The following is a 144,179-nucleotide window of genomic DNA, read 5'->3' as shown; positions in this document are numbered from 1 at the left end:
ATTCATACATGCAATTTTTGGCTCTAGCATTTAAATGAATTTGTTTTTCCTCACTTGTGGTGGGTTTCTCGGGATTCTTGGGAGGTTTAATCTCGTCACGAGTGACTCTGCAAACACCTAGATCAACGGCCTCTAGGTAACAAGCCATTCTAGCACTATAATATAGGAAGTTAGTGCCATATTGAAGTGTGGTGGCCTATGGGTATCCATCTCTTCCTCTAAAAAGCATTGGCTCTTTTAGCAGTGAAGCTAAAACGTTTCAAATGAGCCAAACCAGGCTTTGATACCACTTGTAGGAAACGGGTGACGCCTAAGAGGGGTGAATTAGGACTTCTAAAACTTTTACTAAACTAGGCTACAAATAAATCCCTAGAGCAAAACCTATGCAAACAATCAAATTAGAATGTGCAAACTAGGTTTTGTCTAAGTGTTGCTATCTCTACCGCAATGGCTAAGTTTCAATCTACATTATATAAGCATAAAGACACGATTGAAACTTTAAATGCTTAATATAAATGCGGAAGTTAAAGAGAGAGGTACAGATGCAAACTCTCATAGATGACGCCGGTATTTTTACAGAGGTATCTGGAACCGCGCAAGCTTCTGACTAATCCTCGTTGGTGCCCCTACGCAAAGGGAAGCCTACACGAGGGCCAAGCACCTCGGTCGAGTAACTCCGTAGAGAGCCGCAATCCTTCTCCACGCGCAAGTGGTGCTCCGCTTCCGGCTCCTCTCGGACGCTCCCCGTCGTCTCCACTATCGAGATTCCAGCTAAAACGTCATGGGCCTCGTTCCCTCCGGTACACGGTGGCGGCCGTGACACAAACGCGGTTGTTACGGTCTCGCAAGACTCTCACCTCACTCGGTACAATTACAACGGCTCGCGCAAGAGCCGAGGGGTTGTGTGGTTTTACAAAACTCACTCAACTAACTAGGGTTCACCTAGAGCAAGCGCTAAAGCGGTCTAACTAACCTAAGCACTTCGCAAAGTACCTACGCTAATCACCTAGTGATTCTATTGAGCACCTGAGTATTTGAGCTCTTGGAAATGTGCACTATATGCCTTGGTATGTTTCTTGGGCTCTCGCACTTGAGAATGGTCGATTGGGGTGTATTTATAGACCCCAACACAATTCTAGTCGCTGGAGAAAAGTTGCTGCTCTCTGCGGCACACCGGACAGTCCGGTGGTGCACCGGACAGCGAATTGTTTAGTGTCTGGTGCGCCTAGCCGTTATCCTGCCACGGCAGGTGACCGTTGCCGCTGCAGGCTTTTCACACCGGACAATCCGGACTCTACACCGGATAGTCCGGTGGTCTTCTCTCCACAGTGCCACCTGGAACTAGCCGTTAGGGCTACTGTTCCTGGTGCATCGGACAGTCCGGCGTGTGGCACCGGACAGTCCGGTGCCCCTCGCACGGACAGTCCACAGGCAACACTCTTTTCTTCTCTTGGACTTCACTTGATCTTCGTAATGTCTTTTTTTGAGGTGTTACTTTCCTCAATGTCTTGGTCCAAGTTACTTTAGCATCCCGTGAACTACAAACACAAACACTACCAAACACATAAGTTCACATGTTGTGTTAATCATCAAACACCAAAACTCATTAAGCTAAATGGCCCGGGGTCCATTTTCCTTACACATGCGAGCATCTAACGTCAGTGTTTTCAGAACCGTCAAGCCACCTTATTTAAATCAACACTTGCAACACCAACATCCTCTGGTAGTTGCCAGCGATGAGCTTACCCATCAGTTGCTTAGAAAGGAAGTGACTTTAGTGGCATCACCTTCTTCTACAAAGGGTGATGGGGACAGTGTGTGAATTATGCATGTGTTAACAGAACATTATGAATAGTGTGCCTTTGAAGCTAACTGGGTTCTCCACATGTTTTGAGGGGGAAATGAAGCCTAGTCGAACAGTTTTCAAGCACTTTAGTACTCTTCAACCATGCTTTGTCATCTTCAATGGTTTTCATCTTAAAGTGAAACATCTGCAAGTGAAAATATCCAACTAATCCATATACACGGTTGCTTTACACTAGTGATTTGCAAGTTCCCTAAATTAACGATCAGGGCTGACAAGAGAAAATTGAATGGGTGCTCAAACCTTCAAATAAAGAAATGTCTGGCTTCTCAAGTTCTCTATTTTTGATTTAATTTACCATTTCCCGATCAATTTCAAGAAATTTTATCTAGATTTACCCTTTTTTGATAAACCAAAATTTATTGTCTGTAATTTCTTTCTGACTTTATGTTTTCCGATTTCGATCGAACAAAAAATATATGAGTGAAAATGGTGAGAACAAATTATGACTATTAGGCTATCTCTAGCAGAGCGTGTATACGGACGTGCAAAATACTATTTTTGCACTGTAGATGACACTGTTCACAGAGTGGAATTTGAAATATTGAGTGGGATAAGGAGATTACTGGAGATAGCCTTAATGAAAGTCGCATAGAGGGGGGTGAATAGGCAAATCTGAAATTTATAAACTTTAAGCACACCAACAAGCTGGGGTTAGCGTTAGAAATATAATCGAGTCCAAAAGAGAGGGCAAAAACAAATCACAAGCGAATAAGGCGAATGACACGGTGATTTATTTTACCGAGGTTCGGTTCTTGCAAACCTACTCCCCGTTGAGGTGGTCACAAAGACCGGGTCTCTTTCAACCCTTTCCCTCTCTCAAACGGTCACTTAGACCGAGTGAGCTTCTCTTCTCAATCAATTGGGACACTTAGTCCCCCACAAGAACCACCACACAATTGGTGTCTCTTGCTTTGATTACAAAGATCTTGGAAACAAGGAATGGGGAAGAAGAAAAGTGATCCAAGCGCAAGAGCTCAAAAGAACACGGCAAAACTCTCTCTTCTAGTCACTAAATGCTTTGAGTGGAATTGGGACTTGGAGAGATTTTGATTCACTCTATTTGTGTCTTGTATTGAATGCACTAGCTCTTGTATTGAATGAGTTGGCTGAAAAACTTGGATGCCTTGAAGTATGGTGGTTGGAATTAAATTGGTTTATTTTTTCATAAGATATGCATGGATTGCTTTCTTCATTTTAACATTTTGGACCACGCTTGCACCACATGTTTTGTTTTTGCAAATGTTTTGGAAATTCTTTTTCAAAGTCGTTTTGCAAATAGTCAAAGGTATATGAATAAGATTTCGAGAAGCATTTTCAAGATTTGAAATTTTCTCCCCCTGTTTCAAATGCTTTTTCCTTTGACTTAACAAAACTCCCCCTTAATGACATTCTCCTCTTAGTGTTCAAGAGCGTTTTAGATATTAATTTTTGAAAGCCTCTTCTTTAAAATATACCAATTGAGATAGAATTTCTTTGAGGAAAACACCAATTGAAAATAACTTTCAAAAAATTTTGAAATTGGCGTGGTGGTGCGGCGTGGTGGTGCGGTCCTTTTGCTTTGGGCTAATACTTTCTCCCCTTTGGCATGAATCGCCAAAAACGGATACTTTGAGTGAAATATAAGCCCTTTTTCAAACTTTCTCTCCCCCTTTGGCAAATAATATATGAGTGAAGATTATACCAAATTAGAGAGCATGCGGAGTGACGGCGAAGAATGAATAATTCGATGGAGTGGAGTGGAAGCCTTGTCTTCGCCGAGGACTCCATTTCCCTTTCAATCTATGACTTAGCATAATATACACTTGAAAACACATTAGTCATAGGACATGAAAGAGAGGTGATCAAAGGTATATAAATGAGCTATGTGAGCAAGGTATCAATCAAAATTTCTAGAATCAAGAATGTTTAGCTCATGCCTAAGTTTGGTAAAAGTTTTCTCATCTAGTGGCTTGGTAAAGATATCGACTAATTGTTCTTTGGTGCTAACATAAGAATCTCGATATCCCCCTTTGTTGGTGATCTCTCAAAAAGTGATACCGAATGGCTATGTGCTTAGTGCAGCTGTGCTCAACGGGATTATCCGCCATGCGGATTGCACTCTCATTATCACATAGGAGAGGAACTTTGGTTAATTTGTAACCATAGTCCCTAAGGGTTTGCCTCATCTAAAGCAATTGCGCGCAACAATGGCCTACGATAATGTACTCGGCTTCGACGGTAGAAAGAGCTACTGAGTTTTGTTTCTTTGAAGCCCAAGACACCAGGGATCTTCCCAAGAACTGACAAGTCCCTGATGTGCTCTTCCTATCAATTTTACACCCTGGCCAATCAGCATCTGAATATCCTATCAAATCAAAAGTGGATCCCTTGGGGTACCAAAGACCAAACTTAGGGGTATGAACTAAATATCTCAAGATTTGTTTTACGGCCCTAAGGTGAACTTCCTTATGATCGACTTGGAATCTTGCACACATGCATACAGAAAGCATAATATCTGGTCGAGATGCACATAAATAGAGTAGAGATCCTATCATCGACCGATATACCTTTTGATCTACGGATTTACCTCCCGTGTCGAGGTCGAGATGCCCATTGGTTCCCATGGGTGTCTTGATGGGCTTGGCATCCTTCATTCCAAACTTGGTGAGTATGTCTTGAATATACTTGGTTTGGCTGATGAAGGTGCCCTCTTGGAGTTGCTTGACTTGAAATCCTAGAAAATACTTCAACTCCCCCATCATAGACATCTCGAATTTTTGTACCATTATCCTACTGAACTCTTCACAAGTAGATTTGTTAGTAGACCCAAATATGATATCATCAACATAAATTTGGCATACAAACAAATCATTTGCAATTGTTTTAGTAAAGAGAGTAGGATCGGCTTTTTCGACTTTGAAGCCATTAGCAATAAGAAAATCTCTTAGGCATTCATACCATGCTCTTGGGGCTTGCTTGAGCCCATAAAGCGCCTTAGAGAGTTTATAAACATGATTAGGGTACTCACTATCTTCAAAGTCGGGAGGTTGCTCAACATAGATCTCCTCCTTGATTGGTCCATTGAGGAAGGCACTTTTCACGTTCATTTGGTAAAGCTTAAAGCCATGGTAAGTAGCATAGGCAATTAATATACGAATTGACTCAAGCCTAGCTACAGGTGCATAGGTTTCATCGAAATCCAAACCTTCGACTTGTGAATATCCCTTGGTCACAAGTCGGGCTTTGTTCCTTGTCACCACACCATGCTCATCATGCTTGTTGCGGAAGACCCACTTGGTTCCTACAACATTTTGGTTAGGACGTGGAACAAGATGTCATACCTCATTCCTCGTGAAGTTGTTGAGTTCCTCTTGCATTGCCAACACCCAATCCGAATCCCTTAATGCGTCTTCCACCCTATATGGCTCAACAGAAGACACAAAGGAGTAATGTTCACAAAAATGAGGAACACGAGATCGAGTGGTTACCCCCTTATGAATATCGCCGAGGATGGTGTTCACGGGGTGATCTCGTTGTATAGCTTGGTGGACTCTTGGGTGTGGTGGTCTTGGACCCTCATCATCTTCCTTGTCTTGATTATTAGCATCTCCCCCTTGATCATTGTCCTCCTCTTGAGGTGGCTCCTCTTCTTGATCTTCATCATCTTGAGCTTGATCCTCATCTTGGGTTGGTGGAGATGCTTGATTTGAAGATGATGGTTGATCTTGTGCTTGTGGAGGCTCTTCGGATTCCTTAGGACACACATCCCCAATGGACATGTTCCTTAGCGCGACGCACGGAGCATCTTCATCATCTAGCTCATCAAGATCAACTTGCTCTACTTGAGAGCCGTTAGTTTCATCAAACACAATGTCATAAGAAACTTCAACTAGTCCAGTGGACTTGTTAAAGACTGAAGCGTCCCCAATCCTCTAGGACTCAAATGTGATACAATTACTAGTCCCAGGAGGCTAGTAAACACATTTATACAACAGATGATCTCAGATATGCTTAAACGGGACAAACCTATAAAGGTGGCGATCAACTTTAATAGTTGGTCCACAACTCGGGACATATCATCAGAGTGGGGCTGAAGCAGCCCGATATACGCAGCGAAGCAAATCAGCGGTCCAACAGCCACAGGCAAGGTTGGGAACAGTCGTAACTCTTACCCGATCTCCTTTTTCTGAAAAACAACAAATAAGCAAGGGTGAGTACAAACGTACTCAGCAGCCCACCTTCACCCGCGGAATGGGGAAATCAGATATAATGCATGGAATATGTAGAGCTCAGGATATTTGCAGAAACATCAATATTTTATGCAGGGTTGTTTTGAAAAACATTTTGTATTTTGCAAAGTGCATCCTCTCCAAAAGGAGCAGGAAGTTTTTCAATATTAGAACAAAATCCCCTGGACTAAACCATCCAGGTATCTCAGCAGTTTCCCACTGGTTTTCCTTTTCAAAAACAGCTACTGGACTTCCCGTCCACCATAGCTCACGACTCAACCGCTGAACCTTTTTTTAAAACCACTTTTCTCAAACGCATCCCCTTTTTTTAAAACAAAACATTAATTGCCATACCATACCAGACTCGTCCATTCCTGTGGACACAGACTATTCGAATAGGTTTTCAAACTCTGCGCAGAGGTGTACACTTTACCCACTAGTCCGGCTCTGCGATCTCATGATCAATGAGATCCGAATCCGACTCTCTTTCTTTCCCCGCACGTCCTAACCTTAACGGTTATCCGGAAGGAGTCAGGCCACCATCATGTCCAAACCGGACAAAACTTTCCCCCTCCTTATCCTCCCGGTGCTCCCCAGCCTTCATAACCCTGGGGTTGGACCGTACGAGTTCAGATTGAGTGACTGCCCACACAGTCTCGAGTGGTTGTACTATTAAAGAGTACAGGTAGTGAAGATGACAAACCGGTCCTTATATGAGGGGACAATCCTTCTGCTCACGCCTAAACCAGCTGAGCCAACACCTTAGGCCCTCCCCTAAACCAGGGAGTCCCTGATCATCCCACTCACAAGGTGATAAGGGTGAAAACCCTTCATCACACACATTTTGGAAAGCATTTTCTTTTGAAAACTCACACCTGTTCTCAAATCATTTGGAACATATATATCAGGGATTGATTGCGGCAAGCGGCTGGGTGGCCATAATAACTTGTCTCAAAATCATATCATGCATAAAATAGTAGGCTGAGGGTTGTGGTTGAAAAATCATAGGTAATTTATGCATCAAAGGGATCCAGTGAGCTTGTCGTGCTTATTCGGCGAAGGGGGAAGGGGAGCTCGCGGAACTGGCTTCTGGCTCCACCGCCTAGCGTAGACTTGCAGATCTGGCCTCCACGAGACAACACGAACGCTCCGATAACTATGCAACATGAACAAGCAAACATACAAACGAGCAAGTATACCAACAAATATTTAGTATAGTGGTCAGAATAGCGGTATATGGATGGGTAGAGTCTTGAGTAGAATCTGTGTCATGTGGTGTTGTGATATTACTGGTGGTGGAGCGGAGGTGCTTACCAGGAGGGTGGACTGGAGGCGAAGCGACACTATGCGTGTAGCCGGCAGAGCGGAGTAACTGAGTGGGTGGGGTGTTTGCCTTGGCTGAGGGTGTTGAGTGTGTGTGGAGAGGGAGAGGGTAGCTGGGTGTATTTATAGCTGAGTGTAGGTGGTGTAGCACAGTGAAGTTCACTGTTGGTGAGAATAGTGACGAATGAATCGTCTGACTTAGTATGAACAGGAGAGTTATAGGCAGAATATGGGACAAGAGTATTTTGGGAGTTTTCTGGAATATGGGCCATGCTTAAGGGATGACATGGTTGGATAGGGAATAGTTTGATAAGAATTTAGAAACAAGAATTATTGGAATCTGAGTTTGGAAGCCTGGTTCAAAGGAATCTCAAAGTTAAGCATGCTCAACTTGGAGAAACCTAGGATGGGTGACCAGATGGGAAGTTCCCACTGGAAGGAAAATCACAGTCACCGGAGTTCGTATGATTGGAACATGGGTCTGGCTGGTCTTAGGTGGACTGGACAACATGATGGATGAGTAGTTGAAATTTGGGATGACTAGATGACGATGAATAGTAACGATGATTAGTGGCGATGGAAAAGTAATTATAGATATCATCGATGAATAGTAACGATGATGAATAGTAATGATAAATAGTAACGATGATGAATAGTGTATGTGAATAGTAACGATAAATAGTAATGGTGAATAGTGATAGTGAATAGTTCGTATGAACGAACGATGAACGATGAATAGGAACTATGAACGAACGGACGAACGATCGAATGATCGGACGAACGAACGATCGGAATTTCGGCAGCATAACGGCAGGAAAAGATTATTTGGACGAACGAACGGACGAACGATCGAATGATCGTATGAACGAACGATCGGAATTTCGGCAGCATAACGGCAGGACAAAGATTATCTGGAAGAATGATGAATAGGGACTATGAACGAACGATGAACGATGAATAGGAACTATGAACGAACGATGAACGATCGAATGATCGAACGAACGAACGATCGGAATTTCGGCAGCATAACAGTAGGAAAAAGATTATTTGGACGAACGAACGGACGAACGATCGGACGAACGGGCGAACGAACCGTGAACGATCGGACGAACGATCGAACGATCGGACGAACGAACGAACAAACTAAGAACAGGGGACGAACGATCGAAGAACGATCGAACGATCCTTGTGCTAGTGTGTGCTTGTGTGGAACATGGAGTGGGTGTGGGTGTGGGGGGGAGAGCTGCCATGAAATGGCTTGGGGTGGGATGAGAGGAGGCCCTTGCCCCTCTATTTATAGCCATGGTGGGGGGATTAGGGGGAGGGATGAGAGGATTAGTGGGAGGATGAGATGATTAGTGGGAGGTTAGCATGTATTTGTCTTGTATAAGTGAGATTAGCTTGTAGAGCTCACCGTATGACACTGGAGGCATACGTATACGTATGAGCATGAGGAAAGTTATGAAGAAAATATTTGTAGGGACTTGAAAAATGATTCTGAAGGTATTTCTCAAGAGGAAAATACCTGGAGATATATCGGTAGAATATTTGGGTAGTATTTCTGGAAAGAACTTGAAGAGGGTCACTAGGGAAATATCTGGGCAGTATTTCTGTAAACAATTTGAGGGGGGTCACTGGGGAAATATTTGTAGGATATTTTGAGGAGGATTTTAGAGAGAATATAGACCATTATACTTTATTTGTTGATATCAACTCGCAAACAAACATTTTGAAATGAAATTTGAAATTCATTTTGAATTTAGAGCGAGTTTGAGAAAATTTCAGGATTTGAATTTTTGGGATGCTACAAATCTACCCCACTTAAAAGGAATCTCGTCCTCGAGATTCGGCTTAGAAGGGTTATGGGTATAGCTTTACTTCAGCTACATATCTTCACTTTGCAGACTTTTCGAGGAGATGGAACTTCAACAAAATCTGGCCTTTGCGGAGCATCTGGTTGCCGATTGCAAACGCTGATTCGGGCTACTCAAGATCATCTTCAGGCTTCTAGGTTTCGCTTGGCAGCTAGCTTATTGAAGAAGCATCGATGCCAACACACAAACCTTTCTCTTGCGAACTCCCACATGGGTTCCTTCCTTGATTGGTCTTCTGGTGCTTCATCAACAAAACTTGGGTGACCACTTCTCATCCAGAAACTTAGGGTCTGTTTGGTTGGGCTGTGGCTGTGAAAAAAGTTGCTGTGGGCTGTGAGCTGTGGAAAAAGCTGCTGTAGGCTGTAAGCTGTTAAAAAGCTAAAAACCGTTTGGTAGAAACCACTAAAAGTCGTTAAAAATCCTTCGATATATGTTTTCATAGTTCCATCCGAAAAGCCACTAAAAGCAGGTCCAGAGGTGCTTTCAGATTTGCACTACAAAAAAGTCGGCTTTTAGAAAAAGCTGCTTCCTGGATCCAGCCCTTTGGTTGGCTTTTGGCTTTTAGGGGGGCAAAAGCCAAAGTCAAAAGTTAAACCAAACACACCCTTATATGCTTCGATGATCTGGTCCTTCCACAAGCTTGCTACAAGCCTTCTTCTTTTTCTCCACAGCAGGAACTTTACTGGAACACTACCCCACTTAAAAAGAATGAGGGTAGAACTCTTGAATCTTGGGGATTTGAACTCCTTGAAGTACCTCATAACAAGGGTGTTACGGGACCTTCTTCTGCTATTGCTGCTTGAGCAGGCTGTGGAGAGATGACTGACACAAGGTTGATTCTGGGACAACCTTCTTCTCATCTTCTCTTCGCTATCTTCTTTTCACTGACCCTTTCTTTCTCTTTGCTCTTCCCACTGGAGGATTCTATCAAAGAGTATTACCATCATACAGAGGAGGAAACCAAAGATGTTGAACCATATACAACAGTCTTCAACCCAAGAATCACCGAGCATTATGATCTTAGGGGCGAGGGAGTGGAAAATGGAGTTGCTTGAGATTTGGAAGAGGGGGTTTTATCTGGAGTGTTTTGCTTGGGATGGGAACTGAGGGAGCTGGTGGGGGGTTTTATAGGCGAGTGTGGGTGCTCGGTTGCGGAGTGGTGGTGATGGAGCAGGTGCTACGCGGCAGTAGACGCGACAAGGGGAGAGGGGACTTGGTGTTGCCGGCGACGATGGCGGCGGTGGGTGCGCTGCAAAGGGGGGTGGGTGGCGGTAGTGCGCTGCAAAGGGGGCGTGGGGCGGTGGTAGTGCGCATGGAGGCGGGCACGCGTGCGGGGGCATGGGTGAGTGGTGGGGTTGATGACCCTAATGTTTGTGGTCTCTGGTTCCAAGAATCTTTGCCTCTCTGTATGGTAATAACTCCTTCTGTCCTCTTTTCCTGTTTACTTTGACTCAGGGGCAGTGCTTTGATTCTCACGGTCGATCCTTTTGACTGAGCGGCTGCACTGGTTTCTTCTGTAGCTTGTTCCAGGCTTCAAGGGTAAGCTTCCCAGTATCTTCTTGGGTAAGGCACTTTTCTCTTCAGATGGGTTAAGATGAGAATGGAAGCATAAGGTAAGGATTAGCTCTAATTTGTGATCTATGTTTTTAGAGAAAACCTTTTTAAGAAAAACGAAAAGAAAACACACAAGCTCAGCAATGATAAGCACAAACAAATCAAATGTTTTGAATAAGGGAAGAATAGAGTTTTTCCAACGCACAGGCTACTCAGATTTGGGGGCTAAGCATAACTACTATTGCTTGGCTCCTGAATTGAGAACTATGCTAAATGCAACTTATGAGCACTAACGTTAAAGCATCACATATGCACTCAAAAGGGGAGAAAACATCAAGCGAAATTCATTTTGAAATGCCCTAGGGGGCCACACAAATAGAGTTTTTCAAGGCACGGGACTACACGATTACCTCTCATACATGCAGGGCTCTAGCCAAAGTGAAGAAAAACTTCACTACCCAATGCACGCAGAGGACTGGGTATAACTAACTCAGATCTGGCAGCTTCTCTTCTGGCAAGGCTGACGCACAACTTCAATCTGAGATATCTCCTGGATGGGTCAACAGGGAGCTGATGTTGATGACTTCTTCTGTCGACGACTGAGATGGCAGGACAGGGCCGAACTCTTCTTCAAGCAGGACTGGCTCTTGTAGCTCCTCTAAGGGCGGCGGTGCTGGCGGGGTGCTTGCAGCTTCTTCCTTGACCTCAAGGGACGGTGCTGGAATCTTCTTCATGATGAGGGGCTCAAACAACTCTGGCGGGGGATCTTGGGAGGACTCGGGGTGCTCTTGCTTATCCATAGCCTGAGGGAAGACTGAAATTCCTTCCAAGACTATGGCTCCTTCCAGTAGTTCCCAAGCCTTCTTCTCTCCTCTGATAGAGACCGGGTGACCTTCAAGAATCTGGGGGTCTTCAGCTCTGATGGGTTGAACAGGGTTGGATGAAGTGGGCTCTTGGATCCGCAGGGCTCTACGTTGGTTGTGGGTTACCAAGTAGGCCTCCATCAACTTCTGGACGTGCTCATCCTTGGCTTGCTTCAGGGCTTCAACAGCAATGACTTCACGACTCTCCAAGGCAGTTGCACGGGCTTGAGCTGTGGTGAGATCCACATGCAGCTGACGGTTGCGCTTCTCTGAATCTTCTGCTCGGGCAATCATCTGACGGTGGTGCCGAGCCAAGAAATCATACTGTGCATCAAGGGTGAGCAGGTATGCAGTGAGGTACACGACTGTGGGGTCATCCTCAAGCAGTTGCTGCCCTTCCAATGCACGCATCCTGTCCATCCAAGCGGGACGGTCTCTCTGAAAGGGCGGAAAGAATCTGAGCGGAGTGTCGGCCACTTCTTCTTCGTAGATCTGACACAGGGCCCTCAATGCCTTGCGAGCGACGACTTGGCAGGTGTCTTTGAATCTGTGCCCAGCAGCAGTGACACTCCATTCCACATGGTGTGGACTGGATCCAATGTATACAGTCACGACACACTTCTCTGTGCCATGCTCGATGAATTCACGACCATCATACTCTGGCTGGCTCCTGATTCCGAGGCGGACTGTGCATGCTCTCAACAACTTGGGGAAACCATCTTCATTCTGGCAAAAGATGGTTTGGCAACGGACCTCCATCTGACTTCTGAGAGAAGGAAAGGGGAAAACATTTTTGAAATGAAGGGATGAGAGCAAGAATTTTTTTAAGAAAATAGTTTGGACTCAAAAACTTTTGGATCAGGCTAAGGGTTACGTCCTGCGGCCAACCTAACAGCTCCGATACCACCTGAAGCGTCCCCAATCCTCTGGGACTCAAATGTGATACAATTACTAGTCCCAGGAGGCTAGTAAACACATTTATACAACAGATGATCTCATATCTGCTTAAACGGGACAAACCTATAAAGGTGGCGATCAACTTTAAGAGTTGGTCCACAACTCGGGACATATCATCAGAGTGGGGCTGAAGCAGCCCGATATACGCAGCGAAGCAAATCAGCGGTCCAACAGCCACAGGCAAGGTTGGGAACAGTCGTAACTCTTACCCGATCTCCTTTTTCTGAAAAACAACAAATAAGCAAGGATGAGTACAAACGTACTCAGCAGCCCACCTTCACCCGCGGAATGGGGAAATCAGATATAATGCATGGAATATGTAGAGCTCAGGATATTTGCAGAAACAACAATATTTTATGCAGGGTTGTTTTGAAAAACATTTTGTATTTTGCAAAGTGCATCCTCTCCAAAAGGAGCAGGAAGTTTTTCAATATTAGAACAAAATCCCCTGGACTAAACCATCCAGGTATCTCAGCAGTTTCCCACTGGTTTTCCTTTTCAAAAACAGCTACTGAACTTCCCGTCCACCATAGCTCACGGCTCAACCGCTGAACCTTTTTTAAAAACCACTTTTCTCAAACGCATCCCCTTTTTTTTAAAACAAAACATTAATTGCCATACCATACCAGACTCATCCATTCCTGTGGACACAGACTATTCGAATAGGTTTTCAAACTCTGCGCAGAGGTGTACACTTTACCCACTAGTCCGGCTCTGTGATCTCATGATCAATGAGATCCGAATCCGACTCTCTTTCTTTCCCTGCACGTCCTAACCTTAACGGTTATCCGGAAGGAGTCAGGCCACCATCATGTCCAAACCGGACAAAACTTTCCCCCTCCTTATCCTCCCGGTGCTCCCCAGCCTTCATAACCCTGGGGTTGGACCGTACAAGTTCAGATTGAGTGACTGCCCACACAGTCTCGAGTGGTTGTACTATTAAAGAGTACAGGTAGTGAAGATGACAAACCGGTCCTTATATGAGGGGACAATCCTTCTGCTCACGCCTAAACCAGCTGAGCCAACACCTTAGGCCCTCCCCTAAACCAGGGAGTCCCTGATCATCCCACTCACAAGGTGATAAGGGTGAAAACCCTTCATCACACACATTTTGGAAAGCATTTTCTTTTGAAAACTCACACCTGTTCTCAAATCATTTGGAACATATATATCAGGGATTGATTGCGGCAAGCGGCTGGGTGGCCATAATAACTTGTCTCAAAATCATATCATGCATAAAATAACAGGCTGAGGGTTGTGGTTGAAAAATCATAGGTAATTTATGCATCAAAGGGATCCAGTGAGCTTGCCGTGCTTATTCGGCGAAGGGGGAAGGGGAGCTCGCGGAACTGGCTTCTGGCTCCACCGCCTAGCGTAGACTTGCAGATCTGGCCTCCACGAGACAGCACGAACGCTCCGATAACTATGCAACATGAACAAGCAAACATACAAACGAGCAAGTATACCAACAAATATTTAGTATAGTGGTCAGAATAGCGGTATATGGATGGGTAGAGTCTTGAGTAGAATCTGTGTCATGTGGTGTTGTGATATTACTGGTGGTGGAGCGGAGGTGCTTACCAGGAGGGTGGACTGGAGGCGAAGCGACACTATGTGTGTAGCCGGCAGAGCGGAGTAACTGAGTGGGTGGGGTGTTTGCCTTGGCTGAGGGTGTTGAGTGTGTGTGGAGAGGGAGAGGGTAGCTGGGTGTATTTATAGCTGAGTGTAGGTGGTGTAGCACAGTGAAGTTCACTGTTGGTGAGAATAGTGACGAATGAATCGTCTGACTTAGTATGGACAGGAGAGTTATAGGCAGAATATGGGACAAGAGTATTTTGGGAGTTTTCTGGAATATGGGCCATGCTTAAGGGATGACATGGTTGGATAGGGAATAGTTTGATAAGAATTTAGAAACAAGAATTATTGGAATCTGAGTTTGGAAGCCTGGTTCAAAGGAATCTCAAAGTTAAGCATGCTCAACTTGGAGAAACCTAGGATGGGTGACCAGATGGGAAGTTCCCACTGGAAGGAAAATCACAGTCACCGGAGTTCGTATGATTGGAACATGGGTCTGGCTGGTCTTAGGTGGACTGGACAGCATGATGGATGAGTAGTTGAAATTTGGGATGACTAGATGACGATGAATAGTAACGATGATTAGTAACGATGAATAGTGGCGATGGAAAAGTAATTATAGATATCATCGATGAATAGTAACGATGATGAATAGTAATGATAAATAGTAACGATGATGAATAGTGTATGTGAATAGTAACGATAAATAGTAATGGTGAATAGTGATAGTGAATAGTTCGTATGAACGAACGATGAACGATGAATAGGAACTATGAACGAACGGACGAACGATCGAATGATCGGACGAACGAACGATCGGAATTTCGGCAGCATAACGGCAGGAAAAGATTATTTGGATGAACGAACGGACGAACGATCGAATGATCGTACGAACGAACGATCGGAATTTCGGCAGCATAACGGCAGGACAAAGATTATCTGGAAGAATGATGAATAGGGACTATGAACGAACGATGAACGATGAATAGGAACTATGAACGAACGATGAACGATCGAATGATCGAACGAACGAACGATCGGAATTTCGGCAGCATAACAGTAGGAAAAAGATTATTTGGACGAACGAACGGACGAACGATCGAACGATCGGACGAACGAACCGTGAACGATCGGACGAACGATCGAACGATCGGACGAACGAACGAACAAACTAAGAACAGGGGACGAACGATCGAAGAACGATCGAACGATCCTTGTGCTAGTGTGTGCTTGTGTGGAACATGGAGTGGGTGTGTGTGGGGGGGGAGAGAGCTGCCATGAAATGGCTTGGGGTGGGATGAGAGGAGGCCCTTGCCCCTCTATTTATAGCCATGGTGGGGGGATTAGGGGGAGGGATGAGAGGATTAGTGGGAGGATGAGATGATTAGTGGGAGGTTAGCATGTATTTGTCTTGTATAAGTGAGATTAGCTTGTAGAGCTCACCGTATGACACTGGAGGCATACGTATACGTATGAGCATGAGGAAAGTTATGAAGAAAATATTTGTAGGGACTTGAAAAATGACTCTGAAGGTATTTCTCAAGAGGAAAATACCTGGAGATATATTGGTAGAATATTTGGGCAGTATTTCTGGAAAGAACTTGAAGAGGATCACTAGGGAAATATCTGGGCAATATTTCTGTAAACAATTTGAGGGGGATCACTGGGGAAATATTTGTAGGATATTTTGAGGAGGATTTTAGAGAGAATATAGACCACTATACTTTATTTGTTGATATCAACTCGCAAACAAACATTTTGAAATGAAATTTGAAATTCATTTTGAATTTAGAGCGAGTTTGAGAAAATTTCAGGATTTGAATTTTTGGGATGCTACAAAGACTCTATATGCCCTTGTGTTTGAGTCATAACCAAGTAAAAAGCCTTCTACAGCCTTAGGAGCAAATTTAGATTTTCTATCTCTTTTAACAAGAATAAAACATTTGCTACCTAATACTCTAAAATATGAAACATTGGGCTTTTTACCGGTTAGGAGTTCATATGATGTCTTCTTGAGGATTCGGTGAAGGTAGAGACGGTTGATGGCGTAGCAAGCAGTGTTGATTGCTTCCGCCCAAAACCGGTCCAGAGTCTTGTACTCATCAAGCATGGTCCTCGCCATATCAAGTAGAGTTCGATTCTTCCTCTCCACTACACCATTTTGTTGTTGTGTGTAGGGAGAAGAGAACTCATGCTTGATGCCCTTGTCTTTAAGAAAGCCTTCTATCTAAGAGTTCTTGAACTCCGTCCCGTTGTCACTTCTAATCTTTTTGATCCTTAAGCCAAACTCATTTTGAGCCTGTCTCAAGAATCCCTTTAAAGTCTCTTGGGTTTGAGATTTATCCTGCAAAAAGAACACCCAAGTGAAGCGAGAATAATCATCCACAATAACTAGACAGTACTTACTCCCGCCGATGCTTTTGTAAGCAATCGGGCCAAATAGGTCCATGTGGAGTAGCTCAAGCGGCCTGTTAGTCATCATGATGTTCTTATGTGGATGATGAACACCAACTTGCTTCCCTGCTTGACATGCGCTACAAATCCTGTCTTTCTCAAAATGAACATTTGTTAGTCCCAAAATGTGCTCTCCCTTTAGAAGCTTATGAAGATTCTTCATCCCAACGTGGGCTAGTCGGCGATGCCAGAGCCAACCCATGTTAGTCTTAGCAATTAAGCAAGTATCGAGTTCAACTCTATTAAAATCAACTTAGTATAGCTGACCCTCTAATACTCCCTTAAATGCTACAGAATCATTACTTCTTCTAAAGACAGTAACACCTATATCCGTAAAAAGACAGTTGTAACCCATTTTGCATAATTGAGAAACTAAAAGCAAGTTATAATCTAAAGAATCTACAAGAAAAACATTGGAAATAGAATGGTCAGGTGATATAGCAATTTTACCAAGTCCTTTGACCAAACCTTGATTTCCATCCCCGAATGTGATAGCTCTTTGGGAATCATGGTTTTTCTCGTAGGAGGAGAACATCCTTTTTTCCCAGTCATGTGGTTTGTGCACCCGCTATCAATGACCCAACTTGAGCCCCCAGATGCATAAACCTACAAAACAAATTTAGGCCTTGTTCTTAGGTACCCAAACGGTCTTGGGTCCTTTGACATTAGAAACAAGCACCTTGGGTACCCAAACACAAGTCTTTGAGCCCTTGTGTTTGGCCCCAACATATTTGGCAACTACTTTGCCTGATTTGTTAGTTAAAACATAAGAAGCATCAAAAGTCTTAAATGAAATGTTATGATCATTTGATGCACTAGGAGATTTCTTTTTAGGCATTTTAACATGGGTAGAACGCCTAGAGCTAGAAGCCTCATTCTTATAAATAAAAGCATGGTGAGAAGCAGAATGAGTCTTCTTAGCATGAATTCTCCTAATCTTATCCTCAGGATAACCAGCAGGATATAAAATATAGCCCTCGTTATCCTGAGGCATGGGAGCCTTGCCCTTAACAAAATTAGACAATCTTTTAGGGGCATTGAGCTTAACATTGCCTCCCTGTTGGAAGTCAATGTCATCCTTAATGCCAGGGTGTCTCCCACTATAGAGCATGCTTTTAGCAAATTTAAATTTTTCATTTTCTAAGTCATGCTCATTAATCTTTAAAAGGGAAATAGGCTTACACCTTTTCCTATCTGAATTTTGGTGGTTGAATTGCCCAACACAAATAATTAAACTAACTAGTTTGCTCTAGATTATAAGTTTTACAGGTGCCAAAGGTTCAACACAAACCAATAAAAAGTCCAAGAAAGGGTTCAAATAAAAAGAGCAAAAGACAACCCAAAGGCAGCCCTGGTCTGGCGCACCGGACTGTCCGGTGTGCCACTGGACAGTGTCCGGTGCACCAGGGAACCCAACTCCAAACTTGCCACCTTCGGGAATTTGGGAGGCCGCTCCGCTATAATTCACCGGATTGTCCGGTGTAGCACCGGACTGTCCGGTGTGCTAGCGGAGCAACAACTACTTCGCGCCAATAGTCGTTTGCAGAGGAACAGTGAAAGTGAACAGTGCGCGCCTACGCGCGCAGAAGTCAGAGCAGCGCTAGAAGGCGCACCGGACTGTCCGGTGACCCAGTTGTCAGAAGCTCCAACGGTCAGAACCCAACGGCCTGGTGACGTGGCTGGCGCACCGGACAGTGTCCGGTGGCGCACCGGACTGTCTGGTGCGCCATGCGACAGAAGCCCTCACCAACGGTTCTTTTGGTGGTTGGGGCTATAAATACCCCCCAACCACCACACTTCAATGTATCCAAGTTTTCAGCCATCAAACCTCATACAAGAGCTCCATACTTCATTCAAAGACACAAACAAGAGATCAAATCCTCTCCCAAGTCCAAAGATCATTCCAATCAAATAGTGACTAGTGAGAGAGACAATTGTGTTCATTTGAGTTCTTGCGCTTGGATCGCTTTTCTTATTCCTTCTTTCTTGTTTCCAACTCAATTGTAATCAAGGCAAGAGACACCAATTGTGTGGTGGTCCTTGTGGGGACTTAGTGTCCCGATTGATTGAGAAGAGAAGCTCACTCGGTCTAGGTGACCGTTTTGAGAGAGGGAAAGGGTTGAAAGAGACCCGGTCTTTGTGACCACCTCAACGGGAAGTAGGTTTGCAAGAACCGAACCTCGGTAAAACAAATCACTGTGTCATCCGCTCTTATTTGCTTGTGATTTGTTTTCGCCCTCTCTTTCAGACTCAATTATATTTCTAACGCTAACCCTGGCTTGTAGTTGTGCTTAATCTTTATAAATTTCAGATTTGCCTATTCACCCCCTCTAGGTGACTTTCAATTGGTATCAGAGCCCGGTGCTTCATTAGAGTCTAACCGCTCGAAGTGGTGTCGGGAGCATCCGCCATGAGGGAGATCGGGACCAGCGACAAGTCCGCAAGCTCGGGGAGAACACATTCAAGGGAGTCCGCCCACAAGCACAAGGAGGAATCCTCTTCCTCCATCAAGTCCCAACGGAAGGGTGACAAGAAGAAGAAGAAGATGAAGAAGGTGGTCTACTACGAGACCGACTCTTCGTCACCCTCCACCTCCGGCTCGGAATCGGCATCCGCCACTTCTAAGCGCCAAGAGCGCAAGAAGTTTAGTAAGATGCCCCTTCGCTATCCTCGCATTCCAAAACACACTCCATTACTTTCCGTCCCATTAGGCAAACCGCCTATGTTTGATGGTGAAGATTATTCTATGTGGAGTGATAAAATGAAGCATCACCTAAGCTCACTCCACAAAAGCATATGGGATATTGTTGAGTATGGAGCGCAGGTACCAAAGAAGGGAGACAAGGATTATGATTCGGAGGAGGTCGAACAAATCCAACACTTCAACTCCCAAGCCACCACTATACTCCTCGCTTCTCTAAGCCGAGAGGAGTATAACAAGGTGCAAGGGTTGAAGAGCGCCAAGGAGATTTGGGACGTGCTCAAGACCGCACAAGAAGGAGACGAGGTGACCAAGATCACCAAGAGGGAAACGATCGAGGGGGAGCTCGGTCGCTTCATGCTTCACCAAGGAGAGGAGCCACAAGCCATGTATAACCGGCTCAAGACCTTGGTGAACCAAGTGCGCAACCTCGGGAGCACCAAATGGGATAACCATGAAATGGTCAAGGTTATTCTTAGATCACTCGTTTTCCTAAACCCTACTCAAGTTCAATTAATTCGTGGTGATCCAAGATATAAACTAATGTCTCCCGAGGAAGTGATAGGAAAATTTGTGAGCTTTGAATTGATGATCAAAGGCTCCAAGAAAATCAGCGAGCAAGGCGCCACCTCAACACCCGAGGTGCAACCCGTCGCATTCAAGGCGACGGAAGAAGAAAAGAAGGACTCTACACCAAGTAGGATCCCCATCGACGCCTCCAAGCTCGACAATGAGGAAATGGCACTCATCATCAAGAGCTTCCGCCAAATCCTCAAGCAAAGGAGGGGGAAAGATTACAAGCCCCGTTCCAAGAAGGTGTGCTACAAGTGTGGTAAGCCCGGTCATTTTATCGCTAAATGTCCTTTGTCTAGTGATAGTGACAGGGATAACGACAAGAGGGGAAAGAGGAAGGAGAAGAAGATGTACTGCAAGAAGAAGGCCGGCGATGCCCATGTTTGCCGGGAGTGGGACTCCGACGAGAGCTCCACCGACTCCTCCTCCGACGAGGAGGACGCCACAAACATCGCCGTCAACAAGGGCCTTCTTTTCCCCAACGTCGGTCACAAGTGCCTCATGGCAAAGGACGGCAAGAAGAAGAAGAAGGTAAAATCAAGATCCTTCACTAAGTATGCAACCTCTAGTGATGAAGAAAATTCTAGTGATGATGAGGATAACTTGCTTACTCTTTTTGCCAATCTTAACATGCAACAAAAAGAGAAATTGAATGAATTGATTAGTGCTATTCATGAGAAGGATGAACTCTTCGATAGCCAAGAGGACTTCCTTATTAAAGAAAACAAAAAACATGTTAAGGTTAAAAATGCTTATGCTCTAGAGGTAGAAAAATGTGAAAAATTAACTAGTGAGCTAAGCACTTGCCATGACACTATTTCCAACCGTAGAATTGAGAATGCTAATTTGATTGCTAAGGTTGAGAAGTCAAATATTTGTGATGATTCAATTGCCAATCTTAGAAATGATAATGCTAGTTTAATTGCTAAGATTGAAAAATTGAATGCCTCTCTTGCTAGCCTTAGAAATGAGAATGAAAAATTAATTGCTAAGGCTAAAGACTTAGATGTTTGCAATGCTTCTATTTCCAATCTTAGAGATGAGAATGCTATTTTACATGCTAAGATTGTTGAATTAAATGATTGCAAACCCTCTACATCTAGCGTAGATCATGTTTCTATTTGTACTAGATGTAGAGGTATTAACATTGATGCTATTCATGATCACCTTGCTATGATTAAACAACAAAATGATCATATAGCTAAACTATATGGTAAAATTGCCGAGCATGAACTAGAAAATGAGAAATTTAAATTTGCTCGTAGCATGCTTTATAGTGGGAGACGCCCTGGCATTAAGGATGACATTGGCTTCCAACAGGGAGACAATGTCAAGCTTAATGCTCCTCCTAAAAGATTTTCTAATTTTGTTAAGGGCAAGGCTCCCATGCCTCAGGATAACAAAGACTATATTTTATATCCTGCTGGTTATCCTGAGGATAAGATTAGGAGAATTCATGCAAAGAAGACTCATTCTCATCATGCTTTTATTTACAAGAATGAGGCTTCTAGATCTAGGCGTTTTACACATGTTAAAATGCCTAAGAAATCTCCTGTTGCATCAAATGATCATAACATTTCATTTAAGACTTTTGATGCTTCCTATGTGCTCACTAATAAATCAGGCAAAGTAGTTGCTAAATATGTTGGGGGCAAACACAAGGGGTCAAAGACTTGTGTTTGGGTACCCAAGGTGCTTGTTTCTAATGTCAAAGGACCCAAGACCGTTTGGGTACCTAAGAACAAGGCCTAAATTTGTTTTGTAGGTTTATGCATCCGGGGGCTCAAGTTGGATCATCGACAGCGGGTGCACAAACCACATGACTGGGGAGAAAAAGATGTTCTCCTCCTATGAGAAAAACCAAGATCCCCAACGAGCTATCACATTCGGGGATGGAAATCAAGGTTTGGTCAAAGGATTGGGTAAAATTGCTATATCACCTGACCATTCTATTTCCAATGTTTTTCTTGTAGATTCATTAGATTATAATTTGCTTTCTGTTTCTCAATTATGCAAAATGGGCTACAATTATCTTTTTACGGATGTAGGTGTTACTGTCTTTAGAAGAAGTGATGATTCAGTAGCATTTAAGGGAGTGTTAGAGGGTCAGCTATACTTAGTTGATTTTAATAGAGCTAAACTCGACACTTGCTTAATTGCTAAGACTAACATGGGTTGGCTCTGGCATCGCCGACTAGCCCATGTTGGGATGAAGAATCTTCATAAGCTTCTAAAGGGAGAGCACATTTTGGGACTAACAAATGTTCATTTTGAGAAAGACAGAGTTTGTAGCGCATGTCAAGCAGGGAAGCAAGTTGGTGTTCATCATCCACACAAGAACATCATGACGACTGACAGGCCACTTGAGCTACTCCACATGGACCTATTCGGCCCGATAGCTTACATAAGCATCGGCGGGAGTAAGTACTGTCTAGTTATTGTGGATGATTATTCTCGCTTCACTTGGGTGTTCTTTTTGCAGGATAAATCTCAAACCCAAGAGACCTTAAAGGGATTCTTGAGACGGGCTCAAAATGAGTTTGGCTTGAGGGTCAAGAAAATTAGGAGCGACAATGGGACGGAGTTCAAGAACTCTCAAATTGAAGGCTTTCTTGAGGAGGAGGAGGGCAACAAGCATGAGTTCTCTTCTCCCTACACGCCACAACAAAATGGTGTAGTGGAGAGGAAGAATAGAACTCTATTGGACATGGCAAGGACCATGCTTGATGAATACAAGACTTCAGATCGGTTTTGGGCCGAGGCGGTCAACACCGCTTGCTACGCCATCAACCGATTATATCTACACTGAATCCTCAAGAAGACATCTTATGAACTCCTCACCGGTAAAAATCCCAATGTTTCATATTTTAGAGTCTTTGGTAGCAAATGCTTTATTCTTGTTAAAAGAGGTAGAAAATCCAAATTTGCTCCTAAGGCTGTAGAAGGCTTTTTACTTGGTTATGACTCAAACACAAGGGCATATAGAGTCTTTAACAAGTCCACTGGACTAGTTGAAGTCTCATATGACATTGTGTTTGATGAGACTAACGGCTCTCAAGTAGAGCATGTTGATCTTGATGAGCTAGATGATGAAGAGGCTCCGTGCGTCATGCTAAGGAACATGTCCATTGGGGATGTGTGTCCTAAGAAATCCGATGAGCCTCCACATATACATGATCAACCATCTTCCTCCATGCAAGCATCTCCACCAACCCAAGATGAGGATCAAGCTCAAGATAATGAAGATGAAGATCAAGAGGAGCCACCTCAAGAGGAGGACAATGATCAAGGGGGAGATGCTAATGGTCAAGACAAGGAAGATGATGAGGGTCCAAGACCGCCTCACCCAAGAGTCCACCAAGCAATCCAACGAGATCACCCCGCGAACACCATCCTCGGTGATATTCATAAGGGTGTAACCACTCGATCTCATGTTGCTCACTTTTGTGAACATTACTCTTTTGTTTCCTCTATTGAGCCACACGGGATAGAGGAAGCACTTCAAGATTCGGATTGGGTGTTGGCAATGCAAGATGAGCTCAACAACTTCACGAGGAATGAGGTATGACATTTAGTTCCACGTCCTAACCAAAATGTTGTAGGAACCAAGTGGGTCTTCCGCAACAAACAAGATGAGCATGGTGTGGTGACAAGGAACAAAGCCCGACTTGTGGCCTAGGGATATTCACAAGTTGAAGGTTTGGATTTCGGTGAAACCTATGCACCCGTAGCTAGTCTTGAGTCAATTCACATTTTACTTGCCTATGCTACTTACCATGGCTTCAAACTTTATCAAATGGACGTGAAGAGTGCCTTCCTCAATGGACCAATCAAGGCGCTTTATGGGCTCAAGCAAGCCCCAAGAGCATGGTATGAATGCCTAAAAGATTTTCTTATCGCTAATGGCTTCAAAGTCGGAAAAGCCGATCCTACTCTCTTTACTAAAACAATTGCAAATGATTTGTTTGTATGCCAAATTTATGTTGATGATATTATTTTTGGGTCTACTAACAATTCTACTTGTGAAGAGTTTAGTAGGATAATGGTTAAAAATTCGAGATGTCTATGATGGGGGAGTTGAAGTACTTCTTAGGATTTCAAGTGAAGCAACTCCAAGAGGGCACCTTCATTAGCTAAACGAAGTACATTCAAGATATACTCACCAAGTTTGGGATGAAGGATGCCAAGCCCATCAAGACACCCATGGGAACAAATGGACATCTCGACCTCGACACGGGAGGTAAATCCATAGATCAAAAGGTATATCGGTCGATGATAGGTTCTTTACTCTATTTATATGCTTCACGACCGGATATTATGCTTTCCGTATGCATGTGTGCAAGATTCCAAGCCGATCCTAAGGAAGTTCACCTTAGGGCCGTGAAACGAATCTTGAGATATTTAGTTTATACTCCTAAGTTTGGCCTTTGGTACCCCAGGGGATCCACTTTTGATTTAATTGGTTATTCAGATGCTGATTGGGCAGGGTGTAAGATTGATAGAAAGAGCACATCAGGGACTTGCCAGTTCTTGGGAAGATCTCTGGTGTCTTGGGCTTCTAAGAAACAAAATTCTGTAGCTCTTTCTACCGCCGAAGCCGAGTATATTGCCGCAGGCCATTGTTGCGCGCAATTGCTTTGGATGAGGCAAACCCTTAGGGACTATGGTTACAAATTAACTAAAGTTCCTCTCCTATGTGATAATGAGAGTGCAATCTGCATGGCGGATAATCCCGTTCAGCACAGGCGCACTAAACATATAGCCATTCGATATCACTTTTTGAGGGATCACCAACAACGTGGAGATATCGAAATTTCTTACATTAACACCAAAGATCAATTAGCCGATATCTTTACCAAGCCATTAGATGAGAAAACATTTACCAAACTTAGGCATGAGCTAAATATTCTTGATTCTAGGAATTTTGATTGATATTTTGCACTCATAGCTCATTTATATATCTTTGATCATATCTCTTTCATGTGCTATGACTAATGTGTTTTCAAGTGAATATGATGCTTAGTCATAGATTGAAAGGGAAATGAAGTCCTCGGCGAAGACAAAAGGCTTCCACTCCACTCCACTCCATCGAACTATTCATCCTTCGTCATCGCTCCACAACGCTCTCCAAATTGGTATAATCTTCACTCCTATATTATTTACCAAAGGGGGAGAAAGTTTGACAAATGGCTTATATTTCACTCACAAGTATCCGTTTTTGGCGATTCATGCCAAAGGGGGAGAAAGTATTAGCCCAAAGCAAAAGGACCGCACCACCACCAATTTCAAAAATTTGTAGTCTTTCAATTTATATTAAAGAAGTGTTTTTAAAGATATTCAAATTGGTATCTTATTTTTAATATAATTTCAAATTGGTATACCCTCTTCAAAATTAATATCTAAAACCCTCTTGAACACTAAGAGGAAGATTTCATTAAAAGGGAGTTTTGTTTAGTCAAAGGAAAAGCATTTGAAACAGGGGGAGAAAATTTCATATCTTGAAAAAGCTTCTCAAAATCTTATTCATATACCTTTGACTATTTGCAAAAGACTTTGAAAAGAATTTCCAAAACATTTGCAAAACAAAACAAGTGGTGCAAGCGTGGTCCAAAATTTTAAATAAGAAGAAAACCATCCATGCATATCTTATGAAATGAATATTGGTTTAATTCCAAGTAACCTTTGCACTTACATTATGCAAACTAGTTCAATTCAGCACTTTTATATTTGCTTTGGTTTGTGTTGGCATCAATCACCAAAAAGGGGGAGATTGAAATGGAAATAGGCTTACACCTTTTCCTATATGAATTTTGGTGGTTGAATTGCCCAACACAAATAATTGAACTAACTAGTTTGCTCTAGATTATAAGTTTTACAGGTGCCAAAGGTTCAACACAAACCAATAAAAAGTCCAAGAAAGGTTTCAAATAAAAAGAGCAAAAGACAACCCAAAGGCAGCCCTGGTCTGGCGCACTGGACTGTCCGGTGTGCCACTGGACAGTGTCCGGTGCACCAGGGAACCCAACTCCAAACTTGCCACCTTCGGGAATTTGGGAGGCCGCTCCGCTATAATTCACCGGACTGTCCGGTGTAGCACCGGACTGTCCGGTGTGCCAGCGGAGCAACGACTACTTCGCGCCAACGGTCGTCTGCAGAGGAACAGTGAAAGTGAACAGTGCGCGCCTGCGTGCGCAGAAGTCAGAGCAGCGGTAGAAGGCGCACCGGACAGTGAATAGTGACTATCTGGTGCACCACCGGACTGTCCGGTGACCCAGTTGTCAGAAGCTCCAACGGTCAGAACCCAACGGCCTGGTGACGTGGCTGGCGCACCGGACTGTCCGGTGCGCCATGTGACAGAAGCCCTCACCAATGGTTCTTTTGGTGGTTGGGGCTATAAATACCCCCCAACCACCACACTTCAATGTATCCAAGTTTTCAGCCATCAAACCTCATACAAGAGCTCTAGACTTCATTCAAAGACACAAACAAGAGATCAAATCCTCTCCCAAGTCCAAAGATCATTCCAATCAAATAGTGACTAGTGAGAGAGACAATTGTGTTCATTTGAGTTCTTGCGCTTGGATCGCTTTTCTTCTTCCTTCTTTCTTGTTTCCAACTCAATTGTAATCAAGGCAAGAGACACCAATTGTGTGGTGGTCCTTGTGGGGACTTAGTGCCCCGATTGATTGAGAAGAGAAGCTCACTCGGTCTAGGTGACCGTTTTGAGAGAGGGAAAGGGTTGAAAGAGACCTGGTCTTTGTGACCACCTCAACGGGTAGTAGGTTTGCAAGAACCGAACCTCGGTAAAACAAATCACCGTGTCATCCGCTCTTATTTGCTTGTGATTTGTTTTCGCCCTCTCTTTCGGACTCAATTATATTTCTAACGCTAACCCCGGCTTGTAGTTGTGCTTAAACTTTATAAATTTCAGATTTGCCTATTCACCCCCCTCTAGGCGACTTTCAATCTTAGCACTAAGTTGAGCTATGTGATCATTTTGTTGTTTAATTAAAGCTAGGTGATCATGAATAGCATCAACATTAATATCTCTACATCTAGTACAAATAGAAACATGAGCAACAGTGGATTTAGAGGGTTTGCAAGCATTTAATTCATCAATCTTAGCATGTAAAATAGCATTCTCATCTCTAAGATTGGAAATAGAAATATTACAAACATTTAAATCTTTAGCCTTAGCAATTAATTTTTCATTCTCAATTTTAAGGCTAGAGAGTGATACATTCAACTTGTCAATCTTAGTAATCAAACTAGCATTATCATTTCTAAGACTAACAATTGAATCATCACAAACATCTAACTTTTCAACCTTAGCAATTAATTTAGCGTTCTCATCTCTAAGGTTGGAAATAATATCATGGCAAGTGCTTAGCTCACTAGTTAATTTTTCACATTTTTTACTTCCTGAGCATAAGCATTTTTAACCTTAACATGCTTCTTATTTTCCTTAATAAGGAAGTCCTCTTGGCTATCCAAGAGTTCATCCTTCTCATGAATAGCACCTATCAATTCATTTAATTTTTCTTTTTGTTGCATGTTTAGGTTGGCAAAAAGCGCAAGCAAATTATCTTCATCATCACTAGAGTTTTCCTCATCACTAGATGTTGCATATTTAGTGGAGGCTCTAGATTTTACCTTCTTTTTGCCGTCCTTTGCCATGAGGCACTTGTGGCTGATGTTGGGGAAGAGAAGGCCTTTGTTGACAGTGATGTTTGTGGCGTCCTCATCGGAGGAGGAGTCGGTGGAGCTCTCGTCGGAGTCCCATTCCCGACAAACATGGGTATCGCCGCCCTTCTTCTTGTAATATTTCTTCTTCTCCTTCCTTCTTCCCTTCTTGTCGTCGCCCCTGTCACTATCACTTGATAATGGACATTTAGCAATGAAATGACCGGGCTTACCACACTTGTAGCAAACTTTCTTAGAGCGGGGCTTTAGTCCTTCCCCCTCCTTTGCTTGAGGATTTGGCAAAAACTCTTGATAATGAGCGCCATCTCCTCATTGTCGAGCTTGGAGGCGTCGATGGGGAGCTTACTTGATGTAGACTCTTCTTTCTTCTCCTCCGTTGCTTTGAAGGCAACGGGTTGCACCTCGGATGTGGAGGTGGCACCTCGCTCAATGATTTGTTTGGAGCCTTTGATCATCAATTCAAAGCTCACAAACTTTCCTATGACTTCCTCGAGAGACATTAGCTTATATATCGGATCACCACGAATTAATTGAACTTGAGTAGGATTAAGAAAAACGAGTAATCTAAGAATAACCTTGACCATTTCATGGTCATCCCATTTGGTGCTCCCGAGGTTGCGCACTTGGTTCACCAAGGTCTTGAGCCGGTTGTACATGGCTTGTGGTTCCTCTCTTTGGTCGAGCATAAATCGACCGAGCTCCCCCTCGATCATTTCCTGCTTGGTGATCTTGGTCACCTCATCTCCTTCGTGCGCGGTCTTGAGCACGTCCCAAATTTCCTTTGCACTTTTCAACCCTTGCACCTTATTATACTCCTCTCGACTTAGAGAGACGAGGAGTATAGTAGTGGCTTGGGAGTTGAAGTGCTGGATTTGGGCAACCTCGTCCGAATCATAGCCTTCATCCCCTACAGATGGTACCTGTGCTCCAAACTCAACAACATCCCAAATACTAGTGTGGAGTGAGGTTAGGTGATGCCTCATTTTATCACTCCACATACAATAATCTTCACCGTAAAAAACCGGTGGTTTGCCTAATGGGACGGAAAGTAATGGAGTACGTTTGGAATTGCGAGGGTAGCGTAAGGGGATCTTACTAAACTTCTTGCGCTCTTGGCGCTTAGAAGTAACGGACGGCGTGTCAGAGCCGGAGGTGGAAGGCGACGAAGAATCGGTCTCGTAGTAGACCACTTTCTTCATTTTCTTCTTCTTGTCGCTACTCCGGTGCGACTTGACGCGGGGAGGTGATTCCTCCCTCTTCTTGTTGCCGGACTCCCCCGATGGAGCTTTCCCGTGGCTTGTGGCGGGCTTCTCGCCGGTCACCATCTCCTTCTTGCCATGAGCTCCCGACATCACTTCGAGCGGTTAGGCTCTAATGAAGTACCGGGTTCTGATACCAATTGAAAGTCGCCTAGAGGGGGGGGGGTGAATAGGCAAATCTGAAATTTATAAACTTTAAGCACAACTACAAGTTGGGGTTAGCGTTAGAAATATAATCGAGTCCAAAAGAGAGGGCGAAAACAAATCACAAGCGAATAAGGCGAATGACACGGTGATTTGTTTTACCGAGGTTCGGTTCTTGCAAACCTACTCCCTGTTGAGGTGGTCACAAAGACCGAGTCTCTTTCAACCCTTTCCCTCTCAAACGGTCACTTAGACCAAGTGAGCTTATCTTCTCAATCAATTGGGACACTTAGTCCCCACAAGGACCACCACACAATTGGTGTCTCTTGCTTTGATTACAAAGATCTTGGAAACAAGAAATAGGGAAGAAGAAAAGTGATCCAAGCGCAAGAGCTCAAAAGAACACGGCAAAACTCTCTCTTCTAGTCACTAAATGCTTTGAGTGGAATTGGGACTTGGAGAGATTTTGATTCACTCTATTTGTGTCTTGTATTGAATGCACTAGCTCTTGTATTGAATGAGTTGGCTGAAAAACTTGGATGCCTTGAAGTGTGGTGGTTGGGGGTTATTTATAGCCTCAACCACCAAAGTGGCCGTTGGGAAAGGCTGCTGTCGAAGGGCGCACCGGACAGTCCGGTGCGCCAGCCACGTCACCCAACCGTTAGGGTTCGACCGTTGAAGCTCTGACATGTGGGGCCACCGGACAGTCCGGTGGTGCACCGGGCAGTCACTGTTCACTGTCCGATGCGCCTTCTAGCGCTGCTCTGACTTCTGCGCGCGCTGTCCGCGCACTGTTCACTTTTGCAGACGACCGTTGGTGCTGTTAGCCGTTGCTCCGCATGGCACACCGGACAATCTGGTGCTACACCGGACAGTCCGGTGAATTATAGTGGAGAGACATTCCCAGAAACCCGAAGGTGGCAAGTTCGAAGTTGATCTCCCTGGTGCACCGGACGCTGTCCGGTGGCACAGCGGACAGTCCGGTGTGCCAGACCAGGGCAACCTTCGGTTGGTTTTGCTCCTTTCTATTTGAACCCTTTCTTGGACTTTATACTGATTTGTGTTGAACATTTGGCACCTGTAGAACTTATAATCTAGAGCAAACTAGTTAGTCCAATTATTTGTGTTGGGCAATTCAACCACCAAAATCATTTAGGAAAAGGTTTGAGCCTATTTCCCTTTCACTTAACAACTGTTTTCACCCTACACTATGCACATACCCTAAGTGACACGTAATCCATACCTTATCAAGATTTCATTCATCTCATCAGGGCTTAGATGTTTAATCAAAAAGCAACAAGAGCGAGGCCTACCAAATGTTTAACTATAACAATATATAATTCATCAGTTTAAACTCTGCAAAACACACCCAATCAAATCACCCTCACATCCATATCCTACACTAAGGAAGATAAGGAGACAAGGTATGTTTTTTCAAGAAAGATAAGGAGACAAGGTAAATTTTATGCTTATTTTAACCAAACAATATATATTTTAATCGCAACATATAACTCACAATTGCTTACAATTTACATTAGTTTTTCATAGTGTCGGGTACCTAGGAATTAGGTGCCCAAAGTAGGCCCAAGACTATCGACGACCCACTTGTCGACCAAGTCGCTATCGAGCAACCCTGTGAGGCGGAGCGGTCGACCAAGTCTCTACAGATCAACCTTGCGAGGCGGAGCAGCCGATCAAGTCTCTGTCGAGCAACCCTGCAAGGCGAAGCGGCCGACCAAGTCTCTACCAAGAAATCATGTGAGGCAGAGCGACCCACCAAGTCTTTGTAGAGCAACCCTTCGTGGCGGAGGTGCCACACAAATCCTTGCCGAGCAGCTCAGCGAGGCGGAGGCCCCGACCAGGTACCGTTGACCCACGTCAGCAATGGTATGACGTGTTATCACTAGCTCGAGGCTACTGTCGGGGACCAGATCCCTAGGCCCTAGGGGGCCACGAGTTAGAGGGAGGATGGAGGAAGGGTTCACCCCGATTAACCCCAAGGCACTAAGCCTGAGGGTCGGGCCAGGTAGAGTCGAAAGGGGTCAGGCAAACCAAGAGGAACCCACTCAAGTGGATTCTACGCCTAACCCGTGGACTGCCCCATCTTAAATGATCGGCTGCATTAAATACGCATTAGCGCCGAGTCGCGATAGAGAGTCGATCCTCCTTTCACTCATAGCCTGCGAACCCATACCTGAGCCCCACATATGGTCTAAGAAGCCATAGACCTATGGTCCATTCATGGCCTATCGATCCTAGAGTTGAGTCCTCTGATGATCTACACAATCTGCAACATGACGAGTGATACCAAGGCTTAGGCTAAGAAGAATGGTGTTAGCGCAATAGAGGAGGCATAATGATGACGCCTGGGTCTCCTGCCGCCCACGCGCATCATCACGCCCGACTTAAAGATCCCGACAAAGCACTCAAAAGACAAGGGCAAATACCGAGGGACATGTTTCTACCAAGGATAGAACCCTTCGTTTTACCACAACACAATAACTCCTTCCATGAGAAACCACTTGTAACCATCCCCCTCCTTAGTCTATAAAAGGGGAGGGTCGGATCAATCGAGGATAGATGGACGAGAACACACGCGACGGAGCAGCAACACTCAGACGACTTAGCTAGGTAGCGAACACCCGATGCGTAGTACCTTAGAACCAACAACACAGAGATACTTGGAAACTCTTCCCTCTCTCGCACGCTTGTAACAATATTATGAGCATTAAGCAATAGGGTGTTGGTAGCTCGATCCACCGAAGATTGGAAGTAGGGATGTTTAGCCCAAACTAGTATAAATCTTGCACCCACTGAGTACACCACCCGGATCCAGAATGAACATACACAAATTTACTCGTCCGTGCTAGTTCAAAACACCAACACAAACATGCCCACAAAACGACTGATAGTGAGGTAGTGCTAGTGAATTGGATCCACCCTAATAAGGACTTATATTTTTCTTTCCTCGAAGGCGTCTTAAGTAAGTCAATATAATATTGTATCATATGTGAAACTAGCTAAAATACACGAGCGACACGTGTGCATGAAGAAAAAACATATCCCTAAATTTTACCCTAATATTTTAATGTTTGTGGCAAAAATCTATATCTATCTATACTACTCTATAAGATCCTAATGTAGACCATGCACCGTGGTTCTATTGAAAGTGCATTCATCCCTTTTGTGGGTTTTAGTGATTTGGATAACAACACATTTAAAGGTCTAACAAGTTTGCTAAGTGTTGAACAAGAAATTCAGCATGATGAACATACTTGAATAGTGTATAATGATCAGTGAACAAAGGTTCAATACAAGGTTAAATAACAAATGAGACAATGCAAATGGATATAATACGGTCTATATATTGGTTTGAATATATGGACAACACCTGAGAAATCACAATGCATAAATATGATCATAATAGAGATTGAAGTGATTAAATAAGAGGATTGGTCAAGCCAAAGTGAATAAGATACGAGGAATCGTGAATTGACTTGACCATATTACTATTAGTCCATATATGCTTCTATGAGAATCAAACTAGAGCTTGATTGATCTTAGCATTTATATTTAGATGACATTCAAGCAAGGTTCACACTATCGAAGAAATGATTATCTCAATGGATGCTCAATATGATGTGACTCAAGAATGGCTTGATAGGGTGAAGATAGCAAGGAACGGGCTTCGAGGAACTAAGCGAAGGTGAATGCCAAGCGACGGCTTGTGTACCGAGGTACCATGGCTAAGGTGAAGAAGAGAGTACTTGCACTGAGTCGATGAACTAATTAGCTATGAAGAGTTATAATATGTTGATGCATCAGTAAGGTGACTTGAAGCAATGATTTGAACTTATATATGGTGATATGGTATAAGTCACGAGGTTTGATTTGTGTTTGTTTCAAAAGGTGAGACAAAGATGTTTGTGATCCTCATGAAGCAACGCCATGAAGAAATCACACATGAGACACCAATTACTCAAGGAGTTTACTTAATTATATTTTATTTAACTTGAGTATAGTAATCATCGTAATATCAATGGGAATCCAAAAAGAAGGTTGGTGTTTGCCAAAGATCAAGCCTCTATATTCAAAAACTATTTCGAAAAACCAAAATCACTTGGACACTCTGTGTTTGACTGTTGTTAGGATTGAGAAACTGAGTGTTTCTGTTGAAAAGCAGTTGAGCTTCTTCAACCGCAGTTGAGCTTCTTCAGCTGAGTTGAACTTTAGCCGAGTAGAACTTCTTCAACTGCAGTTGAGCTTTTTCAGCTCCAGTTGAGCTTTCTCAACTACAGTTGAACTTCAACTTCAATTGTGAACCTCTTTGACCATACACCAACTGCCTTCGGGGTAGTTGAACTAGGGTTTTCTCTCCTAAACTTTCTGGTCAAGACCAGTTGAACTGGTCCCTAGGGGCGGTTCAACCAGTCTCTGACCCCTCTGGCCAAATCGTCCAACAGTCTGTCAGTCAGACTAGCAGACAAGCTAACAGGTCTGCCAGGGGCGGTTCAACCGGTCTTGGTCAGTCTGACCAGACAGTGTAACGGTTTGCCAGTCAGGCTGACAGTCAGACCAGGGGCGGTGGGCGGTTCAACCGATCTTGGTCAGTTTGACCAGACTGTGCAGCAAACAGGCTGACAGTCAGACCAGGGCGGTTCAACCGGTCCTTCTCAGAAAATTCAGCCCAACGGCTAGTTTTGGAGCCCCACCTATATATAATCACTCCTACCTCTCTCCCACATTAAGAGCACGACTTGAACTCCATTTCTAACTTGAGAAACACCTCTCTCTCTCTCTCACACACACCTCTTGCTTCTCCCATTTCAAATCTTTGGAGAGAAATCTTTGAGTGAGATTGAGAGCTACATTTTTTGTGCTTCATCTCTAAATCCATCTTGCTCTTCTTCATTCGAGCTTTGGTACTACATCGAGTTATTTGTGGATTCATTACTCTTGGAGATTCTAGCTTCTAGATGACTAGGTGTCTCTTGTGAGTCTCCAAATCTTGTGGAAGACCGCAAGAAAGTTTGTATTACCCGCTCGTTTGAGCAAAGATTAGTGTGTGGGCTTGACCTTTGTGGTCGGCGAAGGGAGGATTAGGGTTGAAAGAGACCCGGCTATTTGTGGGTGCCTCAACAAGGAAGTAGGGCACCTTTTGTGGTGTGACCGAACCTCGAGATAAATCTTGTGTCTCTTGTGCTTTTGTTCATTATGTTTGTTCGTGTTCTTCGTTCTCTCACCATTCCGTGGAAGAATTGTTCATATCTTTTTGGTGTGTGGATTTTGAGAAGTGCCCTTCTCAGATTTACCACTTTGACCCCTATGGATCATTTAGGACATCTCATTTCCAAAGTTAACTAGGTTAATTTCGAGATCAACTCAGTTTTATATCTCAATCTTTAGTTGAGCACGTGCAAACCGATTTAACTGGTTTTGACACCATTTTTATTCAGTTTGTTTCTAGTTTTTTGAAAAATATTTCCACTTGCCTATTCACCCCCCTCTAGTCAACTTTCATCTGCCCACACCCCTTTCCCCTTCCTTGCCCTCTCCCCTCTGCCTTCATGCCATCCGCATCCACCAGACACCGCCCCTGACGCCCTGCCTTCATGCCATCCGCATCTCTCGCATCCCCTAGACACCGCCCCCGACACCGACCCGTGCATCCCGCAGGCACCGACCCACCCTCCCTCTCGTTCCAACCATTCTCCGCGCCAGCCCCGACCAACTGCCATGCTCCGCGACAGGCGTGCCCAGATCCTCCACTCTCCAACCATGACACGCTTGCAACGCTCGGGTATAAGAAGGAAGATGCCTCTCGGAATGACAACGCTCCCTCGAAACTCATCCATACTCGCGGTTACTCCCCGTTGTGGCTTACCCTTGCACATGTTGCTATTTCATTTTTTATACAAGGCTTCGCTGTGGCCGACATAGCTATGTGAGAAACGCGGGCGCGTGTGTGGCTTCGTTGTGGTCGATGGTTCAATTGACAGATCAGCCATAGGGGTTAGGAGTTAGGACCTAGGGGTAGGGACAGGACTCCCAGCCGCGCCACCAGCCGCTCTTCTCCTTCCCAATCACCAGCTATTAAAGAGAAGGTTGGCATAACTATAAGCCTATAATACCTTCACGAGGGGTATAAAGTGGCTTGAGATACTCTCTGTCTGGGTCGTTTCTTTAGTCAGATAATAGTGGCCATCACGGTCGAACTGGTGGGCCTGCTAGCATCCCCAATGGCTGTGACCTGGCCCCTGTGTGGTAGTGTCGCCGGACTTCTGATAGCTTCTTTACCAGTACAGTGTACAAGTCTGCTGTTGTTCTCGGGATCTCGTTGGCTAACAATTCGTACCTTCCTGATTTCATTCATCTTATGGTAGCATTTGTAGAGTGTTGTCGTCGACTGTATCTCCAAAATTCCTTTCGACGCCATTCAATTGCATTCCTCGGACTGCATTGTGACCAGTGACCACTATTGTTATATGTACTATGTAGATCTTAGTGGAAGAATCATGGATGTTTAATATCGCAATCCAAGGTGCAGAACCGAGCACAAAAGCATCCAAGGAGAAAATTAGAAGGGACAAGCTGAACGAGAGGTATGTTCCCTGCTGAGACAAGACAATAATTGCATTTCAGTTATTAGATATAATACTTCATCGTTGTCTGAATTGGTGGCAGAAGATATATATTTTTTATCCAAATAATGGTTGTGCTCATGTAAACCTCGCCAAATGTTGTTGGATAATGAATAGCTCCTCACTAAAAAATCAGAAATCAAGAAGAGCTTTTACCATTGCATTGCAAAATCCACCTGTTTGGCTATTTGGTCTTATAATTTGTTTAGAATCTTGTTTCACTTATTAATAGCTTATTACATGTCTAGGTTCTTGGTTATGAACCTATTTGAAAGCTGAATTTTAAATTAATTTTATCTTTTGGACAAAATTTGGTCATTTTTGAAATGTTAACCTGGTACCTGGCACAATAAAATGTTTTGCACTGGTTTTAACCAAAGTGGTCAAGTTTGTTAGTATAAGAAGGCCAGGGGCAACCAACGATACTCAAATGTTTAATATTATAAAAATGATGCTGTATTGATTAGCATTAGCTTTTCATTTTTATATAAAAATTCCTGTTGCATTTTTACTGGAGGTCCTTTTTTCTAAGCTTCTACCCATGATTACTTTATGTGTATCATCATTTCTAATACATTTTAAAAGCTAATACATTACTTTATGTGTAATTATTAGATTCATACAATACTTGGTGTATGTGTTTTATATTTGTGTCTATATTTATTATTATCTATTTGAATGTAGACATAAACCAAGATTTAAAATGAATACTATTTTAGAATGGAGGGAGTATTTGACTGGACCATTATGAAGTATCCCCAGTTTAGAGATAAAAGCAAACTTCAGTTATACACACATGTTATTCATTTCTAGCTCTTCATTAGCCAATGCGATTTTCACGGGTCCGTGCTAGCATTATCGAGTGTTTGGGTCATGTCGGATCAGCTACGACTAATGTCGACCCATTTGACCATCAATATCGCTTCGAGCGGCAGCTCGCTGTTGGTTCAATGTTCTGATCTCCAAGGCGTTTTTACAGGTCCGACTTTCATTTTGCAGTGCAATGTTGTCTGTTCTCGTGGCCCAAGGCAAGCTCAGCCTGCAAACTCTTCTACGTGAGAATGGCCCAAAAGAAACTCAAGGAACTATGATACTTCCCCTGCTTGCTACACCGCTCAAACGTTTGATGCCAACCTAGAACATAAAGCTGGTGTCAAATGGTTTGTTTTGACATAGTTTGTTCCAAGGTTTGGACAAGTTTCAACGGTTATATCATTTAAACAAGATCTATCTATGTGATATATTGAATCCGTAGCAACACATGGACCTATAACTAGTATATTTTATATACTTGAAAGGGTTGTAAGCCTTGCTCGATCCAACGAAAAGTGTTTTTTTTGTCATGACAATTGTATTAATCAGTTATGTAACTCATTGTATTGTAAGGATATGATAGAGCAAGGCTTACACCAGAAAGCCATAGTTTTGTCGTGACGATGATTGATGCACAAGTAAGCTCTCACATTTCTATTATGTGAGCTAAATAGCCAAGATGGAAGGTATTTTCTCCCTCATTTTTTATGTCACAGCTACGCGTCCTGTCATTACACCGTTTGCAGGTTTCTGATTTGGATACTGGTGACATATCCATCATTCTGTAGGAGCTCGAGGCTTCCACCACCAATACCGGAGAGGTACAGTCTGATCTCATCAAGCGCCTGCATGCATCAACCAACAGTCATTAGAATTACAGTCCGCGTGATTGGATGTCCAACTGAGTACGTGCAGGCCCTGCGTGTGCCATTGACTGTGCATGTCTGGTGATTGGTAGGCTGCACTTGTCGGTCTGTACGGGTGCATACAACCCAAATGTTTTTATGGTTTGTACGCCTGCAGGCGTGGAGACGTGGGAAGGGAGGTTCTCTGTCCATCTAGGCTGCAGCGAGCCCGACGTCCTCGAGCCTAGCTACCAATCACGCCAGTTTGATCACGATCATCTATTCATTTGCAACACCCAACAGAGCAGAGAAATTTGCCATTATGAAAGGCCACGGGTGTGGCTTCGATGAATTGGAGACCTAGGAGAGAGATTCGCCGATATGAAAAACCAGGGGAAAGCCCACACTCTAAAATGGACATGACGACTTCATTACCAGGTAACGTCGATGATTATTCCAGTGATACTCATGCCGTCTCTCATACATCTGTTACCCAGCCGTTCTATCCTCTTGCTCCCTTCCACGCGCAACCCTAGCCACTGCACCCTAGTCGCCTCACTCAAACCCCATGGATCGAACTGCTCCGGTCGTCGCTGTTGATGCTGCTCGTGCTGTGGCTGTTGCAGCTGCGGAGGCTAGATGTGCAGCTTTGGTGGCTGAGAAGGAGGCACGTGCGACAGTTTAATCTGCGACTATTGCCGCCGATAAGGTTCAACTAGCCATCGAAGCTGTAAAGTATCGAAGCTTTGTTGAAGGTAACTCCATGGTGGAATCCTTGGTGACTGATTTTCTTTATCTCTTCCTTTGCCGCATGTGGAATAGGGTTTAGGGCTGTTGTTCATTCAAATTAGGGTTAGTTCTTCACAAGCATGGTAACTTAGTCGTCCACTTGATCAATAACTAGTTTAATTTGTACAGGAACATGTTGATTTGAAGTATCACGTTAGCATCAAGAACTCACTCCGATATGCCATTCAAGAGATGAGGATGCAATCTTCACTGATACATACCATTAATAGGTTGTGTTATAGTATCCCAGAAGTTGAAGGGGGTAAGGTTGGAAAGCTTACTAGCCATTTGAAGGATGTGTGCAAGAGTCTCGAGAAGACTTCAATTCTGTGTGAAGAAGATCTGGAGAACAAATGTCCTAGTTGGGACCTTCATCATCCCCCTTCAGATGTTGAAGACCACCCTAACCCTTCTAATGTTGAGGACCAAGTGGATGGATACGTGTCAGAAGATCCGGAGCTGTGGGAAATGGTGTTTGAAGACATGAAGTGGGAGGAGAATAAAGTGGTTGTCTCTTTGTCCGAGCATTGTGAAAGGGAAATAGGCTCACACCTTTTCCTAAATGATTTTGGTGGTTGAATTGCCCAACACAAATAATTGGACTAACTAGTTTGTTCTAGATTATAAGTTCTACAGGTGCCAAAGGTTCAACACAAACCACTAAAAAAAGTCCAAGAAAGGGTTCAAATAAAAAGAGCAAAAGACAACCGAAGGCAGCCCTGGTCTGGTGCACCAGAAAGTGTCCGGTGCGCCACCGGACAGTGTCTGGTGCGCCACCGGACAGTGTCCGGTGCGCCAGGGAGATCAACTCCAAACTTGCCACCTTCGAGAATTTGGGAAGCAACTCCGCTATAATTCACCGGACTGTCCAGTGTAGCACCAGACTGTCTGGTGTGCCAGCGGAGCAACGGCTAACTGCGCCAACGGTCGTCTGCAAAAGTCTACAGTGAACAGTGAACAGTGCAACTGCGCGCAGAAGTCAGAGCAGGCGCCAGATGGCGCATCAGACAGTGAACAGGACCTGTCCGGTGCACCACCGGACTGTCCGGTGGCCCACATGTCAGAAGCTCCAACGGTCAAACCCTAACGATTGGGTGACGTGGCTGGCGCACCGGACTGTCCGGTGCGCCATACGACAACAGTCTTCCCCAACGGCCACTTTGGTGGTTGGGGCTATAAATACCCCCAACCACCAACACTTCAAGACATCCAAGCATTCACTACTCCTCATTCAATACAAGAGCAATACACAACACTCCAAGACACAAATCAAAGCCTCCGATCAAATCAAAGTCCACAATTCAACTCTAGTTTTTAGGATTTGTGAGGAGATCGACTTGTGTTCTTTTGTTGCTCTTGTTGCTTGGCTGACTTTCTTCTTTCTCTCATTGTTACTCTCAAAGCCTTGTAAGCGAAGCAAGAGACACCAATTGTGTGGTGCTCCTTGCGGGGTCTAAGTGACCCAGGAAATCAAGGAAGGAAGCTCACTCGGTCTAAGTGACCGTTTGAGAGAGGGAAAGGGTTGAAAGAAACCCGATCTTTGTGACCACCTCAACGGGGAGTAGGTTTGCAAGAACTGAACCTCGATAAAACAAATCACCGTGTCATCCGCTCTTATTTACTTGTGATTTATTTTCGCCCTCTCTTTTGGACTCGATTATATTTCTAACGCTAACCCCGGCTTGTAATTGTGCTTAAACTTTGTAAATTTTAGATTTACCTATTCACCCCCCTCTAGGTGACTTTCAATTGGTATCAAAGCCCGGTACTTCATTAAGAGCCTAATCGCTCGAAGTGATGTCGGGAGCTCACGCCAAGAAGGAGATGGTGACCGGCGAGAAGCCCGCCATAAGCCACGGGAAGGCTCCATCGGGGGAGTCCGGCAACAAGAAGAGGGAGGAGTCACCTCCCCGCGTCAAGTCGCACCGGAGTGGCGACAAGAAGAAGAAAATGAAGAAAGTGGTCTACTACGAGACCGATTCTTCGTCGCCCTCCACCTCCGGCTCCGACACGCCTTCCGTCACTTCTAAGCGCCATGAGCGCAAGAAGTTTAGTAAGATCCCCTTACCCTATACTCGCATTTCCAAACGCACTCCTTTACTTTTCGTCCCACTAGGCAAACCACCGGTTTTATGGTGAAGATTATTGTATGTGGAGTGATAAAATGAGGCATCATCTAACCTCACTCCACGCTAGAATTTAGGACATTGTTGAATTTGGTGCGCAGGAACCATCCGTGGGGGATGAAGGCTATGACTCGGACGAGGTAGCCCAAATTCGGCACTTCAACTCCCAAGCCACTACTATACTCCTCGCTTCTCTAAGTCGAGAGGAGTATCATAAGGTGCAAGGGTTGAAGAGTGCCAAAGAGATTTGGAACGTGCTAAAGACCGCGCACGAAGGAGACGAGGTGACCAAGATCACCAAAAGGGAAACGATCGAGGGGGAAGGTCGCTTCATGCTTCATCAAGGGGAGGAGCCACAAGCAATGTACAACCGGCTCAAAACCTTGGTGAACCAAGTGCGCAACCTCAGGAGCACCAAATGGGATGACCATGAAATGGTCAAGGTTATTCTAAGATCACTTGTATTTCTTAATCCTACACAAGTTCAATTAATTCGTGGTGATCCTAGATACAAGCTAATGTCTCCCGAGGAAGTTATAAAATTTGTGAGCTTCGAGTTGATAATCAAAGGCTCCAAGAAAATCATCGAGCAAGGCGCCACCTCCACACCCGAGGTGCAACCCGTTGCCTTCAAAGCAACGGAGGAGAAGAAAGAAGAGTCTACATCAAGTAGGCTCCCCATCGACGCCTACAAGCTCGACAACGAGGAGATGACGCTCATCATCAAGAGCTTCCGCCAAATCCTCAAGCAAAGGAGGGGGAAGGATTACAAACCTCGCTCCAAGAAGGTTTGCTACAAATGTGGTAAGCCAGGTCATTTTATCGCTAAATGTCCTTTGTCTAGTGATAGTGACAGGGATAATGATAAGAGGGGAAAGAAGAAAGAAAAGAAGAAGTACTATAAGAAGAAGGGCGGCGATGCCCATGTTTGTCGGGTGTGGAACTCCGACGAGAGCTCCACTGACTCCTCCTCCGACGAGGACGCCGCAAACATTGCCGTCAACAAGGGTCTTCTCTTCCCCAACGTCGGCCACAAGTGTCTCATGGCAAAAGACGACAAAAAAGAAGGTAAAATCTAGAGCTTCCACTAAATATGCAACATCTAGTGATGAGGCTAGCTCTAATGATGATGAGGATGATTTGCTCACCCTTTTTTCCAACTTAAACATGCAATAAAAGGAAAAATTGAATAAATTGATTAGTGCTATTCATGAGAAGGATGAACTCTTGGATAGCCAAGAGGACTTTCTAATCAAAGAAAATAAGCATGTTAAAGTTAAAAATGCTTATGCTCAAGAGATAGAAAAATGTGAGAAATTAACTAGTGAGCTTCACTTGCCATGACACTATTTCCAACCTTAGATGTGAAAATGCTAAATTGATTGCTAAGGTTGAGAAATTAGATATTTGTGATGATTCAATTGTTAATCTTAGAAATGATAATGCTAATTTAATTGCTAAGATTGACAAGTTGAGTGCATCTCTCTCTAGCCTTAAAACTGAGAATGAAGAATTAATTGCTAAGGCTAAAGATTTAAATATTTGCAATGTTTCTATTTCCAATCTTAGAGATGAGAATGTTATTTTACATGCTAAGATTATTGAGTTAAATACTTGCAAACCCTCTACATCTACCGTTAAGCATGTTACTATTTGCACTAGATGTAGAGATATTAATATTGATGCTATTCATGATCACCTAGCTTTAATTAAACAACAAAATGATCACATAGCTCAACTTAGTGCCAAAATTAATGAGCATGACTTAGAAAATGAAAAATTTAAATTTGCTAGAAGCATGCTCTATAGTGGGAGACGCCCAGACATTAAGGATGGCATTGGCTTCCAACAGGGAGACAATGTCAAGCTTAGTGCCCCTAAAAAATTGTCTAACTTTGTGAAGGGCAAGGCTCCCATGGTTCAGGATAACGAGGGTTACATTTTATACCCTGCCGGTTATCCTGAACACAAAATTAGGAGAATTCATTCTAGGAAGTCTCACTCTGGCTCTCATCATGCTTTTATGTATAAGAGTGAGGCATCTAGCTCTAGGCAATCCACTCATGTTAAATTGCCTAAGAAGAAATCTCCAATTGCATCAAATGAACCTAATATTTCATTTAAGACTTTTGATGCTTCTTATGTGCTCACTAACAAATCAGGCAAAGTAGTTGCCAAATATGTTGGGGGCAAACACAAGGGGTCAAAGACTTGTGTTTGGGTACCCAAGGTGCTTGTTTCTAATGTCAAAGGACCCAAGACCGTTTGGGTACCTAAGAACAAGGCCTAAACTTGTTTTGTAGGTTTATGCATCCGTGGGCTCAAGTTGGATCATTGATAGCGGGTGCACAAACCACATGACTGGGGAGAAAAGGATGTTCTCCTCCTATGAGAAAAACTACGATCCCCAAAGAGCTATCACATTCGGGGATGGAAATCAAGGTTTGGTCAAAGGACTTGGTAAAGTTGCTATATCACCTGACCATTCTATTTCCAATATTTTTCTTGTAGATTCTTTAGATTACAATTTGCTTTCTGTTTTTCAATTATGCAAAATGGGTTACAACTGTCTTTTTACGGATATAAGTGTTACTGTCTTTAGAAGAAGTGATGATTCAGTAGCATTTAAGGGAGTGTTAGAGGGTCAGCTATACTTAGTTGATTTTAATAGAGCTGAACTCGACGCTTGCTTAATTGCTAAGACTAACATGGGTTGGCTCTGGCATCACCGACTAGCCCACGTTGAGATGAAGAATCTTCACAAGCTTCTAAAGGGAGAGCACATTTTGGGACTAACAAATGTTCATTTTGAGAAAGACAGGATTTGTAGCGCATGTCAAGCAGGGAAGCAAGTTAGTGTTCATCATCCACATAAGAACATCATGACGACTGACAGGCCGCTTGAGCTACTCCACATGGACCTATTCGGCCCGATAGCTTACATAAGCATCGATGGGAGTAAGTACTGTCTAGTTATTGTGGATGATTATTCTCGCTTCACTTGGGTGTTCTTTTTGTAGGATAAATCTTAAACCCAAGAGACCTTAAAGGGATTTTTGAGACGGGCTCAAAATGAGTTCGGCTTAAGGATCAAAAAGATTAGAAGCGACAACGGGACGGAGTTCAAGAACTCACAAATAGAAGGCTTTCTTGAGGATGAGGGCATAAAGCATGAGTTCTCTTCTCCCTACACGCCACAATAAAATGGTGTAGTGGAGAGGAAGAATAGAACTCTACTTGACATGGCGAGGACCATGCTTGATGAGTACAAGACTTCGGACCGGTTTTGGGCGGAAGCAATCAACACCGCTTGCTACTGAAAGGGAAATGTGCCTTTGGGCCATTTCTAAGTATTTTGGTGATTAAGCGTCAACACAAGTGCTTAAATGTGAATCTATGCCCATGGATGAACAAAGTGCACATCACAAGTAAAGGTATGTTTCTAAGCCTTAGTACATTGGTTTTGTGTACTAATATATTTATCTAAGTGTTAGAAACAGAGAGAAGAAGAAAAGGAGATTGTTGGCTGTGTACAGCCAACAGGCTGTTTCGGTCTGGGGCACCGGACTGTCCGGTGGTGCACCGGACAGTGTCCGGTGCGCCAGGCTGCCTCGACCTGAAGACGCCGCTCTCGGGAATTTGCCGACGGCGTACGGCTAAAATTCACCGGACTGTCCGGTGTGCACCGGACTGTCCGGTGAGCCAACGGTCGGCCGAGCCAACGGTCGGCCGCGGAATCTGCGCGCGACACGTGGTCTGGCCAACGGTCGGAAGGAGGCACCGGACTGTCCGGTGTGCACCGGACTGTCCGGTGCGCCAGATCTGCAACGGTCGGCAACGGTCGGCTGCGCTGTTTATGGAAATAAATCGGGCACCGGACAGTGTCCGGTGTGCACCGGACTGTCCGGTGCGCCCGATGACAGAAGGCAAGGATGGCCTTCCAGATTTGTTCTCAACGGCTCCTAGCTGCCTTGGGGCTATAAAAGGGACCCCTAGGCGCATGGAGGAGGACACCAAGCAACCTTAGAGCATTCTTGATCATCCACACTCAGTCTTTGCGCATTCGTTTGTCATTCTCAGTGATTCGAGCTCGTTCTTGTGTGAACTTTGAGATAGTCTCTTGAGCTCGTTTCTTGGCCGTGTGTGTGCGCATTTTGCTGTGGATTTGTGTGTGTTGCTTCCCTCCCTTACTCCGTGCTTCTTTGTGAAATTCAATTGTAAGGACGAGAGACTCCAAGTTGTGGAGATTCCTCGCAAACGGGAAAAGATCAAAGAAAAGAAGAACACCGTGGTATTCAAGTTGATCATTGGATCACTTGAGAGGAGTTGAGTGCAACTCTCGTCCGTTGGGACGCCACAACGTGGAGTAGGCAAGTTTTGTACTTGGCCGAACCACGGGATAACCCCCGTGTCATCTCTGTGATTGATTTCTTGTGATTATTGTGTCTTGGCTCCTCTCTAGCCACTTGGCAATTACTGTGCTAACAATTAACCAAGTGTTTGTGGCTATAAGTTTAAGTTTTACAGGATCACCTATTCACCCCCCCCCCCTCTAGGTGCTCACAATTGGTATCAAAGCCGTTCTCTTCAAGAAAGGGACTAATCGCCCGAAGAGATGGATCCTAAGGGGAAGGGAATCGTGATCAACGACAAGGAAAAGGAGTCCTTCGTCAACGAGCCAAAAGATGACAAATCCAACGACTCTGGCTCGTGCCACAAGCGCAAAGATGGGAAGAAGAAGAAGACAAGGCGCATCAAGGAGATCGTCTACTACGACAGCGACGAATCCTCTTCTTCTCAAAAGGATGATGACAACGACTACAGGAAGACGATCAATTCAAACTTTTCATTTGATTATTCTCGTATTCCACATAGTTCGAATTCGCATTTGCTTTCCATTCCTCTTGGCAAACCTCCACACTTTGATGGGGAGGACTACGGATTTTGGAGTCACAAAATGCGTAGTCATTTATTCTCTCTCCATCCAAGCATATGGGAGATTGTAGAGAATGGAATGAAATTTGATAGCTCGGATAGCCCTATGTTTATTAATGAACAAATTCATAAAAATGCACAAGCTACTACTGTGTTGCTAGTCTCTTTGTGCAGGGACGAGTACAATAAGGTGAGCGGCTTGGACAATGCCAAGCAGATATGGGACACCCTCAAGATTTCTCACGAGGGGAACGACATCACCATGCTCACTAAAATGGAGTTGGTGGAGGGCGAGCTTGGAAGGTTTGCAATGATAAGGGGCGAGGAGCCAACCCAAACATACAACCGACTCAAGACCCTTATCAACAAAATAAGGAGCTACGGAAGCACGCGATGGACGGACCATGACGTCGTCCGCCTAATGCTAAGGTCATTTACCGTTCTTGATCCTCATCTCGTGAACAATATTCGTGAGAATCCCAGGTACACGAAGATGACGCACGAGGAGGTACTCGGAAAATTCGTAAGCGGGCGGATGATGATCAAGGAGGCAAGATACGTGGACGACGCCTTGAATGGACCGATCAACGAACCTCAACCTCTTGCTCTCAAGGCAACAAGAAGCAAGGAGGCGCTACCTAGCAGGGTGGCACAAATTGAGGCGGCCGGACTTAATGATGAAGAGATGGCTCTCATCATCAAACGCTTCAAGACGGTGCTAAAAGGTCACAAGGGGCAGCCAAGCAAGACCAAGACAAAGGGGAAACACTCATGCTTCAAGTGCGGTAAGATTGGTCATTTTATCGCTAACTGCCCCGATAACGATAGTGACCAGGAACAGGGGAACAAGAGGGAAAAGAAGAAGAATTACAAGAAGGCCAAGGGCGAGGCACATATCGGAAAGGAATGGGATTCGGATTGCTCCTCCGACTCCGACAATGAAGGACTCGCCGCCACCGCCTTCAACAAGTCATCCCTCTTCCCCAACGAGCGTCACATATGCCTTATGGCAAGGGAGAAGAAGGTGAGTACTCGAAACTCCACTTATGCTTCTTCTAGTGATAATGAGTCTAGTGATGATGATGACATAGACTATTCATGCTTATTCAAGGGCTTAGATAGATCTAAGATAGACAAAATCAATGAATTGATTGATGCCTTGAATGATAAGAATGTGCTTTTAGAAAAGCAAGAGGATTTGTTGTATGAAGAACATGACAAGTTTGTAGAAGCACAAAAATCACTTGCATTAGAGATTAAGAGAAATGAAATGCTTTCTTGTGAGTTGTCTACATGTCATGATTCAATTGCTAGTTTGAAGAGCATAAATGATTATTTAAATGCTAAACTAGAAAAATCTAGTAAATCAACATCTTGTGTAGAACATGTTGAGATTTGCACTAGGTGTAAAGATTTCGATGTTGATGCCTGTAGTGATCACTTGGTTTCAATTTCTAAATTGGATGATGAAGTGGCTAGTCTTAATACTCAACTTAAGGCTAGCAAAAATGATTTCGATAAACTAAAATTTGCAAGGGATGCCTACACCATTGGTAGACACCCCTCAATTAAGGATGGACTTGGATTCAAAAGGGAAGCCAAGAACTTAACAAGCCATAAGGCTCCCATTCCTGCTAAGGAGAAAGGGAAGGCCCCTATGGCTACTAGTGCTAAAAAGAACCATGCCTTTTTGTATCATGATAGGAAAAATTCTAGAAATGCTTTTAAAAGTTATGATGCTTTTGATTCACATGCTTATGATTCTTATGCCATGACTGCTTCTAGTTCTTCCTATATGCATGGTAGAAGTATGACTAGGAGAAATGCTATTCATCACGTGCCTAGAAAGAATACTATTCATGCTCCTAGGAAAGTAGTTAATGAACCTTCTACAATTTATTGTGCTTTAAATGCTTCCTTTGCTATTTGTAGAAAGGATAGGAAAATAGTTGCTAGGAAGTTAGGGGCAAAATGCAAGGGAGACAAAACTTGCATTTGGGTCCCTAAGGAAATTTGCACTAACCTTGTAGGACCCAACAAGAGTTGGGTACCTAAGTCCCAAGCCTAAATTTGCCTTGCAGGTTTATGCATCCGAGGGTTCAAGCTGGATTATCGACAGCGGATGCACAAACCATATGACGGGGGAGAAGAAGATGTTCACTTCCTACGTCAAGAATAAGGATTCCCAAGATTCAATTATATTCGGTGATGGGAATCAAGGCAAGGTAAAAGGGTTAGGTAAAATTGCAATTTCTAATGAGCATTCTATCTCTAATGTATTTTTAGTGGAGAGTCTTGGATATAATTTGCTATCTGTTAGTCAATTATGTCATATGGGATATAACTGTCTATTTACAAATGCAGATGTGTCTGTCTTTAGAAGAAGTGATGGTTCACTAGCGTTTAAGGGTGTATTAGACGACAAACTTTATTTAGTTGATTTTGCAAAAGAAGAGGCCGGTCTAGATGCATGCTTAATAGCTAAGACTAGCATGGGCTGGCTGTGGCATCGCCGCTTAGCACATGTGGGGATGAAGAACCTTCACAAGCTTCTAAAGGGAGAACACGTGATAGGTTTAACTAACGTGCAATTCGAAAAAGATAGACCTTGTGCAGCTTGTCAAGCAGGTAAACAAGTGGGAGGAGCGCATCACAGCAAGAATGTGATGACTACTTCAAGACCCCTGGAGCTGCTGCATATGGACCTCTTCGGACCTGTCGCCTATCTGAGCATAGGAGGGAGTAAGTATGGTCTAGTTATCGTTGATGACTTTTCCCGCTTCACTTGGGTGTTCTTTTTGCAGGATAAGTCTGAAACCCAAGGAACCCTCAAGCGCTTCCTCAGGAGAGCTCAAAATGAGTTTGAGCTCAAGGTGAAGAAGATAAGAAGCGACAACGAGTCCGAGTTCAAGAACCTTCAAGTGGAGGAGTTCCTTGAGGAGGAAGGGATCAAGCACGAGTTCTCCGCTCCCTACACACCCCAGCAAAATGGTGTGGTAGAGAGGAAGAACAGGACGCTAATCGATATGGCAAGGACGATGCTTGGAGAGTTCAAGACCCCCGAGTGTTTCTGGTCGGAAGCCATAAACACGGCTTGCCACGCCATCAACAGGGTCTACCTTCATCGCCTCCTCAAGAAGACTTCGTATGAGCTACTAACCGGTAACAAACCCAATGTATCTTACTTTCGTGTATTTGGGAGCAAGTGCTACATTCTAGTGAAGAAGGGTAGAAATTCTAAGTTTGCTCCCAAAGCTATAGAAGGGTTTTTGTTAGGTTATGACTCAAATACAAAGGCGTATAGAGTCTTCAACAAATCATCGGGTTTGGTTGAAGTTTCTAGCGACGTTGTATTTGATGAGACTAATGGCTCTCCAAGAGAGCAAGTTGTTGATTGTGATGATGTAGATGAAGAAGATGTTCCGACGGCCGCTATACGAACCATGGCGATTGGAGAAGTGCGGCCCCAGGAACAAGATGAACGAGATCAACCATCTTCCTCAACTATGGTGCTACCCCCAACTCAAGACGATGAACAGGTTCATCAACAGGAGGCGTGTGATCAAGGGGGAGCACAAGATGATCATGTGATGGAGGAAGATGCGCAACCGGCACCTCCAACCCAAGTTCGAGCGATGATTCAACGGGATCATCCCGTCGACCAAATTCTGGGTGACATTAGCAAGGGAGTAACTACTCGTTCTCGATTAGTTAATTTTTGTGAGCATTACTCTTTTGTCTCTTCTATTGAGCCTTTCAGGGTAGAGGAGGCCTTGCTAGATCCGGACTGGGTGTTGGCCATGCAGGAAGAGCTCAACAACTTCAAGAGAAATGAAGTCTGGACGCTGGTGCCTCGTCCCAAGCAAAATGTTGTGGGAACCAAGTGGGTGTTCCGCAACAAACAGGACGAGCACGGGGTGGTGACAAGGAACAAGACTCGACTTGTGGCAAAAGGTTATGCCCAAGTCGCAGGTTTGGACTTTGAGGAGACTTTTGCTCCTGTGGCTAGGCTAGAGTCAATTCGAATCTTGCTAGCATATGCCGCTCACCATTCTTTCAGGTTGTACCAAATGGATGTGAAGAGCGCTTTCCTCAACGGGCCAATCAAGGAGGAGGTGTATGTGGAGCAACCCCCTGGCTTCGAGGATGAACGGTACCCCGACCACGTGTGTAAGCTCTCTAAGGCGCTCTATGGACTTAAGCAAGCCCCAAGAGCATGGTATGAATGCCTTAGAGTTTTCTTAATTGCTAATGCTTTCAAGGTTGGGAAAGCCGATCCAACTCTTTTTACTAAGACTTGTAATGGTGATTTGTTTGTGTGCCAAATTTATGTCGATGACATAATATTTGGTTCTACTAACCAAAAGTCTTGTGAAGAGTTTAGCAGGGTGATGACGCAGAAATTCGAGATGTCGATGATGGGCGAGTTGAACTACTTCCTTGGGTTCCAAGTGAAGCAACTCAAGGACGGCACCTTCATCTCCCAAACGAAGTACACGCAAGACTTGCTAAAGAGGTTTGGGATGAAGGACGCCAAGCCCGCAAAGACGCCGATGGGAACCGATGGACACACAGACCTCAACAAAGGAGGTAAGTCAGTTGATCAAAAAGCATACCGGTCAATGATAGGGTCTTTACTTTATTTATGTGCTAGTAGACCGGATATTATGCTTAGCGTATGCATGTGTGCTAGATTTCAATCTGATCCTAAGGAATGTCACTTAGTGGCGGTGAAGCGAATTCTTAGATATTTAGTTGCTACGCCTTGCTTCGGGCTCTGGTATCCAAAGGGGTCTACCTTTGACTTGGTTGGATACTCAGACTCCGACTATGCTGGATGTAAGGTCGATAGGAAGAGTACATCGGGGACGTGCCAATTCTTAGGAAGGTCCCTGGTGTCATGGAATTCTAAGAAACAAACCTCCGTTGCCCTATCCACCGCTGAGGCCGAGTATGTTGCCGCAGGACAGTGTTGCGCGCAACTACTTTGGATGAGGCAAACCCTCCGGGACTTTGGCTACAATCTGAGCAAAGTCCCACTCCTATGTGATAATGAGAGTGCTATCCGCATGGCGGAAAATCCCGTTGAACACAGCCGCACAAAGCACATAGACATCCGGCATCACTTTTTGAGAGACCACCAGCAAAAGGGAGATATCGAAGTGTTTCATGTTAGCACCGAGAACCAGCTAGCCGATATCTTTACCAAGCCTCTAGATGAGAAGACCTTTTGTAGGCTGCGTAGTGAGCTAAATGTCTTAGATTCGCGGAACTTGGATTGAAATGTAGCATACATGTGTTTATGCCTTTGATCATGTTCATTCTGCATCTTGTTGCTTATTGTGGTGCTCAAGTTGTACAAACACTCCCTGGACCTCACAAGTCCGTTGCAAAGTGATGCACATGTTTAGGGGAAGATGTGTTACAACTTGACCCTTTGAGACTAACCATTTGCTTGAGTTTGCTTGATTTAGTCTCGAAGGTGGATTGAAAGGGAAAGGTGAACTTGGACCATGCAAGACTTCCACTGCACTCCGATGAGAGGGTAACTTATTCCAAGTTCATCTCATGAAATCTTATTGCCATTTGCTCTAAATTGAAGATTTTGGTGAGGCAATGGGGTTAACAGGCCAAGATTGATCCCGTTTTTGGTGCTTGATGCCAAAGGGGGAGAAAATGAAGGCCAAAGCGATAAATGGATCAGCTACCACTTGAGAGATTTTGATAATAGTAAAATAGAGCTTTTGGTTTGTTCAAAATGTCTCTTTCGTCAAAAGTTGGCTTCTAGTGGGGAGAAGTATTGATTATGGGAAATAGGGGGAGTTTTTGAAATCTTTGATCAATCTCTTTTGGAATGACTCTCCCTATGCTTCAACATGTGTGTTTGACTTAGAGATAGAGATTTGAGTTTGATTTGCAAAAACAAACCAAGTGGTGGCAAAGGATGATCCATATATGCCAAAAATGAATCAAAATAGATTTGAGTTCTATTTCAAGTGATTTTGCACTTGTTCTAGTTGCTTTATGTTGTGTTGGCATAAATCACCAAAAAGGGGGAGATTGAAAGGGAAATGTGCCTTTGGGCCATTTCTAAGTATTTTGGTGATTAAGCGTCAACACAAGTGCTTAAATGTGAATCTATGCCCATGGATGAACAAAGTGCACATCACAAGTAAAGGTATGTTTCTAAGCCTTAGTACATTGGTTTTGTGTACTAATATATTTATCTAAGTGTTAGAAACAGAGAGAAGAAGAAAAGGAGATTGTTGGCTGTGTACAGCCAACAGGCTGTTTCGGTCTGGGGCACCGGACTGTCCGGTGGTGCACCGGACAGTGTCCGGTGCGCCAGGCTGCCTCGACCTGAAGACGCCGCTCTCGGGAATTTGCCGACGGCGTACGGCTAAAATTCACCGGACTGTCCGGTGTGCACCGGACTGTCCGGTGAGCCAACGGTCGGCCGAGCCAACGGTCGGCCGCGGAATCTGCGCGCGACACGTGGTCTGGCCAACGGTCGGAAGGAGGCACCGGACTGTCCGGTGTGCACCGGACTGTCCGGTGCGCCAGATCTGCAACGGTCGGCAATGGTCGGCTGCGCTGTTTATGGAAATAAATCGGGCACCGGACAGTGTCCGGTGTGCACCGGACTGTCCGGTGCGCCCGATGACAGAAGGCAAGGATGGCCTTCCAGATTTGTTCTCAACGGCTCCTAGCTGCCTTGGGGCTATAAAAGGGACCCCTAGGCGCATGGAGGAGGACACCAAGCAACCTTAGAGCATTCTTGATCATCCACACTCAGTCTTTGCGCATTCGTTTGTCATTCTCAGTGATTCGAGCTCGTTCTTGTGTGAACTTTGAGATAGTCTCTTGAGCTCGTTTCTTGGCCGTGTGTGTGCGCATTTTGCTGTGGATTTGTGTGTGTTGCTTCCCTCCCTTACTCCGTGCTTCTTTGTGAAATTCAATTGTAAGGACGAGAGACTCCAAGTTGTGGAGATTCCTCGCAAACGGGAAAAGATCAAAGAAAAGAAGAACACCGTGGTATTCAAGTTGATCATTGGATCACTTGAGAGGAGTTGAGTGCAACTCTCGTCCGTTGGGACGCCACAACGTGGAGTAGGCAAGTTTTGTACTTGGCCGAACCACGGGATAACCCCCGTGTCATCTCTGTGATTGATTTCTTGTGATTATTGTGTCTTGGCTCCTCTCTAGCCACTTGGCAATTACTGTGCTAACAATTAACCAAGTGTTTGTGGCTATAAGTTTAAGTTTTACAGGATCACCTATTCACCCCCCCCCTCTAGGTGCTCACAGCTACGCCATCAACCGTCTCTGCCTTCACCGAATCCTTAAGAAGACATCGTATGAACTCCTCACCGATAAAAAGCCCAATGTTTCATATTTTAGAGTCTTTGGTAGCAAATGCTTTATTCTTGTTAAAAGAGGTAGAAAATCTAAATTTGCTCCTAAAGTTGTAGAAGGCTTTTTACTTGGTTATGATTCAAACACAAGGGCATATAGAGTCTTTAACAAGTCCACTGGACTAGTTGAAGTTTCTTGTGACATTGTGTTTGATGAGACTAACGACTCTCAAGTAGAGCAAGTTGATCTTGATGAGCTAGATGATGAAGAGGCTCCATGCGTCGCGCTAAGGAACATGTCCATTGGGGATGTGTGTCCTAAGGAATTCGAAGAGCCTCCACATACACAAGATCAACCATCTTTCTCCATGCAAGCATCTCCACCAACTCAAGATAAGGATCATGCTCAAGATGATGAAAATGAAGATCAAGAGGAGTCACCTCAAGAGGAGGACAATGATCAAGGGGGAGATGCTAATGATCAAGACAAGGAGGATGATGAGGGTCCAAGATCGCCACACCCAAGAGTCCACCAAGCAATACAACGAGATCACCCCGTGAACAATATCCTCGGCGATATTCAAAAGGGGTAACCAATCAATCTCGTGTTGCTCATTTTTGTGAACATTACTCCTTTGTGTCTTCTATTGAGCCATACAGGGTAGAAGATGCACTAAGGGATTCAGATTGGGTGTTGGCAATGCAAGAGGAGCTCAACAACTTCACAAGGAATGAAGTATGTCATCTAGTTCCACGTCCTAACCAAAATGTTGTAGGAACCAAGTGGGTCTTCCGCAACAAATAAGATGAGCATGGTGTGGTGACAAGGAACAAAGCCCGACTTGTGGCCAAGGGATATTCACAAGTCGAAGGTTTGGATTTCGGTGAAACCTATGCACCCGTAGCTAGGCTTGAGTTAATTCGTATATTACTTGCCTATGCTACTTACCATGGCTTTAAGCTTTACCAAATGGACGTGAAGAGTGCCTTCCTCAATGGACCAATTAAGGAGGAGGTCTATGTTGAGCAACCTCCCGGCTTTGAAGATAGTGAGTACCCTAACCATGTGTATAAACTCTCTAAGGCGCTTTATGGGCTCAAGCAAGCCCCATGAGCATGGTATGAATGTCTAACAGATTTCCTTGTCGCTAATGGCTTCAAAGTCGAAAAAGCCGATCCTACTCTCTTCACTAAAACTATTGAAAATGATTTGTTTGTATGCCAAATTTATGTTGATGATATCATATTTGGGTCTACTAACAAATCTACTTGTGAAGAGTTTAGTAGGATAATGGTACAAAAATTCGAGATGTCTATGATGGGGGAGTTGAAATATTTTCTAGGATTTCAAGTCAAGCAACTCCAAGAGGGCACCTTCATCAGCCAAACGAAGTACATTCAAGACATACTCACCAAGTTTGGAATGAAGGATGCCAAGCCCATCAAGACACCCATGGGAACCAATGGGCATCTCGACCTCGACACGAGAGGTAAATCCGTAGATCAAAAGGTATACCGGTCGATGATTGGATCTCTACTTTATTTATGTGCATCTCGACCGGACATTATGCTTTTCGTATGCATGTGTGCAAGATTCCAAGCCGATCCTAAGGAAGTTCACCTTAGGGCCGTAAAACGAATCTTGAGATATTTAGTTCATACTCCTAAGTTTGGTCTTTGGTACCCCAAGGGATCCACCTTTGATTTAATTGGATACTCAGATGCTGATTGGGCAGAGTGTAAGATTGATAGGAAGAGCACATCAGGGACTTGTCAGTTCTTGGGAAGATCCCTGGTGAAAGTCGCCTAGAGGGGGGAGGGGGGTGAATAGGGCGAAACTGAAATTCTCAAAAATAATCACAACTACAAGCCGGGTTAGCGTTAGAAATATAATCGAGTCCGCGAGAGAGGGCGCAAAACAAATCGCAAGCGAATAATGAAGTGAGACACGCAGATTTGTTTTACCGAGGTTCGGTTCTCTCAAACCTACTCCCCGTTGAGGAGGCCACAAAGGCCTGGTCTCTTTCAACCCTTCCCTCTCTCAAACGGTCCCTTGGACCGAGTGAGCTTCTCTTCTCAAATCACTTGGGAATCAAACTTCCCGCAAGGGCCACCACACGATTGGTGCCTCTTGCCTCAATTACAAGTGAGTGTTTGATCACAAGAAAGAATGCCAAAGAAAAAGAAGCGATCCAAGCGCAAGAGCTCAAATGAACACTACAAATCACTCTCTCTAGTCACTAAGGCTTTGTGTGGAGTTGGGAGAGGATTTGATCTCTTTTGGTGTGCTTTGTAATGAATGCTAGCTCTTGTATAGTGGTTGGAAGCTGGAAAACTTGGATGCAATGAATGTGGGGGTGGTTGGGGTATTTATAGCTCCAACCACCAAACTTGACCGTTGGTGGAGGCTGTCTGTTCGATGGCGCACCGGACAGTCCGGTGCACACCGGACATGTCCGGTGCCCCAGCCACGTCACCAATGCCGTTGGATTCTGACCGTTGGAGCTCCTGACTTGTGGGCCCGCCTGGATGTCCGGTGCACACCGGACATGTACTGTTCCATGTCCGGTGCGCCAGTATGGGCGCGCCTGCCTTCTGCGCGCGCTGCGCGTGCATTAAATGCATCGCAGGTAGCCGTTGGCGCCGAAATAGTCGTTGCTCCGAGGATGCACCGGACAGTCCGGTGCACACCGGACATGTCCGGTGAATTATAGCGGAGCGGCTGCTGCGCGTTCCCGAGGCTGGCAAGTTCCGGAGGCCGCGCTTCCTTGGAGCACCGGACACTGTCCGGTGTACACCGGACAGTCCGGTGAATTATAGCGCGCCGGCCTGAGAAATTCCCGAAGGTAGCGAGTTCGAGTTGGAGTCCTCTGGTGCACCGGACACTGTCCGGTGGTGCACCGGACAGTCCGGTGCCCCCAGACCAGAGGTGCCTTCGGTTGCCTCTTTGCTCCTTTGTTGAATCCAAAACTTGATCTTTTTATTGGCTGAGTGTGAACCTTTTACACCTGTATAATCTATACACTTGAGCAAACTAGTTAGTCCAATTATTTGTGTTGGGCAATTCAACCACCAAAATTAATTAGGGACTAGGTGTAAGCCTAATTCCCTTTCAATCTCCCCCTTTTTGGTGATTGATGCCAACACAAACCAAAGCAAATATAGAAGTGCATAACTGAACTAGTTTGCATAATGTAAGTGTAAATGTTGCTTGGAATTGAGCCAATCTAAATACTTACAAGATATGCATGGATCGTTTCTTTCTTATTTAACATTTTGGACCACGCTTGCACCACATGTTTTGTTTTTGCAAACTCTTTTGTAAATCCTTTTCAAAGTTCTTTTGCAAATAGTCAAAGGCAAATGAATAAGATTTTGAGAAGCATTTTCAAGATTTGAAATTTTCTCCCCCTCTTTCAAATGCTTTTCCTTTGACTAAACAAAACTCCCCCTAAATGAGATCCTCCTCTTAGTGTTCAAGAGGGTTTTGATATATCATTTTTGAAATACTACTTTCTCCTCCTTTTGAACACAATAGGAAACCAATTGATAATATTTTTGGAAAACACGAAGTTTTTGAAATTGGTGGTGGTGCGGTCCTTTTGCTTTGGGCTCAACCTTTCTCCCCCTTTGGCATGAATCGCCAAAAACGGAATCATTAGAGCCCTTTGTTACTTTCTCCTCCTTTGGTTATGAGTAAAGAGAGAAGATTATACCAAAGTAGGAGTCCTTTTGCTTTGCTCTCTCCCCCAAGGTTAGAGAGCGGCTTGGAGTGACGGCGAAGGATGAGTTACGGAGTGGAAGCCTTTGTTTTCGCCGAAGACTCCAATTCCCTTTCAACACACCTATGACTTGGTTTGAAATAGACTTGAAAACACATTAGTCATAGCATATGAAAGAGACATGATCAAAGGTAAATAGAAGAGCAATGTGTGCAATTTAACAAAAGAAGTTCCTAGAATCAAGAATATTGAGCTCATGCCTAAGTTTGTTAAAAGATTGTTCATCAAGAGGCTTGGTAAAGATATCGGCTAATTGATCTTTAGTATTAATGTATGAAATCTCGATATCTCCCTTTTGTTGGTGATCCCTAAGAAAATGATACCGAATGGCTATGTGTTTAGTGCGACTATGCTCGACGGGATTATCCGCCATCTTGATTGCACTCTCATTATCACATAGCAAAGGGACTTTGGTTAATTTGTAACCGTAGTCCCGCAGGGTTTGCCTCATCCAAAGCAATTGCGCGCAACAATGGCCTGCGGCAATATACTCGGCTTCGGCGGTGGAAAGAGCGACCGAATTTTGCTTCTTTGAAGCCCAAGACACCAAGGATCTTCCCAAGAACCGGCAAGTCCCCGATGTGCTCTTTCTATTAATCTTGCACCCCGCCCAATCGGCATCCGAATAACCAATTAAATCAAAAGTGGAACCCCGAGGGTACCAAAGCCCAAACTTAGGAGTATAAGCTAAATATCTCAAGATTCGTTTTACGGCCGTAAGGTGGGATTCCTTAGGGTCGGATTGGAATCTTGCACACATGCAAACGGAAAGCATAATATCCGGTCGAGATGCACATAAATAGAGTAATGAGCCTATCATTGACCGGTATACCTTTTGATCCACGGACTTACCTCCCGAGTCGAGGTCGAGATGCCCATTTGTTCCCATGGGTGTCTTGATGGGCTTGGCATCCTTCATTCCAAACTTGGTTAGAATGTCTTGAGTGTACTTCGTTTGGCTGATGAAGGTGCCCTCTTGGAGTTGCTTTACTTGGAATCCTAGAAAATACTTCAACTCCCCCATCATAGACATCTCGAACTTTTGTGTCATGATCCTACTAAATTCCTCACATGTAGATTCGTTAGTAGACCCAAATATAATATCATCAACATAAATTTGGCATACAAACAAATCATTTGCAAGAGTTTTAGTGAACAAAGTAGGATCGGCTTTTCCGACTTTGAAGCCATTAGCGATAAGGAAATCTCTAAGGCATTCATACCATGCTCTTGGGGCTTGCTTGAGCCCATAAAGCGCCTTAGAGAGCTTATAGACATAGTTAGGATACTCACTATCTTCAAAGCCGGGAGGTTGCTCAACGTAGACCTCTTCCTTGATTGGTCCATTGAGGAATGCACTTTTCACGTCCATTTGATAAAGTTTAAAGCCATGGTAAGTAGCATAGGCCAATAATATGCGAATTGACTCAAGCCTAGCTACGGGTGCATAGGTTTCACCGAAATCCAAACCTTCGACTTGGGAGTATCCCTTGGCCACAAGTCGAGCTTTGTTCCTTGTCACCACACCATGCTCATCTTGCTTGTTGCGGAAGACCCATTTGGTTCCTACAACATTTTGGTTAGGACGTGGAACTAAATGCCATACCTCATTTCTAGTGAAGTTGTTGAGCTCCTCTTGCATCGCCACCACCCAATCCGAATCTTGAAGTGCTTCCTCTACCCTGTGTGGCTCAATAGAGGAAACAAAAGAGTAATGTTCACAAAAATGTGCAACACGAGATCTAGTGGTTACCCCCTTATGAATGTCGCCGAGGATGGTGTCGACGGGGTGATCTCGTTGGATTGCTTGGTGGACTCTTGGGTGTGGCGACCTTGGTTCTTGCTCATCCTCCTTTTCTTGATCATTTGCATCTCCCCCTTGATTATTGCCATCATCTTGAGGTGGCTCATCTTCTTGATCTTGCCCTTCATCAACTTGAGCCTTATCCTCATTTTGAGTTGGTGGAGATGCTTGCGTGGAGGAGGATGGTTGATCTTGTGCTTTTGGAGGCTCTTCGGATTCCTTAGGACACACATCCCCAATGGACATGTTCCTTAGCGCGATGCATGGAGCCTCTTCATTACCTATCTCATCAAGATCAACTTGCTCTACTTGAGAGCCGTTAGTCTCATCAAACACAACGTCACATGAGACTTCAACTAGTCCAGTGGACTTGTTAAAGACCCTATATGCCCTTGTGTTTGAGTCATAACCAAGTAAAAAGCCTTCTACAGTTTTAGGAGCAAATTTGGATTTTCTACCTCTTTTAACAAGAATAAAGCATTTGCTACCAAAGACTCTAAAATATGAAATGTTGGGCTTTTTACCGGTTAGGAGTTCATATGATGTCTTCTTGAGGATTCGGTGTAGATATAACCGGTTGATGGCGTAGCAGGAGGTGTTGACCGCCTCGGCCCAAAACCGATCCGAAGTCTTGTACTCATCAAGCATGGTTCTTGCCATGTCCAATAGAGTTCGATTCTTCCTCTCCACTACACCATTTTGTTGAGGTGTGTAGGGAGAAGAGAACTCATGCTTGATGCCCTCCTCCTCAAGGAAGCCTTCGATTTGAGAGTTCTTGAACTCCGTCCCGTTGTCGCTTCTTATTTTCTTGATCCTTAAGCCAAACTCATTTTGAGCCCGTCTCAAGAATCCTTTTAAGGTCTCTTGGGTTTGAGATTTTTCCTGTAAAAAGAATACCCAAGTGAAGCGAGAATAATCATCCACAATAACTAGACAATACTTACTCCCGCCGATGCTTATGTAAGCAATCGGGCCGAATAGATCCATGTGTAGGAGCTCCAGTGGTCTGTCGGTCGTCATGATGTTCTTGTGTGGATGATGGACTCCAACTTGCTTCCCTGCCTGGCATGCGCTACAAATCCTGTCTTTCTCAAAATGAACATTTGTTAATCCTAAAATGTGTTCTCCCTTTAGAAGCTTATGAAGAATCTTCATCCCAACATGGGCTAGTCGACGGTGCCAGAGCCAACCCATGTTAGTTTTAGCAATTAAGCAAGTGTCAAGTTCAGCTCTATCAAAATCTACCAAGTATAGCTGACCCTCTAACACTCCCTTAAATGCTATTGAATCATCACTTCTTCTAAAGACAGTGACACCTACATCAGTGAATAGACAGTTGTAGCCCATTTGACATAATTGAGAAACAGAAAGCAAGTTGTAGTCTAATGAATCAACAAGAAAAACATTGGAAATGGAATGGTCAGATGAAATAGCAATTTTACCCAAACCTTTGACCAAACCTTGATTTCCATCCCCGAATGTGATCGCTCTTTGGGGATCTTGGTTTTTCTCATATGAGGAGAACATCTTTTTCTCCCCTGTCATATGGTTTGTGCACCCGCTATCGAGTATCCAGCTTGAGCCCCCGGATGCATAAACCTACAAAACAATTTTAGTTCTTGATTTTAGGTACCCAAACGGTTTTGGGTCCTTTGGCATTAGACACAAGAACTTTGGGTACCCAAACACAAGTCTTGGAGCCCTTGTGTTTGCCCCCTACAAACTTGGCAACTACTTTGCCGGATTTGTTAGTCAAAACATAAGATGCATCAAAAGTTTTAAATGAAATGATATGATCATTTGATGCAATAGGAGTTTTCTTTCTAGGCAACTTGGCACGGGTTGGTTGCCTAGAGCTAGATGTCTCACCCTTATACATAAAAGCATGGTTAGGGCCAGAATGAGACTTCCTAGAATTTTCCTAATTTTGCTCTCAGGATAACCGGCAGGGTATAAAATGTAACCCTCGTTATCCTGAGGCATGGGAGCCTTGCCCTTAACAAAGTTAGACAATCTTTTAGGAGGAGCACTAATTTTTTCATTGTCTCCCCTTTGGAAGCCAATGCCATCCTTAATGCCAGGGCGTCTCCCATTATAAAGCATGCTACGAGCAAATTTAAATTTCTCATTTTCTAAGTTGTGCTCGGCAATTTTAGCATCTAGTTTTGCTATATGATCATTTTGTTGTTTAATTAAAGCCATGTGATCATGAATATCATTGATATTAATATCTCTACATCTATTACAGATAGACACATGCTCAACGGTAGATGTAGAGGGTTTGCAAGAATTAAGTTCAACAATCTTAGCACGTAATATATCATTTTTATCTCTAAGATCGGAAATAGTGACATTGCAAACATCAAAGTTCTTAGCCTTAGCAATCAAATTTTCATTTTCTACTCTAAGGCTAGCAAGAGAAATGTTTAATTCTTCAATCCTAGCAAGCAAATCATCATTATTATCTCTAGGATTGGGAATTGAAACATCACAAACATGAGAATCAACCTTAGCATTTAATCTAGCATTTTCATTTCTAAGGTTGTCAATCATCTTACGGCAAGTGCTTAGCTCATTAGATAGTTTTTGACATTTTTCTACTTCTAGAACATAAGCATTTTTAACCTTAACATGCTTTTTGTTTTCCTTAATAAGGAAGTCCTCTTGAGAGTCCAAGAGATCATCCTTTTCATGAATAGCACTAACCAATTCATTTAATTTTTCCTTTTGTTGCATGTTTAGGTCAGCAAAAAGAGTACGCAAATTATCCTCCTCATCACTAGCATTATCATCACTAGAAGACTCATCTAGTGGAGGATTTAGTTTTAACCTTCTTTTTCTTGCCGTCCTTTGCCATGAGGCACTTGTGGCCGACGTTGGGGAAGAGGAGTCCCTTGGTGACGGCGATGTTGGCGGCGTCCTCGTCGGAGGAGGACTCGGTGGAGCTCTCGTCGGAGTCCCACTCCCGGCAAACATGGGCATCGCCGCCCTTCTTCTTGTAGTACTTCTTCTTTTCTCTCCTCTTTCCCTTCTTGTCTTCGCCCCTGTCACTGTCACTAGATATAGGACATTCTGCAATAAAATGACCGGGCTTACCACACTTGTAGCACACTTTCTTGGAGCGGGGTTTGTAATCCTTCCCCTTCCGTTGCTTGAGGATTTGGCGAAAGCTTTTGATGATTAAAGCCATCTCCTCATTGTCGAGCTTGGAGGCATCAATTGGTTGTCTACTCGGTGTAGACTCCTCCTTCTTCTCCTCCATCGCCTTAAATGCCACCGGTTGTGCTTCGGACGTGGAGGGTTCATCAAGCTCGTTGATCTTCTTGGAGCCTTTGATCATGCATTCAAAGCTCACAAAATTCCCGATAACTTCCTCGGGGGTCATTTTAGTATATCTAGGATTACCACGAATTAATTGAACTTGAGTGGGGTTAAGGAAGATGAGTGATCTAAGAATAACCTTAACCACCTCGTGGTCATCCCATTTCTTGCTCCCGAGGTTGCGCACTTGGTTCACCAAGGTTTTGAGCCGGTTATACATGTCTTGTGGCTCCTCCCTTTGGCGAAGTCGAAAGCGACCGAGCTCCCCCTCGATCGTTTCCCGCTTGGTGATCTTTGTTAGTTCATCACCCTCGTGTGCGGTCTTGAGGAGGTCCCAAATTTCCTTTGCATTCTTCAACCCTTGCACCTTGTTGTATTCCTCTCTATTTAGAGAGGCCAAGAGTATGGTTGTGGCTTGGGAGTTGAAGTGCTCGATTTGGGCCACCTCGTCCTCATCATAATCCTCATCCCCTACGGATGGTACCTGTGCTCCAAACTCAACAACATTCCATATACTTTTGTGGAGTGAGGTTAGATGAAATTTCATTAAATCACTCCACCTAGCATAATCTTCACCGTCAAAGGTTGGCGGTTTGCCTAATGGAACGGAAAGTAATGGAGTATGTCTAGATGTACGAGGATAGTGTAAGGGGATCTTACTAAACTTCTTACGCTCTTGGCATTTAGAAGTTACGGAGGGCGCATCGGAGCCGGAGGTCGATGTTGATGAAGTGTCGGTCTCGTAGTAGACCACTTTCCTCATCCTCTTGTGCTTGTCCCCACTCCGATGTGGCTTGTGAGAGGAAGATCTCTCCTTCTTCTCTTTGTGGTGAGAAGAAGATTTCTTCTCCTTCCCTTTGTTGGAGGAGCTCTTCTTCTTCTCCTTCCTCTTGGTGCGGGACTCTTCCGATGAAGTGCTCCCGTGGCTTGTAGTGGGCTTTTCGCCGGTCTCCATCTCCTTCTTGGCATGATCTCCCGACATCACTTCGAGCGGTTAGGCTCTAATGAAGCACCGAGCTTTGATACCAATTGAAAGTCGCCTAGAGGGGGGGGGGGGTGAATAGGGCGAAACTGAAATTCTCAAAAATAATCACAACTACAAGTCGGGTTAGCGTTAGAAATATAATCGAGTCCGCGAGAGAGGGCGCAAAACAAATCGCAAGCGAATAATGAAGTGAGACACACGGATTTGTTTTACCGAGGTTCGGTTCTCTCAAACCTACTCCCCGTTGAGGAGGCCACAAAGGCCGGGTCTCTTTCAACCCTTCCCTCTCTCAAACGGTCCCTTGGACCGAGTGAGCTTCTCTTCTCAAATCACTTGGGAATCAAACTTCCCGCAAGGGCCACCACACGATTGGTGCCTCTTGCCTCAATTACAAGTGAGTGTTTGATCACAACAAAGAATGCCAAAGAAAAAGAAGCGATCCAAGCGCAAGAGCTCAAATGAACACTACAAATCACTCTCTCTAGTCACTAAGGCTTTGTGTGGAGTTGGGAGAGGATTTGATCTCTTTTGGTGTGCTTTGTAATGAATGCTAGCTCTTGTATAGTGGTTGGAAGCTGGAAAACTTGGATGCAATGAATGTGGGGGTGGTTGGGGTATTTATAGCCCCAACCACCAAACTTGACCGTTGGTGGAGGTTGTCTGTTCGATGGCGCACCGGACAGTCCGGTGCACACCGGACATGTCCGGTGCCCCAGCCACGTCACCAATGCCGTTGGATTCTGACCGTTGGAGCTCCTGACTTGTGGGCCCGCCTGGATGTCCGGTGCACACCGGACATGTACTGTTCCATGTCCGGTGCGCCAGTATGGGCGCGCCTGCCTTCTGCGCGCGCTGTGCGCGCATTAAATGCATCGCAGGTAGCCGTTGGCGCCGAAATAGTCGTTGCTCCGAGGATGCACCGGACAGTCCGGTGCACACCGGACATGTCCGGTGAATTATAGCGGAGCGGCTGCTGCGCGTTCCCGAGGCTGGCGAGTTCCGGAGGCCGCGCTTCCTTGGAGCACCGGACACTGTCCGGTGTACACCGGACAGTCCGGTGAATTATAGCGCGCCGGCCTGAGAAATTCCCGAAGGTAGCGAGTTCGAGTTGGAGTCCTCTGGTGCACCGGACAGTCCGGTGCCCCCAGACCAGAGGTGCCTTCGGTTGCCTCTTTGCTCCTTTGTTGAATCCAAAACTTGATCTTTTTATTGGCTGAGTGTGAACCTTTTACACCTGTATAATCTATACACTTGAGCAAACTAGTTAGTCCAATTATTTGTGTTGGGCAATTCAACCACCAAAATTAATTAGGGACTAGGTGTAAGCCTAATTCCCTTTCACCTGGTGTCTTGGGCTTCAAAGAAACAAAATTCTGTAGTTCTTTCTACCGTCGAAGTCGAGTACATCGCCGCAGGCCATTGTTGCGCGTAATTACTTTGGATGAGGCAAACCCTTAGGGACTATGGTTACAAATTAACCAAAGTTCCTCTCCTATGTTATAATGAGAGTGCAATCCGCATGGCGGATAATCCCGTTGAGCACAGTCGCACTAGGCACATAGCCATTCAGTATCACTTTTTGAGGGATCACCAACAAAGGGGGATATCGAGATTGCTTATGTTAGCACCAAAGAACAATTAGCCGATATCTTTACCAATCCATTAGATGAGAAAACTTTTACCAAACTTAGGCATGAGCTAAACATTCTTGATTCTAGGAATTTTGATTGATATTTTGCACACATAGCTCATTTATATACCTTTGATCACATCTCTTTCATGTGTTATGACTAATGTGGTTTTCAAGTGTATTTCATGCTAAGTCATAGATTGAAAGGGAAATGGAGTTCTTCGGCGAAGACAAGGCTTCCACTCTACTCCATCGAATTATTCATCCTTCGTCGTTACTCCGATTTGGTATAATCTTCACTTATATATTGTTTGCTAAATGGGAGAGAAAGTGAAAGGGCTTATATTTCACTCACAAGTATCCGTTTTTGGCGATTCATGCCAAAGGGGGAGAAAGTATTAGCCCAAAGCAAAAGGACCGCACCACCACAAATTTCAAAAATTTTAGACTTTCAATTTGTATTAAAGAAGTTTTTCAATTGATATCTTATTTTTGATATAATTTCAAACCGGTATGACCTCTTTCAAAATTTATATCTAAAACCCTCTTGAACACTAAGAGGAGAATTTCATTGAGGGGGAGTTTTGTTTAGTCAAAGGAAAAACATTTGAAACAGGGGGGAGAAAATTCCAAATCTTGAAAATGCTTCTCGAAATCTTATTCATTTGCCTTTGACTATTTGCAAAAGGACTTTGAAAAGAATTTCTAAAAGAGTTTGCAAAAACAAAACAAGTGGTGCAAGCGTGGTCGAAAATGTTAAATATGAAGAAAGCATCCATGCATATCTTATGAAATGTATATTGGTTTAATTCCAAGTAACCTTTACACTTACATTATGCAAACTAGTTCAATTCTGCACTTATATATTTGCTTTGGTTTGTGTTGGCATCAATCACCAAAAAGGGGGAGATTGAAAGGGAAATAGGCTCACACCTTTTCCTAAATGATTTTGGTGGTTGAATTGCCCAACACAAATAATTGGACTAACTAGTTTGTTCTAGATTATAAGTTCTACAGGTGCCAAAGGTTCAACACAAACCAATAAAAAAAAGTCCAAGAAAGGGTTCAAATAAAAAGAGCAAAAGACAACTGAAGGCAACCCTGGTCTGGCGCACCGGACTGTCCGGTGCACCACCGGACAGTGTCCGGTGCACCACCGGACAGTGTCCGGTGCACTAGGGAGATCAACTCCAAACTTGCCACCTTCGGGAATTTGGGAAGCCACTCCGCTATAATTCGCCGGACTGTCCGGTGTGCCAGCGGAGCAACGGCTAACTGCGCCAACGGTCGTCTGCAAAAGTCTACAGTGAACAGTGAACAGTGCAACTGCGCGCGCAGAAGTCAGAGCAGGCGTCAGATGGCGCACCAGACAGTGAGCAGGACCTGTCCGGTGCACCACCGGACTGTCCGGTGGCCCACATGTCAGAAGCTCCAACGGTCGAACCCTAACGGTTGGGTGACGTGGCTGGCGCACCGGACAGTGTCCGGTGGCGCACCGGACTGTCCGGTGCGCCATACGACAGCAGTCTTCCCCAACAGTCACTTTGGTGGTTGGGCCTATAGATACCCCCAACCACCAACACTTCAAGGCATCCAAGCATTCACTACTCCTCATTCAATACAAGAGCAATACACAACACTCCAAGACACAAATCAAAGCCTCCGATCTAATCAAAGTCCACAATTCAACTCTAGTTTTTAGGACTTGTGAGGAGATCGACTTGTGTTCTTTTGTTGCTCTTGTTGCTTGGTTGGCTTTCTTCTTTCTCTCATTGTTACTCTCAAAGCCTTGTAAGCGAAGCAAGAGACACCAATTGTGTGGTGGTCCTTGCGGAGTCTAAGTGACCCGGGAAATCAAGGAAGGAAGCTCACTCGGTCTAAGTGACCGTTGGAGATAGGGAAATGGTTGAAAGAGACCCGGTCTTTGTGATCACCTCAACGGTGAGTAGGTTTGCAAGAACCGAACCTCGGTAAAACAAATCACCGTGTCATCCGCTCTTATTTGCTTGTGATTTGTTTTCGCCCTTTTTTCGGACTCGATTATATTTCTAACGCTAACCCCGGCTAGTAGTTGTGCTTAAACTTTGTAAATTTCAGATTTGCCTATTCACCCCCCTTCTAGGCGACTTTCACATTGTCGTATTATGGGCTACGACTACGATGAGATTTATGATCGTACTGTTTGAGTTGTCAACACTATTAGTATGTTCCTTCTGTGGTCCTATAAGCAGATAGTCTGTTTCTTTTGTGGTCATGAGATGAACTTGTAACTAGTTTGTGTCATGAGATGAACTTGTAACCAGTAAGTCAGACTTTTGTGATGTCAAGACTATGTACTTGTAACATTTGTGATGTGGTTGTCTTTATGTAAGACTATCTATCTGCTAGTTAATGGGAGCATCAGTGATTTTTGTGACTGCATTCTATGTTTGTGACTCAAAACAGACTGCTTTCTGTGTTGTGAAGGGATAACAGTCTGCTTTATGTTTGTGACTCACAACACAGTCTGCTTTATGTAAGACTATCTATCTGCTAGTTAATGGGAGCATTCAGTTTGTGATGTTTGTGACTGCATTCTATGTTGTGAAGGGATAACAGACTGAAAACAGACTGTATTCATTGTTTGTCACTGAAAACAGACTGAATTAACTGAAAACTTAGTGACTGATTTTCTGGGAACACAAACTGAATTTCTTGGGAACACGAATTGCCTGCTTTAGGAGAGGAGCATAAACTGAAAACAGACTGAATATCTGGGAACACAAACTGAATTTCTGGAACACAAACTGAATTAACAGACTGAATTTCTGGGAACACAAACTGCTTTAGGAGAGGAGCACAAACTGAAATTTCTGGGAACACAAACTGAATTTCTGGGAACACAAACTGCTTTAGGAGAGGAGCACAAACTGAAAACAGACTGAATTTCTGGGAACACAAACTAAATTAATAGACTGAATTTCTGGGAACACAAACTGCTTTAGGAGAGGAGCACAAACTGAAAACAGACTGAAAACTTAGTGCATAGTACCTGGGAACACAAACTGAAAACAGACTGATTTTCTGGGAATGGTTCACAAACAGAATGCAGTTTGTGTTCACAAACACACTGATACAGTTCACAAACAGAAATTCTTGCTGTTCACAAACAGAATTTCTGGGACCACAAATACACATACAAACATAGTTCACAAACATTGTTCCCTAATACAGTTTTTTCTGGGACAACAACGACTGGCAACATTAGTACTACTCCCTTTGCGCATCACGCTTCAGTTTTTTTCCTCGGAGTAATTTTCTTAACAAGCCACTTCATTTGAAAAATCCACCTTTGGCCAAAAAGAACGGTCACCAATTGGTGGAATCCTTCGCATGTAAGCTTTTCTAAACTTGTCAACATAATAATAATCATCGACAAAGTTCTCCATACCAACATTCCTTACATCCTGGGCAATAATCACTGCCAATCCATGTTGACAAGGTTTCCCTGTGTGCTGCCACTCTTGACAAGAACATTGTCTCGACTCTGCCTTCACCACATGTTTTGTCAAACAATTAGTACTATCCCTCACCTCTGCCAAGTAATTGTCACTTTTGACAATTGTCAAATGGCCCAACCCTCTAGTCTGAGCTTTCAATGTAGCCATAACAGATGGCAAGATCAAACCCTGGAGTCTTTCCCCTATCCTTCTTCTCCTATGAAACAACTCCATGGTCATCTCTCTAATCTTATCAGCTAAGTCACAAACTGGTAGGTCCTTGTGATCCTTCACCTAGTTGTTAAAGACCTCAACCATGTTGTTTGTTATGTAATCACATTTAACAGATGGGTCGAAACCACTCCTGTACCAAAGGAATTTGTGATGTTGATCCAAATATTCAGCTATCTTAGGAACACTTCTTACTTAGCTGACATGGTGCTCAAACACTTCACTCCTATATGCCCTGGCAGCTGGATACATGTGTTTGGAACCTGAGTAGCTTTTGACATAGTTGCCCATTAGATGTCGGAAGCACTCTCTCTTCTCAGCATGAGGGAAACAATGTGTCACTACATGCATTAAGCCTTTTTGAGCGTCCGAACAAATAGCGAGTACTCCAAGGTCTCCAACAACCTTCTTCAATTATGACATGAACCAAATCCAACTTTCTACTGTCTCAGATTGGAAAAACCCAAATGCTAAAGGATACATCCAATTATGCCCATCCACACCAGTTGATGAAGCAAGCTGCCCATTCCATCTACCGTTAAGTGCGGTCGCGTCAACACTTAGGTATGGTGTACAACCATCCCTAAAACCTGAGATGCACGGCCCTAGGGCACAAAAGAAATGGTTGAAATAGTACTTCCCATCCTCTAAAACCACATCAATCTCTACAATGCTGTCAGACGCCTTAGCAAGTACTGCCTCCCGGCTCCCGCCAAGAGAATAGTAGCTTGAAACCCTCATCCCAACTGCCAAACAACTATTATAATGCCTTCTCCTTCCCCTTCCAAACTGTGTCATAACCAATAATGACATTGTGAACTCCTTGAAGTGTATCTTGCAATTCCTTGGCACCCATCTGGGGTTTCTTCATAAGTAGTGGTAAAGCGTGAAAAGCTACCCATCCACAACTTGGTGTAGTCGTCTTCTTCCTTCCACTAGATGTGCAAGTATGCGAATCATGCAATACAACAACCTGCAAAAATAGTCGAATCACAACTTTGCACACAAACAAACCCTAAATTCACAACATAGCTTTGGTACAAATTTATGAATTAACATACCACAATGGTCGGTAATCCTTTCTTTTCCTCTCGTGCATAAATCCTCCATTGACAATCACCACATTTACAATATCCGACGTATCTGGTAGTCGAAGTTACATCGATTCCAAGCTCGAACTCATGCTTTATGGCATACTGCCTCATAGCAATTTGAAATTCCTTCATGTTGGGAAACAAACTACCAGGTTGCATTGACGGATTCATTTTATCATACATAACCCTCTTCTCATTTGGTAGGTAGTCCTCACACGGTTGGTCTATACTATTGTCTCCAAAATTAATAGGCTCCGATTGATCCAAATTACTTGTACCACCTAAAACGGCTTCATCTCTTTTATTTTCCTTTGCCTTGTCCTCTTCATTCAGTCCTAGTTGAGAATACATCTGCATCTCACTTGGAACATCACGTCTCCCTTCCTCCTCCCAAAAATCACATAGTACCAAAAATTCCCAATCATTGTCCTGCATGACTAAGTGAAGTCACATACAATCCTAACCTCACTATATTGTACAAAAATGAAGCACAACTAACCTTATTAGCAGTATTTCCACCTAATGCAACTAGCGGTAAGGAACTTGAACAAGGCGGTGAAGACATTACGGGACCTGACAACAATTCAACCAATAATTTACAAAATCAAAGGTTAAATGTGCACAATTCGTACCATAGCCGACCACAAATAGCTACCTTAGGGGAAAGAAATGGCAATGTCTGTGTCATTGAATAGCTCCAAATCATCCATGGTGGATCCATTGCACACAGAGAACGAGCTAGATCTGGTTGAAGGAGGAGATGAATGGGGGAGAGAAGTTGAATGAATGAAGAACAACAATGACAAACTCACGGGCGGCGCCCTTCAATCGGGTCCGAGACAGCGGCGCCCGGCGTCCGTGCAGATCTGACGTCTGACGTCCGTGGGGGGAGAATCTCTGGTGCGAGAGGGAGATCTCTGGTGCGAGAGAGAGATGTCTGCGAGAGGAGAGAAGGGACAACTCGACGGCGATGGAGAACTCACGGCGCTGGGGACGATGCCGGTATCACACTAATCCTGGTTCGAACCGTGTAATGGAGTATTCGTGTCCATTTCAGAGTGTGGGCTTTCCCCTGGTTTTTCATAACGGCGAATCACTCTCATAAGCCTCCAATTCGTCGAAGCCGCACCCGTGGTCTTTCATAATGGCAAATTTCTTGAGCACGTCTTTAATCTGCAGGCTTGCATCCGAGCGAGAAGGGAGCTGACCTCGACGTTGTCGGTGGTGAGGTCGAGGCCGGTCTCGGTGTCGACGATCTGCTCGACCTCAAGGATGTCAGGATCGTGTCACGGAGCCGCGTATCGATGATCAATCGTGAGCGTCATGGTGGAGCAGGTGCAGGAGCCGCATGCCTCCTGCAGCTTGAGCATGAAGACGAGGCCATCGATCTCGTGCAGCGCCGTGTTGCTGCCGTCCGCCATCGGGGCTCGGCCGCACCTCGTCCAGTACCTTCTCCATGTTCTCCTCCGTCAGCGGAAGGACGCGCACCGTCCACTCCGGCGGCCATGACGCGGTTGAACGCGACGTCCTGCGCGCGGTCCCAGTTCGTCCACGCATCCTCGAGCCGGACGTCCGGCCGTGGCCCGCCACCGCCGTAATTTCTGTGTTCCTGCCGTCTACTGGTGGCCGGTACGATTTTAATGAAAACACCGAATCTAACGGTCGTAATGCACTAAAGAAACTGGATCATACATAAAATCGGTTCCCTGAAAGAAAACAAGTACCTGCAAGGCTGCAACTGCAAGTCTGCAAGGCGGAGAAGCCGGTCGTTCGTTCATCCGGTGCGCTATCCCAAATACAGCGGACAACTTCGCACCTTTTTCACCCATCACTCGCGAACGCAGGTCGCACTGTCGCAGCATGCTTCGCCTCTCCATCGCCGTCCTCACCTCACCTCTCCTCCCCACGTCCGTCCCCGCCGTCCGACCCCATCCGCGCCGCCTACTCCGCCTCCGTCTGCGCTCCCTCGCCGCCTCCTCCTCGCTCTCGCCGTCCGCCCGCAGCCTCCGCCTCCTCGAGTGGGGCAAGGTCTGCGACGCCGTCGCCTCCTTCGCCGGCACTGCCCACGGCCGCGACGCCACAACGGTACCGCGCTCCGATATCCCAGGATGTCATTTCTCGTTGCCGGAGTATCGACGAAGGGGGTTGTTCGTCTCTGACACCAGTGCTGTACGGTTTGATATGCGGGTGCAGAAACAACTGTGGGAGGTGGAGGATGTGAGCTATGAGCAGAGCCAGATGCTGCTCCAGGAGACGGAGGCGGCCGTGTTGCTGCTTGACAACGCTGGTGGGGCAATGGATTTCTCGGGGTTGGATACAGTTGCGGTGAGTACTCACTACTCAGGCAGTCAGACTGCTTCAAATATTTGCGGTTTGGCAGTATACTATCATGTATTTCATTAATTATATGCAAATTGTGTCTAACGCAAGTTCATTCTGTATTTGTTTATGACTATTATACTACTACATGTTTTTACTTCAAGAAACCAATGTATTGCTGCAGCCATGATATGCCTACATGATATAAAATTAGTACGAGATGCATGGAGAATAACTCACATTTTTCTGAATCTGTTTGTGGTCTCGATATTAATTGTTAATAATAACATTTTAATGCCACTGTTTATAGTAATACATTTTACTTTACATACTTAGGCACAAACATGTTAGTTGTGGAAGTGCCTGAATACACTATTGATTCTTGTGTTTGTATGTTGACTTGAAGATAGAGTCAGCAATACATAGTGTCTCTGGGGGCGCTGTGATAAAAGGCCTGGAAGCAATGGCAGTCACTAGCCTGATGATGTTTGTTGAATCCTTGCAAGTAAACATTAAAGCTGCCATGAAACTGGATGAAGGCTCATGTAGTCGATTAACAACACTTACAGAAACAGTAAGTGCATCTTGTTTTTGCAATCTGGCATCTTATCATCACGCATTGTTTAATTTCAAAAAACATTCATGACAGTGCACTGTGCTGAATCTACTTGTTCTGACCTGCAGATTTTAGATGCTGTCATTAACAAGTCATTAGTGAAATCCATACAAGATATTGTTGATGATGATGGCTCTGTTAAAGACACTGCAGTTTGTTTTTTGCACCCTATTTTTAATTTTATTTCATTCACAAATTTATGAATGTCTTATCTGAGCATGACTGCATGAGCAATACCTCAATTGTTTTTATTAAATTAATAGAGGGTTAAACATGAAGTCTGACAGTCATCCATATTTGAATTCTTTGTGATCAATTGATGTGGCATCCAAAGATTAATTCAGAGGCACTCACACATGCTTACTCGCTCTTCAATTTAAATTTGTCAAAACTGCAGTATAAGAACTGCATGTATGGATGTTTGAACTGAAGTGACTTTATTAATCATATTATTCTTTGTAGTTGGTCTAGGCGCGTGCTAAGGCCCTGTTTGTTTCCTTACAGGATTATATAATCCAGCTTATAGATTATATAAGCACCTAATGAACTGCTTATGGATTGTCATAATCTTGACATCTAGATTATATAATCCACCTAATAATCTGTGTTGTTTGTTTGCTTTTTAACTTATTTAAGATGGATTATATAATCTCGAGGGTAAACAAACATGCCCTAAACATGTCACATTTGTTTGCTGTAATTCATACCCATTGTATTTTGTGGATTTATTTTCTTATGGTTGTTTATAACTTATTTTATGGCCTTGGCGATAGTGTTCCTATGGATTATGTTTCCTCAACTTGAGCGAATTCTTTCCTTTCCAGAGCCCTGAGCTGAGACGGTATCGAGAGCAAGTACAGCGTCTAGAAAACAGGGTAGGTGGATGCCCTTTTCTTTTTTAACAATTCCGTAACGCGTGACTTATTTGCCAGCTCCATGGGTGTGCTGCAATGCTGCATGAAGCATAAGTTATCCCTCTAGACTTTTTTTTCTGACTGAATTACCAGATTTATTTCACCAATATAACTGTAGCATAAAAGTTATGTTGCTACATCACTACCTAAAAGCTCGTTGTTGTCTTATATGCTAATGGAATAAATAAGGCATCATTAGCTTAGTGTCCATATTTTTGCCCTAGTTGCATTACAAGACACATTTTACAATCTAAAGATCTCTATCTATTTTATTTAAGGTAATAAAGTTACTCTTTCATGGAATGTTGTTGATGTTGATTAACTCTTAAAATTTACGTATTTAACTTTTACAGTTATATCAGCTTATGGACAAGTTGATGCGCAATGCTGATGATGAAGCTTCATTGTCGGTATTGTTTCATTTAGCTCACTTATTGCTAAGGAAACAACATATGCAATTAATTACAGCCTAGTAATTTTTACAGGAAGTATGCATTGTAAATGGAAGATGCTGCATTAGAACAACCATGGATAATTCTTCATTTTTTGATGGATTATTGCTCTCCAGGTGTGTCAAACATTATAGATTCTTCAGTAATGACAATTTCCTCAAACCATTGTATATATTCTCTTGCTTTATGGTTGACTGATTCCCATAAGATTTGGAGATTTTGATTTCTAAATGGTTTTACAAACTGACTTACTAAATTTTACTCAATTCATTTGGATTGCTGGGCTTATTTCTATATCATTTAGCACTCATTTGTCTGCTTGAGTGCTTGTCAGTAATAACATCTGCATGCATGATATTTTTTTGGAAAAAGAATCATGTGGCCCCAGCCCGCAACAATTATTAAAAATTTGTGACCAGTGTGTAAAAGGAACATGTCTATAATTTTTTTATGATCTTTCAAGAATATATTTTGATAAAGATTCATATATGTACTGTAGCAGGTCAGATGCTGGAAGCATGATAGAACCAATTGTTGCTGTTCCGTTAAACGATGAGTTGCAGGAATCAAGAGCATTAGTGGCTAAAGCTGAACTGGATGTCTTATCAAAACTTACTGATAAGGTTGTGAAAGATGGCCTATTTGATTTTATGATTATTTGTTCTCTTATGTTCTCTTTCTATCTTTTGCTTGCAGATTCGTCTTGATCTTGATAGCATTCAGAATTTGCTTCAGGAAACAATTAAACTCGATAAGGTGTGGTTTATTCTAAATCATTATTTGTATGGATCTTAATACTTCATGTTCTGAAGTATTCAAGAAACTATGCATAGCATATGCATGAACATAAAAAATTTCTATGGTTAAATTGCAGTATTCAAATGCTTACTATTATAATTTCCTGAGTTCTATACTTATTTCTGATGGTCATTGGGTATCATTGAGATAACATCAAACTCTTTGCTCGGTCAAAAAAAAACATCAAACACTTTGGACGAACAGACTTCACTGATTTTATTTTTGTTCTTATGTGCCACCATTAGTTGACAGCAGCACATCAGTTTACAGGCACCCAGTAAAAGGTTTTCATATTCCTTATTTTTTTACTAATGATGATGCATTTCTTACTTCGTAGCATGTAAATATCCTTACCAAACCCATGCCAGGATTCCTAGCCAGGCAGATGCAGCAGGATGAGAAGCATATAGACTGATCTATCTTGCCATTTAAGTAAAACTGCATGCCATCATAGAATTCCAGCATTTATTGTATGTCTGGCAGAAAAATGTGTACCATTATCTGCATTATGTACTGTGTCCAGGCAGAGATAAATGATGTTTTAGGTTGTCTTAAATCAATCTTTCCAAACTTTGATTACAAGTTTTAATGTTTGGAAGTGATATAAATAGATCTTTTTTTAGAAAATGGAAAAGGTTTCGGCCTCTGCAACCGCACACAGCCAAGTTCTTACAATGTATTCAGCTAATAATTAGCTGATAAAAAGGAAATAGGGAACTTTAACAAAAAAATGCAAGAGCTTATAAGCAAAGTCTATATTGCTACTCCATCCGCTCTTGGCGAAAATATCTAGAGCAACGACCTCTATTGCCTTGCTTGCCGAGCGAAAGTCTTTCTTGCATCTTCACGCTGCAATAGCGCCCAAAGCCGCAACCAATAAGCTCCCCTGAAGATAACCTGTAAGAAGGAAGGATATTTTTTCTCAAAAACATAATCATTACGAGTGCACCAAATTGACCATAACATAGCTGCCACTCCTAGTAAGATGTACATCCACTCCTAGTAAAATGTACACATGGTATTTTTATTAATATATTGTAACAAAAAGTAGCGCTGAATGTCAGACAACAACAAAATGCCACTTATTTGTGATCGGAAAGACTTGTTCAGTCCACCTAAATGGTAGAATTGGCGTTACACACTGTCAAACTTCATAGTGTAAGCTACTAAGGATTTAAGGAATCTGAAACCTGCTCTACTCTTGGGTCTTGAGGGCCAGGTCTATTATACTTTTCTTGAAAATACCATGTTGAAAACTAGAAATATTTAACCATGGATTCTGCACTGTATGAAATTGTTTGAGTTACTATTTAGTTTTGGAAACCATGGAATGACATTTCTGACTCATGTTTTTCTAAGTTTCTTTGACTCAAACATTTTCACCACCTGCTTTACAGATCGCAGCTCGTGCAAAATACAGTATTGCATATGATGGAACATTTCCTGACCTGTATTTGCCGAACTTTGAGAATGAAACTGTCACTAGTGCTACAGGTGGATCTATCAAACAAATTTCCTCAGCTCAACTTCCTAAGAAGGCATGGAAACTGTATATGCCAAATGCATACCATCCACTACTACTTCAGCGGCATCAGGAAAATATCCATCGTGCCAAAAGGGATGTTGCAAGTGCCACAGCGGTGAGTTTATCTGGTTCCAAGTTATTCTGCTTATTTTTTTCATGACAAAATTCTGAAAAAAAGATATTGGTTGAAATCGAGGATACACCTATTTACATCTGAATATACTCGAGTATAAAACAGTTCCATTTGCTGTTTGTTAATCCGTAGTCATTTTACTTCCATGTTGTAGGAGATCCGGAGGAGGAGGATATATGGGCAAGATATTGCAGAAGAAGATCAATTGGCATCAGACCTTGATTCCATGAAACTTAGGGTTAGTTTTTGTTGGTATGACTGATGATTGATGTTAGTTTCATTGGATAATTTGTGTGCCCGTTTTCAGGTTTCCCAACTGGAGAAAGACCAGCCAGTACCAGTAGATTTTATGATTGCTGAAGAAACTACTGTCTTGGTGATAACTGGCCCAAATACAGGGGGTAAAACAATCAGCTTGAAGACGGTTGGCCTGGCATCATTGATGGCTAAGATAGGTAATGGAGTAACCACATGCATATTGTTTCACTGTTATTGTTGTGAACATTACCGACTTAGGCCCTGTTTTGATCCACCTAGTTTCTTAGAAACTGGTTTTTAAAAGCTGAAAGGTCTCCAAACAAGTCAGTTTTTTTATTTAGTTTCTAAAAACTACTTTCTCAGTTTCTTAAAAACCAAGAAGCTGGTCTCCCCCAGCTAAAACCAGTTTCTAAGAAACTAGATGGATCCAAACACCTTCTGCTAGTTTTTTCTTCTTCTAAAAGCCAGTTTCTAGAAACCAAATCTAGAAACCAGTTTTTTAAAAACTGGGGTGTATCCAAACACAGCCTTATACAGGCTTCTGTAGATTATGCAGGTCCAGATGTTCCTTAATGTTTGGGATTTTTGTCTGATTGATTTAGTCACCAACTGAACATTTCGTTGCAAATGAAGCCAAGATAATAAGTACTAACTGCCTACATTTCTAAGTGTTAAGAGAAGGGAAAGTGCAACAAAGTGTCCAAACAAACAAACCAAAGTCTGAGACCTTTTGAATTATAAAGCCTGGCTCCACAGCAAGGATACTTTCCTTCATGAACTGGTGGGAGCAAATCACAGGAGCTGTGACTGGTTTGCCTGGAAAAGGCCTCAACTCCTTAATTGTCTTGGGGGCCTGGACAATTTGGAAACTTTGGACAATTTGGAAACTTCGAAACAGATGTGTCTTTGATTGCTGGACTCCAAGTTTGGCCTTACCTCTTAGGTTAGCTGTTGGAATGTGAACCCATGACCCTAAACAGGGTTGGGAGTAATATTAATAGACTTAGTAAATGGGCCAGACCCATTACAGTGAGGGTGAGACGGTAATTACAAGGGGAACACCCCAAACCCTAGACGGGTAGTCTAACACCCCCCCGCAGTCACAACTCTATCCTGTACAGATGTTGAGACTGGATCGAAAATCTAAAAATACACTCGACGGTAACCCCTTGGTGAAGATGTCGGCGAACTGCAGCGACACGCTCGCGGACGAAGTGCAGGTCGATCTCTACGTGCTTCGTGCGCTGATGCTGCACATGGTTGGTGGAGAGGTAGACCGCACTGACGTTGTCGCAGTAGACGAGAGTGGCGCGCTGGAGGGGACTGTGGAGCTCGTGGAGGAGCTGGCGCAGCCAGGAGGCCTCTGCCACACCGTTGGCCACGACACGGTACTCGGCCTCAGCGCTGGAGCGAGAGACGACGGGCTGCCGCTTGGCGGCCCAAGAGACGAGGTTGGCGCCCAGGAACACGGCGTAACCGGAGGTGGACCGGCGCATGTCGGGACAGCCAGCCCAGTCAGCGTCGGTGTAGACCATGAGTTCCGACATCGGGGATGGGCGGAGTAGGAGGCCGTAGTCGAGGGAGCGCGGAGGTAGCGCAGAATCCGCTTGAGCGCAGTGAGATGGGGCTCCCGCGGAGTGTGCATATGCAGGCACACCTGCTGGACGGCGTAAGCGATGTCGGGCTTGGAGAACGTGAGGTACTGAAGCGCGCCGGTGAGGCTCCGGTATGACGTGGCGTCGGCGACCGGAGGCCCGTCGTCCTCAGAGAGCTTCGCCTGAGTGTCGACAGGCGTGGAGCAGGGCTTGCAGTCAGACATGCCAGCCCGCTCCAGGATGTTGATGGCGTACTGGCGCTGGTGGAGGAAGAGACCCTGAGGCCAGCGCTCGGCGGTGATGCCGAGAAAGTGGTGTAGGGGCCCCAGGTCCTTCATCGCGAACTCCCGCTGAAGGGCGACGATCATGCGGTGTAGAAGGTCGGCGGTAGATGCCGTGAGCACAATGTCGTCGACGTAGAGCAGGAGGTAGACGGTGTCGTCGCCGCGCCGGTAGATGAACAGGGACGTGTCCGACTTGGCCTCGACGAAGCCGATGGAGGCCAGGTAGGAGGCGAAGCGACTGTACCATGCCCGTGGCGCCTGCTTGAGGCCGTACATGGACCGATTCAGCCGGCAAACCAGATCCGGACGGTCAGCGTCGACGAAGCCGGTGGGCTGGCTGCAGTAGACAGTCTCCGTCAGAGTGCCATGGAGGAAGGCATTCTTGACATCGAGCTGATGGATCGCCCAGTCGCGGGAGAGGGCGAGGGAGAGGACGGCGCGAACAGTGGCGAACTTGACGACGGGGCTGAAGGTCTCGTCGTAGTCCACTCCGGGGCGCTGGGTGAAGCCCCGAAGGACCCAACGGGCCTTGTAGCGGTCGAGGGAGCCGTCCGAGGTCAGCTTGTGGCGAAATAGCCACTTGCCGGTGACCACGTTGGTGCCTGATGGACGTGGCACCAGGTCCCAGGTGTGGTTGGCCATGAGGGTCGCGTACTCCTCCTCCATAGCACGACGCCAATGTGGGTCGGCGAGGGCAGTGCGAACGGAGGAGGGCACCGGGGAAGCGTCGGGGGCATGCCGTAGTGAGGTGCAGTCAGGAGGGCAGGCGCCGAGGGACGGGGGGCACTCGGTGCCTGGCCCGGCCACATGGCGATGGTCCCGGTCCAGGGGTTGTAGAAGGACGGCCATGCGTGGCCGCCACCCCAGCCGGAGGGACCACCACGAGAGGATTCACCACCCCCACGGCCGCCCTTGCGGGAGCGACGACCTCCGTCGGTCGTGGAAGTCGGACGAGGGGCCGCCGGGACGGCGGGTGGAGGGCGGGTAGGAGCCCCGGTCGACGGAGGACGGGTGGCCTGGCCCCCCGAAGGCGGCTGACCGCTGGTAGGAGCGCTGTAGAGAGCCGAGGCAGGAGTGGGCGCCTCATTCGCCATGGTGAGCTCCTCGAGGAGAAGCTCGTTCCTCACAGCGTGGAAGGTGGGGAAGGGCACGCTCCTCTTGATGAGAGCCTTCAGGTGGCCGTAGCGGGGGCTGAGGCCACGCAGGAGGTTCAGCACCAAGGTACGATCGACAATTGGCTCGCCGAGATCGCAGAGAGAGTCAGCCAGGCCCTTCATCTGGCGGCAGTATTCTTCCACGGAGAGGTCCCCCTGAGAGAACAGGTGGAACTGGGCGTCGAGGTGGAGTGCCCGTGCATCCCGATTCCCGAGGAACTGGTCCTCGAGAGCGAGCCACGCCTGGCGCGCAGTGTCCGCCTGGTCGCGGATGATGTCCTATAGCTCAACGGTGATGGTGCCGTGAAGCCACGAGAGGACAACGCTGTCCATGAGGTACCAGGAGCGAGGCGACGGAGCGCCGTGGTCGACGAGGACGTGATCGTCAAGGACGAACCGCCGCAGCGTGAGAAGGACCTGTCCTCGCCAACGGGGGTAGTGGGAAGACGCCGGATCCAACACCACGGACACGAGGGCCCGGATGTTGTGTAGTCCGACGGCTTGAGCATGGATAGCAGCGATGAGGTCGGCGTCGAGGTCAGAGGCGTGGGGGTCCTCTGGGGGCTCCGCATCGGCGAGTGTCGGGCGGCCGAGGAGGCGCTGCGTGGTGGCCATCTGGGTGGTCAGAGCGGCGCCCAGGGCACGCTCACGCTCCAGGGCGAGGGAGGCGGCGCGCTCGCGCTCCCGCGAGGCCGTCACTGCAGCCTGGATCGTAGCGAGGGTGCCGACGAGCGCGGAGTCGGTGGTGGGGAGTGCGGAGGGCGCGACGGTGTGGCTCCAGGTGGGTGAAGCGAAGGCGGGAAAGCCCGGCGGGGAGCCGCGACGCAGGGGCAGCGGGGAAGTGGCGTGGATCGGCCCAAGGCCGGCGATGTAGGGGGCCCCTCCATGGGCGAGCTCGCTGCTGAGTGCAGCAGGGGCGATGGGGAGGTGCGTGCCAGGGCCGGTGGTGACCCCGACGTTGGATCCGGCCGCAGTGGTGGTGGTGGTGGATGCGTCCATCGGGCGATGACGCAGCAGGGGCGTCTGGACGGAGGCGCGGTGGGGCTCTGCGGCCGGGCGCGGTCCGGCTGGCGGCGCGGCGACCTGGGCGGGTTGCGCCCGAGCGGCTGGCGGCGCGGCAGCGTCCTGGCGCGGTCGCGGCTGGAGCGTTGGCGGGGCGTCGGGCCAGCTGGCGGCGCGACGGACAGGAAGGGAGGGAGGGCCGGCGGCTGAGGGAGAAGGGCCGGCGCGGTCGCGGCTGGAGTTGCGTCGGGGCGCCGGGCCTGCTGGCGGCGCGGCGGGCAGGGAGGGAGGGAGGGTCTGTAAATAGAGGAACTCTAACTCTCATCAAGAGGATGACACTATGAGTTGGGGCAATTTTCTGTTTATTTCCTCAAACACTACACAATGTCATACCCTTAGAAGGGTTGGGGACACATATTTATAGCCCTCGGGGCTGCACTAGAATACACTACGCACTACACCACACACTGCAGCACATATGTGCTGTCCTTTAGATGCTAAAGTGCAGTCAAAAGACTGCACTGAACTGCCTGCCTGCTGCTGCCACAGCGCAGTCAAAAAGACTGCACTGCTGCTGTTGTGCACTGCACTGTTGCCCCACTACAGCAAAAGACTGCTGCTTTTGACTGCTGCAGAGATGCTGTCCTCCACCATGTTATCCTACACATGCTGTTGCAGAGTTGTTGCCCTCCACACAAAGACCACATGACTTATTCCATCATTCTCCCCCTAAGACTTGTACGTCGTCTTGTGGGAAAGTTTAGTCATCCCAGACCTGGAACAAAGCTCAAGGAACTTAATCCTCCCAAGGGGCTTGGTGAGCAAGTCCGCAAGCTGATCCTTGGTGTTGATGTAGCGTGCATGGATGCTCCCTTCTGCCAAGCAGTCTCGGATGAAATGGTATCTCAGCCGGATGTGCTTGCTCCGTTCATGAACACGGGATTCTTGGCCAATGCCAGAGCGGACTGACTGTCCACCTTGAGTTCCACCGCTCCAGTCTCCCGAGGAGATCACCGAGCAGTCGAGCCAGCCAGAGCGCCTGAGTCGAAGCAGTGGACGCCGCTATGTACTCGGCCTCACAGCTTGACATGGCCACCACCTGCTGCTTGACTGACTGCCAGCTAATGGGGCACTTGCCGAGGAAGAAGAGGATCCCGCTTGTGCTCTTGCTAGTGTCGATGTCGCCGACGTGGTCGTTGTCGCTGTACCCGACAAGGTGTGTCTCCCCAGGGGGCCCAGGGCATCTCGGGTAGTAGAGACCATGGTCGAGAGTCCCCGCAACATAGCGGATGATCCTCTTCACAGCCTGCTCATGCTCCGTCGTCGGTCGCTACAAGAACCGACTAACGTAGCCGACGGAGTATGCCAAGTCAGGCCGTGTGTGGACGAGGTAGCGAAGGCTCCCCACAAGACGCCGGTACTGAGTAGCATCCACCTCCTCCGTCGTGCTGTCGCGACTCAGCTTCAGCCTCTCCTCCATCGGAGTGAGAGCTGGGTTGCAGTCGGTGAGCCCAGCCAGCTCAACAATGCGCCTGGCATAGGCGGTCTGGCGAAGTGTGATCCCGGAGTCTCCCTGGTGCACCTCAATCCCCAGGTAGATGGAGAGATGCCCCAGGTCACTCATTTGGAAGGTGGCCTTCATCTCTTCCTTGAACGCTGCCACCTCTGCATCCTTGGCGCCGGTGATCACCAAGTCGTCAACGTAGACACCCACCAGCAGGGCATTTTCTCCATTGCCCCGCCGATAGATGGCCGCCTCGTGCGGGCTTGGCATGAAGCCCATCCTCTTGAGCGTGGAATCCAGCTTGGCATTCCACGCCCTTGGTGCCTGTCGCAAGCCGTAGAGGGCCTTGCGCAGGCGCAACACCTTGCCCTCCTTGCCAGGGATCGCAAAACCTGGCGGCTGGTATACATAGACCTCCTCCTTTAAGTCGCCGTTAAGAAACGCCGACTTGACATCCATGTGATGAACATGCCAGCCCTCCTGGGCTGGCAGCGCGAGGAGTCGCACGGATTTCATTCGTGCCACAGGGGCGAACGCATCGTCGAAGTCGATCCCCTCCTGCTGCAAGAAACCGCGTGCCACCAAGCGAGCCTTATGCTTGACGATGGCGCCGGCTTCATCCCTCTTCAGTTTGAACACCCACTTAAGGGTGATCGCACGATGACCATGAGGGAGATCAGCGAGCTCCCAAGTGCGGTTCGTCTCAACCGCGTCCATCTTCGACTGCATCACGGCACGCCAAGCCGCATGTTTCTCGGCCTCCGTGAAAGACCGAGGCTCACCATCGTCGCATGCAAGATGCAATTCTCCTGCCAGAATGCGAGACGCCGGGCCCGGCACCGACGGGTCGATGAGAAGGCCCTCCACTCTTCGATACTGCAACGGCTCGCCGTCGTAGCACGCGTCGACGCGGTCCTCGTCGTGGGAGAGCGGGGTCACGAGCTCCACTGGGTCGTGCTCGACACGAGCTGGTGTCGGAGAGGACGTTCCCGGAGAAGGTACCGTCGGTGCTGGAGTACGTGGTGGCGAAGAGCTTGTTGTAGCCAGAGTCGTGGCTGGAGTGCGTGGTGGTGAAGAGCTCGTTGTAGCCGGAGCTGGAGAGCGTGGCGCTGGAGTCGGTGGAGACTTGGGGGTTGGGGTAGACCTGCTCGGAGATGAGTTGCCTACTCCCCTAGCTCCCTCAAAGTGGACGTACTCGACGGTGAAGTCGTCGTACGTCGGAGTCGTGCTGTCGTCCACCGCCTTGTCCCACGCCCATCCTCGCCCTTCGTCGAACACTACATCGCGCGCCGTGCGCACACGCTGTGTTCCTAGGTCAAGGATGCGGTAGGCCTTCGAGCCCTCCGCGTAGCCAATGAACACCCCCGGGGTGCTCCTATCGTCGAGCTTGCTGATGTGGCCAAGCTCCTTGGTGAACGCGAGGCAGCCGAAGACCCGTAGGTGAGAGACCGCTGGCTTGCGCCCATGCCAAGCCTCGTACGGTGTCATCCCGTTTAGAGCCTTGGTGGGCGAGCGGTTGAGGATGTAAACCGCTATCACCACCGCCTCTCCCCAGAAGACAGTCGGCATTCCCCTCTGTTTGAGGAGAGCCCGAGCCATCCCCACAACCATCTGGTTGCGCCGCTCAACGACGCCGTTCTGCTGCAGGCTGTACGGCGCGGAGTAATGGCGCTGAACGCCCTCATCCGCGCAGTACGACGCGAACTCAGCCGCCGTGAATTCGCCGCCGTTGTCGGTGCGCAGCACGCGCAACTTGCGGCCGCACTCCGCCTCCGCAGCGACCTGCACACGCCTAATGGCGTTCGCAGCCTCTCCCTTGCTGCCAAGGATCATCACCCACATGTAGCGGGTGAGATCGTCGACGAGCAGCAAGAAGTAGCGTCGTCCTCCTGGTGTGGCTGGTGTCACCGGGCCACACAAGTCTCCATGCACGAGCTCGAGCCTCTCCTTGGCTCGAAAGCTCGACTGCTGGGGAAAGGGGAGCCGTCTCTGCTTTGTCAACACGCAGACATCGCAGAATTGCTCCACATGATCAAGGCATGGCAGGCCTCGTACCATCTCCTTGGCACTGAGCCGCTTCAGGGCCTCGAAGTTAAGGTGCCCGAAACGCTCGTGCCACTGCCATGCCCCGTCGTCTCGACGAGCAGCAAGGCAGCAAGATTGTGCCACCTTCACATTGAGGATGTATAGCCGATTTGGACTCCTGCGTACCTTGGCAAGAAGGCGACGAGAGGGATCCCAGATCCTCATGACTCCGTGCTCGACCTCCACGCGCGAACCGTTCTCATCCAGCTGTCCCAAGCTGATGATAGAGTTCCTCAACGCGGGGATGTAGTAGACTCCGGTGAGCAGCCTGTGCTCACCAGACGTGGCGGTGAAGACGACTGAGCCGACACCCTTGATCTCTACGTCGGAGGCGTCCCCAAACTTGACGGAGCCTCGGACGCTAGAGTCAAGCTCGATGAAGAACTCCCGTCGGCCGGTCATGTGATGAGTGGCCCCGGTGTCGAGGCACCATCCTTCGATCATGTCCTTGTTGGAGTTGTCGCCGAGGAAAGCGTGTGCTTTTGACTCATCAAGGTGGAGTAGTGCCGCTGCGGCCGGTGCCGCTGGAGATGGCTCGATGCTTGCATGTGCCAGGAGCAGGGCCTCCTCCTCTGCCTCCGCCTGTGCGATGTTGGCCTGGCCACGTCGTGGCTGTCGACAGTCCCTGACCCAGTGGCCAAGCTTGCCGCAGTTGTGACAGTCGTCGTCTCGTGCCGGCTTCTTGTTGCCGACGGCGCCACCTTGGGCACCTCCACGGGCACTACCCTCAGCATGTCCTCGCGCCCCGGCCTGGGCGCCTCCACGCGCCTTGCGCGGCTTGCCGCGTTTGCGGCCTCGTGTCGAGGACTCCCCCTTGTCACCTTGGCAGGCCTCCCACTGCTCCCGAGTGAGATGTAGCTTCCCGCCGATAGTGATAGGCCCAGAGGGAGCCTGTGGTTCGTCGCCGTCGACCACCTTGAGACGACCTATCGCCTCTTCGATCGTCATCGTGGAGAGGTCTAGCAGAGACTCGATCGAGCGAGCAATCTGCTTGTACTTCTCAGGGATGCAACGGAAGAGCTTCTCAACAGCTCTCTCCTCATCGTAGGTGTCGTCACCGAACTGCACCATCTTCTGCAATAGAGTGTTGAGGCGAGAGCAAAGTCATCAACATCCTCACCTAGCTTGAAGGCCAGGTTCTCCCACTCCTTGCGAAGTGCCTGCGGTGTGGTCTTGCGGGCACGGTCGCTGCCGATGCGGGTCGCAGCGATGGCGTCCCAGGCCTCCTTGGCAGTCCGCTTCTGGGAAAGCGAAAACTGCATCTCAGACGGGACTGCAGCAATGAGGGCATCCAGCGCCCGCCGATCCTCGTGGTAGTCGACGTCGCCGTACCGAACTGCTTCCCACATGTGGCGAACCTGGAGCCGTACCCTCATCACCGCGGCCCACTCGACGTAGTTGGTCTTGGTGAGGGTAGGCCACCCACCGCCGGGACTGATGTCCCTGACAATGGCCTGGGCCATGCGGCGACCATGGTACCGATCCGGAGAGGGGGAGTCGCGCCGCCTGTAGAGGCCGCGATCTCCGTCGACTCGGTCGCCGCCGCCGGGAGCACCGTCGGCACGTCTACGCCCGTCTGGGCTGCCGCCGCGTGCGCCCTCGCCCGGAGCGCCGTCAGCGCGTCGGCGCCTATCTAGGCTGCCGCCACGCGCGGCTGCCCACTGTGCCACCTGCTCTCGCGCTGCTTCCCTTGCCAGCCTGAGCTCTTCGTCGGTGTTGTCGTCGACAGAAGCAGAGATGCCAACTCTATTGCCGCGCAGAACCTCGAGCTCTGCTGCCTCCGCACGTGCAGCATCCGCCGCCTCCGCTGCTTCTACTTCCGCTCTCACTGCCGCCAGCCGTGCTGCCCTCGCCGCTGTCGCTGCAGCCGCCGCTGCTGCTCGCTCGCGTTCTTGTGCCACGGCGACCTCGGCTTCCTGCTAGCGCCGCGCACTCGAAGTGACCGAGCGTAGGGACATGGTGGGCTAGTGTGGGGTCGCTGCGTGTGGAAGAGGCTGTCTCAGACGAAAGGCTGCTCGTCTGAGCAGGAGAGGAAGGAACAGTTGGAGCTCTTGCTGCCGACTGAGTGTGGGGAGAGGCGCGGGAAGGAGATGAGCACGAGATGTTTAGGCTGCAGGATAGTTTGCCTCTGATACCAATTGTAAATAGAGGAACTCTAACTCTCATCAAGAGGATGACACTATGAGTTGGGGCAATTTTCTGTTTATTTCCTCAAACACTACACAATGTCATACCCTTAGAAGGGTTGGGGACACATATTTATAGCCCTCGGGGCTGCACTAGAATACACTACGCACTACACCACACACTGCAGCACATATGTGCTGTCCTTTAGATGCTAAAGTGCAGTCAAAAGACTGCACTGAACTGCCTGCCTGCTGCTGCCACAACGCAGTCAAAAAGACTGCACTGCTGCTGTTGTGCACTGCACTGTTGCCCCACTACAGCAAAAGACTGCTGCTTTTGACTGCTGCAGAGATGCTGTCCTCCACCATGTTATCCTACACATGCTGTTGCAGAGTTGTTGCCCTCCACACAAAGACCACATGACTTATTCCATCAAGGTCGGAGTTGGGAGGCCGGCGGCGGCTGCAGGGGGTGGAGGAACCCCCCCCCCCCCCCCGGCGGCTGTAGCTGCTGTTGGGAAAAAAACCCTAAACCTATGCTGATACCATGTTGGAATGTGAACCCATGACCCTAAACAGGGTTGGGAGTAGTATTAATAGACTTAGTAAATGGGTCAGGCCCATTACAGTGAGGGTGAGACGGTAATTACAAGGGGAACACCCCAAACCCTAGACGGGTAGTCTAACATTAGCAGGGGAGGAGAGATTGTTTTGGGAAGTGGCAGGGGCTAAAGGTCTTTCCTACCTTGCTGCCCTCCTTCTGAGGTCTAGCGTGCTTTGAGTGGTTATGTGTCTGATGGATTGTTTCAGTTTTCTGTGTTACTGGCCTCCGTAAGGAGACCCTTGTATTTGGTCTTCTTAGACCTCTTCTACCTATCTTCTTAATATAATGAGGCGCAATTGTCCTGCGTGTTCGAGAAAAAAAATCCTGCATAACATTGTCCATCTGCTGCAGGTCTATACATTCTAGCTTCTGAACCAGTAAAAATTCCATGGTTCAATGCTGTTTATGCTGACATTGGAGATGAGCAATCTCTGACCCAATCACTCTCTACATTTTCTGGACATCTGAAGCAGATTGGTGTATGTTTTAGAATTTATCTTAATTTGCTCTAATTTTTATATCCTAACTCTGTAAAATGGTTGCATTACTGAATGCACATACCATTACACAAAAAGGCCCTGCTTCATTTCTAGTTTTATACCTGTCTTGAATCCTTAGCCTATCAATGTGAAATTTGAACTTCCTCTTTTATTAGGCCATTCGTGCAGAGTCAACTTCAGAGTCCTTGGTCCTTTTGGATGAGGTAAGCAGTTTAGGTACCATTGTAGATGTTAGATGCATTTTGGTTCCTATATAGCCTTTTTGTAAGCATGGATTACTTGCTGGTTATGTTTTTCATCATGCTCTTTCTGCAATTTATGTCTCCTTTTCAAACTGTGATATTCCCTCTATTATCACTATGCTGTCATGCTGCAGAAAGCTAAGATTTAAGAATGCACGTTTCTGAATTGTAGATTATGACAAATATATATTGCACATAGAAATGGTTTGCGTTCTAAAATACCCAAAATGCACTGATGTTTATATTATGCTCATGTCATAACCAGAACATCATGCTAACAAAGGATTCATGATCATAAGTCTGTCCTGCCCAAAGTTTTAAAACATTGGTGATGACACATTTATGTCTGTCAGATGTGACAATTGTTTGTATTCGAAGATTCTCAAAATGCATTGGTGTTCAATGCTACCTTAGTCGAAGTCATGATTGGAATTTTGTTACTGAAGGACTGTCTGGTGATTCAATCACCTTCTTCTGAACTTCAGCTCTTCAAAAATTTATGATGACATTTTTTAGGTAGGCGCTGGGACAAACCCACTTGAAGGAGCCGCTCTGGGGATGTCTCTTTTGGAGTCTTTTGCTGAAGCTGGCTCCTTTCTGACTCTAGCAACAACTCATCATGGAGAACTCAAAACACTAAAATACAGGTTCCTACCATTCCAAGCTCGAAGTTCTCTTGTATTATGGTAGAATAAATTTGTAAATGTGTTTGTACCTGTCAAAGGCTGAGTATCCCCGGACAGCAGGGCCTCGACTACGCAGTTCGTAGTCGCGACCCGTCTTCTCCGGCGAGGTTGTGCAGTGCCCCTCAGCCGCAGGCTTTGTTGGTGAGTGGAGAGGAGAGATTAGAGAGAATACACTATGCTTAATCCTTCCAGCCGGCTGGTTACACATATATATGGCCGATCGACCCTAACAAACTAGAGATAATTACTCCTTAATCCTAGGGATAGCTATCTTATCTTTCCTAACAACCAGCCTCCCAAATCTTCTCCTTAATTCTAGGAACTTGAAACAGATAGTAATCCTATCTATCTGTAACAAACCAGCGCGTGCACGCCTAACTGCCCGCGCGAATCGCGCGCTCTTCTGCCCGACACACGTCGCGGGCGCGCCTGCACCTGGTGTAGGTGCGTCCGCACATGACATCTCTCCCCCCTTGAGGTCAAGCTCGTCCTCGAGCTGAAAGTCCAGAAACCGAGAGCGGAAGTCGTCGAGATCTTCCCATGTAGCTGACGAGGCGTGCTCGCCGCGCCAATGCGGACAGCGACGTCATTGATCATAAGACGTGCGCCCGGTGGCAGTTCCAGGCAGACAGCGACGTCGTTGATCAATTCAACGACGCGGTAGGGCCCGACGAAAAGGGGCTTGAGCTTCCCCATGGCTGAGCGTGGAAGGGAGATGGTCGCGCGCTGACGGAGGCGCAAGAATGCCTAGTCGCCGACCTGGTACAACACCGGCCGATGTTGCCGGTCGTAGTGGCGCTTGTGCACCGCCTGTGCCTGTTCCAGGTGATAACGGACGTCGGCGAGGAAGGCCTCACGATCTTCCATTTCCCTGGCCACCGCTGCCACCCGAGTCTCAGCGGGCTCGTAGGAATGGATGGAGGGCGGATCATGGCCGTAGACTACCCAGAACGGTGTCTCGTGTAATGATGATTGGTAGGCCATATTGTAGACGTACTCAGCCCACGACATCCAGCGAAGCCATTGTCGGGGACAATCGCCTGTGAAGCAGCGCATGTACATGATGATGACGCGGTTAGCAGCTTCCGTCTGGCCGTTCGTATGGGGATGGAAGGCGGAGGACATGCGCAACTTCGTGCCCATGAGGCGCATGAGCTCGCGCTAGAATGCTGATATGAACATGTCATGGACCTTCGGTCCATGGAGATAGCTGTCTTCTCCGGCGAGGTTATACCCCTCTGCCGCAGGCTTGGTTCTAGGGTAGCAGCCCTAGGCGCTTGAGAGGGTCATTGCAAGAGAGAAAGATTGGTTTGATAATGATCTTGCTTGATTTATTCCCTGCTGCCATGCGGCTTATAAATAGCCCTATGGCTAACCAACTTTTCCTACAAACTCTCAATTAACTCCTACTTTCTTGGACTTATCTGATGCTAACCAACTCTCCACAATTCTCTCATTTCAATCTTATTCTCTAACCTTATCCCAGCTCATCTCAATCTTATTCTCTAGCCTTATCCCAGCCTGGCTGTTGCCTCTCGCTCCCTATTATGCCCATGACATCTCCCCCTCCCTTGAGGACCAGCTCGTCCTCGAGCTGCCATAGACTTACCTGACACGACTTAAGGTTAAGCCTTTTACATCTCGGCTTACCTTTATTATTTAAAACGAAAATACAAAATAATTGTGGAACTAAAATATAAATTTGAACTGCAGCTATGTCCTCCTGTCCTCCTGGATCCCAAGGAAAGAGCTGAACTGCGGACTTCACGTTGGATGAAAGGTGAAGGAGGAACCAGCCCTTGGGTCTGTCCAGCACCAAGGCAGTTGCCCGAATGAGGGAGACGACCCTCTTTGGCCGTGCAGGGGGGCTGCATACCCAGATCTCGACTTCTGCAGGGGGTTCAAAAAGTATAGACGAGACCTGGTGGTTGGAGGCGCAGGCTGCGAGTTGGTGCAGCGATGAGCTGATCAGCAAGTGCAGCTTCCGCACCGCCCGCCTAACAAGGAAGCCGCGCACTGCGGCTTGCAGGCGCACCACGGCCTGCTCATGTGATGACGGCCATGGGGTGGCCCTGGAGGCCACAGCAAGGTGCTTCTCCCCACGAAGGGACTGTACCTGGCGGCGTGCCAGGAACCCTCGCGCTGCCGCCTGAAGCCGCACCGCTGCTTGGAGTTCCTTCTCTGTCTTCTCCTTGTAGTGGTGGAACATCACAACGAATTGATCCCACTTCTCTTCGAGCCGAGTGAATGCATCTGGAGTTGGAGAGGGCGGGTGGGAGGGCGTTGCGGTGGCAGATGGCGCGGCGGCTGGTGGTGGTGAGGGATGGGCGGCTGGTGGTGGTGAGGATAACCTGGAGCTGATACTAGGTGTCATGGACCTTCGGTCCATGGAGATAGTTGTCTTCTCCGGCGAGGTTATACCCCTCTGCCGCAGGCTTGGTTCTAGGGTAGCAGCCCTAGGCGCTTGAGAGGGTCATTGCAAGAGAGAAAGATTGGTTTGATAATGATCTTGCTTGATTTATTCCCTGCTGCCATGCGGCTTATAAATAGCCCTATGGCTAACCAACTTCTCCTACAAACTCTCAATTAACTCCTACTTTCTTGGACTTATCTGATGCTAACCAACTCTCCACAATTCTCTCATTTCAATCTTATTCTCTAACCTTATCCCAGCTCATCTCAATCTTATTCTCTAGCCTTATCCCAGCCTGGCTGTTGCCTCTCGCTCCCTATTATGCCCATGACATCTCCCCCTCCCTTGAGGACCAGCTCGTCCTCGAGCTGCCATAGACTTACCTGACACGACTTAAGGTTAAGCCTTTTAAATCTCGGCTTACCTTTATTATTTAAGACGAAAATACAAAATAATTGTGGAACTAAAATATAAATTTGAACTGCAGCTATGTCCTCCTGTCCTCCTGGATCCCAAGGAAAGAGCTGAACTGCGGACTTCACGTTGGATGAAAGGTGAAGGAGGAACCAGCCCTTGGGTCTGTCCAGCACCAAGGCAGTTGCCCGAATGAGGGAGACGACCCTCTTTGGCCGTGCAGGGGGGCTGCATACCCAGATCTCGACTTCTGCAGGGGGTTCAAAAAGTATAGACGAGACCTGGTGGTTGGACGCGCAGGCTGCGAGTTGGTGCAGCGATGAGCTGATCAGCAAGTGTAGCTTCCGCACCGCCCGCCTAACAAGGAAGCCGCGCACTGCGGCTTGCAGGCGCACCACGGCCTGCTCATGTGATGACGGCCATGGGGTGGCCCTGGAGGCCACAGCAAGGTGCTTCTCCCCACGAAGGGACTGTACCTGGCGGCGTGCCAGGAACCCTCGCGCTGCCGCCTGAAGCCGCACCGCTGCTTGGAGTTCCTTCTCTGTCTTCTCCTTGTAGCGGTGGAACATCACAACGAATTGATCCCACTTCTCTTCGAGCCGAGTGAATGCATCTGGAGTTGGAGAGGGCGGGTGGGAGGGCGTTGCGGCGACAGATGGCGCGGCGGCTGGTGGTGGTGAGGATAACCTGGCTCTGATACCAGGTGTCATGGACCTTCGGTCCATGGGGATAGCTGTCTTCTCCGGCGAGGTTATACCCCTCTGCCGCAGGCTTGGTTCTAGGGTAGCAGCCCTAGGCGCTTGAGAGGGTCATTGCAAGGGAGAGATTGGTTTGATAATGATCTTGCTTGATTTATTCCCTGTTGCCATGTGGCTTATAAATAGCCCTATGGCTAACCAACTTCTCCTACAAACTCTCAACTAACTCCTACTTTCTTGGACTTATCTGCTGCTAACCAACTCTCCACAATTCTCTCATCTCAATCTTATTCTCTAGCCTTATCCTAGCTCATCTCAATCTTATTCTCTAGCCTTATCCCAGCCTGGCTGTTGCCTCTCGCTCCCTATGATGCCCATGACAGAACACCGGGACGCGATCGGACACGATGGACTGCGGAATGCCGTGGAGACGAACGATGTCGGTGAAGAATGCTTGCGCCACGGACTCGGTGGTGTACGAGTGCGCCAATGGGATGAAGTGGCAGTACTTGTTGAAGCGGTCGACGACAGAGAGGATGACCGTCTTCCCGTGTACCCGGGGCAGCGCCTCCACGAAGTCCATGCCGATGTCTGCCCAGACGATGGTGGGCACTGGCAACGGTTGCAGCAAGCCAGCCAGGTGCGGGTGTTATGACTTGTACCTCTGACAAGTCGCGCACGCGCGCACGAAGTCCTGCACCAGACGACGCATGTTGGGAAAATGGAAGTCGCGGCAGAGGCGGTGTAGCGTGCGGTGGACGCCCTCGTGTCCGTCGTTGTGGACGGCCGCCAGGATCTCCTGCAGGAGTGGTGCTGTGAGCGGTATGTACAGGCGTCCGTCATAGGTGACCATGTTGTTGACCACTACCCACGGCGCTGTGCATGTGCCGGCGTGGACCTCGTCATGGATGCTGACCAGGGCCGGATCAGTGGCCTGGGCGTGCCGTAGGCGCTCGATGAAGTCGAATCAGGGTGCCGAGGTTGCCATCAACTCGCCATCGACGGTGTCGCGGCGGGAGAGGGCGTCGACGATGGTGTTCGTTGCGCCTGACATATACTCCATAGAAAAATCGAACCCCAAGAGTTTGTCGACACAGTGGTGCTGGGGTATGGTGGCCAGTGGTCAGGAGGTACTTGAGGCTGTAGTGGTCGGTCTTGAAGATGAAGCGCCGCCCCCATAAGTACGACCTCCGATGTCGAACCGCCTGGACAAGGCCGATGAGTTCCCGCTTGTAAGCGGCGAGGGTGCGGTGTCGGGGGGCGATGGGGCGGCTGAAGAAGGCGATCAGGTGGCCGTCCTGGACGAGCATGGCACCGAAACCATGCAACGACGCGTCACATTCGACGACGAGGAGCATGGAGAAGTCTGACATAGCGAGGACGAGGGCCGTGGTGACTGCGGCCTTGAGTGTTGTGAACACAACGACCGTTGCGTCATCCTAGGTGAAGCCGTCCTTCTTGAGGAGCGCGGTCAGCGGCGCGGCGACCGCCCCGTAATTGTGGACGAACTTGCGGTAGTAGCCCGCTAGGCCAAGGAAGCCCCGCACTGCTCGAGCCGAACGGGGTGTTGACCAGTCGAGGATGGCCTTCACCTTGGCGGGATTCATGGCGACGCTTGCCTCAGATATGACGTGGCCGAGGTAGGCGACGGAGGGGGCGCTGAAGATGCACTTGACGCGCTTGACGAAGAATTGCTGTTGCCGAAGCTCGAAGAGGACGGCGCAGAGATGTCGAAGGTGATCCGCCCATGTCTTGCTATATATATCAAGATGTCGTCAAAAAATGCCAGGACGAAGCAACGAAGGAAAGGCCGAAGTACATCGTTCATGAGGGTCTGAAATGTCGCCAGCGCGTTGTAGAGCCCGAATGCCATAACTAGGAACTAATAGAGGTCGCCGTGGGTGTGGAACGCGGTTTTGTGTACATCTTCCGGCCGCATCCGCACCTGGTGGTACCCGAACCAGAGGTCTAGCTTGGAGAAGGACCGCGCGCCGTGGAGTTCGTCGAGAAGCTCATCGACCACCGGTATGGGGAACACGTCCTTGACATTGAGCGCAATTAGGGCCGGTAGTCGACGTAGAAGCGCCACGACTTGTCGGGCTTCTTAATGAGGAGGACTGGCGATGAAAACGGTGAGTCACTACGACGGACAATGCCCTGCTCGATCATGGCGGCACACTGTCGCTCTAGCTCATCCTTGTGGGCTACCGGATAGTGGTACGAGCGGACGGCCACCGGCTGCGCGCCTGCCTTGAGGGTGATGCGGTGATCGTGCGGACGCTTGGGTGGCATCCCGGTGGGCGCGGCGAAGATATCCCCGAAGGAGTCCAGGAGCTCATCAAGTAGGGGCTCTCTCGTTGCTGTGGCGCCCAGGGTTGGCACACAGGAGGACGCCATGCCCGTCCAGGAGATGGCCCGCCCTTGGTGCTGGAACGTCATCCGGCGCCGGCCGAGGTCCCAAACGATGGGGCCCAAGACGCCGAGCCACCCATGTCATAGCCCGCCAATGGCATGACGAAGAGGTCGGTGGGGAAGGTGGTGACGTCGATAGTCAGTGGTGCACCACGGATGACCCCGACGCACGAGACGTGCTCGCTGTTGGCGACCATTGCCGTGAGGCGTGGACGCTAATGAAGAGGAAGGCCCGAGTGTCGGGCAGCCGCCTCTGAGATGAAGTTGTGCGTGCTGCCGGAGTCGAGGAGGGCAACAAACGCCAAGGAGCCGAGCATGACGGCGATCTGCATGGTGTCGGCGACGGAGACCCCGACGAGGGCCTGTAGGGAGAATATGGGGGCGTCCTCATCCGCGGCCCCCGCAGGCTCCTCGGTGATGTCGTCAGCATCGTCTTCCTCGATGCCCTCAAGGGGGAACAGCCACTGGCAGATGCGGTTGTGGCCCCGGGTGTACTTCTCATCGCAGTTGTAGCAGAGGCCTTTGTGGCGCTGCTCCTCTTGCTCCGCCTGAGTGAGTTGCTTGATCTGGCGGCCCTCGACGGAGATCGTCGCGGGTGATGCTGCTCGGGGACCTGACGGCGCTGGCAGAGGCCATGGCGTGGCTCGGGATATCGGGGCGGTGTACTGTTCGTGCAGCTCGAATTGCCTAGCCAGGCTCATGGCGGTTGCGAGGGACTGCGGGTTCTGGATGCGAACGTCGATGCTGACTGGCGGCTGAAGGCCTCCGGTGAAGAGTTGGACTCGCTGCGACTCCTCGAGTGGCCCAGCACGAGGTAGGAGCGCCTGGAACCGATCTTGATATTCGACGACCGTGACAGTACGCCGGCATGCGGCTAGTTCGGCCAGCGGCGCAGAACGCAACTGCAGCCCATAGCGCAGGTTCAGCAGCTCCTTGAATCGACGCCACGACGGGGTACCTTCGTCCGACTGGATCTGGATGCACCACATCTGTGCGTCGTCTTCCAAGTTGTAGGAGGCCATCCAGACCTTCTCCTCCATGATCCGCTGCTGATGGAAGTACGATTCGCAACGGTTGATGAAGATCAATGGATCGGACGTATCGTCGTAGCGGGGGAAATCCAGTTTCTAGAACTGCGGAGGTCGATCGCTGTGGTGTTGGCCGTCGTTGCCTCCGTCGGTAGTCGACGAAGAGGATGACTTCTTCTGCAGCGTGACCACGATCGTCTGCAGGTTCGTCACCGTGTTGGCCAGTGCCTCGATCATCTTGGCCAGATCAGTAGTAGTTGGTGCCGACATGGCTGAAGGAGCTGAAGTGATGTCGGCTGGTGGTGGAGATGTTGGTGGGCGGGGTAAGGGCGCAGCGGCTGCGGTGAGTTGGGGAAGCTGTCGGTTTAGGGGCGCAGCGGCGGTGGTGGGTTGTGGAGGTGGTGCGGAGGAATACGAGGAACATCTGGAATTTGATACCAGGTTGTCAAGGGCTGAGTATCCCCGGACAGCAGGGCCTCGACTACGCAGTTCGTAGTCACGACCCGTCTTCTCCGGCGAGGCTTTGCCCCTCAGCCGCAGGCTTTGTTGGTGAGTGGAGAGGAGAGATTAGAGAGAATAAACTATGCTTAATCCTTCCAGCCGGCTGGTTACACATATATATGGCTGATGGACCCTAACAAACTGGAGATAATTACTCCTTAATCCTAGGGATAGCTATCTTATCTTTCCTAACAACCAGCCTCCCAAATCTTCTCCTTAATTCTAGGAACTTGAAACAGATAGTAATCCTATATGTCTGTAACAAACCAGTGCGTGCGCGCCTAACTGCCCGCGCGAATCGCGTCCTCTTCTGCCCGACACACGTCGCGGGCGCGTCTGCACCTGGTGTAGGTGCGTCCGCACATGACAGTACCTAAATTAATTCATCTCTTAGCCTCTTGATTTTTTTGTTGGTCGAATTAATTTTTAAGGTTTGGGTATATTCCATACACTATGTACCAAATGGAATGATGATACAAGGTATAGATTATGAGCTCTTTCCTCTTTATGCATCCAGCACCAGCTAATACTAAATTCTACCACAGCCGTGTGCTACTGACAACATCAGAACTTGGATGCACTGCTGACATCAGAACTAACTCTGGCTGGTCGAAGTGCAAAAATGAATGATTAGTGGTTACTTGGCTAGTATGTGTTCGTTATAACAGGACAAGACTTGGATGCAGGTTGAGTGAACTACTGCTTGTTAGTTACTGGCCAGGATCGCATGTTCTACTGCTAAGGTCTGCTTTGATGTTGTCGTTTTGAAAAACCATGGTACCAAGAAACTGTAGTTTTCAGAATAATAGGCACGCTAGGAAAAAGAAGTCCACAGTGAAGTTTAGTTTTTTCTAAAAAAAGACTACATTTTTTTTTGCAATACCTTGGTGTTCAAAATTACAAGGATCATTGCACCCAAACACCTCAAAATCAAAGTAACCGTGATATTTTCTAAAACTTGAAAAATACTTTGCATCCAAAGAGGGCCTAACTTCTGTTCTCTCTGGTTTTAAAAACTGACTTTGTTGTCGTCAACTGTCATATTATTCCTATTTTCAGAATATGGTTTTCACCAACTGTGTGTTTCCAAGGCAATTCTGGTTTCCCCTCCTGCGTTACTTTGGGCTGCAAACTCTAGTGCCTTTGTTGAATGATGATTCCTTTGATGACTGCCGGAGGAGAAAAACGAGATGGTTGATGAACAATTTCAGCAAGGCATCAATTCTCTCATTATTCTAGGAGCTTGGACATTTTGGAAACATAGGAACCAATGTGTCTTTGATGTCATTGCTGACAATATGTACTGTTGAAATATAATATAAGTGAATTGTTCACCTCACCTCTTCCACCAGCTTAAGCTTTTGAGTTGAATTGGTTAGTGCATGCAACTTAATATCGTATAAAAGCTAGAGGTCACGAGTTCGAATCCTGGTTAGCGCAATTAAAAAATAATTGTCGCTCGCTCCTATTCCACGTCTAAGACCCAAGAGAGGCTTGACGTGAGGGGGAGTGTTGGAATATAATATAAGTGAATTGCGCACCTCTTTTCATCAACTTAAGGTTTTGGGTTGAATTGGTTGGTGTATGCAATTTAGTATGTACAATGCCTTATTAAGAGGAGACTCAGCTTCGGGCGATGGCTGGTGCGAAAGGAATCTCTTTGTTGGCCCTTGTCCCTAGTGAATATGCCATTCTAGCATGTTTGTGCTTGTAAGAAAAAAGCACGTATGTAATTTGTGAATAACTTACGGGTGTGTGGGTGTCGGTGTAACCGAGGTTCTTTAACCTTTCTTTTTCTTCCTTAATATCCTGATATATAGCTCTCCTGCATGTTCGAGAAAAAAAATAGTTTTCACAACTGAAAGAACACAACAGTAAAACCCACTAAGTCTTGGTCATGTTATTATTTGTGAGGCTATATAGATTGCACTTGTGTCCCTTGATGGTGATACCACTTCATGGTTTCTTACCGCTTAAAGTAATGAAATAAATATTTTTGCATGGGTGGCTGCAACCCTAGCCGCCGCCAACTCCCCTCCCTCCACATCTCTTTGCCTCGCCGCTGCCGGAGCTAGCTGGCGTGTTGCCCGTGCGGCTAGCGGTGAAGGCGGCGGCGGGTGCTTGCTGCCCTGCTCGCGCGTCCAGCCCGCGGTGGCGGCGCTAGCGTGCCCCTGGTTAGCCCGCGACGGCGTCGTCCGCCCACTCAGGCAGCTGGCCTGCGGCTGGGTGCGCGTCCGTGGCTGCCCCGCGGCAACGGCGTCCGCCCATCGCTGCTGCCTGGGGGTTGGAGGTGTGCCTGGACTGCGTGCTCGCGCAGCTGATGCGCGGAGGGCTGGATCTGCGCCCCCAGGGCAGGGAGCGGCGCCGGCACGTGGAGGGCTGGACCTGGCGTGCGCGAGGTTGGCGGCCTCCACGTGCCAGCTGTCAGAGGCGCCGACAGGCTGGTCCCGGGCCAGCGCATGAGCCGGGGTGGAGTTCGACGTTGGTGTGCCGGCAGGCCTGCGCAGTCGACTGGAATGGCGGTGGCGGTACTTCCTCTCGTCTGCGGCAGCGTCGGCTAGTGGCTCGGGCTAGCGTAGGGTGGTGGTGGCGGCAGGCCCCAAAATCTTCATCATTGTGCGGGACGACGGGGCAGCGACGACGACGGAGGCAGCTTGCTGTGTCTCGAGGTTTCGGCCAGACGCTGTGCTGGGGGCTCTTGGGTGAAAGTCTTGACGACGGTGACGCCCATGGGCCCCGCTTCCCCTGTTGAGGGCGTCGCATCCCCAGCGCAATCTTCCTTGGGTGAAAGCCCGGTCCATCGCGGACAGGCGACGGTGGCGTCACGGTGACGTCACTCCCTTCCTGAAGGTGTCACTTCTGAAGTTCGTCTCGGCCACGACTTTGCCTTAGGCTGATGCTTCGCTTCTCGGCGCCTGGTATGCGGGTGGAGGTGGGGTTTTGCAACGTGAAGTCGGAGCTGCTACGTCAGAGGATGTGGCTCGACAACGATAACATGAGGCGAACCTCCCTTCTTCGTGGTCCAGAATGTTTCGAAGGTCGGGCAAAAATCGGAGGCAGAGCAGAGGGTCAAGATTGGAAGTCGGAGCTGCACTGTGCCTTGAGCCCAGCAACAATGACCTGTTGAGACCTTTCGCTTCGGGCTGTCTGTCTGCTTTTTGTTTGGTTCGCCTGTCAGCTGCTTTGGGAAGTCGGAGTTGCTGGATGCTCTGAATCCTTGCTTGACAACGATGACCCTTAGCAGTTTTGTGTGCTCTCGTGTGGGTTGCCGCTGCCTGTGTTGTTTGGGCACTCTGGGTCGGCGATGAGTGTGGTGCCGTGTTGATATCCCAATCCAAAACCGGCGAGTTGAGTTGTATGGTGTCGGCGTGTTGATGTCCCAATCCAACCGCATGTTGTTTGTTGTTTTGTCCGGTCCGGACCACTTCTTCTTTATTAATATAATCGGCAGCTCTCCTGCCTGGTTCGTTTCAAAAATATTTTTGCATGATTTTATGGAAAGGATTCATAAAAAAACAATAGTAAATACAAACTAGTTGTTGTCTAACAAATACTAATAACCTGTTGTTAGTACTTTCAGCAATAACTCATTTGAGAATGCATGCATGGAATTTGATGAAGAGAACCTAAAGCCTACATTCAAGATTCTGTGGGGAATACCAGGTTGCGTTATGTTTCCTTTTCCCTTCTTCAATCATTTTAATGTTCAGATTTGCTTGGGCACTCTAGGTGGTCAATACCATGGAAAGTTTTAAGCCTTAGGAAACAACTCTATGCTACTGATGTCATTTTAGTCTATCAATTTTATATCTGTTCTTCCCTAAGGAACTAATGGGACACCTCATACGCTTGTAATATTTGTGACCATCGATCCTCATGTCTTAAAACCTTCCTACTAACTGAATGGATTTATGACTGTTGTTTGCACTAACACCTGGTCTTATTTCATTATTCTTGAACTTCTGCGCCCATGCTTTGTTACACATGTAGGTCGCTCGAATGCAATCAATATTACTGAAAGGCTGGGTTTGCCTTTGGATATAGTAGAAAGTTCCAGGCGTTTACTTGGAACAGCTGGTGCAGAGATAAATGCTGTATGCTTTTTTGGGCACTTTTCTGTACTTAGAACTTGCACGTGGTTTTGTTGTCCAAAATATCTTGTTATGATCCTAAGCTCTCGAAGTTCATCTTCTGCAGTTGATAATGGACATGGAAAGACTCAAACAAGAATATCAACAACATCTTCAGGAGGCACAATATCTTCTTATGTGAGAACTTCTCTATACATAGATTTCTGTAACCTGTAGTTCTACGTTTGAGTATGAGATGCGATTCCCTTTCACGCCACACATCTTTGTGGAGCCTGCAGGGTGCTACGTTGTATGGTTGTTTTGTATTTTCCCCTTTCCTTACCTTCTAATGGAATTTGTGGTAAATCTCTTGCCACCCTCTCCCCAAAAAATAGTAATAATACATGTAGCAGACTTTGAGGGATGCTTGTTGTTCAATCATTGCTTTCTTTGCCTTCTAACTGAACTTTGAGTCCGTAACTTTTGTCATGCCTTGGTGCGTAAACTGCTTGTCTAATGTGACTTATTCATGAGGTGGAACTACTCAAGTCAAATGATATCTTCTATCCATTGATGTCTCAGGCAGTCCAAGGAGCTTCATAACAACTTGGAACTGGCACAAAAGAGCATTGTAGACCACACTTCTGCTCAGAGAAAACGAAAGGCGAGAGTAATTTCAGAGTATGCTGTTATGGCCCGTTCTATCATTCGTAAGAAGTTTCAGCAGTTCCAAGAATCTGCTATAGCTGAAAGAGTGAAAGAAGAAGAGAATGCTGTGAATGATGCCAAATCTGACAGAGTGAAGGATCCTATGCCGGCAAATACATCTGCCATTGGAAACATACAGAACATAGATACCAGCTTGGGCATGACAGCCAACGGTAAAATACTAGATAACTCTGTTGTTTTTATATTACCATTTATCTCCACGCCTTCTGAAGATTCGTTAAACTGTCAAGGTTTTCTTCCTTTTTTGTACTTAGATGATGAAGATGAGGTTCCAGAAGTTGGAGATTCAGTGTACGTTCCTAAGCTCAAGAATGAAGCTACCGTGGTGAAAATAGATTCGTCCAAAAATGAAGTGCAAGTCCAAGCCGGTATGATGAAGCTCAAACTAAAGCTGAAAGATGTTAAGGTTCAGAAGCGGAAAGTATCCAGATAGAACATCTACACTGTCCTGCACTAGCAGATATTCAGATAAATATGCATATGCTGTTTCGTCCAATTCGTACCATTTCATTGGCCTCATTTTCAGCAATAATAATAATGTGGTCTTTCAAGTGAAAATATGGATTTATTATCTGCATGTACTTCTCATTCTTCACTACTTGCGGTACTCAAAACCTTCAGCAGAGTTCCAGAACATCTTCAGATTATCACTTCTTTATAGAAAATGAGCTTGTGATTTATCACTTGTCTATATAAATTTTAGTTCTTCGAAGGTTCTTAAAAAGAAGTAGCATGCCAATGAAATAGTTGGCACTAGCTGGTTATTTGAAATTGCCAAATTGGCCACATTGTAGAGATGTTTCTGTGCGGCGCCGGTTTTATATGGCTTCACGCTATTTCCAGGAGCCTTCTATCCCATCTATCTCATTTCTTATTTTAAATTTTACTATGTTTTTTCCCTAAACCCTAAATTGTACTATGTAAACACTGCAATATAATGAACGGCATAAACCATCTCGGCAAAGGACGAGAACTGCTTCTTTGTCTGCTGAAGTTATTTGCTCTGTATTTCGCATCCAGTGTGCAGCACGTGCTCTGCAGGTGGCCCCCAGGCTCACGTCGTTTCGTTTCTTCTGTTTCATTTTTTCTGAACGCGGCGTTTCCTCTATTCCACCTACCTACCTGCTTCCTTTCGCTACGTACACGTACCTAACCCTTCCCCGCCTCCCCGGGCGCTTGGTAGCCAAAATCCTATCTATGGCAGGTGGGGCAACGCTCCCATCCAACGGCGACGGCCCCACATCTCTTTCGTTATCCTGTAATTCGCGGGGAATAATGAACGTTACTTCACTTGTTGCCGGTTGAATTCGTCACGTGGCTGGTCGCTAGGGCGCGTGAGCACGCGTACCGCGTACGGCTCCCATTCGTGGATTTTTAATGAACGTTGCTGAGTTTCTATTAGCCGGCTCTGAATTCGGCTCGGGAATACGACTTGACAACTAACCACTGCGCGTGCACTTGACCACTTTTGTTTGCGACATGAGACGGTACTAATAACAGAGACGGGAGTCAAGGGACCTGAAGCAGCGGCGAAGCTAAAGCAAATATGAGAGCCTACCTCTGCTTTGGATGCATAAGAATAAGATATATGTGATACATATATAGTAAAAATTTAACTATTATAACTAATTTTTGGATTTTTAGAGTGTATGTGCATCTACACAAGCTAACACGTAGCTTTGCCCCTGAACTGAAGGCATGTTTTTTTCATAGAATCCCTGAGGATCACGGTTAAGGGTAGCTACTTTAAAACCAAAACCCAAACCTGAATTCGAACCGAACCTGAATAGACTGAATTGTCGGTCTATTCGAGTTTTCGGGTTCGGATTCGGTTCCTATATGTGCTATATTTTGGGATATGAGTTCAGATTCGGTTCCTAACTTTTAAAACCCGAATAAAATGAATAATCCGAAATATAAAAAAACACCTAATATGTGATGATATTATTATGTGATTTATGAACTTATTAGCTAAAAATTATGATGTCATCTTAAAAATAGTATATATATATATATATATCTTATTTTATAGTCACTTGTTGTAATAATAGTACTTATAATTAATTATTTATTGTATATATTTAACAAAAGATACTAGTCTGAAAGGGAAATGTGCCCTTGGGCCATTTCTAAGTATTTTGGTGATTTAGTGTCCAACACAAGTGCCTAAGTGTAAAAAGGTGGACAAAGTACAAAACAAGGATAAAGGTATGTTTCTCAGACTTAGTACATTGTTTTATGGACTATTGTATTGTGTCTAAGTGCTGGAAACAGGAAAAATCCAATTGGAAATGTCTTGGCTCGAGCAGCCAAGACTCTGCTGAGTCTGGGAGCACCGGACTGTCCGGTGGTGCACCGGACAGTGTCCGGTGCGCCAGGCTGGCTCGAGCGAAGTGGCCGCTCTCGGGAATTCACCGGCGACGTACGACTATAATTCACCAGACTGTCCGGTGAGCCAACTGTCGGCCGGGCCAACGGTCGGCCACGAAATCTGCGCGGGACACGTGGCCGAGCCAACGGCTAGAAAGGGGCACCGGACTGTCCGGTGTGCACCGGACATGTCCGGTGCGCCAACGGCTCTCAGTCTGCCAACGGTCGACTGCGCCATTTATGGAAAGAAATCGGGCACCGGACAGTGTCCGGTGTGCACCGGACTGTCCGGTGCGCCAGTCGACAGAAGGCAAGATCAGCCTTCCTAGAATGCTCTCAACGGCTCCTAGCTGCCTTGGGGCTATAAAAGGGACCCCTAGGCGCATGGAGGAGCACACCAAGCATTCCTACAACATTCCTAAGCACCAAGACATCGATTCCGCGCCTTTGATTCTTTGCAATAGCAATTAGAGCTCTTGTTGAGTGGTGAACTCATTGAGTTGTGTTGTGAGCTCTCGTTGCGACTTGTGTGCGTGGTGTTGCTGTGATTTCTTGTCTTGAGTGCGTTGCTAATCCCTCCCTTGCTCTGTGCTTCTTTGTGAATTTCAAGTGTAAGGGCGAGAGGCTCCAAGTTGTGGAGATTCCTCGCAAACGGGATTGAGTAAAGCAAGCAAAGCACCGTGGTATTCAAGTGGGTCTTTGGACCGCTTGAGAGGGGTTGATTGCAACCCTCGTCCGTTGGGACGCCACAACGTGGAGTAGGCAAGCGTTGGTCTTGGCCGAACCACGGGATAACCACCGTGCCATCTCTGTGATTGATCTTGTTGGTTATTGTGTTTTGTTGAAGATTCCTCTCTAGCCACTTGGCGGTTATTGTGCTAACACTTAATCAAGTTTTTGTGGCCTAAGTTTTAAGTGTTACAGGATCACCTATTCACCCCCCCCCTCTAGGTGCTTTCAATTGGTATCAGAGTCGTTCTCTTCACAAAGGGACTAACCGCCCGAAGAGATGGATCCTAAGGGGAAGGGTATCGTGATCAACGATAAAGAGAAGGAGTCTTTCGTCAACGAGCCGAAGGATGACAAGCCTACCGACTCGGGCTCGGGCCATAGACGGAAATATGGGAAGAAGAAGAAGAAGACAAGGCGCATCAAGGAGATTGTCTACTACGACGACAGCGACGAGTCATCTTCTTCCCAAAAGGACGACGACCACAACGACTACGAGAGAAGGAAACCAGTTAATTCGAACTTTTCTTTTGACTACTCTCGTATTCCGCAAAGTACAAATACTCATTTGCTCTCCATTCCACTTGGCAAACCTCCTCACTTTGATGGAGAGGACTACGGATTTTGGAGCCACAAAATGTGTAGTCACCTGTTCTCTCTCCATCCAAGCATATGGGAGATTGTGGAAAGTGGAATGAAGTTCGATAGCTCGGATAGTCCTATTTTCATTAATGAACAAATTCATAGAAATGCACAAGCCACTACTGTGTTGTTAGCCTCCTTGTGCAGGGACGAGTACCATAAAGTGAGCAGCTTGGACAATGCCAAGCAGATCTGGGACACCCTCAAGATTTCTCATGAGGGGAACGACGTCACCTTGCTCACCAAGATGGAGTTGGTGGAGGGCGATCTTGGACGATTCGCGATGATAAGGGGCGAGGAGCCAACCCAAACATACAACCGGCTCAAGTCCCTTATCAACAAAATAAGGAGCTACAGAAGCTCGCGATGGACGGACCACGACGTCGTCCGACTGATGCTAAGGTCCTTTACCGTTCTTGATCCTCATTTGGTGAATAATATTCGTGAGAATCCCAGGTACACCAAAATGTCGCCCGAAGAAGTCCTTGGAAAATTCGTAAGCGGGTGAATGATGATCAAGGAGGCAAGGTACGTGGACGACGCGTTGAACGGTCCAATCCATGAGCCTCAACCCATTGCTCTCAAGGCAACAAGGAGCAAGGAGGCGTTACCTAGCAAGGTAGCGCAAGTTGAGGCCGCAGGGCTAAATGATGAAGAAATGGCCCTCATCATCAAGCGCTTCAAGACGGCGCTTAAAGGTCGCAAGGGACAGCCAAGCAAGACCAAGACAAAGGGGAAGCACTCATGCTTCAAATGTGGTAAGCTTGGTCATTTTATTGCTAACTGTCCCGATAATGATAGTGACCAGGAAAAAGGAAACAAGAGGGAGAAGAAGAAGAATTACAAGAAGGCCAAGGGCGAGGCACATATCGGAAAGGAGTGGGATTCGGATTGCTCCTCCTCCGACTCTGACAATGAAGGACTCGCCGCCACTGCCTTCAACAAGTCATCCCTCTTCCCCAACGAGCATCACACATGCCTCATGGCGAAGGAGAAGAAGGTATGTACTCGAGACAGTACTACGTATGATTCTTCAAGTGATGATGATTCTAGCGATGAGGAAATAGATTACTCTAGCTTGTTCAAGGGATTGGATAGAAATAAAATTGATAAAATCAATGAATTGATTGATGCCTTGAATGAAAAGGATAGGCTTTTAGAAAAGCAAGAGGATTTGTTGTATGATGAACATGATAAATTTGTAGAGGCACAAAAATCCTATGCTTTAGAAGTTAAAAGAAATGAAATGCTTTCTTATGAACTATCTACTTGTCATGAAACCATTTCTACTTTACAAGATGTTAACAATGATTTAAATGCTAAATTAGAAGTAGCAAATAAATCTAATTCTTGTGTAGAACATGTTACGATTTGCACTAGGTGTAAGGATTTTGATATTGATGCTTGTAGTGAATACCTAGTTTCAATTTCTAGATTAAATGATGAAGTAGCTAGTCTTAATGACCAACTTAAGACTAGCAAAAGTGATTTCGATAAGCTAAAATTTGCAAGGGATGCCTACACGATTGGTAGACACCCCTCAATTAAGGATGGACTTGGCTTCAAGAGGGAAGCCAAGGACTTAACAAGCCATAAGGCTCCCATCTCCACCAAGGAGAAAGGGAAGGCCCCTATGGCTATTAGTACTAAAAAGAACCATGCTTTTATGTATCATGACAAGAGACAATATAGAAATGCTTATAGGAGTTATAATGCATATGATGCTTTTGATTCTCATGCCATGTTTGCTTCTAGTTCTTCCTATGTGCATGATAGAAATGTTGGTAGGAAAAATGTTGTTCATAATATGCCTAGGAGAAATGTTGCTAATGTTCCTAGGAAAGTTAATGAACCATCTACAATATATCATGCTTTAAATGCTTCCTTTGCTATTTGTAGAAAGGATAGGAAGATAGTTGCTAGGAAATTAGGGGCAAAATGCAAGGGTGATAAAACTTGCATTTGGGTCCCTAAGACAATTGTGACTAACCTTGTAGGACCCAACAAGAGTTGGGTACCTAAGACCCAAGCCTAAATTTGCCTTGCAGGTTTATGCATCCGGGGGTTCAAGCTGGATTATCGACAGCGGATGCACAAACCATATGACGGGGGAGAAGATGTTCACCTCCTACGTCAAGAATAAGGATTCCCAAGATTCAATCATATTCGGTGATGGGAACCAAGGCAAGGTGAAAGGCTTAGGCAAGATTGCAATATCAAATGAACACTCTATCTCTAATGTGTTTTTAGTTGAGTCTCTTGGATATAATTTACTATCTGTTAGTCAATTATGTAATATGGGATATAATTGTCTATTTACAAATGTAGATGTGTCTGTCTTTAGAAGAAGTGATGGTTCATTAGCTTTTAAGGGTGTATTAGACGACAAACTTTATTTAGTTGATTTTGCAAAAGAGAAGGTCGGTCTAGATGCATGCTTAATTGCTAAGACTAGCATGGGCTGGCTGTGGCATCGCCGCTTAGCACATGTGGGGATGAAGAACCTTCACAAGCTTCTAAAGGGAGAACACGTGATAGGTTTGACTAACGTGCAATTCGAAAAAGATAGACCTTGTGCAGCTTGTCAAGCAGGTAAACAAGTGGGAGGAGCACATCACAGCAAGAATGTGATGACCACTTCAAGACCTCTGGAGTTGCTGCATATGGACCTCTTCGGACCCGTCGCCTATCTGAGCATAGGAGGAAGTAAGTATGGTCTAGTTATTGTTGATGATTTTTCCCGCTTCACTTGGGTGTTCTTTTTGCAGGATAAGTCTGAAACCCAAGGGACCCTCAAGCGCTTCCTAAGGAGAGCTCAAAATGAGTTTGAGCTCAAGGTGAAGAAAATAAGGAGCGACAATGGGTCCGAATTCAAGAATCTTCAAGTGGAGGAGTTCCTTGAGGAGGAGGGGATCAAGCATGAGTTCTCCGCTCCCTACACACCTCAGCAAAATGGTGTGGTAGAGAGGAAGAACAGGACGCTCATCGATATGGCGAGGACTATGCTTGGAGAGTTCAAGACCCCCGAGCGTTTTTGGTCGGAAGCCGTGAACACGGCCTGCCACGCCATCAACAGGGTCTACCTTCATCGCCTCCTCAAGAAGACCTCATATGAGCTGCTGACTGGTAACAAACCCAATGTATCTTATTTTCGTGTATTTGGGAGCAAGTGTTATATTCTTGTGAAGAAAGGTAGAACCTCAAAATTTGCTCCCAAAGCTGTAGAATGGTTTTTATTAGGTTATGATTCAAATACAAAGGCGTATAGGGTCTTCAACAAATCATCGGGTTTGGTTGAAGTCTCTAGCGACGTTGTATTTGATGAGACTAATGGCTCTCCAAGAGAGCAAGTTGTTGATCTTGATGATGTAGATGAAGAAGACGTTCCAACGGCCGCGATACGCACCATGGCGATTGGAGATGTACGGCCTCAGGAACAATCAGAGCAAGATCAACCATCTTCCTCAACTATGGTGCATCCCCCAACCCAAGATGACGAACAGGTACCTCAAGTGGAGGCACATGATCAAGGGGGAGCACAGGATGTTCAAGATGAAGAGGAAGAAGCACCTCAGACACCTCCAACCCAAGTTCGAGCGACGATCCAAAGGGATCATCCCGTCGACCAAATATTGGGTGATATTAGCAAGGGAGTAACTACTCGATCTCGATTAGTTAATTTTTGTGAGCATTACTCCTTTGTCTCTTCTATTGAGCCTTTCAGGGTAGAAGAGGCCTTGCTAGATCCAGACTGGGTGTTGGCCATGCAGGAGGAACTCAACAATTTCAAGCGCAATGAAGTTTGGACACTGGTGCCTCGTCCCAAGCAAAATGTTGTGGGAACCAAGTGGGTGTTCCGCAACAAACAGGACGAGCACAGGGTGGTGACAAGGAACAAGGCTCGACTTGTGGCAAAAGGTTATGCCCAAGTCGCAGGTTTGGACTTTGAGGAGACGTTCGCTCCTGTGGCTAGGCTAGAATCAATTCGTATTTTGCTAGCATATGCCGCTCACCATTCTTTCAGGTTGTACCAAATGGATGTGAAGAGCGCTTTCCTCAACGGGCCGATCAAGGAGGAGGTGTACGTGGAGCAACCCCCTGGCTTCGAGGATGAACGGTACCCCGACCACGTGTGTAAGCTCTCTAAGGCGCTCTATGGACTTAAGCAAGCCCCAAGAGCATGGTATGAATGCCTTAGAGACTTCTTAATTGCTAATGCTTTCAAGGTTGGGAAAGTCGATCCAACTCTTTTCACTAAGACTTGCGATGGTGATCTTTTTGTGTGCCAAATTTATGTCGATGACATAATATTTGGTTCTACTAACCAAAAGTCGTGTGAAGAGTTTAGCAGGGTGATGACGCAGAAATTCGAGATGTCGATGATGGGCGAGTTGAACTACTTCCTTGGGTTCCAAGTGAAGCAACTCAAGGACGGCACTTTCATCTCCCAAACGAAGTACACGCAGGACTTGCTAAAGCGGTTTGGGATGAAGGACGCCAAGCCCGCAAAGACTCCGATGGGAACCGACAGACACACCGACCTCAACAAAGGAGGTAAGTCCGTTGATCAAAAAGCATACCGGTCTATGATAGGTTCTTTACTTTATTTATGTGCTAGTAGACCGGATATTATGCTTAGCGTATGCATGTGTGCTAGATTTCAATCCGATCCTAAGGAGTGTCACCTAGTGGCTGTGAAGCGAAGTCTTCGATATTTAGTCGCTACGCCTTGCTTCGGGATCTGGTATCCAAAAGGGTCTAACTTTGACTTGATTGGGTACTCAGATTCTGACTATGCTGGATGTAAGGTCGATAGGAAGAGTACATCGGGGACGTGCCAATTCTTAGGAAGGTCCTGTCGGTGTTTTGGGTCCGACCGCACACCCGGGGTTGCCCCTCAAGGTGTTTTTAGGAGTAGGACGGTGTCGACAACTGTAGCAAAATGGTTCGTGCCGATCGCACGAGGGGCAGTGGACAAGGTTTACAGGTTCGGGCCGCTTAGAGATGCGTAACACCCTACATCCTGATGAGTATGCTTGGTGAATGTGGTTACAAGAGAGCTCTCTGGATTGAGAATACAGAGAGTTGACGTGGGTGGCTAAGTAATAGGGTCGATCGTTCTGAAGGGGTGCCCCCTAGGCCTTATATACTCGACCGTGGGGCAATACACGTGGATATGATAACAACAAGTAGCTAAAAGATAGTGAACTTCTTGAGTTTATCCCTGCGTAACCCTCGCCGACTTATCCTCGCATGGCTCCGTTGCATGGGGGCTCCAGCGCGGGAAAGTCGGATCTCTGTTGCGGTCATTCGCTCGACGTTGTGGGCCGTCCGGGTTTGCACCAATCCGGCCTCATGTCGCTCTGTTTTGCTGGTTGTTTCTCCCCAGGCCCACGAAAGAATGACCTTACGATTTATTGGGCCCTTGGGCCTTTCGTGAGGTCTTTTACTCTTTTAGTGGACCCGGGGGATATCTATCCCCCACAAGCCCCCGATCTTTGGGTTAATTTAGGGGTAATCAGCCCAAAGATCCCAGGTCCAGCTTGCAGGTGATTTGAAGAAAAATGACTTCCTGTTGTCTTCTCCTGCTCCGATCACTCGTTGACCGAAGCTTAGTTTCGTGCTTGTGCCTTAGAGGCCGGCATTTCAAATTGTAGGATTCTGAACTTCATTGGGTGCACCGGAGGTGCACCCAATGGGTGTAGCCCCCGAGCTTCGAGTAGATTTTAGAAAATAATCTACTCGAAGGTCTTCCCCAGAAATTATTTCCATTTTGTGCTCCTGCGTTTTGGTTGAGGGCTGGCCTTTTGACCTTGTCCCATGCCTTAGAAGTCGGCACTATCTTGGCTTGGAATGATAATCCATGGGGTGCACCGGAGGTGCACCCAATGGGTGTAGCCCCCGACCTTCAAATGGATTTTTAAGGATAATCCATTCGAAGGTCTTCCTTTCGTGCCTCTTTGCTGAAAATTATCCTTTTCGTTTGTAGAAATTGGCATGAAGCTATTTGCATTATGCTTTGGAGGTCAGCATTATGTCATCAATATTTTGCTTCAGAGGTCAGCATATATTTTGTCTTTAGCAGCCGAGTTCGCAATCTATCCATATCTTGCTGGGTAGTGCAATTTATTTGCACTGCGACTGATTGGACATCTGATGGACGTTCTCTGTCTAGTCTTCACGTCGCTTCTGTCGGCCATATCTTGTACTTCGCTGGCTATATTTGGCTTTCCTCTGATCCTTACTGATATCTCATTTTTGTCTTGAGGTATTCACTGCGTGCCCTGCACAGATGTGACCGTTTTGAAAAATATACTGATAATTCCTGGGCGTCCCCCCCAATGGGTGTGGGCAAGGGATGGCTTGGTACGCTGAGTGTTTTAGCCGGCTGCTTCTGAGTAGTAATGTGATGTGACGGCGAGTGTAATCATATCCTCCACGCTGTTGACTGGAGTCCCAATGGGTGTTGTGTTGCGTGAAACGGCGTCAGCCGCCTGATGTGTCTTCAGACGGGTTGAAGTGCTTATTGAATGCTTTGCGACTGTTCAGTGACCGCGGTTGGAGGTGAGCGGTTGCCTTCTCCTTCTATAAATAACGCCGTTGCCTCTCTGGCTTTTTCACATCTCTTCGCTGTTCTCTGCTGCTTCCCTCTCTTCTCTCCCTTCTACTTCCACCATGGGCAAGAACAACAAACGCAAGCGCGAGCCGACTCCTCCGTCAGAGGACTTTGGCGACCCGGAATACTCAGAGGAGGAGTTCTCCTCTGAGTCCGAGGGGTCTCCGGCTCCCGTCTCTCCCCCAGCGTCGTCCGATGACTTGGACGACTCTCAGGGGATTGCCGCGGAGGTCTGGACGTACATCCGGGCCGTCAAGCGCTCCGGGCTCGAGGGCTCGGATGAGTCGGAGTACTCCTCGGATGAGGAGGACTCGGACGGCGGCGGCGAGGGCGAGGACGACGACGACGACGGCGACGACGACGACGATGGCGACGGTGATGGTGACGGCAGCGGCAGCGGCAGGGGCAGCGGCGGCAAGGATGGTGACGGCGGCGGCAGCAGCAGGGGCAGCAACCGGGGCGGCAGCAGCAGGGGCAGCAGCAGGGGCGGCGGCGGCGGCAGCAGCAACAGGGCCAGTGGCTAGACGCCACTGGTCTTTTAGATATTAGTATAGTGTAGTTAGAATAATGTAGTAGTAATGTAGAGTAGTATAGCGTAGTATAGTAGTAGTAGTAATGTAATGTAGTAATAGTAGGGAAGTATCAACTCGCAAAGAGTTGATTTGTAAGTTTGTTATCTTCCCTTTTAATGAAAGAATGGCGTTGCCTTCTCCTTGATAACTCGTTGTGCTTGTTTATAAAACTGATTCCTTCGAGACAGTAGATGAATAACTTGGGGATCACACTGACGCTTCCGGAAGTAGCTGTCGAGTAATCTTGTAGACGATGTCGGCGTTTTAGAGGTAACACCGAGCAACTGAAGACTGTATCAGCGTTTTTAGAAGCAACGCCGAGTGATTGGAAAGCAACGTCGGCATTTTAGAAGTAATGCCAAGCGACTTGAGATGATGCCAGAGGGCGACATCAGCTTTTTAGATGTAATATCGAGCGACTGAAAGGCGATGTCGGCGTTTTAGAGGCAACGCCGAGCGACTGATCACTATATCGGCGTTTTAGAGGCAACGCCGAGTGATTGGAAAGCGACGTCAGCATTTTAGAAGCAATGTCGAGCGACTGAAAGGCGATGTCGGCGTTTTAGAGGCAACGCCGAGCGACTGATCACTATATCAGCGTTTTAGAGGCAACGCCGAGTGATTGGAAAGCGACGTCAGCATTTTAGAGGTAATGCCGAGCGACTGAAAGGTGATGTCGGCGTTTTAGAGGCAACACCGAGCGACTGATCACTATATCAGCGTTTTAGAGGCAACGCCGAGTGATTGGAAAGCGACATCAGCATTTTAGAGGTAATGCCGAGCGACTGAAAGGCGATGTCGGCGTTTTGGAGGCAACACCGAGTGATAGCAGGCCGCGTGAGCCACTTTGAGGACTGAAAGTGCATTCATCCCTTTTGTGAGTTTTGGTGATTTGGATAACAACACATTTAAAGGTCTAACGAGTTTGCTAAGTGTTGAACAGGAAATTCAGTATGATGAACATACTTGAATAGTGTATAATGATCAGTGAACAAAGGTTCAACACGAGGTTAAATAACCAATGAGACAATGCAAATGGATATAATATGATCTCTATATTGGTTTGAATATATGGACAAGACCTGAGAAATCACTACATACATATGACCAGAATAGAGGACAAAGTGATTTAGAGGATTGGTCAAGCCAAAGAGAATAAGATATGAGGAATCATGAATTGGCTTGACCATATTACTATCAGTCCATATATGCTTCTATGAGAATCAAACTAGAGCTTGATTGATCTTGACAATTATATCTAGAAGACATTCAAGCAAGGTTCACAATATTGAAGAAATGATTCTCTCAATGGATGCTCAATTTGATGTGACTCAAGAATGGCTTGATAGGGTGAAGATAGCAAGGAAAGGGCTTCGAGGAACTAAGCGAAGGTGAAGGTCAAGCGACGGCTTGTAGACCGAGGTACCATGGCTAAGGTGAAGAAGAGAGTACTTGCACTAAGTCGATGAACTAATCAGCTATGAAGAGTTATAACATGTTGATGCATCAGTAAGGTGACTTGAAGCCATGATTTGAACTCATATAAGGTGATATGGTACAAGTCACTGGGTTTGATTTGAGTTTGCTTCAAAAGGTGAGACAAAGATGTTTGTGATCCTTATGAAGCAATGCCATGGAGAAATCACACATGAGACACCAATGACTCAAGGAGTTTACTTCATTTTATTTTATTTAACTTGAGTATAGGAATCGTCGTACTATAAAGGGGGATCCAAAAAGAAGGTTGGTGTTTGCCAAAGCTCAAACCTCTCTATTCAAAAGCTATTTATGAAAAGCAAAAATCTCTTTATCGTTCTATGGTTGACCATGGTTAGGTTTGAGAAACCTAGAGTGTTCTTGCTGAAAAGCAGCTGAACTTGTTCAGCTGCAGCTGAGCTTTTCAGCTGAGCTGGACTTCAGCTGAGCTGAGCTTCTTCAGCTACAGCTGAGCTGGACTTCAGCTGAGCTGAGCTTCTTCAGCTACAGCTGAGCTTTTCAGCTGAGCTGAACTTCAGCTGAGTTGAGCTTCTTCAGCTGCAGCTGAGCTTTTCAGCTGAGCTGAACTTCAGCTGAGTTGAGCTTCTTCAGCTGCAGCTGAGCTTTTCAGCTGAGCTGAACTTCAGCTGAGTTGAGCTTTCTCAACTTCAGCTGAACTCAACTTCAGCTGTGAACCTCTTTGACCATACACCAGCTGAACTTGCCTCCGGGCAGTTGAGCTGGGGTTTTCTCTCCTAAACTCACTGGTCAAGACCAGTTGAACTGGTCCTGAGGGGCAGTTCAGCTGGTCTCTGACCCCTCTGACCTCTGACCAACAGTCTGCAAGTCAGACTGGCAAACAGGTCGCCAGAGGTGTCAGGGGCGGTTCAACCGCCCTAGGGGGCGGTTCAACCGCCCTAGTCAACCCTGACCAGTCTGCAGGTCAGTCTGCGCGTCAGTCTGCCAGTCAGACTGGCAGACAGGCTGCCAGGCCTGCCAGGGGAGGCTCAACCGCCCTAGGGGGAGGCTCAACCGCCCTCCAACAGAAAAAACTGCCCAACGGCTAGTTTTGAGCTCCACCTATATATACTACCTCCTACCTCTCTCCCCAAAGTAGGGAGCACGATTTGAACTCCATTTCTAACCCAAGAAACACCTCCCTCTCTCTCACACACATCTCTTGCCTCTCCCATTTCAAATCTTTGGAGAGAAATCTTTGAGTGAGCTTGAGAGCTGCGGTTTTTGTGCTTCATCTCTAAATCTCTCTCGCTCTTCTTCATTCGAGCTTTGGTACTACATCGAGTTCTTTGTGGATTCATTACTCTTGGAGCTTCTAGCTCCTAGACGACTAGGTGTCTCTTGTGAGTCTCCAAATCTTGTGGAAGACCACAAGAAAGTTTGTATTACCCGCTCGTTTGAGCAAAGATTATTGTGTGGGCTTGACCTTTGTGGTCGGCAAAGGGAGGATTAGGGTTGAAAGAGACCCGGCTCTTTGTGGGCGCCTCAACGAGGAAGTAGGGCACCTTTTGTGGTGTGACCGAACCTCGGGATAAATCTTGTGTCTCTTGCGTTCTTGCTCATTGTGTTTGTTCATGTTCTTCGTTCTCTCACCATTCCGTGGAAGATTTGTTCATATCTTTTTGGTGTGTGGATTTTGAGAAGTGCCCTTCTCAGATCTACTACTTTGAACCCTGTGGATCATTTAGAACATCTCATTTCCAAAGTTAACTGGGTGAATTTCGAGATCAATTCAGTTTTACCCAGTTTGCTTCTAGTTTTTGTTGAAAAAGTTTTAACTTGCCTATTCACCCCCCCTCTAGGCAACTTTCAATTGGTATCAGAGCCTAATCCTCGTTCTAACGCTTAACCGCGTGAGGAAAGATCATGTCGGGGGGACTAAGAAACAAAAGTGCTTCTAAGCTTGAAAAAGTTGAGGTTGCCTCGACTTCATCTTTTGGTGCAGATGTTGATCCTAGGGCAATAGACCTTGCCATGAGAATCGCCGAAAGGATGTTCCTCAAAATGAAGGAAGATGAGGCGAAGAACATTATTGAAGAAGAAGAAAATGATCGATGGAGACCAAACGACGAATCCACCTCTTCACAAGGTTCGTCTTTCAAATCCACTTCTCATATGTGCTTTGTTGCTAATGAGAGTGACAGTGAAAGCGAAAGTGAGGATGAGGAGGAGCATGAAAGTGATAGTGAAGATGAGGATGATCTTCAAAAATTCTTCGCTCAACTAAGCAAGAAGAACCGGATGAGCTTGCTCAAACTCATGAAAAGAGCGGAAGAACAAAAGGAAATGCTTCATAAGCAAGAAGATATCCTCATCGAAAAAATCAAAGACTTGGAGAAGTTGACCAAAGAGCATGAGAAGCTAAAGTGCTCTCATGATGATTTGGTCCAAAGGTATGAAGACATTTCAATTGAGCAAATTAAAGCTATTAATCATTCATCATATATTGCTCAATTAGAAAATAAAAATGCTATGCTCAAGAACACGGTAGAAAAGCTAAACATTGAAAATCTAGCTTTGCAAGAAAAACATGATATGCTTGTATGCTCTCATAATAAATTTATGGATTCACATATCATGTTAGAAATGGCTCATGAGGTTGTGTTAACTAATTTTAAATCATACCAACCTCACATATGCACATGTACTCAAGTAGAAACTATATTATCATGTGCTAACAAATGTTGCTCTCAAGAAAGCCAATCTTCCATTGAGCTAGAAATTTCAGGAATTAGTGATATTTCTATCACACAAGAAAATAAAGAGCTCAAGGAAGAAGTTGGAAGGCTAAGAAGGAGCTTAACTATTTTGAAGGGAAAGTGTCATGCTCAACCTTCTCAAGATAACCGTGATAATATGGTGAAAAAGCTTGAGAAGGGGACAACCGTAGCATGCACAAAACCCCTTCAAAAGAATACCAAGCTTTCCAAGAAGGGCATGAGCAAAATTCATGGTAAGAAAATTAATGCTCATACTATTTGCTCTAACAATGTACCTATGTGCTTCAACAAAGAAAGATCAAAGAGAAGCGATAGGAGATGCTATGGATGCAAGGAGAAGGGCCATGAAATTGATTCATGCCCCCACATGAAGAATCAAGACCTTGCAGGATCAAGAAATATGACCATCAAAAAGGATGAAAGCAAAAGGCAAATGCTTTGCAAGGACAAGCATCACATTTGCTACAATTGCCGTGAAAAAGGTCATCTATTCAAGGATTGTCCCATGAGTAAGTATCCTAAGCCTACCATGTCAATTCTTTCATATTCGCTTAGGAGACCCAAAAATGACATTTGTGCTAGAAAGGTAATTAGTTCACCTAAAACTAGCACAAAGGCCATTTGGGTGCCTAAGTACTTGCTAGCTAACCTTGGTGGACCCATCCAAAAATGGGTACCAAAATATACTTAATAAGTTTTTGCAGGTACGTAGAGATGATATGAAGCTTTGGGGTGCTTGAGCGGTTTAACTCAATTATTATCTCAAGATATCAATCTTACATTGTCTATCCTTTAAGATTGACCCAAAGATGAATTGAATTGTTATATCACTAACTTCATATTCATCTCTAGCAAGAACTTGTGTTGTAGGGAATAAGGATTAACCTTTGTGGGAATCAAGCAAAAGGCCTACAACCAAGTGATATCCAAAGGATGGTAACAATTAATTCTTAAGTGCACATTGCTTTTAATTGGTATATTCCTTTGTGTCTTTTGTAGCCACATAGGAAAAATGAAGCACTTGAGAATGAACTTAAATGATTTTACCTTGCTTTGGAAAGGATCTAATTATATGGTAGATTGCAAGTTCATATTTTTATATTATGACAATCTACATGCTTTAAATTGGTTGTATATATCGTGTGGCATATTTCAAATTGATTATCGTATTATTGCCATGACCTAGACATAAAGAGGATTATCCCATATTCTTAAATGAATAGAGTGCTAAGTAAGAAATTCAAATTCTTAAAGCACTTACCAAAAGGGAAATTCTCTATATGACTAGAGTTGTGAAACTAATGTTTTTATCTAAGTGATTTATGTAGTTTCACAACATGAGAATGTGTTTCCCAAATGGAGTGTGACATTCAACGTTCAAAGAAGATCTAACCAATACTATGTGATGTATTCATTCTCATTTAAATTGGTTTTGAGTCTTCTACATTAATCACTCACCATGCTATGAATTAAACTTGCCACGTAAACTTAATTAAATAATCATGCTACTTTCATCTTTTTTTTAATTATGCATGATGCTTGTAAGGGCAATTTAGTTCATATCATGAGGTTTCCTTGTTTTAGTAACCTTCTTGTCATTCATATACTAGAGGTTGCTAAATAGAAAACTATTGCTTGTGTTACTAATACAATCTCCTTTAAGATATTTCGTGGAAATTCATAAGTAGAGATTGTGCTCTTTCATTTGGTAAAATCACAAGCATTAAAGGTTAATCTTCAAACAAAGAAAGATTAGGAATGCTCAAGGCAAAGGTATGGAACTAGTTGTTTCATTTGGTATGTGACCAATAATAGTTCCTTTCAAGTGGCATTCTTTCAATTGGTAATAATCTATTTTATGGAAAGAAATGCCAATATGAAGGTTAAATTCCTTTTGGCTTAAATTTGTAAATTGGTGCATATTATTAATTCACTCATCCATGTGCATTAATTTAAAAAGAATTTAATTTATGCCTTTATGCCTCATAAATGATAATTTGTTTGCCATTCATATATAGATATCATCATTCATTAAATACTTCCTTGTACTATTAATACCTCTTTTCAAAGTGTTTTATCAACTAGTTTTAAAAGGAAAAGAGATAACAAAGAAGGAAGTCTCCACAAATGATGAAAAGAAGAATACTAAGGTGACACCACCACAGATAGTAAGATCTGTCAAATTGGTATAACAAATGGTACGTTCTATATGGTGGTAAGTATTCTTAGGCATAAGTTAATTCATTGCAAATTTGTCATGCCTTGACCATGATATGTAATATACTCCTCATGAGACCCTTATCTGAATTGAAAGTGCATGTGGTAAGTCATTCAAATACTTTATGCACATATCTAGTGGGAGAACATTATATATCTTGTGTCATAGAGAATAAGTTTCACTTGTGTAAGCTATACTAAGACAATCCAAAATGGTAAATTTGTATCTCATTCATATGGATTGTAATCTTTGTTTTCTAAATAGCTACTCTTGATGCAGTTTAAAATTCCCTTATCGTTAATTCTAAAAGTGCATAATAATATTTCTGTTGATATTCATCACATACATATGCACTAACATGGATATGATTTTTAAACTGTAAAAGGTACAATTAGTGATCCATACTCTCTAAATTTTGGAAACCCATATTTTGATATCTTAGAAATCTACTTCAATCGATATCCATATGCTTCACATTGAATTGGATCACTAAGTTGTAAATTCCATGCATAACTTGTCTTTATGATATGAATGCTTGTGCGACTAACCTTGATAAGCTAGGTGCACCCAAAGTCAAGGTAGGTTCATCATCATGAAAGCAACACAGTGATGTATCAAAAAAAAGGGAGAAAAGGCTCCTATTCTTAACTTTAGCTTTTATATGTGTGATTAGATATTGACTTGAAGCCATGTAAGATGGTTGTAAAGTATATGTGGGTACTCAAGGCTCTTACTACTAATCTCAAAGGACCCAATTCAAATTGGGTACCAAGATATGCAGCTTAAACTTGTTTTGCAGGATCACTCCTTCAATGGATCAAGTTGGGTGCTCGATAATGAATATATAAATCATATTTGGAGATAGTAGCAAGGGTGGTAACAACTGAATCTCAAGTGCATATTATTTTCAAATCCTATCTCTTTTTTGACTTGTGTAGCCACTAAGGGAAAAGAAGCACTTGAGGATATACATCAGTCATTGATTATGAAATAAAGGTATAATTGGAAGATAAATGAATATTATCATATGGTCAACAAATCCAAAACTATGTGATGTACTCTCTCTCTAGTTAATTTGGATTTGATTCTTCTATATTAGACACTCACCATAATGTGGATTAAGTCAGCCCTTTAGACTTCATTGAACAACCATGCATATTATCCATGTCATTCAAAATATATTGTGCATGAGGGCTCAAGGGAAATTTAGTCCATATTATGAGGTTTCTCTATTTTAGCAACTTGTTTGCCTTTCACATATAAAGGGTTGCTAAATAAGAAACTAGTGCTTGTGCTACTAATGCCATCTCTTATGTTGAGTTTATCCATAGAAAATCTATGTTGAGAGATGGTGCTTATTATTAAATTGGATAAATCACAAGCTTAAAGGATACTATTCAACTAAAGTAAGATGAAGTTGATAAGAGGCCAAGGTATGAAAACTTCCTCTCCTTCAGTTGTTTTAGTATTCTATCCTTAGTGGGATGTACCATAGTATAGGTTAATTTCCTTGCAATATAAAATGTTCAACAGTGCATATAACTTTGAGATCAACTATATGTGTGCACTAGTTTAAAGGAATTTAATCTATCCTTTTGGGTTTCAAGAATGATGATTCATTCTCCATCCACATATAAGGATTATCATTTGTGAAACCCTCCCTTGTTTTTCTAATGCTCTCTTTTCTAAGTGTTTCAATAAGGTCCTTCCAAGTGTTTTCAAGATGGATTTAAAATCTACGGATATAAGAGTCTTGGTTGTTTCAATCATTGAGTTTCAATTGATCTCATATCAAGTATGATCGAATCAAGAAAAGATGAAAGAAGTTCAAGATCACTTGGTTGGATGAAATCGTAAAGAGAAAAGAGATCACAGTGATTCAAGAAGGGAGTTATTTTTTTGTCAACCAAATAATGAAGATGTAGTGACATATTTATATGATATCCTTCATTATGAGGTTTGAGGTTCATATTAGCATGCTTTACCCTTCAGGATTTCAATTGATATACTTTCAGTTCTTAAATCTTCAATTGGTTTAATTTTCATCATCTATATAAAGCATGTTATGTTAAGCCAAGATATAGTACAAACATCTCCTTTAACCTCACATTGTTAATGTGCATAAGTGTACTTTGTGTACTCTTGCATGCACAAATTGAGGGAGAGTTTAGCCTATATCTTGTGAGACTAATGATTTCTTTCAAGTTCATGTTGTGTAGTCTCACACCTTGGAGAGCTTCAAATGAGGATGAATGGTTCCATAGAAATGAAAATGAGTTTCTCTTGAACCTATCAAGAAAATGAGTTTCTCTTGATCGTTTGAAGAGGATGAGTTTCTCTTTGAAATGTCAATCCTATCAAAAGCTAAGATGGAAATTCATGATTATAATGGAGACCATGTGGCGTAGAACAAAGGTGTGTCACTCCATGAACTATTGTATTACATTTGTGTATCTAGGCTCTTACATGCTAGTGTGTGCATGTATATGCAATATCTTAAGTCACATCATAAGGTTGCACTTGTGGTGACAATTAAAGAATCTCTAGATATTTGATTAATACCTCTTGTGGTGATATCATAAGTTAGTCTTAAGTCATCTTAGTGAGGTATGAGTCAAACATGCTAACTTCTCAAGAATCTTGACTTAAAATATTGCATATCATGTCTATTAATATACCTTTTAATTATGAGTAATTCCTTAAATTGGTACAATTTCACATTTTCATACTTTATTTGTACCAAGGTTCAAATTGTAGGACTTAATCCCCTGGCCTCACAAGTCCAAGTGCATAAGCTAAACAAGTAGTCATCACTTGTATGCACACATTTAGGGGGAGAATAGTCTATAATTTGAATCTTTGAGACTAACTTCATTTCCAAGTCTATTATGTGTGTAGTCTCGAATTAGAAAGGAATCTTCGGGCAAAGACAATCGCTTCCACTGCAAATTTTGATGGGTATCAAAGATTCTTTGCTCCAATAAATGTATCTTCTATACATTTCATAAGAGAATGAGTTTCTCCTATATATGCTACTCCAACGTCATCTAAAATTGGTAAATATGTATCACATCTTTTTTGATTACAAATATCTGAAGTAGCATAACTTATAGATTCTCCTGTCTAGAACTTAATTGATTAAATAGTGCACATGTTTCTTATGTTGTATGATTATGTTCAATTGATACTCCTTTTATGCTAATGGTACTTTAAGTTGCAAATAAGTACTCTCAACAGATATCAATTGAATTCATATATATATGTGTGCACTAAAACTTGAGGAGAACTTAGTGTAATATGCTATTAGTGATCTATTTATCTATCAAATTGTATCAATTGGTGTTTTTCAATTGATATTTTTCATACATGATCACTAGTTGCATAATCCATACTTGTGCAATTATCATGTTGCCTCTTGTTGTGATAAGAAAATGCTAGGTGACATCTAGACTCCAGGTATCAAGATTTATCTTTCAGTTAGTATGACAATCTTCATTTGATATCTTGGACCTATGTCACAATTATGCCAACAAGAGCTTGCAAATGAATTCTAAATCCAACACAAGTTTGGAACACCCCCTTGAAAAGGTAAAATGCAAAGGTACATCACTTCATGTCACTTCTACATTACTTTTTTGTCATCTAAGGATCTTTTTCATGATAGTGTGTTCACATCTTGCTTAAATCATAATTTCTACCCTTTATATTCTTTGTATCCTTTTTGGAGATTTATGACAAAGGGGGAGAAATTTTGCATTAAAGCTTATCTTTATTTTAGAAAAGGGGAGAAATAATTAACAAAAGGGGAAATCATAAGAAAAACATAAGATGAAGAAAGTTGATAAGTGCATTCCATGTCATGAGCATCACGTTTATTTTATGACACACTGCACCCTATGAATAGTATGATATAAGTTGTCTATACTTTGACCTAAATATGTGCTTTTGGCATTTGAGTACAAAAGTGTTATTTTCTGAAATGCACATGTTTAGGGGGAGGAAACTATATCATAGGATTCAAAAATCTCATTTATCAAATCTTATGTAAGCTTTAAATGCGTTGTCATCAATCACCAAAAAGGGGGAGATTGAAAGTGCATTCATCCCTTTTGTGAGTTTTGGTGATTTGGATAACAACACATTTAAAGGTCTAACGAGTTTGCTAAGTGTTGAACAGGAAATTCAGTATGATGAACATACTTGAATAGTGTATAATGATCAGTGAACAAAGGTTCAACACGAGGTTAAATAACCAATGAGACAATGCAAATGGATATAATATGATCTCTATATTGGTTTGAATATATGGACAAGACCTGAGAAATCACTACATACATATGACCAGAATAGAGGACAAAGTGATTTAGAGGATTGGTCAAGCCAAAGAGAATAAGATATGAGGAATCATGAATTGGCTTGACCATATTACTATCAGTCCATATATGCTTCTATGAGAATCAAACTAGAGCTTGATTGATCTTGACAATTATATCTAGAAGACATTCAAGCAAGGTTCACAATATTGAAGAAATGATTCTCTCAATGGATGCTCAATTTGATGTGACTCAAGAATGGCTTGATAGGGTGAAGATAGCAAGGAAAGGGCTTCGAGGAACTAAGCGAAGGTGAAGGTCAAGCGACGGCTTGTAGACCGAGGTACCATGGCTAAGGTGAAGAAGAGAGTACTTGCACTAAGTCGATGAACTAATCAGCTATGAAGAGTTATAACATGTTGATGCATCAGTAAGGTGACTTGAAGCCATGATTTGAACTCATATAAGGTGATATGGTACAAGTCACTGGGTTTGATTTGAGTTTGCTTCAAAAGGTGAGACAAAGATGTTTGTGATCCTTATGAAGCAATGCCATGGAGAAATCACACATGAGACACCAATGACTCAAGGAGTTTACTTCATTTTATTTTATTTAACTTGAGTATAGGAATCGTCGTACTATAAAGGGGGATCCAAAAAGAAGGTTGGTGTTTGCCAAAGCTCAAACCTCTCTATTCAAAAGCTATTTATGAAAAGCAAAAATCTCTTTATCGTTCTATGGTTGACCATGGTTAGGTTTGAGAAACCTAGAGTGTTCTTGCTGAAAAGCAGCTGAACTTGTTCAGCTGCAGCTGAGCTTTTCAGCTGAGCTGGACTTCAGCTGAGCTGAGCTTCTTCAGCTACAGCTGAGCTGGACTTCAGCTGAGCTGAGCTTCTTCAGCTACAGCTGAGCTTTTCAGCTGAGCTGAACTTCAGCTGAGTTGAGCTTCTTCAGCTGCAGCTGAGCTTTTCAGCTGAGCTGAACTTCAGCTGAGTTGAGCTTTCTCAACTTCAGCTGAACTCAACTTCAGCTGTGAACCTCTTTGACCATACACCAGCTGAACTTGCCTCCGGGCAGTTGAGCTGGGGTTTTCTCTCCTAAACTCACTGGTCAAGACCAGTTGAACTGGTCCTGAGGGGCAGTTCAGCTGGTCTCTGACCCCTCTGACCTCTGACCAACAGTCTGCAAGTCAGACTGGCAAACAGGTCGCCAGAGGTGTCAGGGGCGGTTCAACCGCCCTAGGGGGCGGTTCAACCGCCCTAGTCAACCCTGACCAGTCTGCAGGTCAGTCTGCGCGTCAGTCTGCCAGTCAGACTGGCAGACAGGCTGCCAGGCCTGCCAGGGGAGGCTCAACCGCCCTAGGGGGAGGCTCAACCGCCCTCCAACAGAAAAAACTGCCCAACGGCTAGTTTTGAGCTCCACCTATATATACTACCTCCTACCTCTCTCCCCAAAGTAGGGAGCACGATTTGAACTCCATTTCTAACCCAAGAAACACCTCCCTCTCTCTCACACACATCTCTTGCCTCTCCCATTTCAAATCTTTGGAGAGAAATCTTTGAGTGAGCTTGAGAGCTGCGGTTTTTGTGCTTCATCTCTAAATCTCTCTCGCTCTTCTTCATTCGAGCTTTGGTACTACATCGAGTTCTTTGTGGATTCATTACTCTTGGAGCTTCTAGCTCCTAGACGACTAGGTGTCTCTTGTGAGTCTCCAAATCTTGTGGAAGACCACAAGAAAGTTTGTATTACCCGCTCGTTTGAGCAAAGATTATTGTGTGGGCTTGACCTTTGTGGTCGGCAAAGGGAGGATTAGGGTTGAAAGAGACCCGGCTCTTTGTGGGCGCCTCAACGAGGAAGTAGGGCACCTTTTGTGGTGTGACCGAACCTCGGGATAAATCTTGTGTCTCTTGCGTTCTTGCTCATTGTGTTTGTTCATGTTCTTCGTTCTCTCACCATTCCGTGGAAGATTTGTTCATATCTTTTTGGTGTGTGGATTTTGAGAAGTGCCCTTCTCAGATCTACTACTTTGAACCCTGTGGATCATTTAGAACATCTCATTTCCAAAGTTAACTGGGTGAATTTCGAGATCAATTCAGTTTTACCCAGTTTGCTTCTAGTTTTTGTTGAAAAAGTTTTAACTTGCCTATTCACCCCCCCTCTAGGCAACTTTCAAGGACGATGGCCGAGTGATGAGATGGCGCGCCGGTGTTCTAGAGATAACTGCCAGGTTTCCACGTGGCATGCTGGGGTTTTGGAAATAGCCACCGGGTGATGACTGGGCACTTTTTGAAACGGTATCTGGTTCGAGAATATCCCATAAGAGCTGCGCTTTTAGCCGCCTTTGCTTTCCGTGCCCTAGTTCTTGCCTTCCCGCTTTCGAATCCTCTCTGCCATTCGCCTCCCACTCTGCTCGCTAGTAGAATCGAGATGGCACCCAAGAGGAAGACCGCGAGCTCGTCTGCTGTGGTGATTCCTCCAATCGACCCCAACAGCCAGTTGCCTTTCGCAGGTAACCATATGTCCATCATTTCTAAAACCGAACTCCTCCACCTCGTGTCCATCGGGGTTCTTCCTCCGCGGGAACTCTGTTCTTGGCGGATTTGCCATGGGTTTACTGTTCCGATAGAAGATACCCACGAGTCCGTTGTTTACGCCCCTTTTCTTCTCCGCGGCCTCGGCCTTCCCATCTCTCCCTTTTTCCGCGGCCTCCTTGATTTCTATCACATTAACTTGACCCATTTGAACCCCAATTCAATTCTGCAAATCTCCATTTTCGTTCACTTATGCGAAGCCTTTCTTGGCGTGCTGGCACATTTCGGTTTATGGAAATATTTGTATCATTGTCGCCCTGGGATGGTCGGGGGACAACATCAGTTGGTCGGGGGTGCCAGCTTGGAGATGCGCCGCGGGAGGAAAACTGAATATCTCGATATCCCCCTCAAGGACAGCATCAAGGGATGGCGCCTAGAGTGGTTCATAGTTGAGAATTATGGGAATTCTCTCCCCTCCCGGTCGGGAAGACAGCCGGACGTTCGCACCCCAAGCTGGACCGAGTCTCCCACAGATCAGGAGGTGGCTGAGGCAGGTGTGTTGCTAGCTGAAGTTGGACTGCTGAAAGAGAGAGGTCTAACTACTGAAGCTGTGGTTACTGACTTTGTTTTCAAGAATATTCAGCCGCTGAAAGACAGGGCCTATCCAGCTTATCTTTATCGAGGGCTAGCCGACTCAACTCGGGTTACTGAAAGGGAATTAAGCTTACACCTAGTTCCTAAATAATTTTGGTGGTTGAATTGCCCAACACAAATAATTGGACTAACTAGTTTGCCCAAGTGTATAGATTATACAGGTGTAAAAGGTTCACACTCAGCCAATAAAAAGACCAAGTTTTGGATTCAATAAAGGAGCAAAAGGGCAACCGAAGGCACCCCTGGTCTGGCTCACCGGACTGTCCGGTGCGCCACCGGACAGTGAACAGTACCTGTCCGGTGCACCAGGGGACTCAGACTCAAACTCTTCACCTTCGGGAATTCCAGGGACGACTCGGCTAAAATTCACCGGACTGTCCGGTGTACACCGGACAGTGTCCGGTGCGCCAAAGGAGGTCGGCCTCAGGAACTCGCCAGCTTCGGGAAAAGCCAACGGCTCGTCCGCTATAATTCACCGGACTGTCCGGTGTGCACCGGACTGTCCGGTGCGACTCCGGAGCAACGGTCTTCTCCGCGCCAACGGCTCTCTGCCGCGCATTTAATGCGCCCTCTGCGCGCGCAGAAGTCAGAATCGCCCATGCTGGCACACCGGACATCAAACAGTACATGTCCGGTGTGCACCGGACACCCAGGCGGGCCCACAAGTCAGAAGCTCCAACGGCTAGAATCCAACGGCAATGATGACGTGGCAGGGGCACCGGACTGTCCGGTGTGCACCGGACTGTCCGGTGCGCCATCGAGCAGAAGCCTCCAGCCAACGGTCAAGTTTGGTGGTTGGGGCTATAAATACCCCAACCACCCCACCATTCATTGCATCCAAGTTTTCCTACTTCTCAACCACTTACAAGAGCTAGGCATTCAATTCTAGACACATACAAAGAGATCAAATCCTCTCCAATTCCACACAAAATACTAGTGACTAGTGAGAGTGATTTGCCGTGTTCATTTAAGCTCTTGCGCTTGGATTGCTTCTTTTCTTTCTCACTTGTTCTTGAGATCACAACTCCATTGTAATCAAGGCAAGAGGCACCAATTGTGTGGTGGCCCTTGCTGGGAAGTTTTGTTCCCGGCTTTGATTTGAGAAGAGAAGCTCACTCGGTCCGAGGGACCGTTTGAGAGAGGGAAGGGTTGAAAGAGACCCGGCCTTTGTGGCCTCCTCAACGGGGAGTAGGTTTGCAAGAACCGAACCTCGGTAAAACAAATCTCCGTGTCTCACTTGCTTATTCGCTTGGGATTTGTTTTGCGCCCTCTCTTGCGGACTCGTTTATTATTACTAACGCTAACCCCGGCTTGTAGTTGTGTTTATATTTGTAAATTTCAGTTTCGCCCTATTCACCCCCCCTCTAGGCGACTATCAATTGGTATCAGAGCCCGGTGCTTCATTAGAGCCTAACCGCTCGAAGTGATGTCGGGAGATCACGCCAAGAAGGAGATGGAGACCGGCGAAAAGCCCACTACAAGCCACGGGAGCACTTCGTCGGAAGAGTCCCGCACCAAAAGGAGGGAGAAGAAGAAGAGCTCCTCCAACAAAGGGAAGGAGAAGAAATCTTCTTCTCACCACAAAGAGAAGAAGGAAAAATCTTCTTCCCACAAGCCGCATCGGAAAGGCGACAAGCACAAGAGGATGAGGAAGGTGGTCTACTACGAGACCGACACTTCATCAACTTCTACCTCCGACTCCGATGCGCCCTCCGTCACTTCTAAGCACCAAGAGCGCAAGAAGTATAGTAAGATTCCCCTACGCTACCCTCGCATTTCCAAACATACACCTTTACTTTCCGTCCCATTAGGTAAACCACCAACTTTTGATGGTGAAGATTACGCTAGTGAAAGGGAAATGTGCCCTTGGGCCATTTCTAAGTATTTTGGTGATTGAGTGCAAACACAAGGGCCTAAATGTGAAAATATGCTCATGGATGAACAAAGTGTAAATCACAAGTAAAGGTATGTTTCTAAGCCTTAGTACATTAGTTTTGTGTACTAACATCTTGTCTAAGTGTTAGAAACAGGAGAAAGAAGAAAAGAAAAGAAGTGGAGAGTGGCTGTGTACAGCCAAAGGCTGCTTCGGGCTGGGGCACCGGACTGTCCGGTGTGCACCGGACAGTGTCCGGTGCGCCAGATCAGCGCAGCGCAAACCAGCCGCTCTCGGGTTTTTCTCCGGCGACTTCGGCTAAAATTCACCGGACTGTCCGGTGTGCACCGGACTGTCCGGTGAGCCAACGGTCGGCCGGGCCAACGGTCGGCCGCGCGATCGGCGCGCGACACGTGGCCGAGCCAACGGTCGGAAGGGAGCACCGGACTGTCCGGTGTGCACCGGACTGTCCGGTGCGCCAGATCTGCAACGGTCGGCTTCGCTTTCTATGGAAACAAATCGGGCACCGGACAGTGTCCGGTGTGCACCGGACTGTCCGGTGCGCCACGAGACAGAAGGCAAAGATGGCCTTCCAGATTTGTTCCCAACGGCTCCTAGCTGCCTTGGGGCTATAAAAGGGACCCCTTGGCGCATGGAGGAGTACACCAAGCATTCCTTGAGCACTCTTGATCACTCACACATCAATCTCGCGCACTTGTTCGACATTCTAGTGATTTGAGCTCCGTTCTAGTGTGCTAGTCTTTTGAGCTCAAGTCTGGGTCTTGTGTGTGCGTATTCGCTGTGATCTTTGTGTCGTGTGTGAGTTGCTAATCCCTCCTTTGCTCTGTGATTCTCTGTGAACATCTTTTGTAAGGGCGAGAGGCTCCAAGTTGTGGAGATTCCTCGCAAACGGGATTGAGAAAAGAAAAGCAAGAACACCGTGGTATTCAAGTTGATCATTGGATCACTTGAGAGGAGTTGAGTGCAACTCTCGTCCGTTGGGACGCCACAACGTGGAGTAGGCAAGTTTTGTACTTGGCCGAACCACGGGATAACCACTGTGTCATCTCTGTGATTGGATTCTTGTGGTTATTGTGTTTTGACTCCTCTCTAGCCACTTGGCATAAACTGTGCTAACACCTAATCAAGTTTTGTGGCTATAAGTTTAAGTTTTTACAGGATCACCTATTCACCCCCCCCCCTCTAGGTGCTCTCAATTGGTATCGGAGCCGTTCTCTTCAAGAAAGGGACTAACCGCCCGAAGAGATGGATCCTAAGGGGAAGGGAATTGTGATCAACGACAAGGAGAAGGAGTCCTTCGTCAACGAGCCAAGGGATGACAAGTCCAATGACTCGGGCTCGGGCCACAAGCGAAGAGATGGGAAGAAGAAGAAGACAAGACGCATCAAGGAGATCGTCTACTACGACAGCGATGAGTCCTCTTCTTCCCAAAAGGACGACGACTACGACAAACAAAGGAAACCGGTTAATTCTAACTTTTCTTTTGACTACTCTCGTATTCCGCATAGTTCAAATTCACATTTGCTTTCCATTCCACTCGGCAAGCCCCCACACTTTGATGGGGAGGACTACGGATTTTGGAGCCACAAAATGCGTAGTCACCTATTCTCTCTCCATCCTAGCATATGGGAGATTGTAGATAGTGGAATGCACTTTAATAGTTCGGATAGTCCTATATTCATTAATGAGCAAATCCATAAGAATGCACAAGCTACTACTGTTCTTCTAGCCTCATTATGCAGGGATGAATATAATAAAGTGAGTGGCTTGGATAACGCCAAGCAAATCTGGGATACCCTCAAGATCTCTCATGAGGGAAATGACGCTACCTTGCTCACCAAAATGGAGTTGGTGGAGGGCGAGCTTGGACGGTTCGCGATGATAAGGGGCGAGGAGCCAACTCAAACATACAACCGGCTCAAGACCCTTGTCAACAAAATAAGGAGCTACGGAAGCACGCGATGGACGGACCACGACGTCGTCCGACTAATGCTCAGGTCCTTTACCGTTCTTGATCCTCATTTGGTGAATAATATTCGTGAGAATCCCAGGTACACCAAAATGTCGCCCGAAGAAGTACTAGGAAAATTCGTCAGCGGGCGAATGATGATCAAGGAGGCAAGGTATGTGGACGACGCCTTGAATGGACCGATCAACGAGCCGCAACCTTTTGCTCTCAAAGCCACAGGGAACAAGGAGGCGCTACCCAGCAAGGTGGCGCAAATTGAGGCGGCCGGTCTTAATGAAGAAGAAATGGCCCTCATTATCAAGAGATTCAAGACGGTGCTAAAGGGTCGCAATGGACAGCCGAGCAAGACTAAGACCAAGGGGAAGCGATCATGCTTCAAATGCGGTAAGCTTGGTCATTTTATTGCTAACTGTCCTGATAATGATAGTGACCAGGAAAAGGGGAACAAGAGGGAAAAGAAGAAGCATTACAAGAAGGCAAAGGGCGAGGCGCATCTAGGCAAGGAGTGGGACTCGGATTGCTCCTCGTCCGACTCCGACAATGAAGGACTCGCCGCCACCGCCTTCAACAAATCAACCCTCTTCCCCAACGAGCGTCACACATGCCTTATGGCAAGAGAGAAGAAGGTATGTACTCGCAACTCTACCTATGCTTCTTCAAGTGAGGACGAATCTAGTGATGAGGATGAAGTAGATTATTCATGTTTGTTCAAGGGCTTAGATAGATCTAAGATAGACAAAATTAATGAATTAATTGATGCCTTGAATGAAAAGAATATACTTTTAGAAAAGCAAGAGGATTTGTTGTATGAAGAGCATGATAAATTTGTTGAGGCACAAAAATCCTATGCTTTAGAAGTTAAGAGAAATGAAATGCTTTCTTTTGAACTATCTACTTGTCATGAAACCATTTCTACTTTGAAAGGTGTCAACAATGATTTAAATGCTAAATTAGAAGTAGCAAACAAATCCAATTCTTGTGTAGAACATGTTGAAATTTGTACTAGGTGTAAAGACTTTGACATTAATGCTTGTAGTGAACACCTAGTTTCAATTTCCAAGCTTAATGATGAACTGGCTAGTCTTAATGCTCAACTTAAGACTAGCAAGAATGATTTCGATAAGCTAAAATTTGCAAGGGATGCCTACACAATTGGTAGACACCCCTCAATTAAGGATGGACTTGGCTTCAAGAGAGAAGCTAAGAACTTAACAAGCCATAAGGCTCCCATTCCCGCCAAGGAGAAAGGGAAGGCCCCTATGGCTACTAGTGCTAAAAGGAACCATGCATTTTTGTATCATGATAGAAGACAAACTAGAAATGTAAGTCATGATGCTTATGATTCATATGTTTATGATTCTCATACCATGTTTGCTCCTAGTTCCTCTTATGTGTATGATAGAAATGTTACTAGGAGAAATGTTGTTCCTAAAAGAAATGCTATTCATCATGTGCCTAGAAGGAATGTTATTCATGCTCCTAGGAAAATAGCAAATGAACCTTCCACAATTTATTATGCTTTAAATGCTTCCTTTGCTATTTGTAGAAAGGATAAGAAAATTGTTGCTAGGAAGTTAGGGGCAAAATGCAAGGGAGACAAAACTTGCATTTGGGTCCCTAAGGATATTTGCACTAACCTTGTAGGACCCAACATGAGTTGGGTACCTAAGACCCAAGCCTAAATTTGCCTTGCAGGTTTATGCATCCGGGGGTTCAAGCTGGATTATTGATAGCGGATGCACAAACCATATGACGGGGGAGAAGAAGATGTTCACCTCCTACGTCAAGAATAAGGATTCCCAAGATTCAATCATATTCGGTGATGGGAATCAAGGCAAGGTAAAAGGGTTAGGTAAAATTGCAATTTCTAATGAGCACTCTATCTCTAATGTGTTTTTAGTAGAGTCACTAGGATATAATTTACTATCTGTTAGTCAATTGTGCAATATGGGATATAACTGTCTGTTTACAAATATAGATGTGTCTGTCTTTAGAAGAAGTGATGGTTCACTAGCTTTTAAGGGTGTATTAGACGGCAAACTTTATTTAGTTGATTTTGCAAAAGAAGAGGCCGGTCTAGATGCATGCTTAATGGCTAAGACTTGCATGGGCTGGCTGTGGCATCGCCGCTTAGCACATGTGGGGATGAAGAACCTTCACAAGCTTCTAAAGGGAGAACACGTGATAGGTCTAACCAATGTTCAATTCGAAAAAGATAGACCTTGTGCAGCTTGTCAAGCAGGGAAACAGGTGGGAGGAGCGCATCACAGCAAGAATGTGATGACCACTTCAAGACCCCTGGAGCTGCTGCATATGGACCTCTTCGGACCCGTCGCCTATCTAAGCATAGGGGGAAGTAAGTATGGTTTAGTTATTGTTGATGATTTTTCCCGCTTCACTTGGGTGTTCTTTTTGCAGGATAAGTCTGAAACCCAAGGGACCCTCAAACGCTTCCTCAGGAGAGCTCAAAATGAGTTTGAGCTCAAAGTGAAAAAGATAAGAAGCGACAACGGGTCCGAGTTCAAGAACCTTCAAGTGGAGGAGTTCCTTGAAGAGGAAGGGATCAAGCACGAGTTCTCCGCTCCCTACACACCACAGCAAAATGGTGTGGTAGAGAGGAAGAACAGGACGCTCATCGACATGGCGAGGACGATGCTAGGAGAGTTCAAGACCCCCGAGTGCTTTTGGACGGAAGCCGTGAACACGGCGTGCCACGCCATCAACAGGGTCTACCTTCATCGCCTCCTCAAGAAGACGTCGTATGAGCTACTAACCGGTAACAAACCCAATGTATCGTACTTTCGTGTATTTGGGAGTAAATGCTACATTCTAGTAAAGAAGGGTAGAAATTCTAAGTTTGCTCCCAAAGCTGTAGAAGGGTTTTTATTAGGTTATGACTCAAATACAAAGGCGTATAGAGTCTTCAACAAATCATCGGGTTTGGTTGAAGTCTCTAGCGACGTTGTATTTGATGAGACTAATGGCTCTCCAAGAGAGCAAGTTGTTGATTGTGATGATGTAGATGAAGAAGATGTTCCGACGGCCGCTATACGGACCATGGCGATTGGAGAAGTACGGCCACAGGAACAAGATGAACGAGATCAACCTTCTTCCTCAACTATGGTGCAACCCCCAACCAAAGATGACGAACAGGTACCTCAAGTGGAGGCGCTTGATCAAGGGGGAGCACAAGATGATCAAGTGATAGAGGAAGAAGCGCAACCGGCACCTCCAACTCAAGTTCGAGCGATGATTCAAAGGGATCATCCCGTCGACCAAATTCTGGGTGACATTAGCAAGGGAGTAACTACTCGATCTCGATTAGTTAATTTTTGTGAGCATTACTCCTTTGTCTCTTCTATTGAGCCTTTCAGGGTAGAAGAGGCCTTGCTAGATCCGGACTGGGTGTTGGCCATGCAAGAGGAGTTAAACAACTTCAAGTGCAATGAAGTTTGGACACTGGTGCCTCGTCCGAAGCAAAATGTTGTGGGAACCAAGTGGGTGTTCCGCAACAAACAGGACGAGCACGGGGTGGTGACGAGGAACAAGGCTCGACTTGTGGCAAAAGGTTATGCCCAAGTCGCAGGTTTGGATTTCGAGGAGACTTTTGCTCCTGTGGCTAGGCTAGAATCAATTCGTATCTTGCTAGCATATGCCGCTCACCATTCTTTCAGGTTGTTTCAAATGGATGTGAAGAGCGCCTTCCTCAACGGGCCAATCAAGGAGGAGGTGTACGTGGAGCAACCCCCTGGCTTCGAGGATGAACGGTACCCCGACCATGTGTGTAAGCTCTCTAAGGCGCTCTATGGACTTAAGCAAGCCCCAAGAGCATGGTATGAATGCCTTAGAGATTTCTTAATTGCTAATGCTTTCAAGGTTGGGAAAGCCGATCCAACTCTTTTTACTAAGACTTGTAATGGTGATTTGTTTGTGTGCCAAATTTATGTCGATGACATAATATTTGGTTCTACTAACCAAAAGTCTTGTGAAGAGTTTAGCAGGGTGATGACGCAGAAATTCGAGATGTCGATGATGGGCGAGTTGAACTACTTCCTTGGGTTCCAAGTGAAGCAACTCAAGGACGGCACCTTCATCTCCCAAACGAAGTACACGCAAGATCTGCTAAAGCGGTTTGGGATGAAGGACGCCAAGCCCGCAAAGACTCCGATGGGGACCGACGGACACACCGACCTCAACAAAGGAGGTAAGTCCGTTGATCAAAAAGCATACCGGTCAATGATAGGTTCTTTGCTTTACTTATGTGCTAGTAGACCGGATATTATGCTTAGCGTATGCATGTGTGCTAGATTTCAATCCGATCCTAAGGAGTGTCACTTAGTGGCGGTGAAGCGAATTCTTAGATATTTGGTTGCTACGCCTTGCTTCGGGCTCTGGTATCCAAAGGGGTCTACCTTTGACTTAGTTGGATACTCAGACTCCGACTATGCTGGATGTAAGGTCGATAGGAAGAGTACATCGGGGACGTGCCAATTCTTAGGAAGGTCCCTGGTGTCATGGAACTCTAAGAAACAAACTTCCGTTGCCCTATCCACCGCTGAGGCCGAGTATGTTGCCGCAGGACAGTGTTGCGCGCAACTACTTTGGATGAGGCAAACCCTCAGGGACTTTGGCTACAATCTGAGCAAAGTCCCACTCCTATGTGATAATGAGAGTGCTATCCGCATGGCGGAAAATCCTGTTGAACACAGCCGCACAAAGCACATAGACATCCGGCATCACTTTTTGAGAGACCACCAGCAAAAGGGAGATATCGAAGTGTTTCATGTTAGCACCGAGAACCAGCTAGCCGATATCTTCACTAAGCCTCTAGATGAGAAGACCTTTTGCAGGTTGCGTAGTGAGCTAAATGTCTTAGATTCGCGGAACCTGGATTGAATTGTAGCATACATGTAGTTATGCTTTTGATCATGTTCCTTTTTGCATTATGTTGCTTATTATGGTGCTCAAGTTGTACAAACACTCCCTGGACCTCACAAGTCCGTTGCAAAGTGATGCACATGTGTAGGGGGAGATGTGTTACAACTTGACCCTTTGAGACTAACCATGTGCTTGAGTTTGATAATTTAGTCTCGAAGGAGGATTGAAAGGGAAAAGGTGGACTTGGACCATGAAAGACTTCCACTGCACTCCGATGAGAGGGTAACTAATTCCAAGTTCATCTCATGAAATCTTATTGCCATTTGCTCTTAATTGAAGACTTTGGTGAGGCAATGGGGTTAACGGGCCAAGATTGATCCCGTTTTGGTGCTTGATGCCAAAGGGGGAGAAAATAAAGGCCAAAGTGATAAATGGATCAGCTACCACTTGAGAGATATTGAAAATAGTAGAATAGAGTTTTTGTTTTGTCAAAAGCTTTTATTGTCTCTTATTGTCTCTATTTTCAAAAGTTGGCTTCTTGTGGGGAGAAGTGTTGATTATGGGAAAAAGGGGGAGTTTTTGAAATCTTTGATCAATCTCTTTTGGAATGACTCTCTTTATACTTCAACATGTGTGTTTGACTTAGAGATAGAGATTTGAGTTTGATTTGCAAAAACAAACCAAGTGGTGGCAAAGGATGATCCATATATGCCAAAATTGAATAAAACCAATTTGAGTTTTTATTTAAAGTGATTTTGCACTTGTTCTAGTTGCTTTATATTGTGTTGGCATAAATCACCAAAAAGGGGGAGATTGAAAGGGAAATGTGCCCTTGGGCCATTTCTAAGTATTTTGGTGATTGAGTGCAAACACAAGGGCCTAAATGTGAAAATATGCTCATGGATGAACAAAGTGTAAATCACAAGTAAAGGTATGTTTCTAAGCCTTAGTACATTAGTTTTGTGTACTAACATCTTGTCTAAGTGTTAGAAACAGGAGAAAGAAGAAAAGAAAAGAAGTGGAGAGTGGCTGTGTACAGCCAAAGGCTGCTTCGGGCTGGGGCACCGGACTGTCCGGTGTGCACCGGACAGTGTCCGGTGCGCCAGATCAGCGCAGCGCAAACCAGCCGCTCTCGGGTTTTTCTCCGGCGACTTCGGCTAAAATTCACCGGACTGTCCGGTGTGCACCGGACTGTCCGGTGAGCCAACGGTCGGCCGGGCCAACGGTCGGCCGCGCGATCGGCGCGCGACACGTGGCCGAGCCAACGGTCGGAAGGGAGCACCGGACTGTCCGGTGTGCACCGGACTGTCCGGTGTGCACCGGACTGTCCGGTGCGCCAGATCTGCAACGGTCGGCAACGGTCGGCTTCGCTTTCTATGGAAACAAATCGGGCACCGGACAGTGTCCGGTGTGCACCGGACTGTCCGGTGCGCCACGAGACAGAAGGCAAAGATGGCCTTCCAGATTTGTTCCCAACGGCTCCTAGCTGCCTTGGGGCTATAAAAGGGACCCCTTGGCGCATGGAGGAGTACACCAAGCATTCCTTGAGCACTCTTGATCACTCACACATCAATCTCGCGCACTTGTTCGACATTCTAGTGATTTGAGCTCCGTTCTAGTGTGCTAGTCTTTTGAGCTCAAGTCTGGGTCTTGTGTGTGCGTATTCGCTGTGATCTTTGTGTCGTGTGTGAGTTGCTAATCCCTCCTTTGCTCTGTGATTCTCTGTGAACATCTTTTGTAAGGGCGAGAGGCTCCAAGTTGTGGAGATTCCTCGCAAACGGGATTGAGAAAAGAAAAGCAAGAACACCGTGGTATTCAAGTTGATCATTGGATCACTTGAGAGGAGTTGAGTGCAACTCTCGTCCGTTGGGACGCCACAACGTGGAGTAGGCAAGTTTTGTACTTGGCCGAACCACGGGATAACCACTGTGTCATCTCTGTGATTGGATTCTTGTGGTTATTGCGTTTTGACTCCTCTCTAGCCACTTGGCATAAACTGTGCTAACACCTAATCAAGTTTTGTGGCTATAAGTTTAAGTTTTTACAGGATCACCTATTCACCCCCCCCTCTAGGTGCTCTCAGCTAGGTGGAGCGATTTAATGCAATTTCATCTAATCTCGCTCCACAAAAGCATATGGGATGTTGTTGAGTTTGGTGCGCAGGTACCATCCGTAGGGGATGAGAACTATGATGAGGATGAGGTAGCCCAAATCGAGCACTTCAACTCACAAGCCACAACAATTCTCCTTGCCTCACTAAGTAAAGAGGAATACAACAAAGTACAAGGGTTGAAGAACGCCAAGGAGGTTTGGGATGTACTCAAAACCGCGCACGAGGGAGATGAGCTCACCAAGATCACCAAGCGGGAAACGATCGAGGGGGAGCTCGGTCGGTTCCGGCTTCACAAAGGGGAGGAGCCACAACACATGTACAACCGGCTCAAGACTTTGGTGAACCAAGTGCGCAACCTCGGGAGCAAGAAGTGGGATGACCACGAAGTGGTAAATGTTATTTTAAGATCTCTCATTTTTCTTAATCCCACTCAAGTTCAATTAATTCGTGGTAATCCTAGATATACTAAAATGACCCCCGAGGAAGTTATCGGGCATTTTGTAAGTTTTGAGTGCATGATAGAAGGCTCGAGGAAAATCAACGAGCTTGGCGACCCATCCGAAGCACAACCCGTTGCATTCAAGGCAACGGAGGAGAAGAAGGAGGAGTCTACACCAAGTAGACAACCAATAGACGCCTCCAAGCTCGACAATGAGGAAATGGCGCTCGTCATCAAGAGCTTCCGCCAAATCCTCAAGCAAAGGAGGGGGAAGGACTACAAGTCCCGCTCCAAGAAGGTTTGCTACAAGTGTGGTAAGCCCGGTCATTTTATTGCTAAATGTCCTATATCTAGTGACAGTGACCGAGGCGACGACAAGAAGGGGAGAAGAAAGGAGAAGAAAAGGTACTACAAGAAGAAGGGCGGCGATGCCCATGTTTGTCGGGAATGGGACTCCGACGAAAGCTCAAGCGACTCCTCCGACGACGAGGACGCCGCCAACATCGCCGTCACCAAGGGACTCCTCTTCCCCAACGTCAGCCACAAGTGCCTCATGGCAAAGGACGGCAAAAAGAAGAAGGTTAAATCCAACTCCTCCACTAAATATGAATCTTCTAGTGATGATAATGCTAGTGATGAGGAGGATAATTTGCGTTCCCTTTTTGCCAAACTTAACATAGCTCAAAAAGAAAAATTGAATGAATTGGTTAGTGCTATTCATGAAAAGGATGACCTTTTGGATTCCCAAGAGGATTGTCTAATTAAAGAAAACAAAAAACATGTTAAGGTTAAAAAGGCTTATGCTCTTGAAATTGAGAAATGTGAAAAATTATCTAGTGAGCTAAGCACTTGTCGTGAGATGATTGACAACCTTAGAAATGAAAATGCTATCTTAAATGCTAAGGTTGATTCACATGTTTGTGAGGTTTCAATTCCCAATCTTAGAGATGATAATGTTGACTTGCTTACTAAGATTGATGAATTGAATGCATCTCTTGCTAGCCTTAGATTAGAGAATGAAAATTTAATTGCTAAGGCTAAAGATCTTGATGTTTGCAATGCTACTATTTCCGACCTTAGAACTAAAAATGACATATTACAAGCTAAGGTTGTAGAATTAAAATCTTGCAAACCCTCTACATCTATTGTTGAGCATGTATCTATTTGTACTAGATGTAGAAATGTTGATATTGATGCTATCCATGATCATATGACTTTAATTAAAAAACAAAATGATCATATAGCAAAACTAGATGCTAAAATTGCCGAGCACAACCTAGAAAATGAGAAATTTAAATTTGCTCGTAGCATGCTTTATAATGGGAGACGCCCTGGCATTAAGGATGGCATTGGCTACCAAAGGGGAGACAATGTCAAACTTAGTGCCCCTCCTAAAAGATTGTCAAACTTTGTTAAGGGCAAGGCTCCCATGCCTCAGGATAACGAGGGTTACATTTTATACCCTGCCGGTTATCCCGAGGACAAAATTAGGAAAATTCATTCTAGGAAGTCTCACTCTGGCCCTAATCATGCTTTTATGTATAAGGGTGAGACATCTAGTTCTAGGCAACCAACCCGTGCTAAGTTGCCTAAGAAGAAAATTCCTAATGCATCAAATGAACATAGCATTTCATTTAAAACTTTTGATGCTTCTTATGTGCTTACTAACAAATCCGGCAAGGTCGTTGCCAAGTTTGTTGGGAACAAACACAAGGGCTCCAAGACTTGTGTTTGGGTACCCAAAGTTCTTGTATCTAATGCCAAAGGACCCAAAACAGTTTGGGTACCTAAAGTCAAGAACTAAACTTGTTTTGTAGGTTTATGCATCCGGGGGCTCAAGTTGGATACTCGACAGCGGGTGCACAAACCACATGACTGGGGAGAAAAGGATGTTCTCCTCATATGAGAAAAACCAAGATCCCCAACGAGCTATCACATTCGGGGATGGAAATCAAGGTTTGGTCAAAGGACTTGGTAAAATTGCTATATCTCCTGACCATTCTATTTCCAATGTTTTTCTTGTTGATTCCTTAGATTACAACTTGCTTTCTGTTTCCCAATTATGTCAAATGGGCTACAACTGTCTTTTTACTGATGTAGGTGTCACTGTCTTTAGAAGAAGTGATGATTCAATAGCATTTAAGGGTGTGTTAGAGGGTCAGCTATACTTAGTAGATTTTGATAGAGCTGAACTTGACACATGCTTAATTGCTAAGACTAACATGGGTTGGCTCTGGCACCGCCGACTAGCCCATGTTGGGATGAAGAATCTTCATAAGCTTCTAAAGGGAGAGCACATTTTAGGATTAACAAATGTTCATTTTGAGAAAGACAGGATTTGTAGCGCATGCCAGGCGGGGAAGCAAGTTGGAGTCCATCATCCACACAAGAACATCATGACGACCGATAGGCCGCTTGAGCTACTCCACATGGATCTATTCGGCCCGATTGCTTACATAAGCATCAGTGGGAGTAAGTATTGTCTTGTAATAGTGGATGATTATTCTCGCTTCACTTGGGTATTCTTTTTACAGGAAAAATCTCAAACCCAAGAGACCTTAAAGGGATTCTTGAGACGGGCTCAAAATGAGTTCGGCTTAAGGATCAAGAAAATAAGAAGCGACAACGGGACAGAGTTCAAGAACTCTCAAATCGAAGGCTTCCTTGAGGAGGAGGGCATCAAGCATGAGTTCTCCTCTCCCTACACGCCACAACAAAATGGTGTAGTGGAGAGAAAGAATCGAACTCTATTGGACATGGCAAGAACCATGCTTGATGAGTACAAGACACCGGACCGGTTTTGGGCCGAAGCGGTCAACACTGCCTGTTACGCCATCAACCGGTTATATCTTCATCGAATCCTCAAGAAGACATCATATGAACTCCTAACCGGTAAAAAGCCCAACATTTCATACTTTAGAGTTTTTGGTAGCAAATGCTTTATTCTTGTTAAAAGAGGTAGAAAATCTAAATTTGCTCCTAAAACTGTAGAAGGCTTTTTACTTGGTTATGACTCAAACACAAGGGCATATAGGGTCTTTAACAAGTCCTCTGGACTAGTTGAAGTCTCATGTGACGTTGTGTTTGACGAAACTAACGGCTCTCAAGTAGAGCAAGTTGATCTTGATGAGATAAGTAATGAAGAGGCTCCATGCATCGCGCTAAGGAACATGTCTATTGGGGATGTGTGTCCTAAGGAATTCAAAGAGCCTCCAAATGCACAAGATCAACCGTCCTCCTCCATGCAAGCATCTCCACCAACTCAAAATGAGGATGAAGCTCAAGTTGATGAAGGGCAAAATCAAGAAGATGAGCCACCTCAAGATGATGGCAATGATCAAGGGGGAGATGCAATTGATCAAGAAAAGGAGGATGAGGAAGAACCAAGGCCGCCACACCCAAGAGTCCACCAAGCAATCCAACGAGATCACCCCGTCGACACCATCCTCGGCGATATTCATAAGGGGGTAACAACTAGATCTCGGGTTGCTCATTTTTGTGAACATTACTCTTTTGTTTCCTCTATTGAGCCACACAGGGTAGAGGAAGCTCTCCAAGATTCGGATTGGGTGGTGGCGATGCAAGAGGAGCTCAACAATTTCACGAGGAACGAGGTATGGCATTTAGTTCCACGTCCTAACCAAAATGTTGTAGGAACCAAATGGGTCTTCCGCAACAAGCAAGATGAGCATGGTGTGGTGACAAGGAACAAAGCTCGACTCGTGGCCAAAGGGTATTCACAAGTCGAAGGTTTGGATTTCGGTGAAACCTATGCACCCGTAGCTAGGCTTGAGTCAATTCGCATATTATTAGCCTATGCTACTTACCATGGCTTTAAGCTTTATCAAATGGACGTGAAAAGTGCCTTCCTCAATGGACCGATCAAGGAAGAGGTCTATGTTGAGCAACCTCCCGGCTTTGAAGACAGTGAGTATCCTAACCATGTTTATAGGCTCTCTAAGGCGCTTTATGGGCTCAAGCAAGCCCCAAGAGCATGGTATGAATGCCTAAGAGATTTCCTTATTGCTAATGGCTTCAAAGTCGGCAAGGCCGATCCTACACTCTTTACTAAAACTCTTGAAAATGACTTGTTTGTATGCCAAATTTATGTTGATGATATTATATTTGGGTCTACTAACGAGTCTACATGTGAAGAGTTTAGTAGGATCATGACACAGAAATTCGAGATGTCAATGATGGGGGAGTTGAAGTATTTTCTAGGATTCCAAGTCAAGCAACTCCAAGAGGGCACCTTCATTAGCCAAACGAAGTACACTCAAGACATTCTTGCTAAGTTTGGGATGAAGGATGCCAAACCCATCAAGACACCCATGGGAACTAATGGGCATCTCGACCTCGACACGGGAGGTAAGTCCGTGGATCAAAAGGTATACCGGTCGATGATTGGTTCATTACTTTATTTATGTGCATCTCGACCGGACATTATGCTTTCCGTTTGCATGTGTGCAAGATTCCAATCCGACCCTAAGGAATCACACCTTACGGCCGTAAAACGAATCTTGAGATATTTGGCTTATACACCTAAGTTTGGGCTTTGGTACCCTCGGGGATCCACATTTGATTTGATTGGTTATTCGGATGCCGATTGGGCGGGGTGTAAAATTAATAGGAAGAGCACATCGGGGACTTGCCAGTTCTTGGGAAGATCCTTGGTGTCTTGGGCTTCAAAGAAGCAAAACTCGGTCGCTCTTTCCACCGCCGAAGCCGAGTACATTGCCGCAGGACATTGTTGCGCGCAATTGCTTTGGATGAGGCAAACCCTGCGGGACTACGGTTACAAATTAACCAAAGTCCCTTTGCTATGTGATAATGAGAGTGCAATCAAAATGGCCGACAATCCCGTCGAGCATAGCCGCACTAAGCACATAGCCATTCGGTATCATTTTCTTAGGGATCACCAACAAAAGGGGGATATCGAGATTTCTTACATTAATACTAAAGATCAATTAGCCGATATCTTTACCAAGCCACTTGATGAACAATCTTTTACCAGACTTAGGCATGAGCTCAATATTCTTGATTCTCGCAACTTCTTTTGCTAGATTGCACACATAGCTCATTTATATACCTTTGATCATATCTCTTTCATATGCTATGACTAATGTGTTTTTCAAGTCTATCTCAAACCAAGTCATAGGTATATTGAAAGGGAATTGGAGTCTTCGGCGAAGAAAAAGGCTTCCACTCCGTAACTCATGCTTCGCCATCACTCCGAGCAACTCTCTATACCTTGGGGAGAAATGAGCATTAAAGAAAAGGACTTCATCCTTGGGGGAGAGAGTAAAAGCTCAAAAGCAAAAGGACCGAACTTCGTCTTTGGTATAATCTTAACTCATTTACTTATGACCAAAGAGGAAGATAGTACTTGAAGGGCTCTAATGATTCCGTTTTTGGCGATTCATGCCAAAAAGGGGGAGAAATGAGCCCAAAGCAAAAGGACCGCACCACCACCAATTTCAAAAACTTAGTGCTTTCCAAAAGTATTTATCAATTGGTATCCTATTGTGTTCAAAAGGGGGTGAAAGTAGTATTTCAAAAATAGTATATCAAAACCCTCTTGAACACTAAGAGGTGGATCTCTTTTAGGGGGAGTTTTGTTTAGTCAAAGGAAAAGCATTTGATTCAGGGGGAGAAAATTTCAAATCTTGAAAGTGCTTTACAAACTCTTATTCATTTACCTTTGACTATTTGCAAAAGATCTTTGAAATGAATTTACAAAAAGAATTTGCAAAAACAAAACTCGTGGTGCAAACGTGGTCCAAAATGTTACATAAGAAAGAAACATTCCATGCATATCTTGTAAGTAGTTATATTGGCCAAATTCCAAGCAACCTTTACACTTACATTATGCAAACTAGTTCAATTATGCACTTCTATATTTGCTTTGGTTTGTGTTGGCATCAATCACCAAAAAGGGGGAGATTGAAAGGGAATTAAGCTTACACCTAGTTCCTAAATAATTTTGGTGGTTGAATTGCCCAACACAAATAATTGGACTAACTAGTTTGCCCAAGTGTATAGATTATACAGGTGTAAAAGGTTCACACTCAGCCAATAAAAAGACCAAGTTTTGGATTCAATAAAGGAGCAAAAGGGCAACCGAAGGCACCCCTGGTCTGGCTCACCGGACTGTCCGGTGCGCCACCGGACAGTGAACAGTACCTGTCCGGTGCACCAGGGGACTCAGACTCAAACTCTTCACCTTCGGGAATTCCAGGGACGACTCGGCTAAAATTCACCGGACTGTCCGGTGTACACCGGACAGTGTCCGGTGCGCCAAAGGAGGTCGGCCTCAGGAACTCGCCAGCTTCGGGAAAAGCCAACGGCTCGTCCGCTATAATTCACCGGACTGTCCGGTGTGCACCGGACTGTCCGGTGCGACTCCGGAGCAACGGTCTTCTCCGCGCCAACGGCTCTCTGCCGCGCATTTAATGCGCCCTCTGCGCGCGCAGAAGTTAGAATCGCCCATGCTGGCACACCGGACATCAAACAGTACATGTCCGGTGTGCACCGGACACCCAGGCGGGCCCACAAGTCAGAAGCTCCAACGGCTAGAATCCAACGGCAATGATGACGTGGCAGGGGCACCGGACTGTCCGGTGTGCACCGGACTGTCCGGTGCGCCATCGAGCAGAAGCCTCCAGCCAACGGTCAAGTTTGGTGGTTGGGGCTATAAATACCCCAACCACCCCACCATTCATTGCATCCAAGTTTTCCTACTTCTCAACCACTTACAAGAGCTAGGCATTCAATTCTAGACACATACAAAGAGATCAAATCCTCTCCAATTCCACACAAAATACTAGTGACTAGTGAGAGTGATTTGCCGTGTTCATTTAAGCTCTTGCGCTTGGATTGCTTCTTTTCTTTCTCACTTGTTCTTGAGATCACAACTCCATTGTAATCAAGGCAAGAGGCACCAATTGTGTGGTGGCCCTTGCGGGGAAGTTTTGTTCCCGGCTTTGATTTGAGAAGAGAAGCTCACTCGGTCCGAGGGACCGTTTGAGAGAGGGAAGGGTTGAAAGAGACCCGGTCTTTGTGGCCTCCTCAACGGGGAGTAGGTTTGCAAGAACCGAACCTCGGTAAAACAAATCTCCGTGTCTCACTTGCTTATTCGCTTGGGATTTGTTTTGCGCCCTCTCTTGCGGACTCGTTTATTATTACTAACGCTAACCCCGGCTTGTAGTTGTGTTTATATTTGTAAATTTCAGTTTCGCCCTATTCACCCCCCTCTAGGCGACTATCAGTTACCAATAGGAGAATTCCTTCTGCAGACTTGGTGAGCCGACTTGAAATGATCCTCAGGGGCAAGGTGTCAAATGTTGGTGCTCCAGTGGCGTACTCGGCCTGGAACCTACCTCCTCCCAAAACCTTCACCCTTTTTGTGTCGAATCCACCTGTTACTGATGGCAGTTTGGGCCTTAGAGTGCGACCTTCTGCTAAAGAAGTCAGTGCTTTGGTTGCTTCGCTTGGGGAGATTCCTGATGATGAACGGCAGGTCCATTTTGAGGTGCCACTGAACCCTAGTGATGCAGATATAAACGCTATGCTCGATTTGCTAGCTGAGGATTCTTCCGATGCTGCTCCTGCTGGGGTGTTGGCAGTGGCGCCCCTCCCAGAAGCTGATACGACTTTGGATGTTCAGAAGCCTGTCAGTGCTCGCCCGAGGCGCCCTTGCCGAACCAATCAGCTTGATCCTTCTGCTGATGAGCAAAAGAAGAAAAGAAGACGCCTCCGGCGAGTATCCAGTTTTGATCAGGACGCTGGTACCTCGGTTCCTGCTACTGAAGAAGTGCTTGCGACTGGTCTTACTGACGCTGGCCCCAATGGGTGTCCCCAATCTGCTGCTGATCCCAATGTGGGTGCTCCATCTGTTGCTGACCCCAATGGGGGTGCTGCTTGTGTTGCCAATGTGGATGATGAGGAGGAAGAGAATGAAGCTCCTTTGACTCGGAAAAACAGTCGGCAGTTCATCGCCAGCGGTGAAAGTAGTGGAGTTCCCTCTCCTGCTTTGTCTGCCCTCATTGGTCTGCAGGAACTGTCCCTAGCCAACTTTG

At 45.8% G+C, this 144,179-nt stretch overlaps 2 protein-coding genes and 1 pseudogene across 7 annotated transcripts; 1 reads left to right on the top strand and 2 right to left on the bottom strand.

The window, feature by feature from the left end:
• Window positions 1-37,176: 37,176 nt before the first annotated feature.
• Window positions 37,177-70,567, bottom strand: LOC103626118 (nifU-like protein 3, chloroplastic; annotated as a pseudogene).
• On the bottom strand, window positions 67,200-70,180 carry LOC103626117 (uncharacterized). Its single transcript, XM_008646493.2, has 4 exons — window positions 69,542-70,180; window positions 69,386-69,459; window positions 68,854-69,315; window positions 67,200-68,765 (listed from the first exon to the last, which is right to left on the bottom strand). Exons 2-4 carry the CDS (start codon window positions 69,449-69,451, stop codon window positions 68,553-68,555), a joined length of 741 nt encoding a protein of 246 aa, XP_008644715.1. The 5' UTR covers window positions 69,452-69,459; window positions 69,542-70,180; the 3' UTR covers window positions 67,200-68,552.
• A 29-nt stretch (window positions 70,568-70,596) lies between the features above and the next one.
• On the top strand, window positions 70,597-100,628 carry LOC100382240 (uncharacterized). 6 transcript variants are annotated; one of them, XR_004849232.1, is made up of 20 exons: window positions 70,597-70,971; window positions 71,080-71,211; window positions 71,612-71,779; window positions 71,890-71,973; window positions 72,646-72,696; window positions 73,089-73,145; window positions 73,221-73,303; window positions 73,687-73,810; window positions 73,884-73,943; window positions 75,383-75,625; window positions 75,798-75,881; window positions 75,951-76,098; window positions 86,607-86,734; window positions 86,911-86,958; window positions 87,514-87,644; window positions 98,730-98,812; window positions 99,140-99,243; window positions 99,347-99,417; window positions 99,806-100,100; window positions 100,203-100,628. XR_004849232.1 is itself a non-coding variant. In XM_008645773.3 (20 exons), exons 1-20 carry the CDS (start codon window positions 70,747-70,749, stop codon window positions 100,379-100,381), a joined length of 2,502 nt encoding a protein of 833 aa, XP_008643995.1. In that variant the 5' UTR covers window positions 70,597-70,746; the 3' UTR covers window positions 100,382-100,628. The 6 variants fall into 6 exon arrangements, 4 of the variants coding, with proteins under 4 accessions (XP_008643995.1, XP_008643997.1, XP_008643998.1 ...); XM_008645773.3 differs by having other exon boundaries at window positions 99,802-100,100; XM_008645776.3 differs by having other exon boundaries at window positions 70,624-70,971; window positions 71,616-71,779; window positions 99,802-100,100.
• Window positions 100,629-144,179: the final 43,551 nt, after the last annotated feature.

Source organism: Zea mays, chromosome 5 (genome assembly GCF_902167145.1).
Source record: "Zea mays cultivar B73 chromosome 5, Zm-B73-REFERENCE-NAM-5.0, whole genome shotgun sequence".
NCBI classification, from domain to species: Eukaryota; Viridiplantae; Streptophyta; class Magnoliopsida; order Poales; family Poaceae; genus Zea; species Zea mays.
The sequence above is the reverse complement of the archived record's forward strand: the minus strand, read 5'-3'. Positions and strand labels throughout refer to the sequence as shown.

Bases quoted from the DNA above. Each gene is read 5' to 3' on its own strand.
- LOC103626117 (XM_008646493.2), bottom strand. From the start codon at position 69,451: ATGTCTTCACCGCCTTGTTCAAGTTCCTTACCGCTAGTTGCATTAGGT. The intron at 69,316-69,385 runs GTTAGTTGTGCT...TTAGTCATGCAG, and splicing joins GTGGAAATACTGCTAATAAG to GACAATGATTGGGAATTTTT. The intron at 68,766-68,853 runs GTATGTTAATTC...CTATTTTTGCAG, and splicing joins AAGGATTACCGACCATTGTG to GTTGTTGTATTGCATGATTC.
- LOC100382240 (XM_008645773.3), top strand. From the start codon at position 70,747: ATGCTTCGCCTCTCCATCGCCGTCCTCACCTCACCTCTCCTCCCCACG. The intron at 75,882-75,950 runs GTTAGTTTTTGT...GCCCGTTTTCAG, and splicing joins TTGATTCCATGAAACTTAGG to GTTTCCCAACTGGAGAAAGA. The intron at 98,813-99,139 runs GTTGCGTTATGT...TTACACATGTAG, and splicing joins GATTCTGTGGGGAATACCAG to GTCGCTCGAATGCAATCAAT.